This window comes from Dipodomys merriami, unplaced genomic scaffold, assembly GCF_024711535.1.
Source record: "Dipodomys merriami isolate MVZ:Mamm:240054 unplaced genomic scaffold, mDipMer1.0.p SCAF_7, whole genome shotgun sequence".
NCBI classification, from domain to species: Eukaryota; Metazoa; Chordata; class Mammalia; order Rodentia; family Heteromyidae; genus Dipodomys; species Dipodomys merriami.
Genome location: NW_027206290.1, coordinates 71,032,330 through 71,176,508, shown reverse-complemented (window position 1 = coordinate 71,176,508; position 144,179 = coordinate 71,032,330). Strand labels below are relative to the sequence as shown.

General features: G+C 42.5%; 3 protein-coding genes across 9 annotated transcripts in view; 1 reads left to right on the top strand and 2 right to left on the bottom strand.

The window, feature by feature from the left end:
• The window catches only part of Asip (agouti signaling protein), a 189,288-nt gene extending 165,290 nt beyond the window's left edge, over positions 1-23,998 (bottom strand). For 2 of the 4 annotated variants that reach the window (XM_070007089.1, XM_070007092.1), the window contains exons 1-2: positions 4,251-4,363; positions 1,581-1,691 (exon numbers count right to left, since the gene is read on the bottom strand). In XM_070007089.1, the coding sequence (XP_069863190.1) occupies positions 1,581-1,587 (7 nt within the window). In that variant the 5' untranslated portion in view covers positions 1,588-1,691; positions 4,251-4,363. Of the gene's footprint in view, positions 1-1,580; positions 1,692-4,210; positions 4,364-23,097 lie in introns of those variants that run through there. The other 2 variants (XM_070007091.1, XM_070007090.1) reach the window with 2 other exon arrangements.
• Eif2s2 (eukaryotic translation initiation factor 2 subunit beta) lies at positions 4,540-27,630 on the top strand. Its single transcript, XM_070007088.1, has 9 exons — positions 4,540-4,701; positions 10,057-10,234; positions 11,721-11,824; positions 16,323-16,458; positions 17,533-17,633; positions 18,138-18,286; positions 22,572-22,628; positions 24,932-25,017; positions 26,150-27,630. The coding sequence occupies exons 1-9, from the start codon at positions 4,687-4,689 to the stop codon at positions 26,323-26,325; spliced, it is 1,002 nt and encodes a 333-aa protein (XP_069863189.1). The 5' UTR covers positions 4,540-4,686; the 3' UTR covers positions 26,326-27,630.
• Positions 27,631-35,154: 7,524 nt separating this feature from the next.
• On the bottom strand, positions 35,155-101,203 carry Raly (RALY heterogeneous nuclear ribonucleoprotein). 4 transcript variants are annotated; one of them, XM_070007085.1, is made up of 9 exons: positions 101,081-101,202; positions 71,237-71,319; positions 42,736-43,000; positions 41,446-41,518; positions 39,353-39,519; positions 38,422-38,535; positions 38,012-38,229; positions 36,767-36,815; positions 35,155-35,505 (listed from the first exon to the last, which is right to left on the bottom strand). In XM_070007085.1, exons 3-8 carry the CDS (start codon positions 42,989-42,991, stop codon positions 36,771-36,773), a joined length of 873 nt encoding a protein of 290 aa, XP_069863186.1. In that variant the 5' UTR covers positions 42,992-43,000; positions 71,237-71,319; positions 101,081-101,202; the 3' UTR covers positions 35,155-35,505; positions 36,767-36,770. The 4 variants fall into 4 exon arrangements, with proteins under 4 accessions (XP_069863186.1, XP_069863185.1, XP_069863188.1 ...); XM_070007084.1 differs by lacking the exon at positions 101,081-101,202 and adding an exon at positions 100,761-100,954; XM_070007087.1 differs by lacking the exon at positions 71,237-71,319 and having other exon boundaries at positions 101,081-101,203.
• Positions 101,204-144,179: the final 42,976 nt, after the last annotated feature.

The window sequence follows — 144,179 nt, the reverse complement described above, 5'->3', positions numbered from 1 at the left end:
TAATCTCAAGCACTATATCTGGTGTTTTTTTTTTTTTTGTTTTTTTTGTTTTTTGGGTCCAGTAGTGGGGCCTGAACTCTGGGCCTGGGCGCTGTCCCTCAGCTCTTGGCTAGCACTCTACCACTTGAGCCACAGCACCACTTCCGGCTTTTTTCTTTTTGCTTATGTGGTGCTGAGGAATCGAACCCAGGGCCTCATGCGTGCAAGGCAAGCGCTCTACCACTGAGCCACCTTCCCAGCCCGATATATCTGGTGTTTTTTACTCCAGGCTAGCACTCTATCCTTGAGCCACAGCTCCATTTCTGACTTTTAGGTAGTTAATTGGAGATGAATCTTCTGGACTTTCCTGCTGCAGCTGGCTTCAAACCACAATCCTCACATCTCAGTTTCTTGAGTAGCTAGGCTTGTGGGCTTGAACCACAAGCTCCCAGATTTCTCATTTTTTATGGAGCCTACTGTTAGCCTACTGTTCAGAAATCACAATTGTTACCCTCACAAGTATGATAAAAAATTAATAAATATCTTATATGCTTTTTAGAGACTGCTAGATTATGCTATAAATGTTATCCAAGAACCACTAGAGTCCCAATGGTAAACATGAAAATAAGGAATTGTCTCAAGCCCATTGCCCGTGGTTCATGCCTATAATACTAACTACTCAGGAGGCTGCGGTTCAAAGCCAGCCAGTGTAGAAAAGTCTGTGAGAGTCTTATCGCCAATAAACTACTCAGAAAAAGCCAGAAGTGGTGTTGTGGCTCAAGTGGTAGAGAGCTAGCCTTGAGCACAAAGAAGCTTAGGGACATAGCCTAGGTCTTGAGTTTTGCCCCAGGACTGGTAAAAAAAAAAAAAAAGAAAAAAAGAAAGAAAGAAAGAAAAGAAAAAGAATTGTCTCAGCAAGGCAAATTTTACTTCTGTACAGAAGAGTACACCATAAGCCAAAAACTCGTAAGCAAGCACACAGAGCAGGCAACCTGATCAGGTACGCATTCCTAACACAGCATGCCCTGCCCCTCTGCTCAGATTGGTCAACCTCAGGATTGGCTAGTTTGAATAGGGTAAAATGTAGTTACATAAAGTGACTTTGAAATAAGATTAACAGTTCACAAGTAATTCCAAAATATAGCCACACCCTCTTCTATTTCTTGAACAATCTGGGGTATGTCTTAATTCCATCTGGTAAAGAAAACTCTTTAATGGGGCTGGGAAGTAGCTTAGCGGTAGAGTGCTTTCCTTGCATGCATGAGGTCCTGGGTTCAATTCCTCAGCACCACATAGACAAGTGAGCTGAAGAGCTGAGGGACAGCGCCCAGGTCTAGAGTTCAAGCCCCATGACTGATGGAAAAAAAATTAAAACAGTTTAAAACAAAACTTTACATTTTACAAATCCTTTTTTATCCCAAAGTGATTCCTCTTTTCTTTAACAAGAGCCAATCCACCAGGCCAAAGCAGGAACTTTTAAGCAATATTCCCTGATAGAAAAGACATTTTTTCTCACAATTATAAGAACTTATGAAAATACAAGTGATTATTTGTGATGATGCAAAGTGGACCTTTCTCTTGGAAAATCTGTAAAAGCTTACCTAACATTGCTTTATGATTCTGGCCAGCTCATCAAGGAATCTTGGAAACATGAACTTTCTGAAGGAAGATTTCTTTAGTCAGTTCAGGAGGTTATTATACTTGGTACCATCCTGGAAAAAAAAAAAAAAAGGTGGTTTCTTTAAAAAGTGATAAAGAGGGGCTGGGAAGGTGGCTCAGTGGTATAGTGCTTGCCTTGCATGCCTGAGGCCCTGGGTCCAATTCCTCAGCACCATATAAGCAAAAAGGAAAAGGCCGGAAGTGGCGCTATGGCTCAAGTGGTAGAGCGCTAGCCTTGAGCTGAAGAGCTGAGGGACAGCGCCCAGGCCCAGAGTTCAAGCCCCATGACTGACAAAAAAAAAAAAAAAAGGGATAAAGACTATTTGCTAAGCAAATTTTAAACCAAGAATGGAGACACCATAACATCTTATAACACATTATTTATTTTGGTGCCAGCTTTAACACATGGCTTTTCTGCCCCTCAGGGCTTGGTGCTCTATCATTTGAGCCACACCTCTACTTCTAAAACTTGCTGTGTGTTTTTACTAGTGGAAATTAAGTGACTTTTCTAATGTGAACTAAGTAATATAAAGTTAATTTTCTATGAGCTCCTTTTTTCTAATACCTCTCTTATCCCTTTGCTTATTTTCAATTTTCTTTATTCCCAGTCTTCTTAGCTCAATAGGCTTTTCAAACACTTAGTCTATACTGTTTCCTTTTCTCTTCACATTCTTCCCCATTCAAAGTGATTTGTGGAATTTTAGGTGGCAAATGTTTGTTATGTCTCAAAGACTAAATGGTGTATACCAGTGTTTTTCAATCATGGTAATTTATGCCGCCCAGGGACGTCTGGCAATGAACCTGACAGGGTGTAGGTGCTTACTGTCATTTATGGTTGAAGTTCAGGGATGCTGCTAAGTATCCTAAAATGCACAGAATACTATTCAACAGCAGAATTATCTTGTCCAAAATGTTAATAATACTGCTATTGAAAACCCCACTATGCACTGTGGTTTGGTATGGCAGCAACTCAGATTTCTTAGTAATTCTGAGTCTCCAGGTGGTAAAGAAGCAGCCAGTGACTGGCTCTTTAGATTCCCAGGTTCCCTCTTTTATTGGCTGCATCTGACTTTGGACTAATTATTCAATGCGATACAAGCAATTTCCTCATCTGAAAAAAGGGGCTTCTAAAGTATACATCTAATTAAATTGTAAACTCCTCTGGAGTCAAGGACCTCATAGAAAAGGAGTCCATAAGGATACCATAAGATACCCAAGAATACTCTACAAAATACCCTAAGAATGGATATCTAAGTTGGAGCACGAAATATTTGTGGGTTATTTCACATAGTTGTTTTGAGGCCTAAAACAGAAAAATACATTAATATACAGTATAATGAAAAGTGGACTCTGTTAGGGAGCTGTTTACTGAACACTAGATTGGACAAGACCACTCTGTGACCACAATGGACCAAACAATACTTTTTTTTTTTGTCAGTCATGGGGCTTGAACTCTGGGCCTGAACAAACACTGTCCCTCACCTATTCATCTCAAGGCTAGCACTCTACCACTTGAGCCACAGCACCACTTTTGGTTTTCTGGTGGTTTATTGGAGATGAGTTTCACAGCTTTTCCTGCTAGGGCTGGCTTTGAACCCCGATCTTCAGATCTCAGCCTCCTGAGTAGCTAGGATTACAGGCGTGAGCTACCGGCACCCAACATCAAAACCATTCTTGAATCATGTATAAATACAAACAAAATTATTGCCTCAATCACCAAAACTGGATTAATATTCCCCTATCTTGTCTGATATAAGGGATTACTTGCTGTTTCATCAATCATGGCTTTAGTTTCACTTGGTTCCTCTCCTTTTTTACGTAAGAAATTATTCAAATGCCCAATTTATAAAATTACTCTCACCTCCTGGTAGCGTCTAATCCAGAGACACCCTGCTTCTTTGAACCCTCCCTGCAAATTACCTAAGAAGCCTAAACTATAAATTCTATCCTGAACCTGCTTTACTTGAGATGTCCGACTGACCCCGCTTTGGCCTATCTCCCTCCTTGCAAGGAGACAATAAACCCAATCCATCCAACAACAGGGGTAGTTGCAGAGATCTCTGACTTGAGGGCACGGACAATAGTGAAATGTCTGTAAATGGTAGTTGTTTGCCCCAAAGGGACTTGCATGAGACATCAGACCAGTCAAGAAAAGGCTCTGGACACAAGTACAATCAAATTTTTGTCAACCACAGACTGACCATATAGTGGTCCCCTAAGGTTATATCGCCCAAGGACACGCCAGCCGTCTAAGGCTTATGGACGAGATTCAACAACGAGGAAATTAGACACACATGTCTAAACATATCCTCAGTATGAAGCAAGGATGACTGTATTTTGAGACTTCCTGACAGATTCATGACATGAAGATTCAGAGGACGCCTTTCCTTAATCTACCCCGGGGACGAATTCTGATTTTCGAGTGACCGAGTAGAAAGCCAGCACGCGCACGTCTCACTAAGTAACAATCTCCTCAGGGCGCTGCGTTCCTTCAGTCCCAGCTTTGGATTCCCCCCAAACTGTAACACGTCCACAGACGTGTGAGAAACCAGCCCCACATGTTCATATTTACTGTCTTATTGGCCGAACCCAGGAGTTGCCCCAAAATTTACTCTTCAAGAGGCCCGGAACAGCGCTCTACAAGCAATTCCAATCTCTCGGAGACGCTGAAGTAACTGCCAGCGAAAAGAACCGAGCTGGGGCTTCGCCTGGTCGTCGTTCACAACCTTCGGACATCTGCTGCGCAAGCGCCCGTCTTCCGCGGGGAAACTACAGGTCCCAGCATGCACAGCGCCGTACCGTCTCCTGGTAACTCGCGCCACACGAAGCGCGCAAGGTTGGCTCTTTCGCGCGCCTGCGCCCCAGCCAGCACCGCGCAGGCGCACTTCCAACGGGAGGGAGGAGGGCGGGGTGTCGTTTCCTTTCGCTGATGCAAGAGCCTAGTGCGGTGCTGAGTGAGGTATCGGTTGGAGTCGCGCTGCCACCGCCGGAGCCTAAAGCTGATCTGTCTGACTTCCCGTCCGTGCCGAACCCTCTCAAACCACAACCATGTCCGGGGACGAGGTGAGAGTCTGAGCCCAAAGCTAGGGTTAAGGACTGAGGGAAGGAAGCCTAACCCACCCCAGTGTGGGAAACCGGGCCTGCGGCCTAGCGGTCGGCGGCCGCCATGTGGGGCAGCCGGGCCTAAACGGCCGGCAGCGGCGGAGCCGGCGAGGGCTCCGAATGGGCAGGCCCGGACGTACCACGCTCTCCTGTGGGCGACAGCGCTGAGGCCAGCCTCCTCCTGGGGTGGCCTTTCGGGAGTGGAGGGCCCACTTGAGTCTCCCTCCCTGTTGGGGTCGAGTCTTTAGTTAATCCCCTGACTGAACGAGTTTGGGATGGGCGACGCCTGAGTTCTTGTATCCGCCGGAGCCCTGTCGCCGCAACTCGCGTCGCTGGAGGCCCAGGCTCCCTCGACTGCGCCTCCCCCTCGGGCCCCTGGCGCGCCCGGGCTAAGAGAACTTTGTAGGCTGGCTTTTCTGGGCAGGTATCCGGCCCTTGTTCTCCTCTCGAGAGTTAGCTGCCTTTTGAGGGGTGAAGGAGGTGGGAACAGAGGAAAAGATCCTTCAGCTTGAAAAAGTGACCTCTTCCCGGAAAGCGTCCAGAGGGGAGTCCTCGGCTTCTAGCGACGCGTTAGCGGGAAGTGTGGATGCGAGGCTAGCTAGCTTCTCCACCCGCTCAGCAAATTTATGATTTGGCCGGGTTAAAATGAAATTGCTTAACGGTGGGGGGTCAGAGCCTCCCCCCCCCTCAAAAAATCGCAGGAAGAATTTATAATTAATTTGGCCTGTAAGGGCCTTGGATAGGGATGAAGAGGAAAAATTCGAAGCTCTCTACAGAGCCTTTAGGAAGATCCTGAATGATGCTTAGAATTCCCAGCCACTGAGATGATCACAGGGAATGATCGAGAGAGGCAGATGTGTTCACAGAAAATGGAGTATTCTCCAGATTGGTTAGTTAGATATTGAATAGTTCATGGAGAACTTTGAAAAGCAAATTAAGGAACTTGCTTCTTAGCTTTTTTTCCTGGAGGGTACTCCAAGCTCTCATTTGATTCTCACAACAATACTTTGAAGTAGTTCCTGTTGTCCCCATTTCAGAGGTAGGAAAACTGAGGCTCACAGAGTTGTATATTTGCCTACAACCAAATTCTAGGTGGCTGAGCAAGTAGAATTTCAGACTTATGTTATATTGCCCCCATTTGGTGACTAGGAAGCTTTGGCTAGAGAAGTCAAGACTGAGGGAGGCAGATGGTTCTTGTAGGAGGTTCATGGTAGACATTGCTCTATGCTACTGTATTAGAAAATTCAGTGAGGTAGTATTTCATCTTATTTCTGCTCGTGCTCCAAACTTTTCATAACTTTTTGTAGGTAGCTACTTAAATGTAATACAAGTAAAAGTAGTATTCCCTATATTAATTTCTATGGTAAAATGTTCATAACGTTATAAAATGTAGGGAATACAACTCTCATGAGAAGAAGCAGCTACTGGTCCACAGGAAGTAGAAATAAGGCCATAGTGATTTGGGGGACTGAAGGAATCATTTTTGGTAATTGGGATTTTAAAGACATGCAATGAATGAATACACTACCAAAGGATGAAAAGGATTTTTTTTTGCTAAGCAGAAAGGCAGCACCAGCATTCCATCAGTAGACTTTGGAAGCCAACAAAGTATTGTGCAGCTTAGCACTTCTGAGAGGATCCACCAGTACGTCATTTTGTAGAGAGAAAAGTGGGGTCTGGGGAAGCTAACTTGTAGGTCACACAGCAAGGGACTAGAACTCTGGGCTTTGGCTTTTCCGTTCCGGTGGAATGTAGTTACATGTAGAGGAATGTAAGAATAGGATGTGGTTTTTGGTTTCATGTAGTGCGGTTAACTTAAGCATTTTAAGGAAAATTCCCTAACTTCAAACTAGATTCGTGAAGACCAAATGAAAATGTGGAGTTGAAATGATTTATAAACTGTCAAGATCTTTGCAGAGTGGAAGTTATTCTGTCTGGCACCCACGTTAGAATATGAAAGAGGCCAGTATTAAAACATAGTTGTGGGTTGCTGTGTTTTGTTTTGGTTTTTTTAGTTGGTCATGGGGCTTGAACTCTGGGCCTGGGCTCTGTCCCTGAGCTCTTCATCTCAAGGCTAGTTAGTGCTCTACCACTTGAGCCACTGTACCATTTCTGGTTTTCTGAGTGGTTTATTGGAGGTAAGAGTCTCACAGATTTTCGTGCCTGGGCTGGCCTTGAATTATGACCCTCAGATCTCAGCCTCCAGAGTAGCTAGGATTACAGGTGTGAGCCAAAGGCCCCTGGAGCTTTTTTTTTTTTTTAAGATGATGTATTGACATAACTGCTTATCTTTTTAAGCCAAATATCTTAGGCAATTTTATATTAACACTATAATAACATTATATTATAATAACATTATAATAACATTATTTGATAGAGGGTCTCCATGTGGCCCAGGTTGGCCTCAAACCTTCCTTGTCTCAGCAAGCCTTCAACTTCCAACAGTCCTGCCTCAGCCTCCTCACCAATGTTGGGATTGCATACATCCACCTTCATGCCCATCATGAAAGTCATAAAAAGCCATGGTTTTAGTCAAGACTGATAGGAACTTGTGTTTTGGGAGTTCTGCTTGAAATCCCTGGTATACTTACAACTTTTTCTTTAATGCCAGTTATGGGGCTGTCCCTTTGCTTTTTCACTCAAAGTTAGTTCTTTTATCACTTAAGCCACAGCTCTACTTCTAGCATTTTGCTGTCCAGGGTGGCTTTGAACCTTGATTCTCATATCTCAGCTTCCTGAGTAGAATTACAGGCATGAGCCTCCTTGAAACAACTTTACATAAATAAAATGAGATAAGGAGTATATTATGTACACAAATAAGTATCCAGAGATAGTTTTTGGAAGGGATGTCAACTATTTTAGCATAAGATTCCTTCATTAGTAACCTTTAAAAGGTTATATAAGTATCCAGAGATAGTTTTTGGAAGGGATGTCAACTATTTTAGCATAAGATTCCTTCATTCGGGGCTGGGAAGGTGGCTCAGTGGTAGAGCACTTGCCTTGCATGCTCGAGGCCCTGGGTTCGATTCCTCAGCACCACATAAGAAAAAAGCCGGAAGTGGCGCTGTGGCTCAAGTGGTAGAGTGCTAGCCTTGAGCTGAAGAGCTGAGGGACAGCACCCAGGCCCAGAGTTCAGGCCCCACGACTGGACCAAAAAAAAAAAAAAAGATTCCTTCATTAGTAACCTTTAAAAGGTTATAATTTGTATACCTATACATCTAAAATAAGAATGTTTTTCATAGCCGGACCCTGGTGGCTCACGCCTGTAATCCTAGCTACTCAGGAGGCTGAGATCTGAGGATCGCAGTTCAAAGCCAGCCCGGGCAGGAAAGACCGTGAGACTCCTATCTCCAATAAACCACCAGAAAACCGGAAGTGGCGCTGTAGCTCAAGTGGTAGAGTGCTTGCCTTGAGCTGAAGAGCTAAGGGACAGCACTCAGGCCCAGAGTTCAAGCCCCACGACCGACAAAAAAAAAAGTTTTTCATGGCTCAGAAAGCACTTGTGCTTTCTATCATCTGATGATTTTAGGATTCCTTCTTTTTTGCTGAATGGTAATAGTGAAAAGGCAGTTAATATTCCAGGGAGTCAGATACTTGAAAAAAATGTAATAAATGGATTGTATGCCTTGCCAGAACCAAATTTATAACGCCTTGAGTGCAGTTTGTTGTTCTGCCAAAGTCTCCCTATTTCAAGAATGAACTGTAGTTAACTTCCCTGAAAGACTGCAGACCTGAGTGAACTAAGGCTGAGTAGTAGGGCAGCTGTGGAGACAGACTTCTTCCTGCCTCTTCTATCTTAGAAGATTCAGGTAATGTTCTTCAGATGGACTCATTTAAAATTGCCCATTTACACAACTGGATTCTGGTAGGAGAGAATAATTGAAATGAGGTTGTATAAAAATTCCTGAATGCCTTGTAGATATTTCTCTACTGGGTAAGACCAGTACTACCCTATCTTATTACAGACAATAGTTTGGTCTCAGTCAATAGTTTCCTTAATATATTTGAGACAAAAAGGAACTTAAATAAATTATTAGAATCTTGAGTATTTTTTGAGAATTTCATGATATGCTGGGGAACTGAAATTACTTTGGTTAAAGGAGTTTTCAGTAATAGGAATCAGACATAAATAATTGCAGAGATAATTGAAAAAGTATTACATTCATTGGATTCAATAATTTGGTTTGTTTTGGCAGTATTGGAACGTGAACTTAGGGTCTTCTACTTTTTTGGGGGGCAGGGTGGGGGAGGTCCGGTTGTGAGGCCTAAACTCTGGGCCTGGGCGCTGTCCCTCAGCTCTTCAGCTCAAGACTAGCACTCTACCATTTGAGCGACAGCGCCACTTCTGGCTTTTTCTTTTTGCTTATGTGGTGCTGAGAAATCAAACCCAGGGCCTCAGGCATGCAAGGCAAGAGCTCTACCACTTAGCCACCTTCCAGCTCGGGTCTTCTACTTTCTAAGCAATATTCTATCACTTGAGCTTAGTCCTCCAACCTTTCTTATTTCTACTTATTTTTTGGGAGGGTCTCAAGTTTTTGCTCAGGACCGGACCCCATAAAAAAAAAAAAAGAGTCTCACAGACTTCCCTGCCTGGCCTGGCTTTAAACTGTGATTTCAGATCTCAGCCTCCTTCTGAATAGCTAGGATTACTTTTTTTGACATTTACTATACCAAATACTTATTACTTTTATTTACTTATTTTTGTTTTTTTGGTCAGTCGTGGGGCCTGAACTCTGGGCCTGGGTGATGTCCCTCAGCTCTTCAGCTTAAGGCTAGCGCTTTACCACTTGAGCCTCAGCCCCACTTCCAGCTTTTTCTGCATAATGTGGTGCCGAGGAATCGAACCCAGGGCCTCATGCATGCAAGGCAAACACTCTACCACTGAGCCACCTTCCCAGCCCCACTATTACTTTTAAAGTATGCTTTTTTCTTTTTTTTAATTTATTTTTTATTTTTATTTTGTTTTTTCATTTTTTAAGTATGCTTTTTGTTTTTGGGTGGTGGTGGGGCTTGAACTCTGTGCCTGGGCATGTCCTTGTGGTCTTCATTTCCAGGCTAGTGCTCTACCACTTAAGCCTTAGGGACACTTTGGTTTTCTGAGTGGTTTATTGGAGATAAGAGTCTCAAGGAGTTTCCTGCCTGGACTAGCTTTGAACCATGATCCTCAGATCTCAGCCTCCTGAGTAGCTAGGATTACAGGCGTGAGCCACCAGCTCTCAGCTTTAAGAGTATGCTTTTTGAGGATAAAGCATATTTGGAATGTGAACATTGCTAAAAATAATCACTTGGTTCTTTTTTACAATATCTTTTAAACAGATGATTTTTGATCCTACTATGAGCAAGAAGAAAAAGAAGAAGAAGAAGCCTTTTATGTTAGATGAGGAAGGGGATGCCCAGACAGAAGAAACACAGCTCTCCGAAACAAAAGAAGTGGAACCAGAACCAACTGAGGACAAAGATGTGGAGGCAGATGAAGAAGATAGTAGGAAAAAAGGCAAGTGGACAATGGCAGGTTGAATGGTGTACTGGAACCCTTGGATTCCCTTAGTGATAGAGACTTTGTGTACTCAGTGACTTCTTAGCCTTATAAGGTCACTTGATTGAACCCAAGGCCATCAGCAGCCTATGTGCACTGAATTTTGCCAAATTTCTGATAGATTTGTTGTAGGGAAATTCCTACTGAATTTATAAGTTGCAAAGATGACCTCATCATTCCAGGGCTGATTTTCTAGTCTGACCTGTCAGGTCTCCTCCAGTTTTAATGATACTGTACATAGAAAGAAATAGGACCAAGTTTTTTGTTTTAGCCAGTCTGAAAATAAGTGTAAAAAAATCATTATTATAGTCCCTAATCTGGCTTTGGTACTAGTGTGGATTTTTCACCCAACATATGCTCTTAACAAAATTTAACTATTCAAGCAAAATAAATGATTCAGAAAACTCAAGTTGGTGGGGGGAGGTGGGGACGCGGGAGAGATGGGAAGGGATGGTAAGGGGAAACAGAGGAGGAGGCAACAATGCTTGATAAGAAATGCACCCATTACCTTGCCCATGTAATTGTAACACCTCTGTATGGTATTTTCACAAAAAAACAAAAAACAACTCAAGTTGCATTGAATATAATACTGCTGGAATAGAGAAAACTGACATTCCTTGAGTAAATGCCATGTGCTAGTAAGTGTCCTGCACATGTTTGTAATTAATTTCTGTTGCAATAAGATAAAATGAATTCATAAATCTTTGAAAAAACTAGCTACGGATTCTAAAATATTTTTAGAAAATAGTAGGGCAGAGCAAAAAGTTATTGAACGGAATCTTAATAGTAGGAACAATTACATCAGTATTCAAAGTTAAAGGTGTAGTCGTTATTTTAATTAGCATAAGATAATTTATATAAGGACTTTGGGTGATTGATTCAGTAAAATGTTGAACCTGGGCACTAAGATTCAGTTGAACATGGCTCATCCTCTTAGTAAGGGATCATAGCTAGACAAGTTAAGTGATAGTGGTTACCTCAGTTGGAGTGAACAAAATGTATTGGCACCCAAAGGACAGCTAACCCCACTTAACAGGATTAGTGACCAAGATCTGTGAGATAGAGACCTAGCTGCTTGGACTCATGGGGAGACTTAGTAGTACGAGACTACACATATACTACATTAGGAACTAGAAGAAGTTCAATAGGGCTGGAGCAGGGGATTGTAGTATTGGAGGCAGGTGGGGGCATTAGGGATAGGCAAAAGTGAAGAGATAAATCTGAAGTCTTAGAAATTGTGTTTAGTGCTCTCACCTTTTCTTAAAAGCAGTAAGGAATGGTATAGTTACTTTACTAAACCAATGTTCTCACCATGGACTCCTAGTGATAGGGTGTTTTTCAGAACCATGACCTCTGGTTGGGAACTGCTAGAGTTGGCCTAACAAAACAATTTGATGCATTGCCTCTTGCAAGTTAATAATCGATGATCCCAATCAATTTTTAGATGCTTCTGATGATCTTGATGATTTAAACTTCTTTAATCAAAAGAAAAAGAAGAAAAAAACAAAAAAGATATTTGATATTGATGAAGCAGAAGAAGGTGTAAAGGTAGTATTGCTTTCTTGTTGAAGGTAAAACTTGACCTCTTAAAAGGTTTCTCCCACTTTTATCTCCTAAATAACTTTTCTTACATTGTTATCACTGTTAAAGTAATTTCTTAATGAATGTATCTGACAAAGTATCTTTTTTTTCCCTCAGTACTGGGTTTGAACTCAGTGTCTCTTGCTTGCTAGACAGGTACTGTACAAGTTAAGCCCTGCCCCTAGTTCCTGACAAGGTATCCTTTTTTTTTTTCTTTTTCTTTGTTTTTGCTGGTCCTAGGGCTTGAACTCAGGGCCTGGGCACTGTCTCTGAGCTTGTTTTGTTTAAGGCTAGCACTCTATCACTCGAGCCACAGAGTCACTTCTGCTTTTTCTGTGTATGTGGTACTAAGGAATTGAACCCAGGGCTTCATACATGATAGGCAAGTACTCTACCACTAAGCCACATTCCTAGCTCCTAATAAGGTATGTCTTACATATTTCACTTCATGCCACTGAGTTAATCATAAATTTCTCGTGACTTTACTGAGGTTTTTGCTGTGAGAAATCTTGTGGAACAGATATTTCTAATTTTGTTTGCATTGTTTTGGTTAAGTAAGCTTCTGCTAGCAGCAGAGAATGAGCCTCCAGACTGTGGTGGTTGACACGGCAGCCCATAGGCAAACTAGACCACCCAGGTTACTCTCTGGGGTTGTCTGATCTTATATAATGACTTCAGACCGTGTACTTGTCTATTAGTCATTTCAGTACAAATGATCTCAAAATTTTTTTTGAATAGGAAGTATTTAGCTGGGTAGATAGGTGAAATGGAGGGTAGATAGAAGCAGGAGCTGAAGTCTGTTCTCCCCTCCCATCCCAAAGCTACTATTTTTTTCATTTCATTTATTTGGCAATACTAGGTATTAAACTCAGCTTTATACATGTTAGGCAAAAACTTCGCCACTTAAGTAAAGCCCCATCCTTTTGTTCTTGTTTGTCTCACTAACTACCCAAGTTGGCTTTGAATTTTTCCTGCTTCTGCCTCCTTAGTAGCTGTGATTATAGTTAAGCACTAATTTGAATTACCATTTAAATAAACAAAAACCTGTGCAAGAATCACTTTAGCAAAGCACATATGCCATTAAAAAGAAAGATCATAGAGCAAGTTTTATCAGATTTATGCATTCACAGAGAAGAGCAGGAACATACATACACATGCATCTCATTTTGTATCCTCTTCAAAAATGTTTTCTTTTTTTTCTTCCCCCCTCCCCATTCCCCTAGTCCTGAGGCTTGAACTCAGGGCCTGGGCACTGTCCCTGAGCTGCTTTTGCTCAAGGCCAGCACTCTACCACTTGAGCTACAGCATTACTTCCTGCTTTTTCTGTGTATGTGGTACTAAGGGATTGAATCCAGGGCTTCATGTATGCTGGGTAATAACTCTACCACTAAGCCACATTCCCAGCCCAGAAATTCTTTGGTGAAGAAAAACTCAAGGTATATCCACATACAACAGGACATTTATGCAGCAGTCTATTGACTTTTGGGAATAGTGCTATAGTTTTTTTTTATGCAAATGTGTATTAGTGATTATAATGAGTCAGGCATTGGTTTGCTAATTGCTTGGATAATAAAGTGAATGTTTCCTGTTTCCAAAGAAACTTTAAGCCCGGTGCCAGTGGCTCATGTCTGTAATTCTAGCTACTCAGGAGGCTGAGATCTGAGGATCGTGGTTCAAAGCCAGCCCATGAAGGAAAGTCCGTGATACTCTTAACCACCAGAAAGGAAATGGCACTGTGGCTCAAGTGGTAGAGTGCTTGCCTTGAGCTGAAGAGCTGAGGGACAGGCACCCAGGCCCAGAGTTGAAGCCCCACGACTGACAAAAACAAAGAAACTAGTACAGGGATAATGTAGAATACCTTAGAAGATGGTAATTTTACCTGGTTGTATCTAATTTCCCCTGGTTTGGGAATTACCTTGTTATTACTGTAGGGAAATGGAGAGAGAGAAATGCTCAGATTTTACTGAATAAATGAGGTTTAAATACATATACTAGAGTAACAGATGTGTTACAGAAGGTTAATAAGGTTATGTCAGATAATTTTCTCCAGTAGCTTTTATCCTGAAATGTTGCTGGTCAGTTCTTCTTTTATTGTTTGGAATACTTTTTTTCTGTGATTGAAACCATAATATTAAGAGGCTGTTGCAGGGATCTCGGTCATCTAGCAAGGCATGGATAACAAATTGTTTGTGTAAATTTTGTGACAATTGTTTTTTTTAACAATTTTGAAAAACTTTTTTTTCTTTTTCTTTTTTTTTTTTTGCTACTCTCTACCTTTTGCTGTATCTTGGCCTCAGCTTGGCTATAGACCTTGAGTTAGTAAATATAGGACTGGAGGCTGGATGGTATGAACTGATTTATAGTCTTTTTTTTAAGTTTTAACAAGGGTTTATTTTAGCATATTAGGATAAAGTGAAATGGTGAGGAACCATTTTCCCCACTCCCAAAATGGAGTATAAGACTCCTATATTTATCATTTCTAAGTTTCTTATTCACTCTTATCTCACGTACTTCATCAATAGCCAGTTTCATGTTTGTGTGGAATCTAGCTAATACAGTGGGCTGATTGATGTGGCATCAAGACTGTACAATTGGATTTGAAGTTACAAATTTTATTTACTCCCACTAATTCCAGCTTTTCTGTTGATAAGATTTCTGAAGTTACTGTAGTCATTGTCACAATAACAGTTCAAGATACAGGCACGCCAAATTTGTAATTTTTTGGGGGGGGGGTCTGGTCATGGGGCCTGAACTCTGGGCCTGGGCGCTGTCCCTCAGCTCTTCAGCTCAAGGCTAGCGCTCTACCACTTGAGCCACAGTGCCACTTCCGGCTTTTTTCTTTTTGCTTATGTGGTGCTGAGGAATCGAACCCAGGGCCTCACACATGCAAGGCAAGCACTCTACCACTGAGCTACCTTCCCAGCCCCCAAATTTGTAATGTTGACAGTATTCTTGGGATAGGAGTTGGATGAACTGGTCAAAAACAGTATTTTGAATCATCTCTAAACTGTATTGTGCCCCTTTATCCATGACTTCAGCAATTACTCTTAGGGTCAAGCTGTACCTTGTCTGTACATATTCATCATATGACTTTCAATTCCTCATGAGTTTTATGCCTCTTGTGATGTATTGAAATGATGTTTAAAGTAAAGGTATCCTAGTGTGGTGCCATGCCAATGTGGGATAACAAAAGATAAATATTTAGTTTCTGTGATTCCTGACACTAACAAGAAGACTGGTGTCTGGGTTGCCTCTGGCTAGCTTCAGAGTGAAGGCTAATCACTAGAAAGATTGATCAGGTCATGATGAGATGGTTAGAATGAAAGGTCTAGAGAGTGAGATCTGTCACACGTAGCCAGTAGTTTAATTGGTTATGCTTTCTTAAGTGAAATCCCTAAATGATTGCTTGCAGAGAGCTTTTAGCTTGGTGACTTTACTGAGGTGCTAGGAACGTGGTCTACCTAGAGATCCTTGCTTACTTGGAACGGTCACCACCTAGTTACCATACACCTTGTCTTACTGCATTACTTCCACTTGGCTATTACTGAGTTGTATCTTTTATGATTAAATAATAAATAATACAATTAACCACCAAAAAGCCAGACGTAGAGCCTGTGTCTCAAGTGGTAGAGCCTCAGCCTTGAGTGAGAAGGCTAATAAGCAGAAGCAGAAGGCCCTGAGTTAAACCCTGAGTACTAATCCATCCTCTCCTCCCCTCGCCCCCAATAGTTTAGAACCTTTGAAAAATCATTTTAAAAAAATGATTATGACTGGGTGCTAGTGGCTCACGCCTGTAATCCTAGCTACTGAGGAGGCTGAGATCTGAGGATCACGGTTCAAAGCCAGCCCAGGCAGGAAAGTCTGTGAGACTTTTATTTCCAATAAACTACTTGGAAAAACTGAAAGGGGCGTGGTGGCTTAGGTGGTTAAGAGTGCTAGCCTTGAGCTGAAGAGCTGAGGGACAACGTCTAGACTGAGTTCAAAACCCACGACCCACTAGAAAAAGAAAAAGTCTGATAAGCCCTATTTGGAAACATGGGTAAAGATATATGAGACTGAATAAAAGGGAAGGATAAAACATAGGAACAATTCACAACAGTATCTTGAGCCAGTGACACTGGTAGCTTATGCTTATTGTAATCCTAACAAATAAGGAGGCTAAGATCTGAAGATTGTGGTTAGAAGCCACCAAAATCCTAAGATTGTTCAGTTAACCACCAAAAAGCTGGAAGTGGAGCTATGGCTCAAGTGGTATAATTCTAGCCTTGAATACAAAAGTTTTAATTTATAATTTAAATGACAGAATTTCTGGGCCACTTTGGCCTTTCTATAAGAGACATGTATCATTTGTAACTTTAGCATTGAATATTATTCGCCACCCCCAAAAAATGGTTCTTGCCCCAGTAATTTTTTTTTAAAGAATGGTTCGAGGGTAGAAATTTTGACACTTATCTCAATTTCTTAGGATCTTAAGATTGAAGGTGATGCTCAAGAGCCAGCTGAGCCAGAAGATGACCTTGATATCATGCTTGGCAATAAAAAGAAGAAAAAGAAGAATGTCAAATTCCCAGATGAAGATGAAATACTAGAAAAAGATGAAGGTAATATTGGGAATTAATAGCTTCTTGATCACTTAGTAAGCTATAGTGTCCTTGCTTGGGGTTGGGGAGCTTTACTTTTTTTAAACTTTTCCTGCTCCTTATTTTCATTGCATAATAATGAGGGCTGAAAGGAATCTTAGCTTGACAATGATGGTCAAAGATTTCATGGCAGAATTTGATAATTAGATTACAAATTCTAATTCAGACTTAGAAAAATTACTGTAACTGAAAATTAAAGTAGTTGGGTAGTGATGGCTCATTCCTGTAATCTTAGCTCGGAGGCTGGGAAAGTCCATGAGACTCTCTTCTCCTCTCTTCTCCAATTAACTGCCAAACCTGAAAGTGGAGCTGTAGCTCAAATGATAGAGCACTATGCTTGAGTACAAAAGTTCAAGGACAGTACCTACACCCTTGAGTTCAAGCCTCAAAACGGCTACCAAAAAAGAAAAAAAAAGTTTAAAATTAAAATTTTTCCTGACCTTCAAAAGTATTGTACAAGAAAGTTAAAGATTTCATTCTTCCTTTGTGTGTGTGTGTGTATATGTGTGTTTTTATGGATGTTGAAATTTATGTGCTTCAGAACAGTTGGACTTTTTATTCTAATGTACTTCAGAACAGTTGGACTTTTTATTCTAATGTGTAATATTTTATCTTACATTTGTTAAGTTACATTTGTATTATCATAAATGTCTCAGAGATCTTTTGTGTGTGTGCTGGCCCTGGGGCTTGAACTCAAGGCCTGGGCCCTAGCCTTGAGCTTTTTTTGCTCAAAGCTAGCACTACCTCCACAGCTCATGTTTTCAAGATTAATTGGAGATGGGTCTCATGGGCTTTCCTGTCCAGGTTGGCCTTAAACTGTGATCCTTAGTTCTCAGCCTGCTGGAATTACAGGCATGAGCCCCTAGCACCTGGCCTATAAGATTTTTTTTTTAAGTAATTATATCCCCATCTATAAAGAAAAGGAATTGTAATGAGCCATGCTTTGAAGATATTGTGAAAGGGGATTTCTGTAGATCTTCCCTCCCCCCTTGGTTATTGTAGCATGGTCCATCCTTCATTCTTTGTTATCTGCAGCTCTAGAAGATGAAGACAGCAAAAAAGATGATGGTATCTCATTCAGTAACCAGACAGGGCCTGCTTGGGCAGGCTCAGAAAGAGACTACACATATGAGGAGGTAAGTAAGTTCTGTTGAGAAGGGCTAAACTGGTCACTAAAGCAGCTGAATTGAAGAGACCATTAAAATACAGATAGATGGGGAAAAAGATGTGGAGAGGTCTTGGTGCCAATGCATAGTATTTCCTGATGCCACTCATGGAGTAGCCTTGCACAGAATGTGACAGTCTTTTGTAAACTCACTGCTCCTATCTGAGTTTACAAAATGTGGAGCTCTCTGGGAATCAGATGGGCCTTGGTGACAAAGTTGCTAATTTATGTCTGGCTTAGGTTTGCTTATTTAGGGATAACTGAATCTTTTCCATGTATCAAGTATTTTGCTGTAAAAACACAATCAATGGGAGCTCATTTGTTCATTTAACTTTTAGCAAAGAAAAACTGAGCATCCATAAAGGGTAAGATCCTAGTTGGTAATGAGTTACTGCCCTCAGAAGAGCTTGCAGAATATGCAGCAGTATGTGTATATTTAGTAAGAGTGTATTTGAATACCACTTTATCTTTTCAGCTACTGAATCGAGTATTCAACATCATGAGGGAAAAGAATCCAGATATGGTTGCTGGCGAGAAAAGGAAATTTGTTATGAAACCACCACAGGTTGTCCGAGTAGGAACCAAGAAAACTTCATTTGTCAACTTTACAGATATCTGTAAATTGTAAGTGGGTTAAGGAGAGCTTTCATTCCAAATCCAGATTCTTAGTGTTGTTTTAAGGATAATGAATGTCCTTACTGTGGATTCGTGCAGGTTCAAAAAGGTGTTACACAGTGTAGGGGGTAGGTTGAGGGAGGCCACAGTTCATATGTCTTAGGGCTCATTTCATGGCATCCAGAGATGATAGAGTGACTGACAGGAGTGAATGCTGACTAGATGGAGAAAGAATAAGAAGGGGGAAGAGTTCCGCCTGTCAGGCCTGCCAAGCTAGCAGTGCACTCTAGGAAAGTGGCTCATTTTTGGATTGACTCCTCCTTGCATAGTTGTTGTCAGGACTTCTGCTCTCCTTCTTAGCATTATATTCTGTGCCAGCATCAGCTCCAAGTCACTGCCTGGGCCTGGAGTTCTTCAGAATACTCACACCTTTTTTGGCAAGTCCATTCTGTTCACTTATCTATGTTATTACTTGTTCTTCAGTTTCAAAAGTGATAAGTACTGGGCTGGGAAGGTGGCTCAGTGGTAGAGTGCTTGCCTTGTGTGCTTGAGGCCCTGTGTTCAATTCCTCAGCACCAGATAAGCAGAAAAAGCCACAAGTGTGCTGTGGTTCAAGTGGTGGAGCTCTAGCCTTGAGCTGAAGAGCTGAGGGACAGCACCCAGCCCCCAAGTTCAGGCCCAACTGACAAAGAAAAAAAGTGATAAGTATATATATAAGTGAGGTGACCCCCTTATTTTCATTACTTTTAAGTGTTTTAGACTTTTTTGCTGATAAGAACAGTAGTATATATGCTCACTTGGAAAACTATTAGAAGAAAATGAAAAAGCACTGGGAAACCACCATAAAGAGGTAGATAACTAGCCAGATTCTGGTAGCTCATGCCTGTACTCAGGTGGGAAGCAGGAGGATCACACTTGGAAATCACCCAAGGCCAAAAAGTTCCCAAGATCCCATCTCAACAGAAAGTGCTGAATCGTGGTATGCACTTACCGTAGCTGTGGTGGAAAGTGTAAAATAGGATTGTAATCTACAGCAAAAAGCGAAACTTATATTTCAAAAATAAGCAGAGATAAAGGGGCTGGAGGTGTGGCTCAAGCAGTAGAACATTTGCCTAACAAATATGAAGCCCTGAGTAACACACACACACACACACACACACACACACACACACACACACACACACACACACACACACACACACACACACACACACACACACACACACACACACACACACACACACACACACACACACACACTGATTACCTTACTTAAATATTTGTCAACGTGATGCACATATTAGATAAATTGTTACCATACTTATTTTAATGTAATTTCTTAATATGTCATAAAGCTTGTCATCAAATAATGTTCATGAGTTTTGAAATAGTTCCTTAGTTGTACATATTGCTACCAGGTTTTATTGGAAGTAAAACTTCTAAAGATGTCTAAAAATACGTCTTTAGACTTAATGGGAACTCAGAAAGCTGGGTGTGGTGAAGCATGCCTATAAATCCCAGTTCCTAGGCCTGGGGGGCAGACAAAGGATCAGAAATTCTAGGCCACCCTGGGCTACATAGTCAGACCCTATCTTTTTTGGGGGGAAGCTCAAAATAGAGCCTTGTGTCAGAATGGAATTGCTGAATTAAAGGAAAGTGTGTGTGTGTGTGTGTGTGTGTGTGTGTGTGTGTGTGTGTCTGTGTGTGTGTGTGTGTCTGTGTGTGTGTGTGTCTGTGTGTGTGTGTGTCTGTGTGTGTGTGTGTCTGTGTGTGTGTGTGTCTGTGTGTGTGTGTGTCTGTGTGTGTGTGTCTGTGTGTGTGTGTGTCTGTCTGTCTGTGTGTGTGTGTCTGTCTGTGTGTGTCGTGGGTTTTGGGTTTGGGCACTGTCCCTGCACTCTTCAGCTCTACCACCTGAGCCATAGAACCACGTCCGGTTTTCTAGTGGTTTATTAGAGATGAGTCTTACAGACTTTCCTGCCTGGGTTGGCTTTGAACAGCAATCCTCCCATCTCAGCCTCCTGAGTAGCTAAGATTACAGGCGTGAGCCATTGTTGCCCAGCAGGAAAGGGTATTTTCATAGCAAACATTGGCAAACTGCTGCTTGCTTCAATTTACACTTCTACCAGCAATAAAGAAGCATTCTTGTTTGATTATATACTTATTAGTAGAACTAAGGTTAAGCTTTGGGCCTTGCATTTGATAGGCAAATGCTGCATTACTTGAGCCACACCTCCACCCCTTTTGCTTTTTAGGTTACTTTTCAGATAGTCCCACTTTTTTTCCAGGATTAGCTTCTGACTACAATCCTACTTTCAGCCTTCCACATGGCTGAGAGGAAAGGACAACACACTATGCTCAGCTTGTGTCCAAGACAGGGTCTATTTGCCCAGGCTACCCTTGAACTGTGATCCTCTCAATTTCCACCTCTCTAGTAGCTGGAATTATAAGCATGAGTAACCATCATGCAGCTTGATTTTGTTGTTTTTAATACTTTTTTTTTTTTGGCTGGTCCTTGTGCTTGAACTCTAGGCCTGGGCATTGTCTCTGAGCTTCTTTTGCTCAAGTTAAGTACTCTACCACTTGTGCCTCAGTGCCGCTTATACCTTTTATGAATAGTTTATTTGAGATGTGTCTCAAGACAGAGTTTATTGCCTAGACTGGTTTGGAACCATGATCCTCTTATTTCAGCCTCCTGAGTAGCTAAGATTATAGGTGTGAGCCATCAGCACCTGGCTTATAATAGATTTTAGAAGTAAAAATAATATATTGAATGGCATTAATATTTGCTTTTTTAATTATATTTTTTTGTGTGTGTGCCAGTACTAGTTCCAGGTACCTTTCCTCAGTTGGCTTTTTATGTGTGTGTGTGTGGGCTAGTCCTGGGGCTTCAACTCAGCCTAGGTGCTGTGCCTGAACTGTTGTGATCAAGGCTTGTGCTCTATTACTTGAGCCATGGACTTTACTGTCTAGGCTGGTTTCAAACTGTGATCCTCAGATCTCAGCCTCTTGAGTGGTTAGGATTACGGGTGTGAACCACCTTGCCTTGCTCCTCACTTGGCTTCCCTCCCCTTCCCCCAGTCATGGCTGGTACCATGATCCACCTTGTTCCTTCTACCTCTACCTCCCGAGTACTTGGATTTTAGGTGTATGCCACCATGCCCATCCCTCTCTTTGAATATGTGTGTACATGGTGGTGCTGGGGCTAGAACTCAGGGCCTGGGCACTTTTCTTGGCTTTATCACTCAAGACTGGCATTCTGCCACTTGAACCACTGCTCTCCTTTGGCTTTTTGCTGGCTAATTTGAGATGTGAGTCTTCATGGGCTTTTTCTTGCCTGGGCTGGTATCATTCTGTAGCCCTTAGATCTTTGCTTCCTCAGTAGCTAGGATTATAGTAGCATTGAGCCACCAGCACCTGCTATTTTATTTATTTTTAGTAGACCTATCTTGTTCTAAAAGGAAAATGGTAACTCCATTGAATTGAATGTATTTAATGTCGTCATGTTATGAATTGGTTATTAATTTGATGGAACTGGGGTTTGTACTTAGGATCTCATGCTCGCTAAGACATTATCCTACTACTTGAGCCACAACTTGCTCTTTTTTTGCTTTAGTTATTTTTCCAGATAGTATCTTGCTTTTTTTTTTGCCAAATTAGCAGTCTTGAATGTCAGTCTTCATGTCTGTACTTCTTGTGTAGTGGGATTGTAAGTGTGCATCACAGTGCCCAGCTTGGTTTTTGAGATGAGATCTTCCTAATTTCACCTTAAACCAGCCTTGAAAGAGTTCTACAGTGAAGACCACCTGTGTCTCTTCTGATCCTTCCTTCCTTCACAAAGATACTATCGTATAAAGTGTCTATCTAACCCATCAATGTTCTTTTTTTTTTTTTTTTTTTAGCCAGTCATGTGGCTTGAACTCAGGGCCTGGGGTACTGTTCCTGAGCTTCTTTTGCTCAAGGCTAGTGTTCCACTACTTCAGCCACCGTGTACCATTCCAGCCTTTTCTGTTTAAGTGGTACTGAGGAATCCCCCAGGGCTTCATGCATGCTAGGCAAGCATTCTACCACTGAGTCACAGTCCCAGCTCCCATCCATGTTTTTAGATATGTACATCTATGTGATTCTGCTTTTTAAGCATTGAAACATAAATAAGTGGAATTATATAGTACTTTATTTCAAAGTTCAAGTGACCGTGCAATGGAAATCACTGGATAGCTAATTGATAAAGTGAACTGGATGGATTTTCAGAAGTTCGGTCAGATGTACATGAAAGATGTATTTGATTTTTTTCTAGATTACATCGTCAGCCCAAACATCTCCTTGCGTTTTTATTGGCAGAATTGGGTACAAGGTAAGAAACTATCAATAGTTATGTACAGAGAGTACCAATAGACATTTAAGAAGAACCACCCTTAATCTGAAAAGATTACTAAACATGCTCAAGACAGTCACCTGATAATCCAGGGAATTTTCAGGTCAGTAGGGTGTGGTGTGAGATGGCTTAATTTCTATAGGAAAGCTTGGTGCTAAGGTGTAGGCAGTGGCTATCATGGGTACCACCATTTTTAACTTTCTTGTCACTCTTGGAACACTTTTTATTTGGAGCAAATAATAGATTTCAAGAGAATCCCATTATCTCAGAATTTTCTGTTTTAGATCTGTGAGGTTTGAATTGCTCTTGGTTGGCAAGTGTTCTCTCTTGAGCTACATCTCCAGCCCAAGAGCCTGTTTTCTTTAACTGGTATAAGGCTAGTAAAGAAGTAGAGCTTCTAAGTTACTGACTGTCACAAGAGAAAACATTGAAACAACTGGCTACTTGCCTGTCTGCAGGGCTCACTTATGAAGTCATTGAGCCAGTCCATGCCCATTCAGGGAAGCCAGGATCTCATGGAGCCTTGGCAGATGCCTTTGCCTACTGGAGGGAATTATATTCCTCTAGAAATAAACAATTGTAGATTAGGTCATTATGCTGACAACACATATTGAATACATATTATGTGCTGGGTACTATACCAAGTGCCATTTTGTGTACCAACTCACTTAAACTTTATAACAGTTCTAGATATAACAGTTCTAGAAATAGAAAATAACTATTCTCAGATTTGGAAATAAAGTTCAGTGAATTCTAGGTCACATTGCTAAGTCCAAATACAAGCTCAGTGTGCTTGCATCTGGAGCTTGAGCTCTTAAAAGCATTTTTATCACTGGGCAATAAAAAGATAATTCAGTGTTTTGGGCTTTTTATGCTTTTGTTAAAACACAGTTGGACTTTGTTAAACTTGCTGTGATGTTTGTTAAAGAATAGTGGTCAGTGGTATACATGTGAGCTTTGTTGTAGAACTGTAGGTTTTTTTTGTTTTGTTTTTGTTTTTTTTGCCGGTCATGGGGCCTGAACTCTGGGTCTGGGCGCTGTCCCTCAGCTCTTCAGCTCAAGGCTAGTGCTCTACCACTGGAGCCACAGTGCCACTTCCGGCTTTTTCTGTTTATGTGGTGCTGAGGAATTGAACCCAGGGCCTCATGCTTGCAAGGCATGCACTCTACCGCTGAGCTACCTTCCCAGCCTCAGAACTGTAGGTTTTAAATACATATTTACTACAGTTTAAATAAAGGAACAAAAGCTAACAATGTACCCGTGTTTTGAAAAATTTTAGTTTGTAGTCATGTGATATAAATGACAAGTGGTAATTAGCTTATGGTAATATATTTTAGAGCTAAGATTTTTTTTTTTAATGACTGAATAAAAAAAATTTCTTACATTTGAATCACCATAGCCTTTGGATCCTTACCATTAAAAGAATCATGGGATAGGTTCTAGCAATGTACTCACATATTAAAAATTTACATAAACAGCCAATTTGCAACTGTATTTTTTTTTAGATTTTTTTTTTTTTTTTTTTTTTGTCGGTCGTGGGCTTGAACTCTGGGCCTGGGCGCTGTCCCTCAGCTCTTCAGCTCAAAGCGAGCGCTCTACCACTTGAGCTACAGCGCCACTTCCAGTTTTCTGGTGGTTTTATTGGAGATAGGAGTCTCACGGTCTCTCCTGCCCGGGCTGGCTTTGAACCGCGATCCTCAGATCTCAGCCTCCTGAGTAGCTAGGATTACAGGCGTGAGCCACCAGCGCCCGGCTTTTTTTTAGATTTTTAACTATCACTGGGTCAAAGTGTTTGGTGCTTGGAATTTTTATTTGTGATAGGTCTTGCTATGTTGTCTGAACTAACTACTGGGCTTAAGTCACCTACTGTGATTATAGATGCATACCACTATACCTGGCTTATAAGTTTTAAATAAAATACATACAGCCTTTTCATGTATTTTTATAGCTTGTTACTTGCATTACACATGCTAATGCAATTCAGTAAGAGTTTTTCTTTTTGGGATGAATAGGGTGAAACACAAAGAATCAGTTCGTTTTAGATTAAAAATCCATTATAAATCTGAAATAGAGTTGCTTGAAATTGGATTTAAAGTTAAGAAATATGAGTAGGTGAGCAGGCATTAAGCTAACTTGATTAAATATAAATAAGTGTAGTCTGCTGATCCTAGAACTTATCTTACACCACTGGGTATATTTAAATCCACCAAAGATGCTAGAATTTGGTTCCTTCAGGGGAAAAAAAGCAAAAAATAATGGGTATTTTTCCCCCCCCTTCATAGCGGCTCTATAGATGGTAATAACCAACTTGTAATCAAAGGAAGATTCCAACAGAAACAGATAGAAAATGTTTTGAGAAGATATATCAGTAAGTGTACAGTTTGATTATTATTATGTCACTATGGAATGTTATAGCATGCAATGTTTTGAGGATTTTTTTTTTTTTCCTATCATGGGTTTTGAACTCATCTGGATGCTGCCCCTCAGCTCTTCAGCTCAAGGCTAACACTCTACACCTGAGTCACCACACCCCTTCCAGTTTTTCTGAGTAGGTTACTGGAGATAAAAGTCTCACAGACTTTCCTGCCTGGGCTGGCTTTGAACCGTGATCCTCAGATCTCAGTCTCCTAAGTAGCTAGGATTACAGGCATGAGCCACAGCCTGACCAAGAGTTGTTTTTAATAAGCTTGGAAAAACAGGTCTGATCTGGGGGAAATTGATAATGAAAGTGAGGTAAAAAAAATCCGGCCAAGTGGGCTGGGAAGGTGGCTCAGTGGTATAGTGCTTGCCTTGCATGCATGAGACCCTGGGTTTGATTCCTCAACACCACTAAACAGAAAAAGCTGGAAGTGGTGCTGTGGCTTTAAGTGGTGGAGCACTAACCTTGAGCTGAGGGACAGCGCCCAGGCCCAGAGTGCAGGCCCCATGACCAGCAAAAAAAAAAAAAAAAAAATCTGGTTAAGTAAGCCTGCTGGTTAATTCTGGAGCTAAAGGACAAACAAGGGAAACCAGCCTGTGGTTTTGGCCTGGTCCCCCTTTTGTTTCTAAACTACCTACCCTTCCTACTTAGGAAGGCTCAACGGTTTGCCTATAGACAACTAGATTAAAATGAAGTTTCTTTTTATCCTGGAGCATTTGGAGTCAGGCGTGTGTGCATGTATAGTCATGGGGCTTGAACTCTGGGCCTGGGCACTGTCCTCAGCTCTTCAGCTCAAGGCTAGCACTCTACCACTTGAGCCACAGTGCCACTTGAGTTTTCTGGTTGTTTATTGGAGATAAGAGTCTCACAGACTTTCCTGCCTGGGTGGGTGGACGGTGATCCTCAGATCTCAGCCTCCTGATTAGCTAGGATTATAGGTGTGACCCACTGGTTTGTTTTAATAACAGCTTAGTGATTCCCTGGTCTAAGTAGATAAACTGTCCTGGGCCAGTGCTTACTGTGTAGATGTATTTCTGTGCCTATCTGAGGCTACTTAAAATGCTGTGTGTTTTTTCTGCAGAGGAATATGTTACTTGTCATACATGCCGGTCACCGGACACAATCCTGCAGAAGGACACCCGACTCTATTTCTTACAGTGTGAAACTTGTCATTCTCGATGCTCTGTTGCCAGTATCAAAACCGGCTTCCAGGCTGTCACAGGCAAGCGAGCACAGCTCCGTGCCAAAGCTAACTAATTTGCTAATCACCACTGATTTTGCAAAGTGTTTTGTGGAGATTTGGCTGGACAGGTTTATCATCAGAGTGGATATACCATTATATTAAAAACAAGATAGAAAAGCTGCCAAGTTCTTTGGCAGGTGATTGATCTGAAATCCTTGCAAGATGCCGATGCTCAAGCTGTTGACATACTCATTACCTACTTAACAACTGTCAGAGAAACATGATGGGGTAAGGAGGTGCTTTTTTAAAATCGTTCATAGACTTCTGTAAAATGCAAGATAAATTAAAGTTATTATAACAGTGATTCTTTCAATATGGTTTGTCTTTCAGTTTTTTGGTTTTTTTTTTTTTTCTTAAAAAATGTGCTCAGTGAATTGAGAAACAAAAGGACAAGTATATGTCTGGGCTTTGTTGAGGTCTGTGTCTTTGTCCTGAGAAACATCTGCAAGCACTTCAGTGGGCAGCTATTACTATCCTCAACTTTTTGAGATTTGTGGCTATAGTAGCCATGACTTCCCACAAGAAAGGGTGGTTGGAGCATGAGACTGGGATAACTGCATGTTTGCATTCATTGTCCAGGGAATACCTCAGTTTGAATTCCTATGTGAGGATTGCTGGTCCTACCTCACTGCCAAGTCATTTCTCTCATGTGGTAGGTAACAGCTCTGCAGAGGGAAATAAAGGTGCTAGGGATACTCTCCCCTCAGAATTCTCTTCCTTATTTGCCCTAACAGGCACACTAATGCAAATTGGGCATCTGTGTTGGCAAGGAAGCATTGATATGTGCTCTATAGGGAACTCTTGAGCCAAATGATGCTAGAGAGAAACCAAGAGTTGCTGCTGCCTGTGTGGTGGTGCCTCCAGTTGTCTCCTGAGGACTTGACTGGAAGGTATTCTCCGTTGGCACACAAGGGAGACCTCCTTGTGTCTGTGCTATGATCTGCCTTGCTCATATATGCTGAGGATAAGGGAACTTTTCCTGTTACCATATTGTCCATACCAAGTGACCTAGGAGCACTCACTTAGTTCTAAATGTCTTAACCACGTTCTTTTTGATCACTGTGACCCTTAAAGTATAAGCCAAGTGATGTTGAGTATCTTGGCTGTGAATGGGTGGAACTTCCTTCAACCCTGTAGTTCCTCCTGAAGGGACCATAAAATGGCTGAGTTGTCACCGTTGCTGTGATCGATCCCAACTGCTTGTTTATGACCCCCACTTTCCTTTTTTTTGTACCTGCCCACACAATTCCCAATGTTGAATATTACTGCGTGAATAAAGCAAGGATCAGTGCCTCTTGTGTACTTAGCTTTCCACTGTTTTTGTGTATCTGTGTGTTTTGTACATAGCTTTACTTAGAGGGACCTCTCGGAGCAAGGCATATTGACAAGTTGGCAAACAGAATGGTGACTCAATAGTTTGAAACTGCATTTTCAAAGCCAATTCTCAGCTGAAATAGTAAAGTGGTATTGACTGTCTACTGAAAATGGTTCACTGTGGATCATCTGAACTCAACACAGTCACATCAGCCTGTAATATGCCAACTACCTCTTGCCAATTCTGTGTCAGTTGGAAGGAATCTTGCTTTGGAGTGACAGAACAAAGGCAATCAAGATTTTTTTTTTTTTCCTTTGAGATGGATATAGCCCAAGCTGACCTCAAACTCAAGATCTTCCTGTTTTAGCTGGTAGCTGGCCAAGGGCTGGGATTACAGGTGGCACTACCATGCACAGCTAATAGAGGGTTTCTAATGAAGGTCCATGTTCTACTTTAAAAAGAAACCAGACCAACATTTTCAAAGTGTCTCAGGAAAGTGTTAGTGTTACTATGCAATTAAGATGGCTCATGCTAAACAAAAAATTGAGAATAGGTTACAGTTGTAGTCTAGGAAATCCTTTTACTTCCATACTCCTCACTCCTGCCTATAGAAAAGCTAAAAGCTTTTTTCTAGGGTATTCCCAACTCCTAAATATCTTTAGACCCCTACCCCACTATATGTAAAATACTCTTTCCCTAGGGGCCACAATAAAATGTTGAGAACAGAGATGTTATTTGTGCAGTACCAGTGCCTAGAAGGTTGCAGGTAGTACATAATATACAGACAGCCACTCTTCTCTGCCAAACATTTCAGAGGGTTAAATGTTGGCAGAGAAAAGGCTGGGCTAGACAGCGCAGAAGTGCTTTTGTTGAGCACAAGGAGCCTACTATAATGGCTCCAACTATCTAGTTCCTGACTGCTAAAATTTCACATTTGAACAGAGCTTTAGATTTTGACCAGTTTTTCAAAGCTAAGCTTTGTGATGTTTTTTTAGTTGAGATGAAATTATAATTGAAAACACTTGTGACTCACAATCTTACTAGTCAAGACCCCTTTTCCTGTTGAAACGGTACAATAGCCAGGTACCAATTAATGGCTCACAACAATAATCCTATCACAAGGCTGAGTTCTGAGGTTTCATGTTCAAAGCCAGCCCAGGTAGAAAAGTCTGAGACTCTTACTCCAGTAAACTAGCAAAAAGCTGTAAGTAGAACTGCGGCCCAAGTGGTAGAGCACTAGCCTTAAGCACAAAAGCTCAGGGACAGGGTCCAGGCCCTGAATTCAAGCCTCAGGACTGGTACACATACAAAGTGCACAAAAGTATCAGGTCTTGGTGAGACAGCATATAAAGTGCTTAGTTAACCCAGTGCTGCCTGGGTTGCTATACTAGGCTGGATTGCCACAGTACATTTTTAGGATTAGAGAGCAAGATTTGTGGCTGGTAGTACGTGAATCATCCCTTTGCCCAGCCCCTGCCAAATGTGTGCTTTTCACACTGACTTGGACCTGAAGATAACGCTTTTGTTTATGCCTGTTGAAAACTGCTCTTGGGATGGTTGTCTTGGGGCTTTTGGATCTGGTGGTACAGGGTACTGACCCTGGGTCTTGAACATACTTAGTATGAGTTATGTACATGAATCTTAGCATGTAACTCAAACAGCCCTCAAACTTAGAATCTTCTTGACTCAGTCTCTAGTGTTAGATTTATAGGCAATGTGCTACTGTGTCCAGTCTCTAATTCTAAAGCCTGCCACCATGGGCCGTGGGGACACCAAACTTAAAAGGATTTACAACAAACATAGGAGTCTAGTTGCATTAATGGTAATAGACATTTGTGTAATAAGAAAAGACTGGCTCATGTCTAGAACCTCAGCTCCCCTGAGCAGAAACTGCCTGAGCAGAGTTTGTGATAGTGCCCCATCTCAACCAATAAAGCCATGGATATGTTAATTTGTGCCTGTCATCACAGCTACATGGCCAAGGCTAGCTGCGGTCACAACTTGTAGTTTGTCTAGCAAGAACAAGGCCATGAGTTCAAATCCCTGTGCCACACACAGACACACCCCATTTGGGCCACAGTAGTTACCATGACGCTAGCCTTTGCAATTCTCCCTTAGATAACAGGAAAGTTGGCTTCTATTATGAGTATGTTTGAAGCCATTTGGAGGGCCAGCTGTCCTAAAGAATAATCAATATTAATGGACACTATTCATGTTAAATGAAAAAAGTTGATGAAACATATCAAGCAGTAATTTAGTTATGACAGAAGTAGGAGTTTACATCATCCTCCCACCTCCAGTAAGGAGCTTGAGCAAATTCAATCCTAAATTTCACTTTCTCAATTTGTTTTTTGGTTTTTTTTTTGGTCCGGTCGTGGGGCCTGAACTCTGGGCCTGGATGCTGTCCCTCAGCTCTTCAGCTCAAGGCTAGCGCTCTACCACTTGAGCCACAGCGCCACTTCTGGCTTTTTTCTTTTTGCTTATGTGGTGCTGAGGAATCGAACCCAGGGCCTCAGGCATGCAAGACAAGCGCTCTACCACTGAGCCACCTTCCCAGCTCTCACTTTCTCAACTTGTAACACGAATCTTTCCGCCCCACCTTAGAGGACTGTTATGAGGGGGAAATAAAATACAATCTATGTAAAGAATTCGCAGCACTCAGGAAATGCTTTTGTACAATTAACGTGTGGTGACATACGTGTAATAACAGCACTTGGAGGCTGAGGCTTTAGGATGGTAAATTTGAGAACAGCCTGGACTACAGAGTTAAGACCATCTCAAACAAATTGCTAGACACCAGACCAACAGATTTTCCTCAGGTTTCCACTGTCCCATGCTCAGCCTATCCTCTGCTAAAACCTAGAGTCAGAGGAACATTCGTGAAATATGCTATTGAACAAGTGGCTGGAAACTGGAAATGTCCAGTAAGGGTTCCAACAGGCTTATAAACTTTGCGGAATGTGTAAAGACAGAAGAATCTAGAATCAAACTCCTGATGGTAAGCTTACATGTCCAGAGTTGGGAAAGGCCTCAGAGAATATGCAGTTCTTGAAGATAGCTAATGTGGAGACTTCTCAGAAGTGATGACTATACAGCAGCAGCTTAAAGGTGGTGGCCACTTCTCAAAAGAACAAGAGGAACGTATGCCAAACTTGTGACAAAATATGTGGGTGCTACCCTAATGCAGCTAATGTAACAGTGAAAACAGCCAAAGGGGTCACATTTGTATCACCCACTTCAGTGGACTGACAGGTAAACTTCAGTTGCCTGAAGTGTAAGAATTGACTGATTCACCTGAGAAATAGGTGAAGTTAAGACAAACACATGTAAACTATGAATATGCAGAAATTTGAAGGAATTTGGCAAGCTGTTAAGAGAACAGAGCAAATGTCAATAGGAAACAGACCATATGTCTCCTGGATACCTCTAACCCTCAAATCTTTCACTGTCTTCTCTTAATACCTTTCTACAAAAGACAGTATGTTTGAAAAGCTTAAGCAACTAAAAATCAACCATTTCATTTCTTTACCCAAAACAGACAAAAAGAAAAGCCAGGTCAAGTAAGGCCAAGCAAGCAAAATGTTTCATCTATCTGCTTAAGGGCTGCTCTGACAGTAATTCAATTTTTTTTTGGGGGGGGGGTCTGGTCGTGGGGCCTGAACTCTGGGCCTGGGCGCTGTCCTTCAGCTCAAGGCTAGCGCTCTACCGCTTGAGCCACAGTGCCACTTCCGGCTTTTTTCTTTTTGCTTATATGGTGTTGAGGAATCGAACCCAGGGCCTCATGCATGCAAGGCTAGCACTCTACCACTGAGCCACCTTCCCAGCCCCAGTAATTCAATAAACAAAATTATTTTGAAACTTCCAAGTGTATGATTGGTTGCCTAGTTAACAATTTTTTAGGGTAAGAAATGAGTGGAGAACTGGTAGTTTGGATGTGAAGAGCTATAGGGGTATAGACCAGAGTAGGAGGCAATCCCCAGCACCTCCCAAAACAAAAGTTGTATGTTTGGATGTCTGTGCTTCTATGTGTGCATGTTATAAGTGTATACAGTACATTTTTCCTAAATATATGAAGGAACTCTTTAACTGACAAGGGAAACTAATAAACATGCACTTAAGTCATCAATCCTAATACATTTTTTCTTTCCCTAGGCTTACTAGCCATCCAATACTGTTAAAGCTAAAAGCAGAAATGCACAATGAAAATCAGTTGCTTGCCAGGTGCCAGTGGCTCACACCTGTAATCCTAGCTGCTCAGGAAGTTGAGCTCTAGGGATTGCAGTTTGAAGCCAGCTTTGGCAGGAAAAGTCCATCAGACTCCAATTTACCACCAGAAAACCAAAAGTGGAGCTGTAGTTCAAAGTGGTGAAGCACTGACCTTGAGCAGAAAAGCTCAGGGACAGTGGCCAGGCTCTGACTTGAAGCCTCCAAGGGACCAAAAAAAAAAAAAAAAAAAAAAGATTTGCTTAATGTGCAGCATCCATGACAGTAAAAAGAGGAAAAAGACTTAACTTTCAACTGTTTTGCTTTTTTAAACCTTTTTTTTTTTTTTTTTAAAAAAAACTTGGTACCTGATGTTTTTGCTTATTGGCTAGTGCTGTACCAACTAAGCCATGCTTCCAAGCCCTTTTTCCTGATATTTTTAATACCTGATTTGTTGATGAGCTGAATTTTGAGGGCCAGATGCTGGGCTGCCATGGCCTTGGTTCATGTCTTGCACTGAGCTGGTCTTTGGTGTTGAACCTCTGGGCATGACCATGAGACATGGAGATATGTCAATTTCTGTTGCCTGCCAGCCTCTATCCTGGGCTTTGCCCAGAGCATTAGTCACAGAATCAAGGGATGATAGGCTGCTGTTCCTAGCTAGAGTACTCAGGAACTCAGAATGAATATGGGGTGGGAGGAAGACATTGAGGAAGGCACCTATAATTAGTTTCTGGAAAGATTTGGTTAGAAAAAAGTGACTAGTTTTGCTTTCCATAAGCAATTCAAATATAATTATTGAGTAAATTAGGTAGATGTAAACAGCATAAGCATTTATTAACTCTAAATGTTAGATTCGGTAACTTTAAACTGAAATTGATTAATTTCTCAATAAATTAAAATTCAAGCCATTGTTTATAAATGAAATTTCAAAGCTTATGCACTTTAGCTTTTTTTTTTTTTTTTGGTCAGTCATGGGGCTTGAACTCTGGGCCTAGGTGCTGTCCCTCAGCTCTTCAGCTGAAGGTGAGCACTCTACCACTTGCCATTTCTGGTTTTCTGAGTGGTTTGTTGGAGATAAAGTCTCACGGAATTTCCTGCCCAAGCTGGCTTTGAAACATGATCCTCAGATCTCAGACTCCTGAGTAGCTAGGAAGGTGTGTGTGTGTGTGTGTGTGTGTGTGTGTGTGTGTGTGTGTGTGTGTGTGTGTGTGTGTGTGTGTGTGTGTGTGTGTGTGTGTGTGTGTGTGTGTGTGTGTGTGTGTGTGTGTGTGTGTGTGTGTGTGTGTGTGTGTGTGTGTGTGTGTGTGTAACATGATCCTCAGATCTCAGACTCCTGAGTAGCTAGGAAGGGGTGTGTGTGCGTGCGTGCGTGTGTGTGTGTGTGTGTGTGTGTGTAAACTCTGGGCCTCGCTGTCCCTTAGCTCTTCAGCTCAAGTGTGTGTGTGTGTGTGTGTGTGTGTGTGTGTGTGTGTGTGTAAACTCTGGGCCTCGCTGTCCCTTAGCTCTTCAGCTCAAGACTAGCGCTCTACCACTTGAGCCACAGTGCCACTTCTGGTTTTCTGGAGTCTCATGGACCTTCCTGTCCAGGCTGGCTTTTAACTGAGATCTAGGATTATAGGCTCACGCCTATAATCCTGGTAATGGGCTTGGGAAAATCTTAGTTCTGGGCCAGCCCAAGCAGAATGCTAGAGACCCCATAACTGATGAAAAGCTGGCCTTTTTGGCATGCCTCTGTCATCTCAGGAAAGCATACAGGGGAAGATTGTGGGGAAGGTTGATTGAGGCATAATATAGGTAAGACCAAAATAATCAAAGTAGGGCTAAAGATACAAGCTTAAGTGACAGTGTCTGCCTAGCAAGTGTAAGGCCCTTTGTGTATACCCCAGTACCCATGCCCTCAAAATCAGACTAGACCTAGATTGTAAACAAATTAGTCTTGATGTGATTACCTTTGGTAGAAAAAAAAAAGGGTAAATTGAAGAGAGAAAATAAAACATTTTTGCTCCATTCAAAATTTAGTTTTAAGATTTACCTGTATCCTGGACAGTATGGTATATTCTAGTTTTTTCTAACATTGTACTACAAATCAGGACAATGGTAATTTCACATGGGAGGGGGAGGGTAACTTACCCCAAAACAGAAACAAAACACGGTTATCATAAAATTCTTATTCTTAATTTTTTTCTTACTTGTGCTTACCTGTCTCATCACGATGGAATGATGGCTCTGTCATGTCAAAACCCAGATCTTTGCAGGTTCTAAGATTCTATGGCCTAGATAAGTTTATCAACATCCCTAATGCAATCATTTGTTCAAAGCTATATTACAGATCTCTTTTATAGAGCTCATATACTTTGCTTTAATTTACTCTTGCCTTTGGTGCTAAGAATCAAACCCAGGGTCTTTGACCTGCCAGGCAGGATTGTGCCACTAAGCTACACTTAGCCTTAATTCATTCCTGCAATGCTAGATGACAAATTACTATCACTGAACAGAAACAAATATTTCAAGTACCATAAAATTCAAGTTACAAAAATTAGTGAACAGGGGCTGGGAAGGTGGCTTAGTGGTAGAGCACTTGCCTTGCATGCCTGAGGCCCTGGATTCGATTCCTCATCACCACATAAGCAAAAAGAAAAAAAGCCGGAAGTGGCGCTGTGGCTCAAGTGGTAGAGCGAGCCTTGAGCTGAAGAGCTGAGGGACAGCGCCCAGGCCCAGAGTTCAGGCCCCACGACCGGACCCCCCCCCCCCAAAAAAAAAAAAACCCACAAAAATTAGTGAACAGACTATTTGGTTAAAGAGGCAGATTTAGCATCTGGCTCTTCAATTATTCAATTTTAGTTGGATTGGTTCATGACCCTGGCTAAAGAGCATATTCTAAACTCTTGGTACTATCCTCCCTATAGTCATCCTGTTGTAGTGTATACTCTCTCAGTTTTAAATATACCTACCATTATGTACCACTTGAGGCATACCTTGATTTGTCCAGCATCTTGGTGGTTAATTGGAGGTAAGAGTCTCAGACTTTTTCTGCCTAGACTGACTTCAAACCCGAGTCCTTAAATCTTAGCCTCTTGAGTAGCTACCATTATAGGCTTGAGCCACCAATGCCCAGAAACCATTTTTATTAATCACTTGAATAAAATCACACAAGGAAACTAAGGCCTAGATGGATCAGTATTAGACTAGCTACACAATGATCCCTGGGAGGGAGAAGGGAATAAACTAAGATGAGAAGGAATTCAGCACACTAACTTCCTGGTGGGGAGCAGGGCCAGGATGCCATCATAAGAAAACACAAACCATTTCATCTCAGAGCAGGTTTGGATCCAATCTCTTTATTGTTAAGGTCCCCTCCCTGTACCACCCGCCCTCCAAACCTATAGAAAAAAACCAAGCCTGGGAGTGTCCTGGGGAGAGAAAACAGTGTGGGGAAGTCCTGTGCTCTGCCCTCTGGCCCGGACAGTGCAGACAGGGAGGGCGCACAGGGATAGGGTAGGCCGGTAACTCCATCTGCAGAGAATGTGGCACTGGCTGGGATGCATGGGGGAGGAGTGCCTGCTGCCAGTTTTCCTGTAGTACCCACTATGGGTCCAGCACCCAGGGTGGGTGCCTGGCTGAGGCCTGAGACAGTGAAGCCTTTCTCCTGCTGGTGGCCATTGCTCCTGTCAGACTGAGAAAAGAGATTAAAAAAAAAAAAAAAGACAAAGAGACTAAAACTGAGTAAAAGGAACTCTGATAAATTTGTCATCATGGGAGTAGGGAAGAAAAGATGAAGGAATGATGTTTTAAACAAGGTAACACCTGCATTCTGGATCTGGCCTCTTTAATATTCTGGCTATGTAACTGTGGGAAAACCTCATCTTTACCCTAAACTTCCATTTCTTCACCTGAACCACTATGCCTACTTCTTTAAACTAGCTTCACAAAGTAAAACAAGTTTAAAATTCCAAACAGAAAACCTATACATGAGGAATTTTTATACTTAACTGTTTGTGGAATTTTTTATGCTCAACTGTCCTATATTCAACTGGTGGAGCATCTTCATAAACTTATCATTAATCTAAACAGCTCCCTGGGATTATTGGTGTTTGAGATCATCATCCAAGCCTACCTTACTCTGAAGGAATGGGTCAGACAGCAGGCAGAACAAAATATGGCCTGGCTTTCCTCTAAGGCAGAGGAGAGCAGAGTGGTGGCCAATAGCCAGAAAGTGGACTATGAAATTACACATAGATGGGTTCAAGTGTTGGCTCCCCCAACTAGTACCTTGGGATCTTGTTAGATATGTGCCATCTCCTGGCACTTTCAGTACCTACATTTACATCCAACATAACTCCCACCTTGCTGTGTTAAAGATGAAATCAGATAAAGCAGGGGAAGTTCCTATCCCCAGAGTATTTCCTCCTTGTATCAGGATCAAGTCCAAGCCCCTATGCCCAGTACATAACTCTAGCCTCTGATGACAGTAGTGTGCTCTCCTTACACTGCAGCGTTGGACCACAGCACAGAGCTGGCCTCACTACACTATAAGGATTGTCACAGAGCTATGCCTTGGCTAAGACAGTTTCCTTGGTAGGAATACTTCTCTCTCAACCATAAGCAGGATCAGCTTATGTATCATTTCTTCCTCCTTCTGAGTTTCCTTCTGTTGTCATCCTGCTCACACTGGGTAACAATAGTTTGTGTCCTACCAATGGACTAGGAACTCAAAGGTAAAGATAGTTAACATTGCTCACAACCCTTTCTGGGTTGTCCTGGATAAGAATGGCATCTGCTGCTTCCAGCTGCCAAGCCTCCACCACAGAGGCATCACAAGGTAGGTAGATATATAGGGGCCCTCATTCTTGGACACAACACTACCCTATGTCTGCTTCAGGAAAAAGGAACACCGTCCACTATGTTCCTCCCTGTACCTCCCAGAGCCCCCATACCTTCTTACTGCAAGGCCCCATCCTCTGCATCTGTGTCCTGGCTGTGCTCCTGAGAGGGAAAAGGCAAGCAGAAACCATACATCACTTACTGCAAACTCTGAGTTCTGCGTTCACAAAGGTCCTGGGGCTCAGGGCCCATCTGAGGGTACAGCACAGAGAAGGAGGGAAATGACTATGGAACCAGTCAGTAAGGCTGACCTAAGATTCCAAGAGGGTAGTTTGAGGGCTCCACAGGAAAGAGAAGGGCCCAGAGAAGATACATGTATGTAAGAGTAGCAGGAGGGTTACTTCTGCACATGGAACAGACCTTGGACTGGAGTAGGCTAAAAACCTTGTAGACTGGTCGACTCCCCATCTTTGGGGTGTTTAAGAGAATAAGATGAAATATCAGGTTAGAGTCAAAGAAAGAAAGAGCAGTTGGTCATGAGGAAGACCTTCTATCAAAAGACCTAGTCCATTTGTCCTCAAGCTGGAACCTAGTAGTGACTAGAAGGAGAAGCTCTAGACTTGATGACTTTCGGGCTTCAAGCCAGGTTTGGCCTTTATAAGCTATAAGGGCCTAAACAAGCCACTTGACCCCATCATCTCCCAGCCCCAGTCTTGGTTTCCCCAGAGTAAAATGTTGCCATTTTACTGAATCATGCAGGACTGCTCTTAAGTTAGAAAGTATGGACAACAAGTGTGGGAACTTAAGGAGTGTTCAGTAAACTACTATATAAAAGGTTCATACAGACCCAGTCTGGTTGACCTTCCCACTCGATGTTAAATGGTTCCTCTACCTCAGCTTGGATACTTCCAAAATAGACAGGGGAGGGGGTTCATCCTCTTACTAAACAGCCCACTTCAAGCTTGAGCAGCAACAGCTTCTAGAAAATCCTCATGTGGAATAGAAATCCACCCCTGTATTGGTTCCCAGGCAACCCTCTGGAACTCCGCAGTCTATGGGCCATCCCCACCCCAAACCCAGTTCTCTTCTTCTCCAATCCACATGGAAAATGGAGGCCAAAATGGGTTCCACCAAGGTCTGTCTCAGTCCCCAGTGAAATTTCTGACTGGCAGCTGAAATAGGCAACTACTTGCTCCTTATACTTCCCTCTCTTCACAGGACTAGAACCTCTAAGAAGGAGGAAAGAACTAAAGAGGAGCAAACCAGCTCAGAGGCTCCTTCCATCTGTGACCCTCCTGATACTAAGAATACAAAGTAAATCCTGGTCCTTCCCAGCAATGCCCTGCCCAGTCCCTCACCTGTTCTTCCTCGCTGTGCGTCAGCAGCCCTTCCTCATCGCCATCATCCCGAGTCTGGGCTTCTCCCTGAGGCATGTCCACCTCAGAAACTGCATCCTCTTGTGGGGCTGGTGGTCGGGTGCTACTGCCACTATTACCAGTGCTGCCACCAGCACCAGTACCACCAGCACCAGCACCACCACTGCTGCTGCTGCTGCTGTCAACCTTCTTCTTGCCATCTTGAAGGGTGGGGGTAGAAGAACAACAACTAAAATTCAACCGAGCAGCTGTAAATTAGTACTTTAACAGAAGCTGACCTCAGCACAGTGGGTACAGATGGACTGGGATTTGCAGAACTCTGGGATTGAGATCATCTCCCCCGCTCTCCCCCAATGCACTATCCTCCCCATCCTTGGTCCTCAAAGGCTGACCTGGGTTGGCCCTTTGCTCCTCAGCAATCTGCTCCAAGCGACCCAACAAGGCGTCAATGTTGGACTTGATCTGTGTCAGCTCTGTCTTGATTGTCTGCAGTTCACTGCTCTTTACTGAAAGTGGAGAGGGAACAGGGCTGTTACCTTGAGGTATAACCCTAACAAAACCCCAACTCCATTCTGCAAACTACAACAGTTCCTTTTTGGCTCTTTTCCTGACTAGGGAAAAGATGTCTTCTTGCAACTACCTGGAGACCAGCCCATTTCTCGGAACCTGGCTCTTTCTACTAGACATCTCAATACAAAAGGGACTGGGGGTACAGGAATACACACCTGTGGTAGGATCATGTGTGCCTGGTTGTATTCAGGGTGGAATCTGTTTTTAAAGGTATGAAAGGAGGGTCTTTTACAATCATTTCTACTATCTGACTGCAGTATATGAACATTACAATGTTTGTGGAACAATGGGCCTGTGTAGACTTGTCTTTATCCTTACCTGAGGAAAAAAGATGCTATTCTCTTTACCATGTAACAGCATTAGAATCTGTGTCCAAATAAAGCCCCTTTTCAAATGGGAGACTTTTCTTCTTGAAAATTTATGGAACTACTCATTTGGTTGTATTAAGAGAAGAATTGTGAGAAATTTGTTTCTTTTTTTTCCAATGTAAAAAAAAAAAGTGATTTTTTTTTTCCAGTCCTGGGGCTTGAACTAAGGGCCTGAGCACTGTACCTGAGCATCTTTTTGCTCAAGACTAACACTCTACAACTTGAGCCACAGTACCACTTCTGGCTGTGTATGTGGTACTAAGGAATCAAACCCAGGGCGTCATGCATGCTAGGCAAGCACCATTAGGCCATATTCCCAGCCCTGATTCTCTTTATTTTGCTGATGATAAAAACACATATCATCTAGGAAGATGTTGTTACTCACACTTGATCTTCACTGAGCCAGTATTAATGGCTGTGGAGCGGCCAAAGAGCTTGACAGGTATGGTAGTTTTGACACGACGTACCAAAGGGACTGTGACCCGGGGTCGCTTCACAGGGACTGCCCTGGGCACTGGCACGGGTGATAGGCGACCACGGTAGTCAAAGAGCCTGTGGGGACAAAAAGGCCAGAGGCTGCAGCATGGTCTGTTGCCACCAGAGGTCACTGCAGCTCTAGCCGTACATATGAGGGTATGAGTTGTATGACAATACTTTATCAGTCTGCTCCCAATAAGCCCTGGAGTAAAGAGGAAAGGCACAAACCCCAGTTAGGAACAATCTCTGAGCTTGTCTGAGACTCAGTTTTTCTCATCTATTTAATGAGGAATCGCTATTCAATTCAGTGTCTTCCCAAGTCTGCTATGAGAGAATCTATTTAAAAACAAACTTTAGAAGGTGTGACCAGTGAAAAAAACCAGGATACCAAGATCCTCAACTCAGGAACTCATGGCTTCAGAGACATGCAGAGATAGACTGTAAGCTTATTCCTTTTGGACCTCCTTTCATTTCTTGTTCCATTTCAGAGATGGAGGCCAGGGATTTAGCAGCACATCAAGATCAGGGTCCCCAGATTGTGTGCTATCCCAACACTATCATCTGGTCCTCTTCAGAAGGCCTTTTCCCAATGATAGCAGCAACTCAACAGAGGTCTTTCCACTGCTACCATCTTTTTCTTTTAAAAAAAAAAAATTATTGTCAAGATGAGGTACAGAGGGATTATAGTTACACAAGGCAGTAATTACATTTCTTGTCTAACTTGTTATCTCTTCCCTCATTTTTCTCCCTTCACTGCTACCATCTTTGTGCAGAGAACTGTGGCATTGGTCTGGGAAACATTTTGTACTATATTTGTGATGACAGTCATCACTAGGCAATTCAATGTTCACTGCTTAGCACTCTTGTTTAGGGAATTCTTGTCCTAGGGATGGTGATGGCTGAGGTTGGGAGTCTCTAGGAATGGGTACAATCCTGGACCCTTTATTTCTACCCAAAAGGGGCAGTTCTGGCTTTAGTCAGAAATCACTCAACCAATCACTCACTCTCTAAATGAGACCTGAAAGATCAGTTGGAAGGGACTTGCCTAAAGTCACAATGAATTCAGTGGTAGATTTGGAATTAGCACTAAGTCTTCCAACTCCCAGACTAAGACACTTCCCACCACATTAAAATATTTCCTAATACCCTGCCCCTAGAGAGAAAAACTGAGACTCAAGAGATCCTGTTCTTCTTGTGCTACCTGGAGTGGGCAAGCTGGAGTGAGAGAAGCAGGGAAGAGTCTGGGCCAGTCTTCACCATGACTTCTAGTCAACAATATGGCTAGTGGGAACCTACAGCAAGCCTCATTCAGACTTTCAATGGCTGCTGGCCTCTTAACTATAAATATAAGCCTAAGCAGCTCAGAATGAGCTCTGGCTTTTTTCTGGCTAACTAGGGACACCTCATGGAAGCAAGGAGAATGAAAAGTACAAGAATGAAAAACAGGAGTCTGAGGGCTCAAACTCTGCAGTTAGTTTTTTGCTGTTGTATATTCCAACTGGCTATGTTTCTGTAAAGTCCACTGGCTGTACAGTCCCTCAAGTCTCACTATAGGACTAGAAGGAGGAAGGACAGTCAGTGTGAGACAGTGTGGTATGATGGTGGTCTCTCTGGCCTGGGCATCTCAGAATGAGACCCTTGTCCCAGGTCTGCCACTGACTTGTAGAGCAACCTTGAACAGATGTTTATTCATGTTTGTGGGTTCCCTTTCCCAACTAAAAGACTGAATAGGCTTCACCAGTAATCCGTTATAATCTTTCCAGCTTGGCTGTTCATGCCTGGGCACAACCCTCTTCTGCTCACCTACTGTAGAAGCTGTCTTACTCGTAACCACAGTCAAAGCTGTAACCACTGGGGAAACAAAGGGGAGAAGGCCAGAGCTTAGCCCACTCTCTACAGATTACCAAGTTCTAGGTTCAGCACACCGTCACTACCAGCGTTTATTCTCTCTATGGAAAGAAGGGCTGCACCCACACACCTAAGACAAAATGAGTGCCCCACCTGTAAATAGCAGATGCCGCTCTCTTTAGCCCCTTAGGTCTGTTAGGCTTGGGCTCTCCAGCCATGTTGATATCTGTGTGGAGGGAGAAGGCAAAGTTGGAATTCTGACGTGACAGCATTATGCCCAAACATATTATTGTCATTCATGTACCCACATAGTAATTTATGTACTTATGTTAATTACATGTACTGAGGCAGCCAATAAAACAATGTCTTCAAACATCAGATACATACCCAGACATCCCACATTGATATGGTATTTACGTATTCATATACATGGAATCACATATATGCACATCTACTAAGGAACTACTCACACATACATGCATATACCATGTACGTCATATGCATATACACAAGTATAGAGAAATATATACTTACCTCACATATCCAAGCAAGAAAGTTATACACACATAACATTTACGCTCAAGTATACTCAGACTTGGATAGGTATACATAATGTACATAGTTATACATAGCTGAGTATACATACATATATATATATATATATATATATATATATATATAAAATATATAATTGTCCACAGGTAAAGAAGTCTACACACAATCTTACAGATATTCTACCAAATGTATGCTTGGAACAATGTTTAATACATAGGACCTCAATAAATATTTGATAAATATATGCACACCTGCATACACATTCAAGTATATTCAAACACACACACTTACACACACCTATCCACACAAAGGTGTAAGTCCACATATTCAATCACATCTATATACTTTGTATCAAATACATATATTGCCCTTCTCAAACATAAATATACACAAATTTGAATGTGTATAAACAAATTTTACACACATTACACTGTGGATGTATGTACTAACAAAGGCAAAGGGACCTGTCCTGCTTTGTCCTTGTATTCCCAACTCCTTCCTCCTGGTGGTCAGAAAAGACTCTAACTTGAACCGTTTGCAGACCAAAATAACAGACTATAACAGGGTCCACTGTTACCTTTCTACCTAGGGAATTTAAATTTTAACCAAACCTTAAAGCTTGCTATTAAGAAGCACCGAGAAAGCAGAGACAGGACAAAATAATTTTCAGAGGCTTCTGTTAACTCTCTTCTATAGGCATTATCATAACTACATAGTTTGTAACATAACAAAATCTGTTCAAGTTATAAAATCTCTGAGCAGTAGAAGTGGTTGGGAGGAGTAGAGAAGGGGTCTAAAAGGAGAACTGGATTGTGAGGAACTAGGGAATTGACAGCAAACTACTCTATAGGATATTCAGATATTCCTGTGGAGAGAGGCTTATCTTACCAAGCGTCTGCCCAGCCAGCACTCGTCCATTCTCTCCTAGCACAGCTGCCCGGGCATGGCGCTCATTGGCATACTGGACAAAGGCATATCCCTTGTGTACAGAACAGCCAGCCACACGGCCATACTTGGAGAAGATAGTCTCCACATCTGACTTCTTCACCACAGCTGTGTTGAGGTTTCCAATGAAAACTCGGGAGTTGATGGACTTGGGGTCATTCTTATTGGTTACATTACTTGTCTGGATCTTCAAAGACATGGTGCCCACCTGAAAAGAAAGTCACAGTGAGTTTGGGTCCCAAGCTGGAATCAAGGGCTGCTCACAACGTGTATCCTGATTTAACTGATTATTGCTCCTTGCCTTTTTAAATACTCCCAGCCCTGCAACATCCAACCTCCTTGTTTCTGCATGTGTTTTCCTGCATCTCAGAAAGTTACCACTTATTTCATGCAGGGTGCTTTACATTGTTTCCTCATTTGGTACTCATGTAGGTACACAAGGATACACATAACAATATATTGCAGATGGGAAGAACCTGACAGAGTCAGAGAAGTCACAATGCTGAATGGTAAGGCTGGGATTAACTAGTCTGCTTGATTGAATCCAATTCTTTTAAACCCACACATTAATACCCATCTCAAATGTCACATCATTTACTATCTAAATTTAAAGACAATCCTCAGCTCTTCTTTCTGTTCCCTCAATGTAGGACAACAGGCTACTCTAGAAGAGTAGCAAAGATCCCTCCCCCACGGTATAACCCCTGCTTTCACTGTATTTGATGTTGGTATAATTTGTGGAGGGGAAGGGAAAAAGCAAATCGTTTAAATAGGGATACAGGTGGACCCATTACAACAAAAATGTACTCATTATCTTGCCCATGTAATTGTAACCCCTTTGTACAGTATTTTCACACAAAAAAAGAGTAGCAAAGAGGCTCTATGGTAATTACAAATAAATACATATTATAGAAAATGTTTAGTTTGATCTAGACATGGACCTACTTAGCCCACTACTATCAACTTCATCACTCTGCTTCCCAAAATTAAAGCCAATTTAAATATCATAGTAAGACGACATATTTATCTGAAAAGTACCTTTAATAATCTCTTATTATTTCCTATGTTTGTGCTTATTTTCATTCAAACATTGTTTTGTTTTGCTTAAGAACAAATTTGCAAATACTTTGTTTTCTGTTCTCTGGGTATGTCTCTTTTTTTCTTTTTTTGGGGTCGGTCATGGGGCTTGAACTCTGGGTCTGGGCACTGTCCCTCAGGCTCTTCAGTTCAAGGTTAGCATTCTACCACTTGAGCCACAGCGCCACTTCCGGTTTTTAGGTGGTTAATTGGAGATAAGAGTCTCATAGACTTTCCTGGCCGGGCTGGCTTTTAACGAGATCCTCAGATCTCAGCCTCCTGAGTAGCTAGGATTACAGGTGTGACCCACCAGTACCCAGCTAGGTATGTCTTTTATCCCTTTGCTGACTTCTTTTTCTAAAGAAGGTATACTTAGGTATAGGTTCCAGGGAGAAGCAGCTCAATGTCAAAAGAAAAGGCCTTGGCATGTGTATGTCCTGTAGATATCTTCTGCTCATTGGTATAGGCTGGTACAACTACAATCTCAACCTCCTCAGGCCATTTCAGAAGATGCCACATGTATAAAAACTTTCACCAGGGGCTGGGAAAGTGGCTAGGTGGTAGAGTGCTTGCCTTGCATGCATGAGGCCCTGGGTTCGATTCCTTAGCATCACATAAGCAGAAAAAGCCAGAAGTGGCGCTGTGGCTCAAGTGGTGGAGCGCTAGCCTAGAGTTGAAGAGCTGAGGGACATTTCCCAGGCCCAGAGTTCAGTCCCCACAACCAGAAAAAACAAAAAAACAAAAAAAAACTTTCACCAGCAGGCCAGACCTATTTACCTAATTATTTGAGGGCAAAGAGGACTTATTTCCAGAGAATTAGATAAGAAAGCTAAGAAAACAAGTAAAAGAAATCTTTTTGCCATACTAAGGTGAAAGACTTCACATGTCTTTTAAATATTTCTTGTTTTAGAAGCTGGCATGCTCTGGCCAGCTGGTGGCACTCTTTACAAGAAAAATCATAGGGCGGACCAGGAGACATGAGGGATAGGCATGCACCAACTGAAGCCAAAGACTGAGGGAATGTCATCACTGCTACTGAAGGCTGGTACCAGCTTAGGAATCAACTTGGAAGGGATGAACTCTTATTACTTAGTTTACCTTTACAGCCAATCATCACTACGTACAAAGCAGTGAAGGACACCAATTACCCATTTCACATAACACTTGTCCATATGATTCCTTTGAGTGGCTCACTTCTCACAGTTCTGATAATCCCTCTCTTACTTGGATCATGCCATTCAAAGGGCTAATTCCTTGTCATCATGAGTATACAAGAAGGCAATGGGGCTCCTATGTGATATCAAAATGACTAAGGAAATAGTTTTGATTTGACTGGAGGAAGCCAACCAGGACTTCAGTGCAACTGAGATAAAGGAGAGAAGGGATGATTTCGACAGACCTATTGATGACTGTTGGCTCTGTCACTGACCTGGCAGGGGTAGGATAGTTGTGGATCCCTCAGACCTCTGCCAGAAGCCTCTAACATCACTGAGCAGGAAGTATTTGCAAAGCACCTGTGCTTGGCACTATGGAGGCATCAGTAGGCACTCCCTTTAGTAGTATATTCAATCTCTCAGGTTTGGCACTACCCAATCTTCTCTCTAATCACCTGAGGTATGAGATACTGTACATTAAAAAACTTCTTAAGCCCTTTTCTATTCTAGTAATACTGACATTTGTGGACCATTCTAGATTAGGGCCAAGTTCAGGTGAGAGTATGTTCTGTATGATAGCAAAAGGAGCCATGTCACATGTAAGTCTATTTCCTGCATCTGGTCAAGGAAAGCTGAACACTGATTAATCTAATTGTTTGGCTTTCTGCAGAAAGGGTCCCCAGGGTAATCTAAGAACAAGACAGTTGGGCATGGGTAGCTCATGCCTATAATCCTAGCTACTGTGATCTGAGGATCATAGTTCAAAGCCAGTCTGGGTAGGAAAGTCCATGAGACTCTGATTAATCACCAGAAAACCAGAAGTGGAGCTGTGGCTCAAAGTGGTAGAATTCTAGCCTTGAGTGAAAAGAGCTCAGGGACAATGCCCAAGCCCTGGGATAAAGCCCCATGACTGACCACCCCCCCCCCCAAAAAAAAGAACATGACAGTGGGGCCTTTTAAGGTGATTAGGTAATGAAGACAAAATCCTCACAAACAGGTTTATATAAAAAAGACTCTAGAGAGCTAATGTGTACTTTTTACCACATGAGAATGGGGCAAAAGGACAGCTGTCCCCTAAGTCAGCAGCCACTAGGCCCTCATCAGACACTGAATTTGCTGGTGCCTTGATTTTGAACTTCTCAGCCTCCAGAACTTTGAAAAATAAATTTCTGCTTATCAATCACCTTTTCATTTTCTTTCTTTCTTTCTTTTTTTTTTTTTTTGTCAGTCGTGGGGCCTGAACTCTGGGCCTGGGCCGCTGTCCCTCAGCTCTTCAGCTGTAGACTAGCGCTCTACCACTTGAGCCTCAGCCCCACTTCCGGCTTTCTCTGCTTATGTGGTGCTGAGTAATCGAACCCAGGGCCTCATGCATGCAAGGCAAGCACTCTACCACTGAGCCACCTTCCCAGCCCCCACCTTTTTGTTTTCTAAGAGCAGAATGAAAGTGAGGCCAGATAGGTAAGGAGAAGGAAAATGAAAAAAATAGTAAGTATTAAAAAGGCTAGATTCAGAAGTTGGAAGAGGAAGTAAACTGAAAAACCAGAACTTGAGCAAGCTATCTTCCATCAACCACTACTACCCTTTTAGATATTAAGCCACAAGAATAGAGAATATAAAGAACCTATCAGAACCTGCCTTCTCCTTGAAATGTAAAGCTACAACTCGGCTTTAACTACTTCAGAGGCTAAGATGGACAGTCTACCTCAGAGAAAAATCTTGCAAGATCCCATCTCAACTAGCAAAACACTGGACATGGTGGTACATTCCTGTCAAACCAGCCACATGGAAAGCTGAAAACAAAGTCCCCATCAGTCTGGCTAAAAAGCAAGATCCTATTTATAAAAATGACAAAAGCAAAAGAATGTGGCTCAAGTGGTAGAGTACTTGCCAGGCAAGGTTAAGTCCCTGAAAGTTTAAATTTCAAATGGATAGAGAGAAAATTAGAAATTACATCTGGCAAAGAGAAGTCCTGAAGGTACCTCTTGTTCTTGTAACCTGGGTAGGCCTTGATAACAACTTGATTTTTTTTTTTTTTTGCGGTTATGGGGCTTGAACTCTAGGCCTGGGCACTGTTCCTCAGCTCTTCAGCTCAAGGCAAGCACTCTACCACTTGACCCACAGTGCCACTTCCAGTTTTCCGGTGGTTAATTGGAGATAAGAGTCTCACAGACTTTTCTTGTGCGGGCTGGCTTTGAACCATGATCCTCAGATCTCAGCCTCCTGAGTAGCTAGGATTATAGTTGTGAGCCATGGGTGCCTGACTAAGAACTTGATATTTTAGAATAAATACCATCCATCTTGGCCACTCAGAAGCATTGTTTAATCACTAGGAGATGCCAGATAATATGACCACATGTATAGCACCAACCAGTATAAAGACCGAAGATAAAAACCACTATTTTATGACTTTTATTCCTATTTCCTGCATAAGAAGCAGGAAACATCCTCCCCTCACCCCCTCTCAACTTTATCCTGTTACTCTAAAATAAATCCCTACTAAAACTTCCACCTAATGAGTTTGTATAAGCCTCCCTGAAATTCTTCCCATATTGTATCTCAACTTCCTGTGACTGAGTAGAAACTCAGCCCTTATCTGGTGACTAAAGGACTGTGACATCTTCATATTGCTAGTCTCATTTGCTGTGGATCAGCATAGGTGACTCATTTAAGGGGAAGTAGTTAGGGGGTTTCATATTCTACATACTACTATCTCAACAGTTATCCTAAAGCTTCTGAGTCTGCCATGTCACCCCTCTGGGCTTCTAATCCTCCCTTAGATTAAATCCAGCCTTACCCATCTCTGACCCACTTCTGATGAAAGATGATCTCAAAGGTGGCTCCAGCTGGTGTCTTAGTGCTGTTTAGAATGTTCAAGCCAGTCCTGATGAACTCTACTGGTTTTATTCTCCTCACGGAGATGAACACAACAGCGAGTGAAAGCCCACTAACCTTAAGTAACTCTGAGGATGTCTGAATGGTTTAGGAGAAAAAGCTGTCAGTGATAGGGAGATGGATTCTGTAGAATCCAAACAATTATTTACAGATCATATCCAGGCCCTCTCCTTGGTTCAAAAAATCTTGGTTACCAGACAGCCAGGGATGACAGAACAGATCTATTAATCTCATTAAACTCACCAGGCCCCTTCTCATCAGCATCGCCCAAATGATCATTATTGGCCAGACAGAACTAATTTCCCAAAAAGTGCTCCTTTAGTTCCTTAGCATTTCTACTCCCATGAGCAACTTCAGATTTTTTTTTTTTTTTTACTATTTCCTAATAACAAAGGCAAAATGTACACAAAATAATAAAAAGAGCACAGGCTCTGGATCCTGTACTCACTGATGAGTTCTTAGCTGAATGGACAGTACCTGGCCAGAGGAAACAGGTCACTTGGGGCATGTGTATGAAGGTCACAGTATATCTTGTGACTGGTCCCTTCCTGAGTCCTTTGTTTCTAGCCACCATATGAGCAGTTTTGGTCCACCAACTCTCCATCATGATATTCTTTTTTACCAATAGACCCAGAAATAATGAAGCCAGATGACCATATGTTGAAACCATAAACCAGAATAATCCTTTTTCTCTTAAATTGACTTACTCAGGTATTGTATCATAATGACAAAAAACACACCAGACAACCCAACTGCCTTATAAGAGCAGATGAATCCAACCTGGCACTTAGGTCACCCACACTCCAGCCCTAAGTGCACCATTTCACCTGAGATCAGGAAAGTTAGGGTAGGGAGGCTATGCATACTCACTCTTATTCTAGTACTAAGTACCTAGGAACTTCAAAATGGTGCATCTTCCCCATGCCTGTCAAACTACTACTGTATAGGTCTGGTAAAGATGTTCCAGGCTTTGCTCAATCACTCTCACTCCTCAATTGTACCATGAGGCTCTAGTTTCATAGTAAAACATTGTTATCAGTATATGGTAAGCCCTGGAAGGTCAAAGCACAAACAGAAGTCAAGATGGGCCTCAGTGTGGTGAGTATATTATCTTGATAGCCTGCCTTTCCTGCACCTTACACACTAACTCTATCCTTGACTAGCTTTAGGCTGAGGCTTAGCACACGATAGAAGTGCCCCTTCACAGATGTGGAGAAAAGTAACAAAAGAGTGGGAGAGTAATTATCTTAGACTTGTAGTCCCCAAAACTGATTATTGCTAATCGAACTGGGCGCCAGTGGCTCATGCCTGTAATTCTTGCTACTCAGAAGACTGAGATCTGAGGATTGCAGTTTGAAGTCAGCCAGGGTAAGAAATCCATGAGACTCTACTCTCCTATTAACCACCAAAAAGCTGCAAGTGGAACTGTGGCTCAATTGTTAGAGTGCTAGTCCTGAGCAGAAAAGTTCAAGGACAGTGCCCAGGCCTTAAGTCCAAGCACATGCACACATGCACGCAAGCACACACACGCACATATACACAGATATTGCTAATCTCCTTATTTGCCAAAGCAACCCCACCTATCTAATCATAACTACAAAAATTCAAATTCTAAGCTAACTATGGATCAAGAATTAATGAACAAATTAACCATTTAATCATCCAGCAATTGGTCTAGTACTTTACTTCCAGCAGGGACACCTATAATGTCCACGAAACACCAGGAAGGAACCTAAGCAAAGCAATATGGGAGATCAGAGAAGGAGTAAGAAAACAATAGAAAGTTCTATGAAAAAGAAAACTGTTGCCAGGCGCTGGTGGCTCACACCTATAAACCTAGCTACTAAGGAGGTTGAGATCTGAGGATCACCAGTCAAAGCCAGCCCTGGCAGGAAGGTCCATGAGACTCTTACCTCCAACGAACCACCAGAAAACTAGAAGTGATACTGTGGCTCAAGTGGTAGAGCAGTAAGTAGTCTTGAGCTGAAGAGCTGAGGGACAGTGCCCAGGCCCAGAGTTCAAGCCTTACAAATGACAAAAAAAGAAAAAGAAAAAGAAAAGAGGAAAGTGTTTAAGATGAATTACCACTGAAAAAGGAAGAGGCTACACTAGCAGGATGAACGGTAGGGACAATGTACAAAATGTGCCCTCCCCCTTTCTTTCACCCCTATCTTCCCAAGTGTATATGGGCCTAGGAAATAAATGTTTAAGTAGAATATCAACTATTCCTAGATAGATACAAATTTGGTCTTAAAGGAGTACACAGTTTAATATGAGCAACTTTAACAGGTACTTGTTGGAAACTTTACAGGCATAATCTCTCATAATTCTGATCATAAACTAATGAGATAAGTAATATCACCTTCATTCTACAGGTGAAAAAACTTGCTCAGAAAGCTTAATGTTTTATCCTCAGTTACATTAACTGACATGAATGAAAGATCCTGTTTGTCTTGATTTTAAAAACTTATACTCTTCCTACTCCTGAGATTGTTCCCATTAAGCCTTCATTCACAAGAAAAATGCTATTGGTTTTTGCTGCTTATGTGCCAACAGACCTATATGACTACAAAAGGCCCTTCCAGGATTAAATAGGTGCTTACTGTGTGCCGGGAACCATCCTAAACCTCTTGCATATATGTTGTAACCATTTCACAGATGAAGAATTTAAGCCTTAGTACTTAGTTCTACTCTACCCAGGCAATGGCAGAACTGGGACAAATCTGTATGAGACAACAGTTGGTCCTTTTAATCTCGGCACAATATTGGCTTCAATGAAGAACAAGCCTTGAACCTGCTTGTAGTTGGTCAGCTTCTTCCTCTATCTCTTAACATTTTCTGATTTTTGCTGAGGGTACCCACTCAAGTCGAAGAGCCATTCAGCACTTGTTGTGAGCCTGGGGTATGGTCCCCTCCCCCTTCCCATGCCTTAAGGGGCTGGCTCCTCACAGTGATAATGTGGCAAGATTAGTCACTGCTTGCTGTTGGTTGATTATAGCTATTCTTTTCTGTAAATGAAGTTTAAAAGTCATCAAAGGGTTTGTCAGCTGTGACTTATGAGCCTCTCTCCTGCAGGGAAGTCAGGCAGTGACAAATGCCCTTCTCTTTCTGCTATCCATTATAAGTCGGAAGGTGCCATGTTCCAATTACTAGAGACCCTGATGCAGCTCATAGAAAACCCTGCTCCAAGCTGTAGCCATTACTCAGGCCTGGCAGTGCTGCCAGCAGGGCTGCTCTAGGCCTTAGGCCTCAACCCCACTGAGTAGAAATGGAGTGTTTTCCTGACTTTGTGAGCTGGCTCTTTACACTCCTTAACTTGTATTAGCCCCTAATGGTTTACCCTAAGCACATCTTACAGTGTACTTTTGCCATGTGGCTGTTGTGAAGCCCAGACTGAAGACTGCCTAACTGTCACGAGGAAATAAGATTGTGCTACCAGGTAGACTATGTGGGAAATATATGCTCCAGGTAGGTCAGAGGGTAAAATGTCTAAGATATTTAGAGAAAGAGTCTGAAAGGAACCTAGTACAACTAACAGCCTCAGCATTCAGTATCATATGAGAGACTGTCAAGCTTGATACTATGGAAATGAAGATTAAAGAAATACAGTCCCTAACATGGAAGGTAAACAGAAAATTTAAAAGTCCAGAAAAGTTGTATACTCAAAGTTACAAAATGAGTTAAGTCATAGATAGAATTAGTGATATCTCTAGTGATATAGAAAAAAATAGAGTGACAAAGAAAACCTTTTCATGTTTTAGGCTAAGAACACGCTTAGACTCCCATGCAAATCCCACTTAGTCACTTACTACATGTTTGAATCTGGCCAGTCCCATAAATACTCTCCAAAGTCTCTGAAAAATGGAGATGATTAATGACTTGCTTTGGGGCTGTGGTAAGGATTAAATAATATACATATGGTACTGAGTGGTAAGCATATATTAAGTACCCTAAAATATTACTTACCATCAAATAATCTCTAAAATAACTGAGTCTATTTTTAGAGACAAGGCAAGGTCATTTCTACTTTATCATACATATTAAATAAGCCAAAGCATTTCAAAACTATTCAGAGTGAAGGACTAGTTTGTTTTGTAAAACTCCAACCCATTATAAACAAGCATTTATATATAACAAAATGTGAAATTGTTACAAAAGTTTCTAGGCTGAGCACTGGTAGCTCACGCCTGTAATCCTATCTACTCAGGAAGCTGAGATCCCAAGCTTGGGTTCAAAGTTAACCCAGGCAGAACACTCTTATCAACAATTAACCACAAAAAGCTGGAAGTGGAGCTGTGGCTCAACTAGTAAATAGCTAGCGCTGAGCATAAAAGCTCAGGGACAGAGCCCAGGCCCAGAGATCAAGCCAGAACCAGCACCAAAAAAAGTTCTCTAAGTATTTCCTCTCAATTTCCATGCTGATAGTGAATCAGTAATAATTTAGACTAGCTATACTTTAGTAGCAAGCTCCCATCCTCTCCCCCCATCACTCTTCCAACAGCCTTTATGACACCAAAGCAAAGAAAGAATGTTATTTAATAATTTCACTGCTTTCAAATTCTTTAGCTTGATTTCTTTCAGACTTTGGTATGTTAATTCATAAAAATTGCCATACACGCCCCTTTAAAGGGAGAAGGTAGGAAGGCCAAATGAGTTCTTCTAGAGGTGACTTATCTTAGTCATTTACTCTAGGTAATGCTGTATCCTAAAAGGGAAGAGAATGTAGGCTTAACTTAACTAGAACAGCCAGGCACTGATGGCTCACATCTGTAATCCCAGTGACACAGGAGGCTGAGATCTGATGATTATGGTTCAAAGCCAGTCTAGGCAGAAAGTACATGAGACTCTTACCTCCAATTAACTTCCAAAAACATGGAGCTGTGGCTCAAGTGATGACAGAGCATTAGTCTTGAGCAAAATAGCACAAGCCAGCACCCACACATTGAGTTCAAGCCCTAGAACCAGTAAAAAACAAAGACTGTAACAACCTTCCTGCAGCCTGGAGGCCTGAGAAGAGGGCAAATTCCATTCCTAAAGAGGCTGGTACTCCTGAGCCATCTCCTGCTACACTAGAAGCTATAAAGTCAGCCAAGAAGAGAAAGGGCATGCCTTAAATAGTCTATTATTTCTAATTTCTAGTGTTACTATCACAAATGTCTACATACCAGCCTTTCCATTCAGGAAGCTGAGAGTTAAGATGGACACCAGACTCATTCCTGAGTGGTACACTATACATAAGAGTTTGGCTGACCAGTTAAGTCAGCACCCAGAGGCAAAATAGTACTCATTACTGTTGGTGGGTTTTTAAAATGTTTTTTGTTTGTTTGTTTGTTTTGCTGCTGGTCCTGAAGCTTGAACTCTGGCCCTGAGCTTCTTTCACTCAACCCCGGGTAGTTTATTACAGATAAGAGTGTCATGGACTTCCCTGCCCAGGCTGACAGATCTCAGCCACCTGAGTAGCCAGGATGATCTGTGTGAGCCACCAGTGCCCAGCATATTCATTACTTTGAATCTTCCCAGATGTATGTCCAAATTTTCATCACTGTGCAAAACTTCTTATTGCTCTAATTGAGCTTACACAACTATAGCTAAGTGGTCATGTGATGCAGTGGAGAAAAGGGCATAGCTTGCTGTGTGTATTGGAATTAAACGCCTGACCCATCAAGGAACCAAAGTCTGAATCCTTATTACCATGTGAAAGACCATGGAATGTGGTTTGGAGTAATCTGTAAAACCAAAATGTGAGCCAGGGGCTGGTGGCTCACGCTTGTAATCCTAGCTACTCAGGAGGCTGAGATCTGAGGATCGCGGTTCAAAGCCAACCAGTGAAGGAAAGTCCGTCAGCCTCTCATCTCCAAAAAACCACTCAAAAGCCAGAAGTGGCTCAAGTGGTAGAGCGCTCGCCTTGAGCTGAAGAGCGCAGGGACAGTGCCCAAGCCCCGAGTTCAAGCCTCACAACCGACCAAAAACAACAACAACAACAAAACCCCCCACAAAAATGTCTTCATTCTGCTATTGAGTTAGTTCTTTGACATGAAGTAAGTTCTTTGTGCTTCAGGTATTCCCCCTGTAAAATGAGGATAGCAATACATATCACTAGTGTTACCAGAGGATAAAATAATTTGTGTAAGAATTCACAACAGTATCTGTAAGTAGATAAGGGCAGATGATCAGTTTTACTGTAACATAAACCTACCGGTAAATGATCAAGGAAAAAGTACTATCACTGTAGGTAAGATGAGTTAGCTTCAAAATTCGAGCCCTTGGAAACATGCTTTGAACACAACAGAGACCACAGGAGTGGGCACTCATTAAGTATTTAATGAATAACTATGTGGAGGAAAGGAGACTACAGGACCTACAAAAAATTTTTAAAAAAATAAAGAGATGAAAATCAGGACAGACAGAGGCTCCCTGCAAGCCAAGGTTCTTAGAAGGGCCTCATTGTACACTGAAGACCACAAAAGGAGACACAGCTCTCTTCTGGACAACAGGACCTAGGGGCTCATAGTACAGGACATCCCTGCTTGCTCACTATTTAGTCTCTGTTGAAATTCTTACATTCTGTGACTACTCTATTTTGAGTAAGGTTACAGAAAACTATCTGCATCTTCCAGTCTATAGTAGCATAAGTAAAGAAGAGAGAGAGGGAGACCTAACAATCTTCCACATGACAGACTTTACCCTAAGGGAAGGTGGCTCAGTGGTAGAGTGTTTGCCTTGCATGTATGAGGCCCTGGGTTTGATTCCTCAGCACCACATGAGCAGAAAAGGCCAGAAGTGGTGCTGTGGATCAAGTGGTAGAGTGCTATCGTTGAGCTAAAAAGCTGAGGGACAATGCCCAGACTCAAAGTTCAGGCCACAAAACCAACCAAAAAACAAACCAGTAAGAGGGGCTTCCTAGCCTTAGATTTTCCCTTGCTTGTGGAGCCTTGGGACCTCTACTAACTATGTGACTTTTGGAAGGTATTTCACTTCTCTCAAGTTCAAAGTTCCCTATCTAACAGGGACAAAAATTCCTACCCCTGCCCACTTGTAGCATGCTTGCTGTGAAGGTCAAAGGAGATACCATATTGTTTTCTTGTATGTGCTATACCGATATAGATGAAAAGCTGCTGCAGGTTTTCCTAGCCAGAGGTACCAAGCAGGCAGCCAACTGGATGAAATCAGGGACTAGATGGTGCATAAGTTGGCAATGCAGTTAAATGTAGTACCCCTCAGGTATAAGGCTAGTTAATTAAATTTTTTTCATTCAAAATCATCCCTCACAGCCTCACAAAGAATTGATCCTAAAGATAAATGTGTCTCAGCATATGTTTTCTTTTTTATTTCTCATATTCAAATAGGAGTAGGGAGGAAAGTTGACTTCTCTCCAGAATGTTGATATTATTATCACTTAGGACTCTGGTGGTGTTATTACAAGTTGGTGGAAACCTTGAAAGGAAGGACCTAGCTGGAGGTCTGTAGATCATTGGAGGCATGTCCTTAAAGAAAGCATGTACTTCTTCCTTTTTCTCTACTCCCTAGCTTGTGATGTAAGCAGTTTCAGTCCACCATACACTCTTGTCACAGGCCCAAAATGTCAGGCCAACTACAGAATATAGAGCTTCTAAAACTGAGCTAAAACCTTTGCTTTTTATAAATATTTCAGGTATTTCGTTATTGTGCTGGAACAAGCTCTAAACATCATCCCACAGTGCCACATATTTGGCACAAAGGTAACAACTAAGAATGATTTGCATCACAGCTACTTTGCATTTATCACTCTTGTAAAAACACTAACTCCACATGCCAGGCACTGATGGCTCAGCTCGAATCTGTAATTCTAGCTACTCAGGAGGTTGAGATCTGAGGATTGCAGTTCAAGGAAGTCAGGAAAGTCCATGAGACTTTTATCTCCAAACAACTAGCAAAAGGGTAGAAATGGAGCTGTGCCTAGCCCTGAGTTAAAAGAAAAAAGAAAAGAAAAGGTACCTCCACAACTATTATATATCTGCCTCATATATGGCCCTACTACCTTCTACTTAAGACCCATTAGGGAATCAAATCCAAACCCTTTTACAAAGCTTACAAGGTCCTTCACAAATTAAGGCAACCAAATCCATACCCAACGATCCTCTAAATGGGTTAAGCCACGCTTACTTTATAAGTGAGTAAACCCTAGTGCACATGCAGTCAGTTTAACAGAACATGTCAGTATGAACTGGGTCCCTTTCTAAGGGGATAGGCATCATATTCCAAAATATAGACTAAAGACTAAATGAATACCTTTTCTTGGGTTTAGTTTGTGGGAGGTAGGCATGAGAATGGGGTATTGTATGGCTCAGGCAAACCTTTCCTTCAGGAATACCTTAGATACTCCCTTTGAAGTTGACAACCTGACTCTTCCTGCGTCCCACAGATGTAACATCATTAATAAACGTGGCTTAATCACCAAATGCTCCTCTGCAAATAATAGGATATACATTAACCTACCTAAGTTCAAGAACCCCTGCTACCATTAATGTCAAATAAATAACCAATGAACAGCTTAGCTAAAATACAGTGAGCCATCCAAAATTATACAGACTTCTAAACTAATCAATTTAACCGATTAACCCAAATACCACAGCTGCTGGGGTACACATAGTCTTTTTTTTTTTAAATCTGTTTTAGAACTCTTTTGAGCCTCCTTTCCCCTCAAAAAGGAGATACCACACTAAACAGGCAGTGCTGCAACAACTGATTAAGGAAAAATATTCCCCCAAACTGAAAAAGGAGTCTCAATCATAAGGGGAAAGTCTTAAGTTTTAGACAGACCAGAATTTATATCTATAAACGAGCACTAATTAATTATGTGACCTTGGCTATGTTATTCAACAACTGGAATCCATGTTCTCTATTAGGTATATACAGTAGCTTCATGCGTGTACACACATGCATAAATATGCACACAACCAGGATTTAAATCCACAAACATGTACTTACTAGTCATGTGACCTTGGCTATGTCAACAACCCAAGTCAATATTTTCTATTAAGTATATATAGAGCATGTTTGCATGCACATGCACATACACACGCACCAGGTCATTCATCAACCCCTATTTATTTGGCCTCTTAAATACTTTTTAGAATGTAGCCTCTACCTATCCATTTTTTCCCACCAGTCTTACTCTTCTATTATTAAAGCAATATCCTATATAATACCCTATATAACTATATATATAAAGCAATATCCTATATAACTATTGTTTTACTAGCTAATAATTTTTCCTAGGTGAAGTTATCATAGACTGGTGGTAATTTCAGCTTGTTCCAATTTCTCACTATTATAAATAATAGCATCTGAGGGGAACCTTATTTTATACATTGGATTACTTCCTAAGGACAGAAGTAAAATTGCTGGTCAAAATGTATGAACACTTTTATGAGCCTTAAGATATACTGCCTAATTACTTTCCAAAGAAGCTATAATACATTTACCCTGCTATCTCCAAGAAATGCTACTTTCATGGCAACCTAACCAGTCATGTGAGGGATGAAGGAGGATCACTCAATGTTGCTCTTTTGTTACATGTGAAGATGAACAGTCTCCAGCATTTTTTAGTTTTGGCTGTACAGAGTTTTGAATACCAAAAAGTTAACGTAGGTTCCTTGGCAGAGGAATAACATACTGAAAAGGTTTATATACTCATTTATCAAGAAATCATTTATTGAGTACCTACTGTTGTCAGAAGGGCAGGAAATACAAGGGTGAAAAAAAGAACAACCTCTGCCCTGGAAGAACTCACAGACCATAGATATGTCTGGATAAGACACATCATAAGAGAGCTTGTGTTTCATCTTGATTAAAAACAAAACAACAGCAACAAAAACCTATGACAAGCTGGGTGCCAGTAGCTCAAGCCTGTAATTCTAGCTACTCAGGAGGATGAGATTTGAGGATCACAGTTCAAAGCCGTCTTGAGCAGAAAGTCAGTGAGACTCTTATCTCCAATAAATCATCAGAAAACCGGAAGTGGTGTTGTGGCTCAAGGGGTAGAGCTCTTACCTTGAGCTGAAGAGCACAGGGACAGTGCCCAAGCCCAGAGTTAAAGCCCCATAACAAACCAAAAAAAACCCAAAAAAACAAAAAACAAAAAACAAAAAAAAAAACAACAAACTATAATTCAGCGGTGTGTCACTTAGTGACAGAGAGAAATAAGAGAAGAATATGAGAGGAGTCATCAAGAAGTTCTTATTTTGGGAAGGTGGCTCAGTGGTAGAGCACTTGCCTTGCATGCCTGAGGCCCTGGGTTCTATTCCTCAGCACCACATAAGCAAAAAGAAAAAAGCCGGAAATGGTGCTGTGGCTCAAGTGGTAGAGTGCTAGTCTTGAGCTGAAGAGCTGAGGGACAGTGTCCAGGCCCAGAGTTCAGGCCCCATGACCGGACCAAAAAAAGAGAAGTTCTTATTTTGAGCTGGGGCATGGCTTACATGGTAGATCACCTGCAGGTATGAGGCCTTGAATTCAAACCCATACCAGAGAGGGAAGGATATATGGAGGGAGGTTGGTTCTCATCTTATTCAGAGGGACAGTTAAGAAATAGAATGTTTAAAAGGAAACAGTATAAGCAAAAGTATGGAACAAAGCTTCCTATATACTGTTGTCAGTCTAGGATGTAAGAATGCATGCTACAAGAAATGACATAGAGCCTAGGAGATGGGGAAGTAACACTGTGATACAGCACTTATCTAGCATGCATAAGACCCTGAGTTTGATCCACAGCACCAATGAGCAAATACACAAAGAACCTAAATGATAGCAGATCAGGAGTATCTTGTAGCCACTGAAGTATCTTGTAGTCATTCTAGATCTCATGAGAGTCAATATCCATTCCTATGTCATATGATATTTGGTATCAGCAAGGTATCATACATATAAGTCCCTACAGGTCTTCAAAGTTAACCAACCAATTCATCCCCTGCATAGAATATCCCTGTCTTACACTGAATTATCTTTGTTTCATGTGTTAATCTCTTGTCAAGCAGTAAAGAACTTTTAGGGTACTGCTCATACCACCTAGCACATTGTAGGTACATGGCAAGAGCTCCAATAAAGTTCATGAACCAATTAAATAGAGATACTTCATGCAATAATACATACTACTATACTCACTAAGCCCTAGAATAGCTCTGCCAATCTCAGCAGGCATGTAATCACTGCTTCTCTTGGAAGATGCCTTTTGTCCAAAAGCTACCTCTCCTTCCTTGTTCATTCGTGTGTGTGTGTGTGTGTGTGTGTGTGTGTGTGTGTGCATGTGTGTGTGTGCGTGTGTGTGTGTGTCCCGTCCGTCCTGGGGCCTGAACTCTGAGCCTGGGTGCTGTCCCTGAGCTCTTCAGCTCAAGGCCAGTGCCCTACCACTTTAGCCACAGAGCCACTTCCGGCTTTTTCTGCTTCCGTGGTGCAGGTGAATCAAACCCAGGGCCTCATGCATGCAAAGCAAGCACTCTACCACTGAGCTACCTTCCCAGCCCCTTGTTCATTCTTTCAAAAAAAAAAAATGTGCAAATGTACAAAAAGTTATAAAGTATGTGATAACCTAAGAACTATCAGATGGCCAGGAAGGAGAAATGAGGTATCTTGATCAACAGACAATCAACAGACAAACAGGGAAACACACACACACACACACACACACACACACACACACACACACACACACACACACACACACACACACACACACACACACACACACACACACACACACACACACACACACACACACACACACACACACACACACACACACACACACACGAAAGACTGTGAGACTTCTATCTCCAATAAACCACTAGAAAACCAGAAGTGGTGCTGTAGCTCAAGTGGTAGAACGCTCACCTTGAGCTGAAGAGCTGAGGGACAGCGCCCAGGCCCAGAGTTCAAGCCCCATGACCAACAACAACAACAACAAAAGAAAAACAAGTTTTTTCCACTGGGTGGCAATGGCTTAGGCCTGCAATCATAGCTATTCAGAAGGCTAAGATCGGAAGATCAAGGTTCAATGCCAGCCCAGGCAGGAAAGTCTCTCCAATTAACTCATAGAACTAGATTCTGACCTCTCTGAAGGCAAGCCTGCAATCTCAGACTCTAATCCTGCCCTTAGTGATACGCTTTGAAGAATCTACTCTATGCCGGGCGCTGGTGGCTCATGCCTGTAATCCTAGCTACTCAGGAGGCTGAGATCTGAGGATCGCGGTTCAAAGCCAGCCCGGGCAGGAAAGACCGCAAGACTCCTATCTCCAATAAACCACCAGAAAACCGGAAGTGGCGCTGTAGCTCAAGTGGTAGAGCGCTAGCCTTGAGCTGAAGAGCTGAGGGACAGCGCCCAGGCCCAGAGTTCAAGTCCCACGACCGACCAAAAAAAAAAAAAAAAAAAAAGAATCTACTCTATAACCTTGCAATTATAAAAAGAGGCACTTTTTTTTTTTTACAAGATCTAGTAAATATTTCGGTATTTAGATATCTAGAAAGTTTAGTAAAACCCAATAGTCTCCACAAAATGCCAGGGACAATGCCTGCTAAGGACTGGAGAAAAATCTCATGGCACATTTCTACTCACTGAAATTCATGATGGTGACAGAATAGTAGAAACTTGGTATATTTGCTTCAAATGCCTCTCAGGATCTTTCCCTTAAGTACTAGTGTCAGAATGGTCCTCACTGAGAGCTATACTACGGACCTTCTACATGTAAAGTCCTCCAAAATGCAATAATAAAAAATATTTTTTTTTGGTCGGTTTTGTGGGGCTTGAACTCTGGATTTGGGCACTGTCTCTTAGCTTTTCAGCTCAAGGAAAAAACACTTGAGCCACAGCACCACTTCCAGTTTTCTGGTGGCTTTTTGGAGATAAGAGTCTCATGGACTTTCCTGCCCGGGCTGGCTTTGAACCACAATCCTCAGATCTCAGCCTCCTGAGTAGCGAGAATTAGAGGCGTGAGCACCAGTACCTGGCCAATGCAAACTTCTTAACAGTTCAGCTTTACAGGTTAGAGGCTCCTTTCTCAGAAACTCAGCTAATAACATAACTTCTGGCCTCTATACTATTTGGAAACATGTAGAGGCCAAAAAGTCTCATTTTCCTGCTTTCTGAACAAACCCAGCAAAACAGAAAAGCATGATATTCAAAAATGTTCTCTGATTATAGTTTGCAGAATTGTCTGTAATTTTAAAATTTGCTAGTTAGAAAAGGAAGAATGAAGCCAGGTATTGATGGCTCACACCTGTAATCCTAGTTACTCAGAAGGCTAAGATCTGACTATCACGGTTCAAATCCAGCCCAGGCAGGAAAGTCCATGATATTCTTTTTTTTTTTTTTAATTGTGAAAATACTGTAAAGAGGGATTACAATTACATGGGCAAGATAATGAGTACATTTCTTATCAAGCATTGTAGCCTCCTCCTTTGTTTACCCTTCCCATCCCACCCCAGCCCATTGCCTCCCCCCCCCCCCCCATGATACTCTTTATCTCCAATTACCCACCAGAAAACCAGAAGTGGTGCTGTGGCTCAAGTGGTAGAGTGCTTGCCTTGAGCTGAAGAGCCAAGGGACAGCACCCAGGACAAATTCGGGCCCCACCACTGACAAAAAGAAAGAAAGAAAAGAAAAGAAAAGGAAGAATGATGCAATGAAAATAGTGGTGTGGTTCAATAGGAAGTCAGGCACCCTGAGCTTTATACTTGGAGTTTTGTAAGTTCAGTTACTTGTTTCATCTAGAAAATTAAAGAATAATACTCAGATCAGTACTGTATGAATTCTTCCATGGAAGATGAGTTTTCTTCAAAATATTAATGGCAATTCTTTAGAAAAGGGCTCCAGGTCAACTAACAAGAGACTTGTATCCTTCCTCTCTCTCCTGTCAGTTCTTTCAAACCACTTCCAAGAGACACATGCTCACTCAGATCTGAGACATCAGCAGCAGAGAAGTAGAGAAATGTACTGACTTTAATTATGACTTTTCTCAAATTACTAACATCTTTTCTGAGAAACACACAATTTGAGAAAAATATATTGGCACAAATTTATAGGGCTACTATCATCTCTGACCTATTGTGATTGTATCTCAAGTACCTACTTAGTGCCTGGAGCACCCATGCTTTCTTCTAATTCTAATCTAGTTTTCTTAATTTTGTAAAGCACTTAAACCATAATCCAATTAAGAGGAATTTACCAAGTTTAGGGCACTTTACTGACTCAAAGAACCAATTTGCAAAGACTCACAATATAATAACACTCTGAGATGGGAAACCTGTAGTTACTGAACTCCTAATACTGTAATCCCAGCCAGTAAAAAAGCAATCAAGAGGGTCAAGAGTTCAAGGCCAGTCTCATCAATATACTGAGACTCTGTCTCAAAGCCCTTTCCCCCCCAAAAAATAATTCAATGAATATGTTTTATAATTCACAAAATGCCACACAAATACCAGTCGTTACAAAGTAGTTTTCCTACCAGCTTATAAACTACACAAGACAGTGTATCATTTGACAGAGAAAGTAAAGCAACAACACACTGCTCAACCTGACTTCCTCCTGCAGAAGTGACTGTTCCTTTATTATGAGGGTTGTTTGCTACATCAAACTGAGATTACATCTTAAACATGTTTGTATCCCAGTGTTTAACCCAGCAACCTTTTTTGGGGTGCTGGGGGAAATACTGAGGTTTGAACTCGGAGCCTTGCCCAATTGCTTTGTAAGCACTCTACCACTTGACAGTGCTCCCAGACCTTTTACTTTTGTTATTGTGAGAATAGGGTTTTGACTTTTGCCCAAAGCTAGCCCATAATCCTATTTATGCTTCCCACATAGCTGTGACACCAGGCACACATCAGCACCTCCCCTCCAAGCTGGGCTCCAAAACCTTAATTCATGAACCTCTCATTTCCTGCCACCAGTGTAGCTAGCATAACAAGTATAAGCTACCGCACCAGGCTTATTATGACACTCTTAAAATTATGCTGGTTACTAACAATGATAGCAGACACAAGTTTTTCGTTGGTCGTAGGTCTTGAACTCTGGGTCTGGACCCTGTCCCTCAGCCCTTCAGCTCAAGGCGAGTGCTCTGCCACTTGAGCCACAACGCCACTTCCGGTTTTCGTGGCTTATTGGAGATAAGAGTCTCATGAACTTTCCTGCCCGGGCTGACTTTGAACCATGCTCCTCAGATCTCAGCCAAGGTGACCTGAATTTAACCACCACTATAATGTGCTTAATGATCTTAAGCAAGCCTCAGTCCTTTGGGATATCCAAAAATGAGTTGTCCCTTATGAATGATCTCAGATCTTTACAGTGGTACGAATATGAGACTTTGATTCATTTTAAGTCCTAGGAGAGGTACTTCTCAAAGCAGTTATATATTTCAAATTAGGCATCAAATACGGGGACATTATTGTCAACAGCCTCCCACCCCATAGTTTACTTAATTCTTCCTGATGAAGTGCCAATATTAAACTGTAGGTGAGCAGCAGAGAATTTTAATGAGTCCAGAGACTAATGAATCTTTTCCTTCCTCTGTCAATTAGAATTTCAAAGCTAGGATTCTCACGGACTAGTTTATTGGGAACGACTAGTTTATTGGGAACGTAGAGAATCCTTTTGTTCATCAGATGCTTTCTGAGTCACCTGCCCTATCAAGAATATCAGCTTACTCAGGTATCATGACTGATGGGATAGAGCCTGACCTACAAGGCTTCTTTTTACCCAACATTTCTTGAGCCTGAAATTGAGGATAGAGGAGTCCAGAGTGACAGGTGGGATTTACTTCCATCTTCTAGAGATATTGGTGTGTGAGCTAACAGCAATTTATCAACCTGTCATTCACCTAAGGGAAGTTTCAGGTATTGTGTGGCATTTTTTTACCTAAAGTATTTTGAATTCTTTATTCTGTGTCAATCACTTATCTGTCCCTATGACAAAATATCTAAGCCAACTATGAATGGAGAGATTTATCTGAGGTCATGAGTTCAGGTTTCATTCCATGATGAACTGTCTCCATTTCTATAGGCCTCTGATGAGGAGAACATCATAGCAGAAGAAGCATATACAGATGCTGCTGTTCACCTCATGGCAGCCAGGAAGCAGAAATTAACAGGAAGGGGCCAAAGAATAAATCTTTCACTATCTGACCCCCAGCAACCCCTTCTTCCAAGAGGAGGAAGTTTTTGCCACAGGACTAAGATCTTCCTATTGATATGCCTCCTACTAGCTGAGATTACAGGTATGAACCACCATACCAGGTTCACAAAATTGATGGCAATCTGGCTAATTTTTACCTGGTTGGCCTCAAACCACAAACCTCAAGTCTACCTCTTGAAGAGCTAGGATTATTGAATTGCACCATTAGCCCAGCCCTTATATTCAGCCTTTTCCCCCCCCATTAACAACTAAAATCCAGTGTTGACTGTTGTCTTCCTGCTAATTTTCACATTAATGAGTTAAACAAAACCTGACACATGTCCACAACAAAACACTTCATTAAGTTGGTTGTTTTAGAGTTAGTTTTGGGTCTGGTGATAAACTGGGAATTTTAGTTTCACCTGCCTTTCCAGTCTTTCCCTGAATATTTTAATTTTTACTTCCCTCCTAATCATTTATACTATCTTTAATCTTTTTCACATGGTATCCTTGGTAAAGGGTCCTCCTCTTCTCAGTTCATATGAATTGACTTATAGAAAATACACTTCTATGGGGAAAAAATGCAGACAACTGATCCCTAGAGTCAAGAAAAGAAAGAGATAATTCTGGAGATATGTACCTGCACAGTGCAGGGATTCCTGGCTCTTCCTTTGTCTCACTGTAGCAGCTTTGTTTCCTATAAAAGTCCTGTGCACCTCCTGATCCCTGAGATAATGAGATTTGAGACAAAAGCCTCCTATTTCCTTCAGGGAAGGTCATGGGAAAAAATAAACAACAATATATGTTCATTGTACAAATTAGAATTATGTGGCCACACACATCCATAGGCCTGCCTACCACATAGGAACCAGATACTGGGAGACAAAAGAAGCTCAACATTCAGGCACAGGATATAAGTGCCACAATAGTCACTTTAAAAAATGACTTTGTGATATAAAAGCCAAGTTGTAATAGGAAGGGCCCTAGGCTGAGAGGTAAGGTACCTGTCACTTAATTCACATTGTACCCTGGACACATTACTACTCTTTGCTGGGCCTCAATTTCACAATTATAAAATGGGAAGGTTGGACCAGGGTCAGTGTTGCTTTCACACCTTGTCCCCAGTAACTATGCAGGCAACTGTCTCAGGGGCTTCTTTTTTTTTTTTTTGTCGGTCGTGGGGCTTGAACTCTGGGCCTGGGCGCTGTCCCTCAGCTCTTCAGCTCAAGGCGAGTGCTCTACCATTTGAGCTACAGCGCCACTTCCAGTTTTCTGGTGGTTTATTAGAGATAGGAGTCTCACAGTCTCTTCTGCCCGGGCTGGCTTTGAACCGCGATCCTCAGATCTCAGCCTCCTGAATAGCTAGGATTACAGGCATGAGCCACCAGCGCCTGGCTTCTCAGGGGCTTCTTTGGCAAAGGTAGTAGGAAGACTGATTACTGGCTGCTCCTATAAAAGCAGTTCTGTTGGGTGTTACATGTTTAAATAAAGGATTTCTCTGTAAACGTCGTAAGTGCCCGTTAGTGGTCCTTAATTCTGATATAATGAAATTTCATTATTGTATGACAAATGATGCTGGGGAAAATGTAAAGAAAAAGATCTCTTACTCTATGACTAAGTGTGTTATCAGAAAGTCTTATTAAGAAATCTCTAGTAATTGAATATGAATGAGAAGGGGCACAAGAGAACAGAGGGCTCAGAAAGAGGCAAAAAAGAGCCTTTCCCCTTTGATAACTGAAAGTTGAATAGACCCAAGAAAAAGGGACAGAATCTTCTCAGTGAGGACTTAAACTCATTGCTATTATACAGACTAACGATTTAGACTGCAGTCCATTTCTGCCATATAAAGGTAGGTTCCTTCCATTGCCTCACAGGATGATCTCTAAAGATGAAACTAAAAACTGAGTACAAATTTGAATTAGTATCTTAACAGTCTCTTATTCTTAAATCTTTTTTTTTTTTGGGGGGGGGGTCAGTTGTAGGGCTTGAACTCTGAGCCTGAGGACTGTCCCTCAGCCCTTCAGCTCAAGGCTAGTATTCTACCACTTGAGCCACATCACCACTTCTGGTTTTCTGAGTGGCTTATTGGAGATAAGAGTCTCATGGACTTTCCTGCCCAGACTGGCTTTGAACGGCGATCCTTAGATCTTAGCCTCCTGAGTAGCTAGGATTACAGGCATGAGCCACCAGTGCCCAGCTGAATCTTTTTTATGTGTAAGTCTCTTCTCTCACTTGGTCCCTAGAAGAGCTTCATCAAGTTTGAGATATACAGATCCTTTTTTTTTTTTTCCCCTTTCCAGCACTCAAAGGTAGTAACACAAATAGGGACATGTTGCTTGACATATTATCATCATCCAACTTTGAAAATAAAGAAGTACACCTTTTACCAGCAACTAATTCTTCTTTGTCAAAAATAAATTCTGGGTGTTTAATCCCACTAAGTTCTGGAGCAAGTCTGAGGAAGAGTGGAGCAGAAATTTGGGAAAATATACTGAAGCCATGGAAAGTACTCCCATTATACTCAAACCACCAAAGGTCCCTTCTTAGGGACTTCTGAACACTCTAACTTCCTAAAAGGGAAGAGGCCAGAGAAACAGTACAGTAGTCAGGAAAGAGCTCAGTCTATGTGGTCAGCAAGACCTGAGGTTAAGCCCTAAGACTAGATATCTGACCTCTGAATTAATTTACTTCACTTAAGCTTTATCTTCAGGAAATACTAGCTTAATGAGCTAGAAAAATTAGGATAATCTATTTAAGGTACCCACAACACATAGTAAGAATACACTGTTACTCAAAAGAAAATGGGTAAATTAGCAAGAAAAAAGAGTGCGATTCATATGACAAGTAAACCCCAGCCAGCAGATCAGAGCTGAGTGGATCAGAATGGAAAAAGGCTGATTTAGAGAATCCATTGTGTTCACTGAAGAGCATCTGGATCTTGTACCGAACTAAAGAAAACAGGCGTATTTATGGAGCACTTGTTTCTAAAACAAGTATAGGCTATGTTACTGACATATACCACAGGGGATTTGAGAAGGCTCTTGTGGAGACTTTAAAGCTGACATGCTTTCAGTTCCAATCTCTACTATTATATAAATACCTGTTCAATCAACCTTGAATCTAGAGGGAAAAACCCGTGGAATGAGACACAAGAGCAGGGTTCTAGTCAAGCTCAATCTGAGTAGATGATTTCATTTCTCAATCTTCAATTTTTTTATTTCCTGTTCAAAATAAGGCACAGAAGTACAAGGGATAGAAATCAGCAATTACAAATTAACTTTCTATCTTGCTTTCTCATCTCAGAGCTGAGTAAACTAAGATACAAGAACAAACTCCTTTCCCAAGGCTGAGTTAATAGAGTAAGTTTCAGAGTCTGATACCAAGCTTTCCTTGGTAACTAAAGACAAGGTTTCAGAATTTATTCCAATCACTGATAATTGAATACAATGTAAGCCAGGTATTTTTTCAAAACCTATTAGCATTTTAACATCATAAAGGAGGATTACACTAATTTTACAAATAAGGAAACTACAGCTCAGAGATTACATAATAAATGCCAAAGCAAAGGCTAGATCTTGATCATCTACTTCCTTTATCCAACATATGGTGGGGTATTTTGGGGGTATTTTTTGTTTGTTTGTTTTTTTTGTCGGTCGTGGGGCCTGAACTCTGGGCCTGGGTGCTGTCCCTCCATTCTTCAGCTCAAGGCTAGCAGTCTACCACTTGAGCCCCATCGACATTTCTGGCTTTTTCTACTTATGTGGTGCTAAGGAATCAAACCCAGGGCCTCATGCATGCAAGGCAAGCACCACTGAGCCACCTTCCCAGCCCGATATGGTGGTGTTTTTTTAAAATCTCTAATTAACAAAAAAAAAACCTGGAATGAATATGTGGTTCAAGTAGTAGAGCACCAGCCTTGAGCAAAAAAGCTGAGCAAGCTTAAATGAGAGGGAGATTGCAACTAATTAATATTCCAAAATACCAGTGATACCTTCAAGTGTCTTTTGTCTCATGTCCTATGCAGTTAATAAGGTACTCTTAACAGATTATGCTAACTGAATTTATGACAGGGGATGGTGGTGAAGGTAATACAAGATGCATAATCTCAAAAGGAGCCATTTTTGCTTTGAGCTGAGATCTTTATTAGGATAGGTTTTCCCACCTTCTGCATCTTTCCCATCATTCCTTTCATTCACCTCTTACTCACTTTAGAATTTTAGCAGTTGCTAATGGATCTTGTTTTTCTAAACTGTTTCTGATATCCCAATTTGGATTCTGACTGATCCCTCTTCCTCACTCCTTCCCTCCTCTTCTCTCTCTCTACCACAGTCAATATCCCTAGGACTACCCACCAATTAATCTCTAGTTATCTGACCTAACCTGCTGGACCTTTCAAATAACTAAATCCCTAAAAGGTCAGTAATCTTGATTTTCTAAGAAAAACTGTGACTCCAACCAAAGGAAAGCCCACAAAGTCAGGAAGAACAATGCCATTTAGACTGACCTGGGTTCTAACATCAGCTTTTCAGATTCCTAGGCATGAAACTTTTACAAATTATCTCACTTTATTTTCTTTTTTGGCCATACTGGAATTTGAACTTAGAGCCTCAAACTCATTCAACTTGAGTATCATTCATAAAATGTAGTTTTGTCCAGCATGGTATGGGCACAAAAAGAGACATGTAGATCAATGAAAAAGAAAAACCCACACAGCTACAATCATCTGTTTTTCAACAATGGTGTCAAATCACACTGGAAAAGCCAGGCACTAGTGGCTGATACCTGTAATTCTAGTTATTCAGGAGGCTAAAACTGAGGATCATGGTTCAAAGCCAGCCTGGGCAGTAAAGTCTATGACTCTTATCTCCAACTTACCACAGAAAGCTAGAAGTGGAGCTATAGCTAAAGTGGTAGAATGCTAGCCTTGAACACAAAAGCTCAGGGATAGGACCCAGACCTTGAGTTCAAGCCCCAGGACCAGCACAAACAAAACAAACAAAAAATCAAAATAGAACCCACATGAACCAACTATACAATTCCTGGCATATCTAAAGGGATGTAAGTGACCACCATATAATAGCTATACTTATCCATCCATGTTAGAAGCACCATTCATAATAGCCAAGCTATGTATGGAATCAGCCTAAAAATCTATCAACTGATGAACAGATAAAGAAAATGTGGAATATATACACAATGGAGTATTATTCATCCATAAAAAATGAAATGTCAGGGGCTGGGAAGGTGGCTCAGTGGTAGAGTGCTTGCCTTGCATGCCTAAGGCCCTGGGTTCGATTCCTCAGCACCACATAAGCAAAAAGAAAAAAGCCGGAAGTGGCGCTGTGGCTCAAGTGGTAGAGTGCTAACCTTGAGCTGAAGAGCTGAGGGATAGCACCCAGGCCCAGAGTACAGGCCCCACGACCGGAACTAAAAAAAAAAAAAAAAAAAAAAGAAATGTCAATCTGAATTCAAGTCCCAGGACTGATACCAAAAAAAAAAAAAAAAAAAAAAAAAAAAGGAATTGCTTGCTGATCAGACTCAGACAGACAAAATTGTTTCCTCTCATATGCAGAATCTTGACCTTAAAAAAAGAATCAAGCCAGGCACTGGTGGCTCACCCCTATTGTGAGCTACTGAGGATTATGATCTGAGGATTATGGTTCCAGGCCAGCCCAGGCAGGTAGTCTGCAAGACTCCAATTAATCACAGGAAAAGCCAGAGGTGGTGCTGTGGCTCAGGTGGTAGAGCACTAGCCTTGGGCAAAAGAAGCCTAGGGACCATGTCCAAGCCCAGAGTCTGAGCCCCAGGACCAGCCAAAAAAAAAAAAAAGGCTGAATCTAGACTTTAAAAAGACATGAATGTAATTGAGGGAGCATTTTTGGAGAGAGGGGAAGGAAGAAGGGAAAGGGAAAAAGGAGAGGGTAATGGGGAATGAACATGATCAAAGTATTTTATATACATCTATGAAAATGGAATAAAACTGATTAAAATTTGTTAAGAAGGGGTGAATAATTTTGATCAACGAATAATGTATGTATGGAAAGCACAATGAAATTATGATATAATTTGCTAATTTAAAAGTAGTTTTTGCCTAGTTTTAATAAATCTAACCATGAACTTTTTGTTGTTTTTTTGGAAGTACTGGGCTTTTGAAGCCAGGGCCTAGAACTTGCTGGGCAGGAACTCTACTAAGTCACCCTTCAGCCCATTTATATGCTGATTATTTTGAGATAGGGCCTCTCTCCTTGCTAGGTGAGCATCTGGAACATTTCACTTCCCACTACAGCTGAATGAGAAGAGCTCATCTACTTTCATTTTCTTTCAGATTTTCTATCTGGATGGCTTGAAATCATAATTTTCCCATTCTTAGCTCACTACTATAATCAACTGTTGGTTGAGAAGAAAGTCTGGTGAACTTGATTGTTCAGGCTGACCTCAAACAGAAATCTTCCTGACCTTAGCCTTCCAAGTAGCTAAGATTATAGGCATGAGCCTTCAACACCCAGTGGCAGAACTGGGGTTTCAACTCAGGGTCTCACACTTGCTTAGCTTGCATTCTACTACTTGCGCAATGCCTCTAGCCCTGTTTTTTGCTGATTATTTTGAAGAGAGAATCTAGCAGACTTTTCTGCTTGGGCTGGACTCGTTCTCCAAATCTGAATCTCCTAAAGTAGCTAGGGTTATTGGAGTGAGTCATGAGGCTGGCTCACGTGTTTATTCAATCCTCCCCATCGTTAGTGATCAAACTCTGTTGTACTGAGAAAACAATAGGAGTTTCTGAAGCTGATGTAGGAGATTTGGTGGGTCATTGGTAGAGACTAAAAACAGGAAAGTGTCTGAGGGCTGTGAGGTCATATTAAAGGAGCTTATAGGATGTATGTAAGTATAGGTGCCAGGACTCAAGACACCTCCCAGGAAAAAGCAACTCACTGGCAGAAGCAAGGAAGTAAGCCGGCTTTGCATTACTTATGGTATATGATTACAAACATCCTCATGGCAATTTCAAGAAAGTAATCTGAACCCTCCTCCAAGATGAGAAAGTATCTACATCAAAATCTCATCTCTTAGACCCAGAATAAGACAGTAATCACCACTAAGCAGTACTAAGGACAAAATAAGATCTCATACCAGTGACTTTGTATCTTAAACCAAGTTCGCCTAGAATCTGCCAGGTATGATCACTCACCAGTACCAAGGCTGAGCTTTGCCGGTTATTTCCTCCTATGGGCTACAGGGTTAGCAGCAGCTGCCTCTGGGAACAGAGCTTACCTATAACAGAGAGAGCGGTCCATTAGGGGCCCTACTCAGAACAGATACAAATTTGGGACAGCAAGGGCATATTTTATTGTTGTTTTGTCAGGCATGGGGCTTGAACAAAGGGCAGGGACTAGGTACTGTCCCTGAGCTCTCTTACTCAAGGCTAGCGCTCTACCACTTTGAGCCACAACACCACTTCTGGTTTTCTGGTAGTTAACTAGAGATACAAAGTCTCACAACAGACTTTCCTAACCTGGCTGGCTTTGAACCTAGATCTTCAGATCTCAGCCTCCTGAGTATGGGCACACATTTTGGTTCCTAGTGAAAGACAAGTCCACTTTTAAATGTATCATTTCAGATTGTGCTAAGTGCTATGAAGAAAAATTAAAGCAAAGTAACAGAAAAAATGACAAAAGAGTGAATCTATTTCAGGTAAAATGATCAGGGAAAGCCTTTCCAAGGGATGACATCAGACAGAAACCAAGACATGCAAACCAAGACACACTTTTTTCACATTGACAAAAAAAAAAAACTGTACTGACTACAACAAATAAAGTGTTTTTCTTTCTGCTGAAGTCTCCAGATAAATGCAAATTGAAGTCAGGTAAAAAGGTGGAGACAGAAGCAAGGTTCCTTTACAACTGTCTAGATGCTAGGTTTCTAAGATTTACAGTTTAACTATATTTAGCTCTGATCTATCCATAATATACACATATAATATTCAATTATGGAGAGCACTGGCCTGAGTTAAAAAACCTAAAGCTCTAATTCATTGTATGATTCTGAATAAATTATTTTACCTTCCTGTTCCTTAATTTTATGTAAAGCAAGGATGATCATAACCTGCTCTCCTGACAGATCAAAAAACAACAACAAATACCGAATGAGTTAACTACTTAAATCTTTGATTTTGACATGAAGCAGTGAAGAAATAAAAAGATGGTCTAGGTAGGCTATTCCACTTTTTCAGTTAGGGATCTGCTGTGAGTGAAAGAACTGGGATGTTTGATGGCCGAGATTATCACTATACCTCCATCAAGATAGGCATAGGGCTATGTAGCATCTTGCCTGTAATTCCAATAGAATGATCAAGAGTTTGAGACTAGCCTGGAAAACACAATAGGCCCAGCCCAGGAATATATGTCTGTTATCCCTAGTGATGCCTGTCATCCCCAGCAACACAAAGTATAAGAGGATCATATGCCAGGTTGCCCCAAGCACAAAGCTATCTCGTATTTTCAGAAAACAAGGCTACTTTTCATTAAGAATATGTACATCATGGGCTGGGAAGGTGGCTCAGTGGTAGAGCGCTTGCCTTGCATGCTCGAGGCCCTGGGTTCGATTCCTCAGCACCACATAAGCAAAAAGAAAAAAGCCGGAAGTGGCACTGTGGCTCAAGTGGTAGAGCGCTAGCCTTGAGCTGAAGAGCTGAGGGACAGCGCCCAGGCCCAGAGTTCAGGCCCCACGACCGGACCAAAAAAAAAAAAAAAAAAAGAATATGTACATCAGATATGCTGAATGGTTTGTAATACCCACGGTTCACATCTATAATGTGGGCTGTGTGTGTGTGGGGGGGGGGGGGAACCTTACTTCAAAAATAAAAAAGACATAAAAGAGGAGAGAGTTCTCAGTTAGAAAACATCTCAGGCAGGAAAGTCTGAGATTCTTTTTTTTTTTTTTTTGGGGGGGGGGTCCGGTCATGGGGCCTGAACTCTGGGCCTGGGTGCTGTCCCTCAGCTCTAGAGCTCAAGACTAGCACTCTACCACTTGAGCCACAGAGCCACTTCCGGCTTTTTTCTTTTTTGCTTTATGTAGTGCTGAGGAATCGAACCCAGGGCCTCATGCATGCAAGGCAAACGCTCTACCACTGAGCCACCTTCCCAGCCCTCTGAGATTCTTATCTCCAATTAACCACTGAAAAGCCAGAAATAGAGTTGTGGCTCAATTGGTTGAGCTCCAGCCTTAAAAGAAAAAGCTAATGTCCAGGTCCTAAATTCAAGCTGAGTGCGAATAGCTCACACCTGTAATCCTAGCTAGTCAGGAGGCTGAGATCTGAGAATCATGGTTCAAAGCCAGCCCAGGCAGGAAAGTCTATGAGACTCTTATCTCCCATTAACCACCAGAAAACCTGGAAGTGGCACTGTGGCTCAAGTTGTAGAGTGCCAAAGAGCTGAGAGACAGCACCCAGGCCGAGTTCAAGCCCCACAACTGACCAAAAAAAAGGTTCCTACTGGCAAAAACAAATCAGACAGCATGAAAGTCCAGGATAAATGTTCAATGATAGGAATTTTTATTACACCCATATTCCACAAAAAAAGAAACAACAATCAGAAACAACAAAAAATTCCAAGAGAAAGAAATATAATTTACTATCACGTATTATACATGATTCCCTGCATACAAAGCCTTATTCTTGTAAAGAAATTGAAGAAAGGACAGGCTGGACTCAATCTCAACAGGCAAGGACTGTTTACTGAGACACAGTGAGGGGCAGCAACCTTCCCATGGGAATGGAGATTGTGCAAAGGGAAAGGCAAGGTTTGGCTTATATTAGGCCAAACAAGGAAGCAGGTGCCTTATTGGGAACAGGATACAGTTTTTCTTGTAACAGGGTAGCAGAGACTTTTGATTCTGCCTGGAACTGAACATTTCACCCAGGGGCAGATACATTGGGTATACTTGGGGTTATAAGGTGAGGGTGAGTCCTTCACACTGTCTTTGAATAGGTCATAAAAAAAAAAATGTTTCGGAGAGAGTGGTTGGAAATGGGGTCAGTAGGTTCTCTCTTAAACTGCTTCCTGCGGATGAGGGACAGCGTTTAGATGTTGGTCTCAGTAACAGTTTATATTGGCCAGGTCTCCTTTTTCGAGGGGTTGATACCCTGTGGACATGAGGAATGTGGTCACTTGTTGGGAGGTCAATGTTCAAATGCATTCCTAGATGAATTCAGAAAGATTTTTTTTTTTTTGGTCAGTTGTGGGGCTTGAACTCTGGGCCTGGGCGCTGTTCCTGAGCTCTTCAGCTCAAGGCAAGTGCTCTACCACTTGAGCCACAGTGCCACTTCTCGTTTTCTGATGGTTAATTAGAAATAAGAGTCTCACGGACTTTCTTGCCTGGGCTGGCTTTGAACCATGATCCTTAGATCTCAGCCTCCAGAGTAGCTAGGGTTATAGGCACGAGTCACCAGCACCCCTTGGTAAGGCCACCAAATGTGATAGGCCAAGGCATCAGCCAGATGTTGTCCAGAAGACCAATGAGGAATGTTCTTCAAGTTAAGAGTTTCAGAGTCATCTGCAGGACCTGAAAAGGTAATGTGGGGTTGGTTGGGTACTGTTTCATCTTCTGGAATTAGAGGGAGTTTAATAACTTGGAGTTGTGTGGGTCCCAGAAGTACGGAAGTGTAATGAGGGATGGCCTTTTTGAGGCAGGAAAGGTGGATTCATGGTATAATGTCGTACAGTTTGGCAGCAGAGGGAGTAAGAATAACTTTATGAGGGCCCCTCTATTTGGGACTTAAAGGGCAAGAAGGGATGTTAGAAATAGTGGACTGGCAACAACAAATCTTCAAAGAAACAACTGCCCAATAAGTAAATGGGCTAAAGACTTAAAAAGAAACTTCTCTGAAGAGGAAAGAAGGATGGCCAATAGACACATGAAAAAATGCTCAACCTCTTTAGCCATAAAAGAAATGCAAATCAAAACAACATTGAGATACCACCTCACCCCAGTTAGAATGGCTATAATCAAGAATTCCAATAACAACAGATGCTGGAGGGGATGTGGACAGAAGGGAACCTTACTGCATTGTTGGTGGGAGTGTAAACTTGTTCAACCACTTTGGAAAGGAGTATGGAGGTTCCTCAAAAGACTCCACACAGAGCTCCCCTATGACCCAGCAATCCCACTTTTGGGCATTTACCCAAATGATCACAAACAAGACTACACTAAAGCTACCAGCACAACTATATTTACTGCAGCATTATTTACCATAGCTAAGATATGGAAGCAACCCAGATGCCCCTCAGTAGATGAATGGATCAAGAAAATGTGGTATATGTACACAATGGAATTCTATGCCTCCATCAGAAAGAATGACATTGCCCCATTTGTTAGGAAATGGAAAGACTTGGAAAAATTATATTAAGTGAAGTAAGCCAGGCCCAAAGAAACATAGGTCCCATGGTTTCCCTTATTTCCAATAACTATATGTCTGAGTCAAGCAAAAAAGGTCAGATAAGTTGTTAGGGAAATGAACCCCAAGATAAGTATTCAAATGTTTTTTTTCTTTCATGCGATGGTTTCTAACATATTTATAAGATGATTTCTTTGTTGCTTTGTATGTCCCTCCCCCGCGGTATAATCCCTGCTTTCACTGTATTTGATGTTGGTATAATTTGTGGAGGGGAAGGGAAAAAACAAATTGCTTAAATAGGGATACAGGTGGACCCATTGCAACAATGAGTTGTACAAGTCGTTATGTCGAAAAACGAACTTTACAACTTTGGTGGCGGGGCGGGGGGGTGGGGGGGGAGAACCAAGTGGGAGGGCGAGGGGGATGGGAAGGGGAAACAAAGGAGGAGGCAACAATGCTTGATAAGAAATGTACTCATTATCTTGCCCATGTAATTGTAACCCCTCTGATGGTATTTTCACAATAAAAGAAAGAAAGAAAGAAATAGTGGGGTGGGAGACATACACAAGATCCCCTATTTGAGGGGAGCATTTGGGAAAGGTAGAGAGTTTGGAGTCGAAAGAAGAAGAGATTATTGGACAGGGAAAGGGGGAGTGTTGAAAGATTGGAGGAGAAAATGGGGAGGGGAGGGTCAAAAGTGGCCTGCCATACATAAGGCTCAAAGGGGCTTATTTGAGAGGATTTATGGGGAAGGGCACAAGTCCAGAGGAATGCTAGGGGTAGGAGCTTAAACCAGTCTTGCTTGAGTTCCAGGGTTAATTTGATTAGGATTTTCTTAAGAGTTCTGTTAGGAGCCAGGCGCAGGTGGATCAGGCCTATAATCCTAGCTACTAAGGAGGATCATGGTTCCAAGCCAGCACGGGCAGGAAAAGTCCATGAGACTCATCTCCAATAAACCCCTCAGAAAACTGGAAGTGGCACTGTGGCTCAAGTAGTAGAGTGCTAGCCTTGAGTTTAAGAGCTGAGGGACAGTGCCCAGGCCTGAGTTCAAGCCCCACGACTGACAAAACAAAGCAAAACAAAAACCCTAAACCAAAAACCAAAAAACCCCAGCCAGGGCAGTCAAATGGGAGAGATTCTTATCTCCAATTAACCAGCAGAAAGCTGGAACTGGAGGCAGGGCCCAGAGTTCAAGCCCCCACCACTAACCAAAAAAAAAAAAAAAAAGGAGTTCTGTTAGCCCTTTACACCTTTCCTGAGGTCTAAGGATGGTAGGAAATATGAAACTTCCAAGGGATTTGTAGAGACTATTTGTTGGTTGATAGCAGAGACTTCAGGTCCATTATCAGACTGTGAAGAAGAGGGTAGGCCAAAGTGGGGAGGCAGCAGTTCAAGTAAGGATTAGTCAAGCTATGGTGAAAGCCCTTTTGTTGGTAGTAGAAAATGCCACAACCTACCTTGAGAAAATGTATAAATACAAGGAGTCATTTGTGTCGCCTGAGGGGGTTAAGTGGGTAAAGTCAAGCTGCCAGTCCATGGCAGTGAGGAACCTCTCATCTGGTGTGTGGGAACTAGGGTGGATGGAGGTTTGGATTAGGATTTGGTTTTTGGCATACGTCACAAGAAGCAGTTCGTTGTTTTTTTTTTAAGGTATTGTCTGTTATGTGGAGTCAGAGAGTGAGTGGTTTGTAGGACGGAGAGGGCTTTCTCAGAGAAGTGGGAAAGATAGTGCAAATAATGTAAGGCTTCATCTGTCGGGACGGGGTGGGAGGGGTGGCAAGGGGGGGGATGTTTTGTGAGATGTTGAGTTTTTTGAAGTAGTTCAGTTGAAGCTTCTGTTTGTTGAGGATCTGTTGCAACCGTTCGGGCTAGGGAGTCCCCATAATTATTGAAAAGGGAGATATAATCCTTTCCTTTTTTCCTCTATGGCAGTGGATAGATAATGGCTGCTTGTTCTTAGAGCAGTGCTGAATCCAAGAGATCTTAAAGGTGACATTAATTGTGGCAGACCCTTTTGGGTTAGGAATCCTCTCTCTCTCCAGATTAGGATGTTAGAGTTAATGATTGTTGTATGCATTCTTTGAGTTGGTATAAATATCGACCTGTTGGTTGGTGGCGTGGTGGAAGGTGCACATTAGGAAACCAACTCCACCTGTTGTGAGGTGGTATGTGGATTTTATTTCTATATAAGTTGGTTTAATCTTTCTGTGTTACCCTGAATGATAGCATATCCTACCATATAAGGAATGTTTTTAAGAGAACTACCATCAATGAACCAATCAGGGGCCCCAGGAATGGGTTGGTCCAAGGTAAGGGAAAAGGGATTTAGGGAGAGGTCTAAGGTATCAGACTCCTGGGTTGAGTTAGGTAAGCGGATGGCAGAGTTTGGGGGACTAAGGGGAACTGTTCAAAGGATAGGGCAGGATCAAAGAGTTTTGCATGGAAAGTTTGGACTCAGGAGGGAGGCAGGGAAAGGAAGGTCGTCCTATGGCTTATGAGATCCTTGAGGGAGTGGGAAGTGAAGATGCGGAAAGGGCTGTGAAGGGAGATTTTGTGGGCTTCTAGGTCCCTAAGTGCCATTTGCCACCAGGATCTGGAGATGGGGTCATCCCCATTCTATCATATCTAGTTGTTTTGATAGGTAAACTAGAGAGTGAAAGGTGTCTACTCCTTTTTGGCAGAGAATTGTCAGGGGCTGTCCCTTGTTTATATGTAGAAAAAGGAAGAAGGGTTTGATGTCAGGAAGTGATAGACTGGAAACCTTGGATAGGGAGCACCTGAGTTGATGTATAGGGGTGGAGAGAGATTGGGGGGAACAGTAGGAAGTTTGTTGAGGGACCCCTTGGTGGTCTTGTATAGAGGGTGTGCTGTAAGAGAGAAATTGGGGCCCCAGATGCAGAAAAAGTTAAAGAGTACTAGAAGGACTAAGAGGTCTTGCTTGGATTTGGGGAGAGGAGAGTTCTTAAACTATATGTGAAGGTATGGGTCATTCCTGTGTGGGATGGTCAGTCTCACATATTTGGGCATATTTGGGCTTTGTCTTTGGAGGCTCTATACTTGCAGGCAACGAGAAAGCTGAGGAAAGTGGAATGTTTATGGTTTGGATCAGCTGAGGGACACATCTACTCTTTAGTTTGTAGGGGTCTTAGGTGTTTTGGCAGTTGAAGGATAGAAACAAGTTTAATCTGATCACAACAAATGTTATTAGCTATAATAGGGAAGAGTTATAAGGTGTTTTCAAATGATCATGAGCCTGTCCCCAATAGCTCAAACCTTTTTGGGTCCCTTAAGCCCCCTGCTTACCTATCCCCAACTTCTCAAACTATGTTCTAGATTTTCTAAAACATCCATCTTTTCCACTAAGAAAGCCATAGACTTACAAACTGGACAGGGAAAGAGGAGAAGTTAAGAAAACAGGCAGAATAATGCTTGGCCTGGTGGCTCACACCTGTAATCCTAGCTACTCAGGAGGATGCTATCTGAAGGATCACAGTTACAGATCAACTCAGGCAGAAAGTTCACAAGACCCCATCTCAACCAATTAAAAAAAAGATGGGCACAGTAGTTCACACTTGTAATTCCAGTAGAAAATATACAGAGGTGTGTCAGTCCAGGCCACCCAAGCAAATTTTAAAATACTTAAGAAATTAAGAAAGCAAAAGGGGCTGGAGCCATGGCTCAAATGATATAACACCTACTTAGGAAGTACGAGGCCCTGACCACCAAAAAGGAAGAAAGGAAGGTGGGAGGGAGGGAAGGGAGGGGAGGACGAGAGGGAAAAAAGGGGGATTGATTCTGTTCCACAAACTCAGCTCTCATCAGACTTATGAGGTGCTTCTTTTATTATACTCACTATATTCACCTGAATTTCTAGGCAATTAAATAATATGGCTTAAGGTGATACAGCTAATACAAGTAAGTCTTGTTTTTCTATCAAGTATCCTTTTCTGACCACAGGGACTTTCAACAAATTTGACTTTTAGAAAGTTCTGAGGCAAATAGGACAGATGTTTCCTACTAAATCATGTTGTCCCTTCTTCTGAAAAAGTCTTAACACTTCCAATTCATTTCAGACCTAATCCTAACATGTATCTTCACTTAAAAGTCATATATAACTACTTCTAACTCAGAGCTCAGCAAAAGCTCTATATACAGAGCTTTATTATAAGTACTGTAAGCTTTGTTGGTTATAGTAATCTCTCTACTACACAACTCTGCCACTGTACTGTAAAAGTAATCATAGATGAACAAATTCCTTGGCTTATGGCTGCCTGCCAGTAAAACTACAAAAAGATAGTGGGCTATAGGCAGCTCCTGGCCATGGTTTGCTGACACCTGTTCAAATACATCTACTGTCTCGTAACTACTTCTGTCTGATACCTCATCATATACACTTGCTATCACAATCCAGTACCTTCTCAATGGATCTCCCTTGCCTACAGAATAGTTTAACTCTACACATCCCCTACCATATCCTTTTGGAACACTGTAATCCAATCACAACAGATGGCACCTGGAAACTTTGGCCAAGCTGTTTCCTAACCTCTACAATGCCCTTTTTCCATTCTTCTGCAATACTCCCTGTGCCAAATGCCCAATGCCAAAACCTGTAACAAGTCTCCTGCAGAAGTTAATCAAAAGATTAACTTAGTTTTCCTGACCAGCCTTCTTCCAGAGTAAAACTGCCAAGCACATTCACCACATGTTCATGTTATAGTAAACTGCCACATGTCAACCTATACCAATTTACTAGAAACTCTTGAAATATGGAACCTTAACTGATACATCTATATATTATTTTCAGTACTTAGTACAAAATAAGCACTCAAGTTTTCTATCTATTGAATAGTTTCTTCTGCCGTATATAATTTAATGTATACATATAAGTATTCTTTATCTACAAACACCTACTACATGTGTTAAGCTTCAACTGTATCCCTTTGCAGTACTTCAAGTCTGCTGACTTAACAGACTTCTTTGGTCCTAACAGAATCATAAGATGATTGACAGATAACATCAATGGATCCTTCAGTTGGCTCCAGTAGTACGCACCACCCCTATCCTCGCATTTACCTTGAGTCTAGTCAGGTAATTAGTTAAATAAGAGCCAAGACATCTCTCAAGGCAGTCCTAGGCTGTGTTGAGTTAAAAGAACTGAATATATGAGAAGGAAAGAGAATTTTTACTTTTACATCTTTTTTTTTTAATAACTGACCTTAAACTGCATTTTAATACTAACCATAAACTAATCCTAGATCCCAAGGTAGCCCTAGACCAACAGTCTTCTAATTTCCTTGGTTCTCCAAGGCAGGAATTTTACTAAAGGAAAGACTGCAGTATTATTTCATCAGAAGAGAAACTCCAGAGATGTGGTAAGAATCATAAGGCTCATCACTTATGAGTAACAAGGGGATCTCTACAGAGATTTAAGTAACTGAGCAAGCCAACAGCATACATATATATTTATCCTGTTTTGGTGAGTCTATGGGACCAAAGACTAAACTAATGCAGCAAACAAGACAAACACACAAAAAATTTTTTTTCATAAGCCCAGAACAGAACATTTCATCTGGATTAAGTAAGCTTTTGTCACTGGCATCAGGTACTTAGCATATCTGCCATTCCAGGATTATGGCTGTCAAGCTTTAATTGGGGTAATTAGAGTTAAAAATGTAATTTCATTTCAGGAGTATTTTGAACAGATTTCCATTAATTTCTTTTTTTAAAAGAACACAGAGAGGAGGGACAGATATGGAGCAAACAAGATTTTGCCATCAGAGAAGCCAACCCATTTTGCTCAGGCCAGAACTTTCAAACCATTGCCAACAACTCACAGCACCTCTGCAGGCTTGGCCAAGGGAACAGCTGCTCTTCAGCTTTCCTCCCTTCTTCCCCACAGAATTCGAGAATTCTAGAAATAAGTCTCAGCTGGCATCTGCTAATAAATCCACCTCCTCCTTCCCATCTGCTGCTCCCATATGGCTGCCATCCGATGGCTATTACTATAGTCCAAACTCTGGCAAAGGGCAAGGGCTTCACCTGATTTGCTAAACGTTAGGAACTGCTCTAATGCCCCATTTCTTACCCTAAGTTCCTGGACATATATTGTGTTTGTGCTAGTTCTCAGGATCTGAGGTATCCTTCACTGCCTTAATTGTTCCTTTAATCACAAATCAGAGTCCCTTGTACATTCTTTGATTAAGATGCACACAGAATATACTGTATTTGTATCCTTGACTGTTAGAGTGTGATGTAATTTTAGAATCCTTAGCAGGGGCTGGGAAGGTGGCTCAGTGGTAGAGTGCTTGCCCTGCATACATGAGGTCCTGGGTTTGATTCCTCAACACCACATAAGCAGAAAAAAGCCAGAAGTGGCACCGTGGCTCAAGTGGTAGAGCGCCCAAGGCCCAGAGTTCAGGCCCATGACCAAAAAAAAAAAAAAAAAAAAAAAAAAGAATCCTTAGCAATAGCACAAGTCCTGACAAATAGGAGACACTCATCAAATATTAGGCAAATTACCAACTTTGGGGAAACTAGGTCCAACCATGCCAGTTGCTGAATGTGTTAAACCTTCAAGTTCTCCAACACCTAGAAATATCCAGTCTCTTCCCCCTTCTTGTGCAGGGCCAATTCAGTAGCCTGATTCTGCACTCCATACAAAAGAAATCCTTTCCACTGATTCCAAATGATGATTGATATCTCCTATTAGAGGCTGCTTATTCCTTAGGGTGTTTTGAACGGAGATAAGCAAAAGCAAGTAGAACATCTACCTCTCCCTCACCTCACCACTAGTTTTAAAGAATTTCCTCCAGTCTTTGAAGGGTAGGGGCCTGACCCCAATTTAGTCTGTAGGAGGGGAAGAGAGACCTCTGGTACAAAATGCACAAGCTGGAATTAGTGCTGCAAATGTGGTCTATTACCATAAAGAATATGTTACCTGACTTCCGTGTAGCCACAGCACTTCACTCTGATTTCTCTCAGCTTTGGATTCCTTTTCCTACCAACCAGTAGGTTAGGAGAAATAAACATATAAAGGGGCTTAACCTGCTATTTAACACTTACTAGCTATTAAATAAGTGACTTTTCCATCTGAAGAGGGGGCCTATACTATGTACTAGTATTGTGTATGAGTTTATAAATAAGGAAAACTTATCAAAAGGGGTAACATGTTAAATCATTTCCTCATTTGTGGGATCCCCAACTGTTGCTGGTCCCAGAAAAGGTATATCAAAAAAAATTGTGGGGGCTGGGAAGGTAGCTCAGTGGTAGAGCGCACTCACCTTGCATGCCTGAAGCCCTGGGTTCGATTCCTCAGCACCACATAAGCAAAAGAAAAAAAAAGCCAGAAGTGGCGCTGTGGCTCAAGTGGTAGAGCGCTAGCCTTGAGCTGAAGAGCTGAGGGACAGCGCCCAGGCCCAGAGTTCAGGCCCCATGATCGGACCCAAAAAAAAAAAATTGTGTTGATAAATATAACCAGATTCATTTCATGGTAATTAGGCTCTTTCCAGCAAAGAGCACTATTCCTGCCTTCCTCCCATGTTCCACAACACTGGCTCTAGGCCCATATTGATCCATTTCTAATTAGGAGCCCTATCAGTACTACTGACAGAAGATCAGAGTCTAGGTTGTCTCTGCTGGTGTCTAGCCAAATACTCTGAAATGCCCAGCTCAAGGTAAAATTTTGTGAGGTTAAGAGATCCCAGATTATCCTAGTGAGATAGAAAAGAACCCAACCCAAACTCCTCATAAAACAGCCTGCAATTTTTTAAATGAAAAGTCTTTTATAAGCATAGACTTTGTAAATACTAGTTTTAAAAAAAAGTCCAGAAAAGGTAACTGTCCAAAGAAGTACCAGGAGATAATGTAGTTCTGGTTTGTTTCTCAAGATGTTTCCCAACCTAGACACACTGCATGAGGGCTCAGGGAACTTGTTAAAAATACCAGTTTCTAGCTACATCCCCAGGATTTTAATGCAGTAGCCAGTGGCACTAGATCTTTTGCTAACTATATGATTATCTTCCGATAGAACTGAACTCTAAAGCCGAGCACTGGTGGCTTACACCTGGTAAGCCCTACTACTCAGGAGGCTGAATTCTGAGGATTGTGGTTCAAAAAGCCAGTCCAGGCAGCAAAGTCTGTGAGATTCTTTTTTTTTTTTTTTTTTTGGGGGGGGGGTCCGGTCGTGGAGCCTGAACTCTGGGCCTGGACGCTGTCCCTCAGCTCTTCAGCTCAAGGCTAGTGATCTACCACTTGAGCCACAGTGCCACTTCCGGCTTTTTTTTCTTTTTGCTTATGTGGTGCTGAGGAATCGAACCCAAGGCCTCAGGCATGCAAGGCAAGCGCTCTACCACTGAGCCACCCTCCCAGCCCCAAGTCTGTGAGATTCTTATCTCCATCAGACTACCAAAAAAGTCAGAGTGGAGCTGTGGCTCAAGTGGTAGCCCCAGGACCAACATGAAAAAAAAAAGAAAAAAGAAAGGAACTCCTAACTCACTAGGTCTAGTTTGGACCTAAGTTCAAATTTACCTTAGATTATAACACCATTGCAAAGCAACCCACTGTTGTCCAATCTAGCCCTCCCCCACCTCACTATTTTCTAGTGGCTCAGTGTCAAAGATCTGTCATAAATGGTCTAGATTTCCCAACAGTTAGCTAATTTTGCTGCCAGCAGACACTTCAAAACTAGTACGAACCTAAGATGTCAATTATAAAGAAAGACAAACTTAAGGAGGGTAGTAGTAGCACCTGGTCACAAGTAGGAAGTAGGAAATGATGTTGCATTGAGTATATGGATCTGCAGCATGAGTAGAAATGTCAGTGCATATGTAGGCATGTGCAGAGGGGAAGACTTATCTGGATATGTGATACAGACTTGTCACAGTGTGATAAGAAAGGCTTGCAGATACCTTCATGGCACATACAATTATCAAGCTAAAAGAGAGTAGGACATGAGTTTAAGAAGGTAAATATGTACATATACGAGAGGGGGAAATGGGTGACTTGAAAGCAGAAGGAAAACTGGGTGGCAGGAAGAAACATGCATCAAAGTGCCTCAAAGTGAACACAAACCTATATACAAATGAGTAGGTGTAGGAATGTGTGTGTATCTCCTACGTACCTGTACATATGAAAAAGATCCATGAGCATTTCTGTTTCATTCAACCTTGACTTCACCTGAAAGACTGTAATACTCCAGGGCAGCCTATCTCTAGAAAATTTCTCATTAAAAGTGACATTCTGACAACACCCCCAGCATTGTGGGAGGTTTAAAATGTCAATGCCAATAAAACACAAGGGGGCTGGGAAGGTGGCTCAGTGGTAGAGCGCTTGTCTTGCATGCCTGAGGCCCTGGGTTCAATTCCTCATCACCACATAAGCAAAAAGAAAAAAGCCGGAAGTGGCGCTGTGGCTCAAGTGGTAGAGCGCTAGCCTTGAGCTGAATTGCTGAGGGACAGCACCCAGGCCCAGAGTTTAGGACCCACGACAGACAAAAACAACAACAAACAAACAACAACAAAAAAAAACAACCCACAAGGGAAGCTGGGCATAGGTGGCTCAGGCCTATAATCCTAGGCTGAGATCTTAGGATCATGGTTCAAAGATAACCCAGGGAAGGAAAGTCTGTGAGTTTCTTATCTCCAATAAACCACCAAAAAACCAGAAGTGGCACTGTGGCTCAAGTAATAGAGCACTCACCTTGAGCTAAAGAGCTCCAGGACAGTGCCAGGCCTGGAGTTCAAGCCCTACAACAAAAAACAAACAAACAAAAAAAAAACAACAGTGCTGGGAAGGTGGCTCAGTGGTAGAGTGCTTGCCTTGCATGCATAAGGCCCTGTGTTCGATTCCTTAGCACCACATAAACAAAAAAGGCCAGAAGTGGCACTGTGGCTCAAGTGGTAGAGCGCCAGCCTTTAGCTGAAGAACTCTGCGCAGGCCCAGAGTTCAAGCCCCACGACAGACAGACAGACAGACAGACAGACAGACAGACAGACAGACAGACAGACAGACAGACAGACAGACAGACACACACACACACACACACACACACACACACACACACACACACACACACACACACACACACACACACACACACAAAGGGAAAGATGAAAAGTAATTAGGCCATAATTATGTCTCAGCTTCACAAGGGGGTGTTAATTTGGAGTCAAATATTGTATGGTTGATTCACATCTCCACCCAGAGGTCTGGATTTCCAGGGATTCTGGGAAGAAAAAGTAGGTCAAGCAGGTAGAGAAAGGTAAATAATGGTTTTAAAACAAAAAAAGAGCTGGAGAACCAGGCATAATCCTAGCTATTTAGGAAACAAATAACAGGAGAACTGTGGTTTGAGGCTAGTCAAGGCAAAAGTTCACAAGACCCATCTCATCCAATAGCTGGGCACAGTTTCATGCAACTATAATTCCAGCTACTCCAAAAGCTGAAAACAAGAGGTATCCAGTCTGGTTTAAAAAGTTCACAAAATCTTAACCAGTCATCAAGGAAAACTATTGTATGTCTGTAATCCTAGCTACTCAGCAAGCTAAGATCTGAGAACTCTGGTTTGAAGGCAGTCTGATTTAAAAAAAAAAAAAAAAGCGCTAAAATGAAAGTAGAGCACTGTTTAGTGGAAAAGACCAAGTGAGAGACTATAAGGCCCTGAATTTAAAGCCAGTTATCAGAATTAAAAAAAAAAAGTTTCGGGCTGGGATGTAGCTCAGTGGCAAAGCGCTTGCCTAGCAAGTGCAATGTCCTGGGTTAGATCCCCAGTACCAAAAAAGAAAAGACAAAAAAAAAAATACAGTTAAAAAAAAAACACAAACTAACAAACAAAAAAAAAAGTTTCATGACTATTTAGTTGTACTTTACACAAGTCCTGTTCTAAAACAGGAAACAGATTCACTATCAGGTTCTGCTATAGCAGTGGCATTGCAAGAATTTCCCAGGGTGGAAAAGGAAACAAACAAAGAAGAAAACAAAGGATGAGGTGGAAAGATACAGAAGGGGCAAAAGGAACAAAAGCAAGGAGGTAAAAGGAAACTGAAGAAACAAGGAAGACACAGGAGAAGGGGGGGGGGAGAGAAAGAAGAGAGAGAGAGTTCTATTTTGGCATTGAGACGTTTCTAAACTGTCCTCTACATCTTTCTAGGTTAAAAAAAAAAGTCAATCAAATGCTAGTGACAAAAATAGCCTTACACAAAGAAGAGGCTGAACACATTACCCACCACCAACAAAACCCTTCTCCAAAATACACTAGAAATGGAGTCAGCCTATCTCTACCAAGCCCTTTGCCTCATACCTTAAGAGTGTAAGACTGGAACACCAAAGGTATGGTTTTGAAGTGGGAGGTCCTCAGGAACCATGGCTGCTGCTTAAAGCTGTGGTACTTTCCTTGGACCTCTTCATGTGTAAAATGAGAAGAATAAACAAGAAAGGCTGAAATTATTGTGAAAAGAAAGTACTAGATTTTTTTTTTTGTTTTTATTGCTAATGGGGCTTGAACCTAAGCACTGTCCCTGAGCTCTTTTGCTCAAGGCTAGAGCTCTATCACTTTGAGCCACAGTGCCACTTCTGGTTTTCTGTTGATTAACTGGAGCTAAGAGTCCGAGAACTTTCCTGCCCAGGCTGGCTTCGAACCATGATCCTCAGCTCTCAGCCTCCTGAATAGCTAGGAGGATTACAGGCATGAACTACTGGTGCCCAGCAAGAGTAAAGTTTAATATTGAAATTTTTCCTAACCTAGTAAGTCTCTTAGCTTCTTTAATAGAGCACTCTCAAAATTGGAATTTTTTTTTTTTTTTTTTTTTGGTCCGGTTGTGGGGCCTGAACTCTGGGCCTGAGCACTGTCCCTCAGCTCTTCAGCTCAAGGCCAGTGCTCTACCACTTGAGCCACAGCACCACTTCCGGCTTTTTTCTTTTTGCTTATGTGGTGCTGAGGAATCGAACCCAGGGCCTCAGGCATGCAAGGCAAGCGCTCTACCACTGAGCCAACTTCCCAGCCCCAAAATTGGAAATTTTTAAATTGTGTTTTCTTTTGCCCCCACCACACTGATTGTATAATAGGCAGCCTGCTCAGAAACTCTAGCTCCTAGGGCCAAGAGGATGCAACAAGAGCCCAAAAGGCCAAAATTGGAACTTTTGTATCTTATTCCCAGCTCAACTCACTGAGGCACCCAGTTAGCTCTACATATACATATTTCCTAGCTTTTGTTCTAATCTTTCCATAAATTGTAATACTGCTATGATAAAGGCCGAGGCAGAATTAAGAATGATTCTTTCAGTTGGGCTCCAGTGGCTTACACCTGTAATCCTAGTTACTGAGGAGGCTGAGATCTGAGGACTATGGTTCAAAGCCAGCCCAGGCAGTAAAGTCCATGAGACTCTTACGTCCAATTAACCACAAAAAGCCAGAAGTGGAGCTGTAGCTCAAGCGATAGAATGCTAGCCTGGAGAACAAAAGCTCAGGGAATGTCTAGGCCCAGAGTTCAAGGCCCAACTAGCAAAAAAGATTCTTTCCCCAATTCTAACCAAAACTGTAAATAAATCTACCTTTCCATTATATATATATAATTATATATAGTGAAGCAAATAATATGTAATATATACACATATGTATATAGATAGATAGGTAATTTCTCTCTATCTGAAGAAGTGAACAGATCCAGAGCCAGACCTTTTTAGCTAATAGGGTAACTCAGGCACTCCTGACACCATCACCTACTTAGCCCTGTGCAAAGTCCAGTTCCTGCCCAGAATAGTATTTTATATCACAGGCTACAAATATATATACTCAGGCCCAAGACTGTGTCTATCTAATTCATAAAATTTGTTTAAAGAAACTGATTTAACTGCCAACATTCAAAGTACAATCTTGCTTTTAAAAAAAAAATCAGACTTCTAGGCACTCTTAAAAATGTAGAGATCTGGGACAAGTGGAGTCGTGTCTCAAGTGGTAAAGTGCAAGCCTTGAGCAAGCAAGAGACAGCACCCAAGCTTTGAGTTCAAACCCCATGACCAATCAAAAAAAAAAGTAAAAATCTGGCACCACTTGACCCTCTGAGGTATAAGCCAAAAGGCCAACTATTATCCTATAATTTGATACTTTCTCATTTAATTTCAAGGATTCATACTAATTTATCGCTTGTTCCATAAAATGATTTAGGGGTGAAGTGTGGCTAAATGGAAGAACACTTGTCTACCATTCACTAGGCCCTGGGTTGTAAGCTTTACCATGCAATTTCATGTATAGCCCAATATGCAACCATATTTCGTAACTTGAGAAATTCCAACACAGTTCATTCATTCATCCAAAAATTACTTGTAGCTAGGTGCCAGTGGCTCACACGTGTAATCCTAGCTACTCAGGAGGGTGAGATTTGAGGATCATGGTTCAAAACCAGCCCAGGCAGGGGGCTGGGAAGTTGGCTCAGTGGTAGAGCGCTTGCCTTGCATGCCAGAGGCCCTGGGTTCGATTCCTCAGCACCACATAAGCGAAAAGAAAAAAGCCGGAAGTGGCGCTGTGGCTCAAGTGGTAGAGCGCTAGCCTTGAGCTGAAGAACTGAGGGACAGCGCCCAGGCCCAGAGTTCAGGACCCATGACCGGACCCAAAAAAAAAAAACAAAAAAAAAAACCAGCCCAGGCAGGAAAGTCTGCGATTTTTTTTTTTGGGGGGGGGGGGCAGTTGTGGGGCCTGAAATCTGGGCCTGGGTGCTGTCCCTCAGCTCTTCAGCTCAAGGCTAGTGCTCTACTTACCACTTGAGCCACAGCACCACTTCCAGCTTTTTCTGCTTATGTGGTGCTGAGGAATCGAACCCAAGGCCTCATGCATGCAAGGCAAGCACTCTACCACTGAGCCACCTTCCCAGCTCCTCTTTTTTTTTTTTTTTTTTTTGGGGGGGGGTCCGGTCGTGGGGCCTGAACTCTGGGCCTGGGCACTGTCCCTCAGCTCTTCAGCTCAAGGTCAGCGCTCTACCACTTGAGCCACAGAACTACTTATGGCTTTTTCTTTTTGTTTATGTAGTGCTGAGGAATCGAACCCAGGGCCTCATGTAGGCAAGACAAGTGCTCTACCACTGAGCCACCTTCCCAGCCCTCTTTTTTTTTTTTAATTGAGATTAGGTGGTTACATAAAATTCCACATATTTCACAGTTTTGTGAAATAGTGATACTTAATTAAAGTCCCAAACATATTTTAACCTTCACAAGATCATTACCACAGTCTATAAAGTTTCTGAATTCTATGAACTTTGACAATACAATTATTTCTTCCACATCAGGTGATATTTACATTTCTTTCCTTTTGTTTAGTATAAGCTGTTTCTTCTTTTCCTCTCATAAGTCTGTGACTCTTATCTCCAATTAGCCACCAGAAAACCAGAAGTGGGGCTGTGGCTCAAGTGGTAGAGTGCTCGCTTTGTGCTGAAGAGCTCAGGAACAGTGCCCAGGCCCTCGCAACCAACAAAAAAACAAAAACAAAAACAAAAAAAATTACTTGTATCCTGAGACAAGCAGAAAAAAACAAGTATTAAGAAAACAGTCCAGGGGAAGTGGCGCTGTGGCTCAAGTGGTAGAGTGCTTGCCTTGAGCTAAAGAGCCCTGAGTACAGCGCCCAAGCCCAGAGTTCAAGCCCCACGACCGACAAAACAAACAAACAAAATATATATATATTTAAAAAAAAAAAAAAAAAAAAGAAAACAGTCAAGGCCAGGCACCCATGGCTCATGCCTTTAATACTAGCTACTGGAGAGGCTGAGATCTGAGGATCGCAGTTCAAAGCCAGCTTGAGCAGGAAAGTCCATGAGACTCTTTTGGTTTTATTTTTGTTGTTTTTGTTTTGTTTTGCTTTGTTTTTGGTCAATCATGGGGCTTGAACTCTGGGCCTGGGCACTGTCCCTGCGCTATTCAGCTCAAGGTGAGCGCTCTACCACTTGAGCCACAGTGGCACTTCCAGTTTTCTGGTCGTTTATTGGAGGTAAGAGTCTCACAGACTTCCTGTCTGGGCTGGCTTTGAGCCATGATCCTCAGATCTCAGCCTCCTGAGTAGTTAAGATTACATGTGTGAGCTACCAGCGCCCAGCCTGTGAGATTCTTATCTCCAATTAACCACTAGAAAACTGGAAGTGGCACTGTGGGTCAAGTGGTAGAGCCCTGGCCTTGAGCTGAAGAGCTCAGGGACAGCACCCAAGCCCAGAGTTCAAGACCCACGACCGACTGACCAAAACAAAACAAAACAAAACAGTCTAAGTCTCTGCCTTCATGGAGCTCACAGTCCAGTAATTGATAATGAGGGTGGAAGGTCCTATAGAATAGGAAGCACAAAGACATAATATTTCACAAACAGTGTAGGCCAGTTGCTAAACCTCTTTGAAATAGTTTCCTCCTCTGTAAAAAGGGATGTTTAGTTAAGTGGTTGCTGCTGGGAAAAAAAATGGGTGAGGAGGGAGGACAATCCTGGGGCTATAACTCTAGACCTGGGTGCTGTCCCTGAGCTTCTGTCTCACAGATAGCACACAGATTGGTAAGTCATCTTTGGAGCCAAAATGAGGATAATTCAGTTCATCCTTTAAGTGTTTTCAAATATTAGAGGACTCCATTCAGAGCTGATCTGGCTGTTGGGGGCTAAGCAGATAGCAAAAATTAGTTGACTAAGTATTCCAAAGAAGAAAATGGTATCCAGTTTAAGTACCAACAAGTACCTGGCTTTGGGTAGCAGAGAAACAGTAGGAAATGATAGAACTCTGACAAAGTTGAGAACAAATATGTTCCTGTCTAAAAGAGCCTGTAAATAAGGTGGTAAATGGGTGACGGGAGAGAAAAACTGAAGAACGTCAGGTTTCAAACTCAAGGCTTCTTACAAGTTGATCTGATACTCCAAATTCTTGTTCTGTGCAAAGATAACTATTTCTGTCTGCTTCAGGGCCCCCCAAAAAGCAAAGCATGTTGAATAAAACATTGATGTCAGTATATAAAGGGATGTCATATAGGGAGCCCTGGTAGAGAACTGAAGAAGTGAAGCCTTCTATAGAATAACAAGAGCCTACTCCTACTCCTATAAAGAGGAAAATTGTTCATGATCCACAGCAACTGCTATTCCCTTAAAAATCATCCTACCTCTTCACATGGTATGTCACCCTCATATACACATACCAGAGCTATTTCCACTGAAAGACAATCACAATCTCTCCAGGCTAGGGTCCAATTCAAAATGAAAATATTACAGACCAAAGAGAATAAATACCCTGAAACTAAAACAATCCATGAACATATCTGGATTAGAAAGCATTTGGGAGTTCCTAATGAGATGGAAGTTCAACAGCTTGGTTTTCCCAAAGGCTTATCTTTAACTCTTTTCCTGAACTTCACAACTAAATTTGTTTTCTTTGCAAGAGTAAAAAATTGCACCCATTACACTCAGATCCTCTTGAAAGTGAATAGCACCAGTGCTAAATGTTAGTTCTCCTTGGAAGGAGGATGGCATTCCATGCTTTACTCAATCAGTATTCTACCATCGCTAGATTCCTTCAGCCATTTCCATGAAAGCAATAACAGCTTTGCTAAACAGAAGAGACAAAAAAGACTAGCTGCCTTTCAAACAGCAAATCCAAGGAAGCACACATGCATGTGCCCACATGCACAAAATGATTTATAGGAAAAGATAGATTTAAAAAAAAAAAATCAAGCTGGGTGCCAGCGGCTCATGCCTGTAATCCTAGCTACTCAGGAGACATGGTTCAAAGCCAGCCTGGGCAGGAAAGTCTGTGAGACTCTTATCTCCAATAAACCACCAGAAAACTAGAAGTGGCACTGTGGCTCAAGTGGTAGAGCGCTAGCCTTGAGCTGAAGAGCAGAGGAATAATGCCCAGGCCCAGAGTTCAAGCCCCGTGACTGACAAAAAAAATAAATAAATAAAAATAAAACATAACCTACTTTTTAGGGTTGAGGTGAAAATAAAAAAGGTCTTACACGTATAAATGCTTAGCACATAACTTTCAGTAAATATCAGCAATATTACCATGAGCACAAGGTACAACGCATAATACCTTTATAAGGTGGGTTCAAAATACAGTGTAACTATTATTAATATGAAAGATCAAATACGATCTAATGAATGGCTCCAGTAGTAGATCCAGCACTTCTAGTTTCTTAACGACCACCTCAAGAATTGATGAATTGTTAACATAAAAGTGGTCCTCGCTGGGAGCATCCAGTGCCACCTTATTTTCCCTTAATTTTAATTTAAGGTATATTTTTAAATATGTGCTGACAGAACAAAGAGGAAAGTCTCTAAAACATGATCAATGTTTGTGCTAGCCTTCAAATTGATTTGGCAAAGCTATAGAAAACAAACATCCAGTCAGGTTTCACTGGTAGGATAAAAGCTGACAAAGAAATGGCAATTTTTCCCTTAGCAATATATACATAATAGAAAGCTCTACAAGACTGGGCTCTTTAGATTTTGGTATTTCTATTTCTTTTCCCTCATTTTAAGAGGAGACAAAAACAAAAACAAAACAAACAACAAAAAATCTCTCTTCCCATACACTTCATCAACTGTTGGGATTAATTCTTCCCTGAAATGAAGTAACTATGGGCAAAGAGGTTATTGTCGTCCATCTAGCATTTAAATACAACTTGGCTTCAGAAGACTACAATTGTTTTCTACTTGCTTTGGGAGCCTATATATAAGAAGTCATCATCTACTTGTAAAATATGGAACATCTATCTCCTTCCCCCCACTGCTTATTAGCAGGAATGTGAATGTTACTCTATCTGGTCACTCATCTGTGTCTTTGCTCAAGATGTTCCCATTACACAAAATCCCTTCAGTATAATGCAGTATAAATCTCCAATGACTTCCTAGGTGAAAGAAGCGCATCAACTGAGAAAAGATCTGAGTGTTGCTTCTGGCTAATCTGAGAGAAAACAAATATTGGCATTTATAAGCACAATCAGACAGAATATTAGAAATAAGGATTGTTTTAGACAGCGTATGATCACTATCCTTAAATGCTACTAGGCCCATCCAGCTCAAATATTTGCTTATGCTGAGTATACAAGGTGGTATATACCTGTAATTCCAGTAGTAGGGAAGCTGAAGTGTAAGGATCCAAGGTTCAAAGGCAAGGATCTTGAGTTCAAAGCCAGCTTAGATACCTAACAAGACCCTTCTTCAAAAAAAAAAAAAAAAAATGGGGGAATGAAGGGAAGGAAAGAGGTAGAAAAATGAGGGAGGGGCAACAAGTTCAACAAGAGATGTACTCACTACCTTACGTATGTAACTGTAACCCCTCTGTACTTCACCTTGACAAAATTAAAATAAAATAGTTTACACCATATCTCCTAGTACTAGAGTAGCTCAGTCCACTCTTTCTGACCAACAGAGCTCAAAGAGATCTCTCCTATGAAACGTCTGCCACTCACCATCTCTGACAAATGACTCATGAATTCTTCACATGTAAATTGCTTCATAGCAGGCTCTTTGATATATTTTATCTAATTTTCTCCTAACAACATTGTGAGAAAGTCAAGATACAGAGTATTAGCCCCATGCTATAGATGAAGTGAAGGTTTAGGAGAGAAAATGATTTCTCCAGTCTATCTGGCATTATTAGTGCTGGGAAACAAGAATAGACTTTAGTCACCTAAACCAAGCTATATATCAAACTGCCTTATTATCAGTAACATCTTCATGGTATTATCTTTGAGGGACATAACCTCAAAGTACAGACTACACATAACATATTTATATTCCTTCTCAGTAAAAGAGTAAGACACTCATCAATTATTCTATTTCTAGTCTGACTCCAGAACCCAAATATCTAAGCCAGGGCAACAAAGACAGAAAGGAAACAGGATTTGTCCTACTAAACAGGATTTGCCCCAAACTAAAAATAACTGAGGGCAAAATAAAGTTGTGCATGGTTTGTATGGTCTTCACAGGGAGAACACATAGTAGGCACTCTATAAATTCCTGGAATGAACTGAGCTTAGGGAAAGTTATTAGACTTCTATGCATAAATAATCATGTTACACCAGTGAACTAACCTACTCAACATAGTATCTAACTGTAGTATCCAACTCTATCCAACTGTAGTAAATGTTGACTTTAATAGGTGTGAAAATCAAATAAGGGTGAATTTTTAAAGTTTAAAGTTATTCTTGTGCTGATTCATGCAGAACCCTCATTACTATATTGATAGCAAAATTCCTCAGTGACAGCTTAAAGCCATATGCAAGAAAAAAGTCCGAAAGCCTTAAAATGGTCTGGGCAAGAAACATTCAACTTCCCAAAATAGCAGGACTACAACTTACACACAAAACTCAAACCTACAGAAATCAGTTCTTTAAAATCCACTGCTGGGCTTGCTTTCACTAGCACAAACTGCAAAGGGAACTAGGCAAACAGATCAAGAGAAACCATGCAAACAAAACCTTTAACTAAGCTTACTAAAATCCTTAACAAATAAACAAGAGACAGCTAAATATCAGATAAATGCCTCCAGAATGAAGAAAACCTGGTCAAAAACACTAAGCTTCTAAACTTGTTCTTCTAAAAGAGAATACATATTTGGAATAAAGCAATGATTCTTAGTTTGATAATAAGCAGAAATATTTAGTCCTAAAATGGTATTTCAAGGACCAGGTAACCTCAGGTAGGAATACCCACCTCATAAGGCTAAAGCTTTAAGAAAATGTGAATTTCTGATCCTATTTTTATCCAGCCCTATGAGAAACTTATATTTTTTTATTTTCCATTTATTATGTGCGTTTAAACAGTTTGGAACATATTTAAATATAATTTTTAATAGGCTTAGCCTCCCAAGTTTGCCCCCTGGAACTCTGGAGCCAAATTTATAATGGAACTCAACAGAATATTTGGTAAATTCATCTCAAAGTAAATTTTCACAATCAATCCACTCTAAAAAACAATATCCACCTGTATATATACCGAAAGGTATTTTCCACAAGCCTAGAATTTAACCCTGAGATACTCCCAATGCTTTAGTAAAGTCTTTTCTTCTTCCAGAAATAAATTTCTAAAGCCCCTTATATAAAACTAGAGATTCAAACTGCTAAGAGAAATTAATATCATTCAAGAAACCTATTCCAACCCCTATTTAAAAAAAAAAACAAAGATCCGCCGGGTGCCGGTGGTTCAAGCCTGTAATCCTAGCTACTCAGGTGGCTGAGATCTGAGGATCATGGTTCAAAGCCAGCCCGGGCAGGAAAGTCCGAGAGACTGTTATCTCCAATAAAACTCAGAAAACCGGAAGTGGTGCTGTGGCTCAAATAGTAGAGCGCTCGCCTTGAGCTGAAGAGCTGAGAGATAGCACCTAGGTCCAGCGTTTAAACCCCACGACCAACCAAAAACAAAAACAACAACAACAACAAAAAACAGAGATCCAGCAGGGCACCAGTTGCTCACTGTAATCCTAGCTACTTAGGAGGCTGAGACCTGAGGATCATGGTTTGAAGCCAGCCCCAGCAGGAAAGTCTCTGTGAGACACAGTGGTAGAGCTCTAGCCTTTAGCAAAAGAGCTCAGAGACAGCATCCGGCCCCATACCTCCACCCAAAACAAAATACACTGAATTATTATTTCCCAATTTAATGAGTACATTAGGATGATGGCCAGATTTGCACTTTAATCAGCTGACTACTCCCAACACAAATGCCCTCTGGGAAACCTAAATATTCAACCACAGGCCCCTTTCCCTACCCCAGCTTGATGCTGGGGTATCTTTGATAGATAGTGAGTAGTGTGGTTCTTCTAGAGATGGCGACCCAAATTCCAGTATCAATTTCCCAACTTTCTCTTTTACTCCCAGAAGATTAAGACACACTAATTTATTACAGGAAGACATTATAAAATGGTAGGAAATTTAACACCAAATACTCAAAAAGGAAGAACTGTAGATCCTTATTTCTATATATTCATTTAAGGAGAGGTGAACAAAGAAGTTCTTCCAATTTTGTCTCCACTTCCTACTCCCATTTTTTAGACATTTATAATTGAGGAAATGGCCAGAAAAGGGAAAAAAAAAAAAAAAAAACTTGTTCAAGCCCACACACTTAGTAGTAAAACCAGACAAAATGATCCTCAGGCTCCCACATTAAACTTCCATTTTACCTGACTGTCCCATCTTCTCAGGTCCTAAGGGTCTATGACCTGCATTCGGAGCACAGGTCTGAAACCTTTTAGCACCCAAGGGAAACAAGTGACATTCCTGTTGTTCTCTTTTCCCATCCAGTTTTATATTTAATACATACAGCTAAAATTGAATACAGATCTATCTATTCATGTGACGCTCCATCTCTACTCTCTACCACTGCCTAAGAAAGAGGAAAGAAAGGGAGAACTGCTCCTAGAAATATCTTCTAAATTATCTAGACTTATGTTATTTCTAAAAAGGACCTTGCAGGTCACCTAATCATTATTTCCCTTTGTTATTCAAATGAATAAACTGGGACATTTGCCCCTGGACAAAAACACTGAAATAAATAAAAATAACCAGCTGGGCACTGGTGGCTCACCAATGTAATCCTAGCTACTCAGGAGGCTGAGTCTTGGAGCACTAAAGTTCAAAGCCAGCCTAAACAAAAAAATGCCTATTGAAGATCTAGCTCCAATAACTAACAAAATACTAGACTGGAGGCAAAGCTCAGGTACAGCACCAGCCATGAGCAGAAAAGCCAAGCAAAAACACAAGGCTCTAAAAAGGCAATAGGGCCCATCAGGTTTTTAGGTAGAGCACATCATGATGAAACATGTTCTTAGCAGTTACCCTACTCCCCATCTCTGAAACTTTACCTATCCCCAACCTTTAATGGCATTAGGACAAAATTCCAATCAGCTTTCATAAACAGAAACACTTCACTCTAAAACACAGACACAACAACAGTCAAATCAAAGGGAATACTGAAAAACTAAAATACTACATCTAACTCCAGTCTAACCATGTGCAACAATAAGGGCCCATAAAAACCCTTTAAGAATCCAAATGTTAAGCCTTCCTGTGTGCTTTTTTAAAGGAGACACTGAAAGGGAGTTTGTCATAAAAGTAATCCACTTAATCAGCTTCTGAGACGTTTCAATCCAAACTGCTGCTGTCATAACATTGCATCTCCTCATATCCAAACCCTGCATGGCCAAAGCAGGGTCAAACGTATTTTTCTAAAAATACAGAAGGGGCTCTCATAGATCCAGGAAAGTCTCCAACAATAAGGGACTCCAATCCCCAGGAGAGAAGAAAAGCAGAGAAAACTTTACCAGAGACACAACAAAGCCTAGATTCCTACTCAGGGGCTTCATGTCACACCCTGTTGCATGAGGACTAGTAACAACTTTGCATTCACTAGCACTCTGCAAAGAAGAAAGACAAACATATGATTTCATTTATATGAGGTCCTACAGTGGTTAAATTCAGCACAGAAAATAGAATGGCAGTTGTGAGAGACTAAGCTGCAGGAAATAAGAAACCTTTTTCTGTGAACAGCCATTTAGGCATTTGTATCATTACAGATCATTCAAAATTATCACTACAGGCAGATGAACCATCAGCATTCCTCGCCTGGCATGGCATGTAACAAATGATTTTGCAGGCCAGCCCAGACTTTCCTCACCCCCAGCAGAGTTATGAGGGAACAAGGAGTTAAGTCTTCTTGGGTAGTTCAGTTGGAAAATGAAAGAAGTTTGGGAGATGGATAGTAGTGATGGCTGCACAGTATAAAATATACTTAATGTCACAGAATTAAGCATTTTTTAATGTTTAAAGTTATAAATTAAAAAAATATACTGCTACATCCAGGGCGTGGGCTCACACCTGTAATCCTAGCTACTCAAGAAGATGAGATCTGAGGATAGAGGTTCAAAGCCAGCCCAGGCAGCAAAGTCCATAATTCTTATTGCCAATTAACCAGAAAAAAGCAGGAAGTGATGGTGTAGCTCAAGTAGTAAGTAGATTACTAACCTTGAGCAGAAAAGCCAAGTTCAAGCCCCAGTATATACACATATATGTAATTTTTTAAAAGCCTGTCAGTTTAAAATTTTGCAGTTTGAATCCTGGCTTCACCATTTATCCATTACATATAATTGAGAAAGTCATGAAACTTCTCTAAACTCTTAGTACCTGGTTTACAAATTCTCAGTCCAGTGACTGGTGGTACATGTAAAGTACTTATTGTCAACTATTACTATTACAACAAAGCACTTTCATAGTCATTTTCTTTCCATAGTCCCCACAGCTCGAATTTACACATAAAGAAATTGGTTCAGTGTGCCCAATAGCTCAAAAGGCTCAGTCCATGCCATAACAAATTCTCTACTCATGAGACATTCTGTCTACTATACATACTCTGTTATCTAAGGCAAGTGCCCTAACTCTGTCTCCATTGCCTTACAGTAAAAAGGAGACATATAAAAAGGACATCCCCTTCCACTAAATAACAAACCAGATAACAATTATAGGAGAGTACTATAATCATAAATAATATAAAACAGAAGTGACCAACAAAGATATTTGGCAATTCTGACTTACAAAATCTGGCCTCCTTTAATCATTAAACACAAGGTACAGAAAATGGCTGGGACTACAGAAATGCCTTGAAGTTTTATTATACAGGACTCCTGATCTTCAGGTCTGAATAAGATTAGTGCCCTTTCAAGAGATGGTATGGTATAGAAAAAAAAAGATTGAAAGGCTGAGAATTCTAGTTCTGTTATTAAGGAAGTTTGTGAATTTAGACAACTTACCTTCCCTTTCCAGAGTTCACTAATAGGAAAGAGGGAACAGTCAGATATGAAAGTTGGATCTTATGTAAGGCTTTAACCTCATGTACACCACCACTCCTAAATCTACAATCTTGCAGGTGAAGAAAACCAAAACAGACCTTCTAATACAAACATCAGGAGAATTGTCAAGACCTGGCAAAAGAACTCCTCAATGTGATTTTTAGACTCGCTCCACTATTAGAATCGAATATATCAGAAAACTAGAACACTTACCTAAATTAATTTTAGTTCACGTCAACTCCCTTGGGCCTTTATCTGAAAACAGGAAAACTAGAACTACTGAGAACATACAAGGTATACAGGGAAGAACATGACATCAACAAAAGACAGACCTCACTATTTATAAAAGACTTCAGGGTTCCTTAAGCCAAACACCACAGATCTGCAGTTGCAATCTTATAACAGCAAGAACATTCACCCTAACTTACTTTCCCTTGGAGCTCTTGTAGAGCAGGATTTCATCTGTACTTCACTGGATATTCTCCCAGAGTGAAAGAGAAACCAGAGTTATGTCTTTTTATTATAAATGGTGTGATCTAAGGGTATAAACCAAAACACCCTTTGCACTAAGAGAGGATATGTGCTTTTATCAAGAAAAAAGTGACAGGTACTAACATCACTGCTTTGCACTTATGTGGCTACAAGTGAGTGAGAGCACATTGTTTAATCTGTACCTTGATTCCTGCTTCTGTAAGTGGAAATAACTCTAGAGGGCCGTTGTGAGCATTAAATGATAGAGGCTTATGAAGTTCCTGACTCAGTCTCATTAAATGTTACCTGTTGGTGTACAACGCTTCTCTCACACGTCCCTTCCCTCATTCCTTAAATCCGTGAACATCCTGTGAGGCCAGTTTCCATCTTTACGCCATTTCACACAGAGGCAAACAAACTGGGGCTCGGCCCCCAAAGGAGCTGGGACAAAGTGCGGGATCTGGCCCCAGCTCGATGGCCTGTCGCTTGTTCCTACGTATACCCAAGACGTGAGAAGATCCCTGGACCCGCAGAGATGGGGTCCGAAGTGGACACACCCGTAGGGAGCCCGGCAGAGGTAGTTTTGCGCGCTTAAAGGAGCCTGAAGTCGCAGCTCCGGCCTGAGAGCCAGGGACAGGCCCGCCCGAGGCCTCCCCAGCGCGGCCTCCGCTCCTCTCCTTCCTCCCTCCTCCCCTCGCCGGGCGGGGCGGGGCGCAAGCACAAAAGACTCCAACTTCCAGGCGGCGCCGGCGCCGGCCCACCCCAACTCCAAGCCCCGGCCCGGCCCGCGACTAGAGCGGGCAGAGAATGCCAGACGGCCCAGAAACAGCGCGAGTGGGCTGGGGCCGGCGACCCCGGGCGGCCGACCCGAGGCGGGGGGGAGGAAGGGGGGAGGGGGAAGGAGGGAGGGGGCCTGGAGTTAGACGGGCTCCCAGGACTCCCCGAAAGGCCGAAGAAAAGAGTTTCTAAAAATAGGCAGCGGCCCTCCTGCAAGCGTGGGAGACGAAAAGGCGCCGGGAACACCCCACACGCACCCCTGGGAGACGCCCGCAGCCTCCACTCACCCGCGCCGAGAGGTCCAGAGGAAGCCGCACGGCACAGGAGACGGTGCCGCCGCGCTCGGAGGCGGAAGGGAAGGAAAGCGGGAGGCAGGGGGCGGCCCCGGCCGCGGCGGGAGGAAGCGGAGCACACGCGCGTGAGTCCTCACCGCCACCACCCCCTCAGCTCCTCCGGCTCTGCCCGCAGCTCCCGCGCCGCTCGCGCTGCACTGACGGAGCGCGAGCCCCTCCGCCGCGAGTCCTACCCTCGGGCCGCACCACTCGGGCGTGCGGCGGGGGGACGGGGCTTGAGCTCCCGGAGCGGCTCCCCAACGCTCGGCCCTCACCTCCGCTCTGGCCTCAGGCTAATCTTCCTTCTCACTCGCTTCCCCAGGAAGGACTCGGTGACCCCGGCACTGGGACACCGCAGCCACGGCCGCACACCGCCAAACTACCCCCCACCCTCTGAACCTAGCTTTGGAAAGGTCCAGAGATTCGGCGGGGAGAGGAGAGGGGCGGGGCCTGGCAGCGGGGCGGGGTCAGGGGCGGGGCTAAAGTCGCTGACACCAGCCTAGAGCTCTGAAAGCGGGGCGGGAGAGAAGATGGTGATCCCTGGGAACTGCAGAACGAGACTGGTACAGAAGACATTGGAGGCCTCGGAGGACCCGGAGCCGGGGCCAAGCTTGCTAGAGGAGGGGTGGGCGGAGCTAAGGGAGAGCGTTCCGGGAGGTGGACTCGAGGGGGAGGCGATTTCAGAAGCAGACTGGGTTGAGGCCAGACTCAGGGGAAGCCCTGGAGCCGAGCGATTCTAGCTTGAAGAAAGCGGGCCCGGAAGCAAAGCTGGCAGGAGGGGGAGTGGGGGCGATCCTAGTAGCCACTCTGGGGAGGAGCCGGAAGGAGGCGGGTCCTAAAGGAGGACCAAGTGGGTGGTACTTGAGATGGGCGAGGCCTGAAGAATAGGCCCAAAGCTGTAGCTTGGTCTGTGCAGGAAGGAACCTCGAGAGACAAGGTCTTTTTTCCTTCCAAGGAACCTGGATCCCCGGCAGAGCGAGAATTTTTGCTGCCTGTCGAGGCTAGGACTGGACCGAGAGGCTGCTATGAAGGGGGGGGGGGGGCGGGGAAGGGGGAAAAGTGCCACTTTATTCACAAAAACAAATAGTTTATACAGTCAAGTAGCTTTGCTTTTTAGAGGTGCAGGAGGTGTTTTAAGACTTAATCTGGGTAGAAGTTTTCCTCTGTTGGGATCTCACTTGAATCAGTGTTGCAGGCTCCAGGGTCCTTTTTGACTTCTCTGAGACAGCAGAGGGGTCTTCTGAGAGTACAAGAGGACCATTGTCAGCTATAGACCTCCCTGAAGACTACGAACTGCCTTGATTCCCCATCCCTCTTCTGACCTGTGTTTTCATGATTGTATTTTTCACACTGATTTGCCGAGAACTTGCCTAAGAAATGGAATTCCTGAGAACCGAGCAGTTTGAAATGAGTGCCCTGATTCTGCCAGACCAGCAGTAATAACGGCCCCTCTGTCGTTTGATGACGTCCATGACCTGCTTTGAAAGAAAAAGAAAACAAATGGAAGAGATGATGACACTAGAGAGCAAGGCCTGGAATATCCTCCCCTCCCTCCCCCCAGGTCTCTGCCTAAAATATATCATTTGGCCTCTTGTTCTATCATGTCACCCTCCCTTACTAGAATGTAAGTTACTGGAGACCAAGAATTATGTACTGCTGTGTATATTACTGTGTTCCCAGACCAGGCAAGACGTCTAGCACACACCAAGTGTTCAATAAACACTTGAATAAATCAAGAGTAAAGCAATTAATCCAGGCTCTACAGACCTCTCCTCTTTCTGGCCACTCCCTGGCTCCTTGTTTCCTTCTCCATATTTGTTTGAATACACCACAATCTCTCCATACTCTGTTGTAGCAGTTTCACTACTTGGATTGCTACTCCCCCTCTGCCCCAATATTTTCGATTGATCCTTCAATAGCTCAGGAACCACTTCCTCAGAGAAGGCTTCTCTGACCTTCTTTCAACCCATCATCAGACAAGTTGAGGCCATACCCTGCTCTGATCATTGCCTTTGTTATAAAACTTGCTTGTGCCAGTAATACCCTGTTCCTCTCTGGCATTTAGGATTATGTTGATATTCTACCATGTGACCTGCAACCCGCTACATCTGAGCTCATCAGCTATTACTCTCCTATTCTTTTCCAGGCACACGTTGGCCTCTTTCTTGTTCTGACATGCCAAGCATACTGCTGCTAGAAGAGCTCTGCACTTGCTGTTGTGTCCGCCTCAAATGTTCTTGCATATATTGGTATATTCTCCTCATCTTCAAGTGTCAGCTTGTACTTCCTCATACCTTGTCCTGATGGATTTTTCTCCCTAGCACAGTTTCACCTGTGTATTTGTTTATTGTGCCTATGTATATTTGCTTATCATCTCCTATTCTCATCTTCCACTTCAGTGCAATCTCCACAAGGACATGATATTGTGTGTTTTGCTATTCCTTCATGCCTAAAATAGTAGACCCTCATTCAGTGTTTGTTAAGTGACTACAACTTCAACAGAAAAATTCCAGGAAGACTCTCAGCATTGTTCAGATGAATCTCTGAAGCTTACAGAATGCAGGGAAATGTTTCCAAGGTATATTTATGGAGCATTTGCTATTTGCTGTAGTTGCTAGGCAGTCTATGAACTGCTTTTTAAGCTTATTTAACTCCCACAACAGCTTTATGAAGTAGATACTATTATAATCCCTACTGAACAGACAACAAACTATGTCACAAATAGGTCAACTTTCCAAAAGTCATACTACTAGGCAATGATACAGTCCACCTTAGAGTCTGATTATTAAGGACTCAGTTATAGGTTACAATAAAAGTGAAGAATGAGGAATAGATGCTCCTTTGTTTTCTGGATGGTATGATACATAATGTAATGCTGACATTTGCGGCAGAGTATTTTTTCAGCTGCTATGCCAGAAGAACTGATAAAGGAAGACAAGTCCTAGAAAATGTTAGAGAAAAATTGAGTCACTTGGCCCACCTCTGGACCAATACATCTTTGAACAAATACATATTTATAGTTTGAGTAGTTTCTGATGGGGTTCTATAACTAAAAACTTCAGTTTTCTCAATGTTCAAGAGGAAGTGGAAGTGTACTCATTACCTCTAAGAACAGAAGAATAATAAAAAAATAAAAAAAAAAAAAAAAAAAAAAAAAAAAAAAAAAACTTCAGTTTTCTAATAAAAACATTAGTAGGGTTCAGCAGACAGATACTAGTATCTCTCATCTCTATATTGGGGGGTTGTTTATAGAAGGTTGTAGCATATTCCAGATCCAGGAAGCATCAGATATGAAAATATAAGAGGAATATAAGAGCTAAGGGTTTCTGGAGAATAAGGTATGAGTTGAGTAAAAAAGTACAAAAAGTAGCCTAGAGCCTGGTGCTGGTGGTTCACACCTGTATCCTAGCTACTCGGGAAGCTGAGGTCTGAGGATTGCAGTTCAAAGCCAGTCTGGGCAGGAAAGTCTGTAAGACTCTTATCTCCAGTTAATCATCAGAAATCTGGAAGTGGTGCTGTGGCTCAAAATGGTAGCCTGTTAGCCTTGAGCAAAAGAGCTCAGGGACAGAGCTCAGGCCCTGAGTTCAAGCCCTATGACCAATAAAAAAAGTAGACTAGAACTAGGAACGGGTTTCTACACTCAACTTGATAAATGATAAGAATCACCAAAAGTTTTTAATAGAGGATACTTTAAAATGATGTTTTATCCAAAAATAATAATAAAATGATAAAATGGCAAAGTTGAAAGAACATTTAAAAGTAATCTGGTTCGGGCTGGGAAGTTGGCTCAGTGGTAGAGTGAATGCCTTGCATGCCTGAGGCCCTGGGTTCGATTCCTCAGCACCACATAAGCAAAAAGAAAAAAGCCGGAAGTGGCCCTGTGGCTCAAGTGGTAGAGTGTTAGCCTTGAGCTGAAGAGCTGAGGGACAGCACTCAGGCCCAGAGTTCAGGCCCCACGACCGGACAAAAAATAATTAAAAAAAAAAAAAAAAGTAATCTGGTTCAAGGAATAATGTGGCTTAGTAGTAGAACACTTGCCTAGCATACATGAAGCCCTGGATTCAAAACCTAGCATCAGAAAAAAGAAAAATCTTTAAAAATAATAAAAGCCATGCACTAATGGCTCACACCTATAATCCTAGCTACTTAGGAGGCTGAGATTTGAGAACTGCAGTTTGACATCAGCTTAGGCGAGAAAGTCCATGAGACATCTCCAAGTAACCAGAAAAAAAGCCAGAAGTGGAACTGTGGTTCAAATGGTAGAACACTAGCCTTGAACAAAAAAGCTTAAGAACAGTGCCCAGGCCTGGAGTTCAAGCCCCAGGACTGCTCCCCACCCCCTAAAAAAATCCAGCTCAACTGAATTTTTTTTCCATCTCTTAACAATACTAGAAGTTCATTTCTGATTTTGTCCTGCTGTCAAGGATAAAAGCCCTACATGGGTTCCCCAATCCTGCCATAAGCCATAATACTTAAGTTGTGGCTCTGACACAAAATCTCAGGATGTTATAGAGCACAGCCTGAGAATCGTCATTCTTTTCCACATGTATTTTATAAAAAGGGGAAATGAGGCTCAGAAAGGTACAGAGGTGGCCAGGTGCCGGTGGCTCACACCTGTAATCCTAGCTATTCAGGAGACTGAGATCTGACAATCACAGTTCTAAGCTAGCCTCTGCAGGAAAATTTGTGAGACTCTTTTTTTTTTTTTTGGGGGGGGGGGTCCTGTCGTGTGGCCTGAACTCTGGGCCTGGGTGCTGTCCCTCAGCTCTTCAGCTCAAGGCTAGCGCTCTACCACTTGAGCCACAGCGCCACTTCCGGCTTTTTTCTTTTTGCTTATGTGGTGCTGAGGAATCAAACCCAGGGCCTCAGGCATGCAAGGCAAGTGCTCTACCACTGAGCCACCTTCCCAGCCCAAGTCTGTGAGACTCTTATCTCCAATAAACCACCAGAAAACTGGAAGTGGCACTGTGGCTCAAGTGGTAGAGCGCTAGCCTTGAGCTGAAGGGCTGAGGGACAGTGCCCAGGCCCAGAGTTCAAGCCCCACGACGGACAAAAAAAAAAAAAAAAGATAGGTACAGAGGTTTATCTAAGTTTCCACAGGAAGTAAGTGGCAGGCAGGGATAGCTGCTTTCAAGGCTAATAATGCACTTTCCAGTGGGGATGGCATTACTTCATAACTACTTTGTAGTTGGGAATAAAAGTAGCCCTCTTAACTGCACTTCCAAGTTCCAGAACTCTCCACTGCAAATTCCAAAAAGAAATTCTCAGCTGCTCTACTAGAAAGAGATTAAGACTTTCTGTTTCTAGTTCCAAGGACAAAATTCTAGGGAAGGGCTTTGAATGAGCCAACATGAACAGGTACCCATCCCTAGACCAGTCATCTGGCTGGAGGTATTGTGAGTGATCCAGTTTAAGCTAAGTACCATTCTTCAGCCTGACATTGTGAATGAGAAGGGGGCTTATATAAGGAGTTATTGGGGACCTAGTTGCAGCTATACAACCAGAAGAAGGTATACAACCAGCAAAATGGAGCTCATTGTTCTGGGCAGATGAAATAACGGCCATCTACTCCTAACACATAGTCACTCCCACCAATATGTTATTCACTGCTCAACTCATCATTTCTCCTACTGAAAAGCCTCCAGTGGCCTCCCATTGCCATGCCAACAACATAGATCAAAAATTCAAATGCCTACAGAGGCCAGAATGCAGGTTAGAAGGAAGGCAGTAAGGAGGGAACAGTACTGTAGTGAATAGTTGCTAAGATTCAGGTGTGAGAAGCTAGATTTTTCAAGAGAAACCCCTAAATCTCAAGTTTCATGTGAAACTGCTCAACTTGGGTTTTTTTGTTTGTTTGGTTTTTTGCCAGTCCTGGGGCTTGAACTCAGAGCCTGGGCACTGTTTCTGGGCTTCTTTTGCTCAAGGCTAGTGCTCTACCACTTGAACCACAGTGCCACTTCTTTTCTGCTTATGTGGTATTGAGGAATAGAACCCAGGGCTTTATGCATGCTAGGCAAGCACTCTACCACTAAACCACATTTCCAGACCCTGCTCAAATTTTTTTTTTTTTGGTCGGTCGTGGGGCTTGAACTCTGGGCCTGGGCACTGTCCCTCAGCTCTTCAGCTCAAGGCATGCGCTCTACCACTTGAGCTACAGCGCCACTTCCGGTTTTCTGGTGGTTTATTGGAGATAGGAGTCTCATGGTCTCTCCTGCCCGGGCTGGCTTTGAACCGCGATCCTCAGATCTCAGCCTCCTGAGTAGCTAGGATTACAGGCGTGAGCCACCAGCGCCCAGCTCCTGCTCAAATTTTTTTTTTTTTTTTTTTTTTGTCGGTCGTGGGGCTTGAACTCTGGGCCTGGGCGTTGTCCCTCAGCTCTTCAGCTCAAGGCGAGTGCTCTACCACTTGAGCTACAACGCCACTTCCGGTTTTCTGGTGGTTTATTGGAGATAGGAGTCTCATGGTCTCTCCTGCCCGGGCTGGCTTTGAACCGCGATCCTCAGATCTCAGCCTCCTGAGTAGCTAGGATTACAGGCGTGGCTCAAATATTTTTAAATAAACCTGTGCAAATAACTTGTGCCAAAGAAAGTATATCTGCAGGCCAATTATTGTAGGCTATGGTCTGAAAATTGGCTTATGGGTCAAGTCTATAATTAGACAACTTTGGAGTATGTGCTACTTAACTATTTCTGCATGACAAACCATCTCAAGAGTTAAATGGTTCTTCTTCCCCAAGTAGTTATTGCTTAGAGAAACTTTTCTCCCATTACCACCTTTACATGTTCTAGTATTTGCGTATCAAAACCAGGCACCAATTTTGTCTCCACCACGAAGCCCTCCTCATCTCCCCTGTAACACACATTGCCACTGATGAGGTCTAAATGAGATGCTCTGCCCTGCAATGATTAGAGCACATATCTAGGTCATTTAAAACCCAAAGTCTGTCTAGTTCATCTTGTACCTTTTCAGCACAGTCACACAGAAAGTCCCCATGAGTGCTATCAGACTTGATTGAAGTGAACTTGACCTCCAAATATCCTTGGAGATATTTTGGCTCATCTTTTCCATTTCATAGAGATGTGAACTTACAGAGGGAATTCAGATATCACCTACAATGAAAGCTTCCCATCAAGAGAGTTGCTGAACAGGGTAAGAACCATCAAATCTTGACTCCTTGTACAGTGCAGACGAAACTCCATGTTTAATCCTTGTCAATGTGATATCTGCCACTTGAATAGAAGACATTTCTCATTTCAGATGCCTCTATTAGCAAGTCTCAGCCAGGAGCTGGCCCTCCCCAGTGTTCAATAATTGATAACATTATAGCTAGAAATCGAATGAGCAAGCCTCAGTTCCAACCCTAATCCTGCCACTTTGTCTGACAAACTTCTCAAGTTCTGTACACACCAATTTCTTCCTGGGTAAAGTGGACATAAATTACATTTTCCTTAAAAGTATTGTGAAGCTAGAAATTATGTGTATAGTGTCCCCTGACATACAGAAGGTGCTGAGGAAATACTGAGCTTTTTATAATGATTGTTACAGATGATGAAGAACATGAAAATCCAAAAGCTCTGACTTCTCAAAGGGGAGAGAATCGTTCTGGAGGCTCGTCTCTTAGTGAGTATAAATCCATATTCTTTTCCTAAACTGATAACTGTTTAGAAAGGAAAGGAAAGAGGAAACAGAAGGATAGTAGTAAGGAGAGGGGAAATGTTGGCAGGTCATGGCTGTCTGGCTTTCCCTGACCCACGTTTTGCTACCCTATCCCAAACTCATCTATCGCATCATCATACTGGCCTCAGGCATTAAACATGTGTTGGGATGAGACCACCAGCTTTGAGCCACCTTAGCTGCGACAGAAGAAAGTGAAAAAGTTGCAGAATCAGGGCATCCCCTAGGAAAATAGGGAGCAAACTTGCAGTCTACAATCTCTACTCCTCTGACTAGTAACTGGGAGCTCAAAGATATGAGGGAAGCCCTTTTAGCTCAAGCAAGGTATGTGTCAATCATTGCTCACTGGCTCAGAACTCAGGGCCCTTGCTCTATCCTCTGCCTTGCCCCAAGTGTAGTTTCCACATTCATGACAAATAGAAGATAGCCTGGTACCTTTAAAATGGTCTTCAGTGGCTGGGAATGTGGCTTAGTGGTAGAGTGCTTGCCTAGCACGCATGAAGCTCTGAGTTCGATTCCCCAGTACCACATAAACAGAAAAAGCCGGAAGTGGCACTGTGACTCACATGGCAGAGCTCTAGTCTTGAGCATAGAGAGGCTCAGGGACAGTACCCAGGCCCTGAGTTCAAGGCCCGTGACCAGCAAAAAATAAATAAGTAAAATAAAATAAAATGGTCTTTATTAAGTAGGGAGCAAATCCTTCTATATCTTCCCCCTCTCCCCAGTGCCTTCAAGCCTCCTAACAAGAGAGGGCACTGCTTCCTACTTCCGAGTGACCTTATTCACCCCCTATTGCATCCATGAGCAGCAGCACTGAGATCAGAGGCCTCAGCGCTAATTGAAATTGACATTAAGGACTCACTTGCTCAAGCAGAAGCATATTAGAAGAAACATCAACAAGGAAGTCAGCGTCTGTGGCATTTGTTTTCATGAGAAACCCCATTTCTGAAGAATCTTCTTGGAAAAAAGATTGAGTGCCCAAGAAATATCAGCTACATGCATATACACTGTTCTTCCAATGCTCAGAAGAGGCACACAGACTTTGCAGTCAGCTACATACATATACACTGTTTTTCAAGTGCTCAGAAGAGGTACACAGACTTTGCAGTCAGCCTGCTACAATCCTGGTCTCTCAGGTGCCAGATCTTACCCTGCAGCCCTTACCCTGCACATTCCCCTTCCTATTCTCCATATGCTTCTCTAAATCTATTTGGCTACATTAAGAGTCCATGGCCAGGCATTGGTCCCAGGCCTTCTTAATTGCTGAACCACATGTATTCTCAATAAGATGGCCTGAGAATTTGTCAGTTTTAAATCCAATCAGAGGACTTAGATGGCACTTGACCGAGGCCTAGACAATCAGGACCATCCATTCTCCTACCCACCCAAGAGCCCTTCTCCACACACAGTCAGGCCAGTCACTTGGGTTGGCACTATGGACTGAAACCTAGTATGGCTTCTGAACTCCTGCTCTTGCTAGGAAAAGCAAGGCAAAAGCAAACCTCAGATCTGGGAGCTGAAAGGAGGAGGGACATTCAGGGGCTATCAAATTTTATCCTGCCAGTGAAGACCTACACTCTCCACCCTCACTCTCAATTAGACACTCTGAGACTAATTGTGGTAGATGGCTAAATTTGGTGGCCAATGAACTATGGCCCTGAACATTCATACCTAGTCTCCTCCCACTTGGGCGTGGCACTTGGCCACTTATGACTATGGTCTGTAAGAACATCAGCGAGGACAATGCAGGCAGAAGTTGGGGCCTGGGCTTTTAGAGTGTTCACTTTTGGGAACCTTAAAGAACTGGACAAGAAGTCTAACTACCTTACTGTGAGACCATGTGGAGAAAACTGAGAGCAGGAAGATCAGACCAGCTTGCCTGCTGAGCCCAGCCCTCAGCCCACCTGCCAGCTGAATGAAACCATAGAGTGGTTACCAGCAAGGTCACTTGAGTCCAGCCCAGATTGAACAGTCATAAGAAAATCAAATGGTGCCGGGTGGCTAAAACCTGTAATCCTAGCCACTCAAGAGGCTGAGATCTACAGAATGCAGTTTGAAACTAGCTCAGGCAGGAAAGTCTGTGAGACTCATATCACCAATTAACCACAAAAAGCTCTAAGTGGAGCCGTGGCTCAAGTGGTAGAACACTAGCCTTGAATACCAAAGTTCAGATACAATACCTAGACCCAGAGTTGAAGCCCTAGCATTAGGGGAGAAATTATGAGCAAATCAAATGGCTATTGCTTTCATCATTAAGCTTTGGGATTTGTTGTTGTTGGTGGTGGTGGTTTTGGGGCCTGAACTCTGGCCTGGGTACTATTCCTGAGCTCTTCAGCTCAAGGCTAGCGCTCTACCACTTGAACCACAGAGCCATTTCTGGTTTTCTGGTAATTAATTGGAGATAAGAATCTCAAGACTTTCCTACCTGGGCTGGCTTCAAACCATAATCCTCAGATCTCAGCCTCCTGAGTAGCTAGGATTACAGGTGAGAGCCATCAGCACTTGGCTAAGAAGGCTATTTTGTTAGAACTCTCATATTACATGTAGAGAAGTTGAAATTTAAAGAAGGGAAGCAACAGACCTAACCAAGCAGAGGCACACACACGCTTCTGAATCAGCTCCTTCCACTGAGTTTAGACAACACAAAGCAGCTCTTTCTTGGAGCCCCAGTCTTTCAAATGTTTGCTCATAGGAATCAAGCTGATAGACAGACGAGGACAAGTGGCGGGTGAGGATGGGGTGGTAAGCACAAGCTAGCTTCAGCCAAAGGTCACTATGTGAGAAACAGTCCCTAGTTAATCCATGTGATAGGAAAGGACACCAGGTTCCTATCAACTCCCCACCTGTCAAAGAGGCAGGAGATTTCTGTGAGTATTTCATCTCTAGTGCTGTCTTGTCCTGATCAGTGAGCCAAGTTTTGGTATTCAGGAACAGCCCACAGCAGGATCCTGGCTGCAGTAAACATCTCTGGAGGGCTGAGAGGATACAGACAGGGGCTGGCAGCCCATGACAGATGGGTTCTCATTCCCTTAAACCCTGTGCCCTGGAGCCTCTCCAACCCCCTACTGACTCAGCAGAGAGGAGAGAGAGAATAGTCCACATGTAGGTCCATGTACTATCCCTAATCTCTCAAGTAACATTACCAGAAGGTGCCAGAAGGATCCACACAGGGACCACTTAGCACCAACTCAAGTAGAGGAAGAGGCAGGGATACAAAAGGATGAATCTTTGACTCAAAAGGGATTCAGGGTGTAGCTCAATGACGGAGTACATGATTAGTAAACACAAGGCCCTGGGTTCAATCCCTAGAACCACAAGTAAATAACTAAAGTAGTAATTTACCTACCTGACACTGAATTAAATGGAAACTAGTTAAGTTTATGTTTTTTTTCTTTTGGTAGAGAAAAATGGGGGCTGGAGGGGCTGGGAATGTGGCTTAGTAGTAGAGTGCTTGCCTAGCATGCATGAAGCCCTGGGTTTGATTCCTCAGTATCACATACACAGAAAAAGCCAGAAGTGGTGCTGTAGCTCAAATGGTAGAGTGCTAGCCTTGAGCAAAAGAAGCTCAGGGACAGTGTCTAGGCCCTGAGTTTAAGCCCCAGGAGTGGCAAAAAAAAAAAAAAATTAATGGGGGCTGGAGGTAGAGCTCAAGAGTAGAACATTTGCTAGCATGTGCAAGAACCTACGTTCCATCCCCGGCAACTCCCTACCCCCGCCCAAAAAAAAAGTGTGGGGAAGATAGAGGCACTTATAGAAAGTAAATAGCCTATAAATCTGCTTTCCTTATAAGTTATACATCCCTATACATTATAAAGGGTCACATTCAATCCCCTAATTAATATAATTTCTGTGAGGACAGGAGCCTGACTTGCCTTGATCAATAGCACACTTTGTAGCATACAACATGGTGCCAGGCACACAAAAGATATGGAATAAATATTTGTCGAATGAATACATGCTTTATTTTTTTCCCACCAGTGGCTTATTCCCTCTCAAGATCCAAGCTATTTGGATTTAATTAGTTTATTGCAGCTTGTCCAGAGCTGGGCAGGAATGCTGGTATTTTCTCTCAGACAATTAAGTACTTTAGGAGAGAGCCAGAGACAAGTGGCTGCTCTCTATGCTCCATACAAGCCCCGCTGGCCTTGCAGAAAATGCTGAGGCTGTCAGAGCACCAGCTGGTGACCAAAGCGCTGTGTGCATCCCTTCCATTGAATGCCCTCTTAATTAGTATAAATAATAGCTGGGCCGTCCCTTTCTACTGCTGCATGTTTGTCTCCACGGCTCATTATGTCAGGGATGAGCAGTCGGCCTGGATTTTTTATGTAGATCTCCATAGCACAGAGCTGGATCCCAGGACCAGCAGTGTCCCTTTCTACTTAGGTGATGCTGAGCTGCTCATTTTCCCTCTCCAAACCTTGCATTCTTCATCTGGATGAAGCACCACCAAGTATGGCACTTGATTTCTTCTCTACATTGCCTCTTCTCATAATATACAAACACAACAGGTTTCTTCGACATTACAGGCCTACGTAACTCTTCTCCTCCTTGTCATGATGTTAGTCAGTAAATCCTGGGTTCAAATCCTGACACTGCTTCTTCCCAAAAAAAAGTCACATCTCTGAACTGTAGTCTTTCCTTTTTCCTGAGACATAGTCTTACTATAATTAATACACACATAACTACTTCACGCTATCCTCAGCTGCTGAGTTTGAATCCTAGATTTGCTGTTTGCTAATTGTATGATCTTAGGCAACTTAACATTTTCAGTTCTCAGTTTCTTCATCTAAGTAGAAATAATAACACATTTTCCTCATGGGTTGCTGTGAGGATTCAGTAAGTTAATAATGGGAAGCATTTAGAACCAGCCCTGAAAAAAATAAAGATTTGCTGTTATACTTTTGCTGTTATGTCACTCATCTCATCCAAACTTTACAGCCCACCCCAACAAGAAGTCTGGGGTAGGCTGTAAAGTACAGAATATATATAGCATATGTGGTTGTGATTAGGAAAGGTAGCCTAGGCAAAGTAACAACTGCTAATAGTTATTGATTATTGATTTGCTGATATAATGGACCAGATATTACAATGTGTGCAACAATTATGTGATTGGCCATAAGAAGCAAAAATGAAGAGGAATAACCGCATAAAGTTATGTAACAAGAAGTCTGGAGAAATCTTAGGCACTCGATTTTTGCTTTGCCATGACCATTCAGTCAAGGTTTGTTCTCAAGCTTTCAATATGACTGCTGGGCTTCTGTAGAGAACATGAAGGATGGAGAAGGAGGAGAGTGAGTACAAGAATGGCTCAATTGAAAAAAGAGAGAGCGAGACCGAATAGCCTGGAGGGAATTTAGATAACCTGGATCTAGGCATCCCTGGGATACTGTCCATAGTTTGGTTATTAAAAAAAACAACAAATACTCTTTTCTTGCTCAAACTAGTTGCAATTGGGTATTTATTATTTCTAACAAAGAACCCTTGACCAATAGTAATCTGCCCAGGAATAGAAGAGGAAGAGCCTCCAGATGGCCTCCCAAACAACAGATGTTTAGAGGCAGAGGCTGAGACAAGAGAAAAGGCAGCCACATAGTAATGGCTGCCAATAGCTGGTCTTTGAAACTATAAGAAATGCCTTCCAGGAACTTCTAGAAACACACATACTCCCTGCTTAATTATTCTACACACACACACACACACACATACACACACACACACACACACACACACGCACACGCACACGCACACGCACACACATCACATCAAAGAAAAGGCATTACCATAACACAACATTCTAGCCAGGTGTTAGTTTGTATAGCCAGGTGGTGTTTTGTATAGAAGTTTCTCATTCCCTATGTTTGTTCTCTTTAACTCTAGGAGGCAGCCAAGAAAATAGATGTTTTAGCTCTTACTCTGACTCCATTCTGTCTCTCCTTTCTGAATCATTTCTAAATTAATTTATTACCTTTTAGAACCTTATATAACCATAAAAACTAGAACAAAGCCGTTCTTTCTGAGAAATTGCACAATACACGTCTTCTCTCCAACAGAAGGTCTCATGTGCATGTAAATGCTGGAACATAAAGCAATAGGATTATGAAGAAGTCCTCCAGGATCAGAACTCAGTCTGATGATCAGAGGATGGCACATATGGGCATAAACTCCATGGCAATATTTGTAGAATATTTATAGAGAGAAATATAGGTTAATTAGAAAAATTACTGTACATTTTTTTCTGAAGCCATATTCTGGAAGAAAGGAGGAAACTGGCATATTAATAGTCATTATTTAAGGGTTAATTCTTGGAAAGAAAGGAGAATATAGAAAAGATTTACAATGAGGGCTTGAGGTCCTGTGTGAAAAAAAATTGATAAGAGAAATCATGGATTTATGATTGATCATAGATTGGACTGATGTCTGATATTTCTTCCCTTCTCTTCTACCTCCAGAAACAGAGCATTCTTCTTTACTCCTTGCCACTAGACTTGGCCAGGAGAATTGCTTTGGCCAATAGAATATCACCAGACACAAAGCAAATGGGCCTTAAATCTACGTGCACCATTGGGCATGCTCTCTTGCAATTCCATCATCTCCAAGAACTAAGTTTGCAATGGTGAACCCACTGGTTCCAGAAGGAAGATGGGAAATTGGATGGGAGATACTGGAGCAGAGGCACCCCAGTCATCTTGTCAAGTGAGGCTGAGCTGCCTGCCCAGCTGACCAGGATACTCATAACCCCAAACTAATACTTAGTGTCATATCCCACTGAGAGTTTGAGTTTGACTGTTACGTGGCCTTTTTACAGCAACAGATCATTGACACCAGCTATCCTTGTGATTTACCTCAACTATGCAAATTAGAGAAGCTCAACCACATTTTGTTTTTTTTTCCATAAAAGGTTAAGTGCACATAATAGCACATTGCTGTTAATTATTACTAATTAAAATAGAATCAAGATGAACCCAATAATACTCAACCCTGACACTTGACTGACCTGCAGTGACACTTTCAGGAATAGAGGAATGATGGAGTTTCAGTTCTGAGACCTCACAGTACCCCCTTGCCCATGGAACTCTGGTAGAAACATGCATGACCCCTGAGCATCCCTGTATGTTCAATGCTGGGACTAAGGGTATGGCTCAAGTGGTAGAGTGTGCCTGTCTAGTAAGCTCAAGACCCTGAGTTCAAACCTCAGTCCTACCCCGTCCCCAACTCCCCCAAAGATACATAGCTCTAAAGACTGGGTGTAGTAGCTCACATGTATAATGCTAGCTATTCAAGAGGTAGCGATTGGGAGGCTGACAGTTGAAGGCCAGCCTGGGAAAAAGTTTGAGACCTTATTTCAATAAATTTCTGGATGTGGGGGTACACTCCTGTCATTCCAGCTATATCGAAAGCATAAACAGGAGGATTTTGGGTTCAAACTGGCCAGAGCAAAAACATTATCCTTGAAAAGACCAAAACAAGGGTCTTAGGAGCATGGGTCGAGTAGTAAACTACCTGCCTAGGAAGTGCAAAGCCCTGCGTTCAACCCCCAGTAGAATAAAAACAAAGCAAACAAGGATACAAGGCCTGACTACTCTTTACTGAGGTTGTGTTTGCAGCAATCAACCTTGAGGGATGAAGTCATGTCTGCTGCTTTCTGATAAAGCAGTGGTTTCACCACACAGAGTTCTCCTGCCCTATGACACAGCTCAATGTGTTGCAGGCCTGCCTGCACCCCTTCTGGAAACTTGGACAGCATGGAGAATCAGCATGAACCCAACACTCTGCTATACTCTGTCTGTGAGAAACAGTCCTTGTCTCTTCCTTGGGGTCTTTTGCCAACATCATTGAACAGTCTAGCTGATGAATTAAGTACAACAAAATCTCAGACCCTTCACAGGTCCTGATATGGGTCATTCCCCATGACCGTTAGCTGCCCTATGCATCCTACATGAATGAAGTTTGTGAACTGCAGAGAAGAGAAGATTCTGCAGCAAAGTACAGAGACAACCTGGGAAAGGGACCTCACAAATGTATCTATCAGAAGAGACCTCACTAGGAGCCCCAGGCTTCTATTCAAATGCTTCTTCTTCCCATAATGCTGTAATTTCATCCCTGTCCAAATGTTTTTTCCCATAATGCCCTGGGTACATGCTAAACCACTGAAAAGAGGCAGGGCAGGGCAGAGCATGCACAAGCCATTAAGCAGTTAGCCAAAAAGCCCAGAGGAGGAGATATGGAAGAAGTCCCACACTATAACAATGGCCCCTCAAGAGAACTCCATAGGATTCCTCTGTAAGGCTCCTCTCCAGATGGAGAATCTCATTTCTTTCAGCTTTCTTTCTTTCTTTCTTTCTTTCTTTCTTTCTTTCTTTCTTTCTTTCCTTTTTTTTTCTTTCTTTCTTTTTTTTTGCGTGGTTCGGGGACTTGAACTCTGGGCCTGGGTACTGTCCCTCAGCTCTTCAGCTCAAGGCTAGCACTCTACCACTTGAGCCACAGCACCACTTCTGGTTTCTGTGGGTTTATTGGAGACAAGAGTCTCATGGACTTTTCTGCCCAGGCTGGCTTTGAACCATTATCCTCAGATCTCAGCCTCCTGAGTGGCTAGGATTACAGGTGTGAGCCACCAACTCCCAGCTATCATGGTTTTTCTTTCACTTCCAAATATACTTACTCTGTTCACCAAATGAAGAAGAGGAGGAAGAAAGAAGGAAGGAGGAGAAGGATAAGGAAAAGAGGAAAAAGGGGGAGGAGGAATAAGAGGAGGAGGAGGAGGAGAAGAAAGAGGAGCAACAGCAGCTGCTATAACTCCTAGAAAGTGGGATTCATCCCTTACCCATTGACAAGATGATTTTAGATAGCATGTGGGAAAGCATGATTTAAATTGTTTGGGTTTTTTTGTTGTTTTTTTTTGGGGGTCCAGTAGTGGGCCTGAACTCTGGGCCTGGGCGCTGTCCCTCTGCTCTTCAGCTCAAGGCTAGCGCTCTACCACCTGAGCCACAGCGCGACTTCCGGCTTTTTTTTTTTTTTTTTTTGCTTATTTGGTGCTGAGGAAATGAACCCAGGGCCTCAAGCATACAAGGCAAGCGCTCTACCACTGAGCCACCTTCCCAGCCCTTAAATTGTTTTTTTTATGAATTAGAAAAATAAGGATCATCCTCTTTGCAAGAATATTTGAACAAAAAAGACTAGGTTAACTCAAACAGTTTCAACTTAAACACACAGTGAACAAGTATGTCTAAGTTAGGCTCTGATTAACAGCAAGAAGGAAAACAAAGTGCTCTTTGCAATGACTTAAACCATAAAAACCAAATGTAATTGTCTCACATAGCTGAAAGTCTGGGTGTTCCAGTTGTCTATTGCTGCATAACAAATCATCCCACTTAGACATAAAATGAAATCATTTTATTCTGCTCATTGGTTTTGAGGATCAGGAATTCAGACAGAGTACAATGGGGAAGACTTCTTTTTGTTCCATTAGGGCCTTATCAAGGGAGACTTGAGGGCTAGAATTATCTGAAGATGTTTTTCTTCACATTAGTCTAGTGCCTGGGCTACCATGACTCGCTGCCTTGTATTGTGATGTTTCTAGCACCCTGCCATTCAGATCATCAGACTGAATTTGGGGTCAGGAAAGGTTAAATGTCAGTTTGTAAATCTGTTTTTTTTTTTTTTTTTGGTCGGTCTTGGGGCTTGAACTCTGGGCTTGGGCGCTGTCCCTGTGCTCTTCAGCTCATGGCGAGCACTCTATGGCTTGAGCCACAGCGCCACTTCTGGTTTTCTAGTGGTTTTATTGGAGATAAGAGCCTCATGGACTTTCCTGCCTGGGCTGGCTTTGAACCGTGATCCTCAGATCTCAGCCTCCTGAGTACTAGGATTATAGGCATGAGCCACCGGCACCCGGCTTTTGTTTTGTTGTTGTTGTTGTTGTTGTTTTTGGTCAATCGTGGGGCCTGAACTCTGGGCCTGGGCACTGTCCTTCAGCTCTTCAGCTCAAGGCTAATGCTCTACCACTTGAGCCACAGCTCCACTTCCTGCCTTTTCTATTTATGTGGTGCAGAGGAATCGAACCCAGGGCCTCATGCATGCAAAGCAAGCACTCTACCACTGAGCCACCTTCCCAGCCCAGATGTGAGACTCTTATCTCCAATAAACCACTCAGAAAACCAGAAGTGGTGCTGTGGCTCAAGTGGTAGAGCACTTACCTTGAGCTCTAAGAGCTGAGGGATAGCACCCAGGCCCAGAGTTCAAGCCCCATGACTGACAAAAAAAGAAAGAAAGAAAGAGAAGAAAGGAAGGAAGGAAGAAAGGAAGAAAGAACATTTTACTTAGTATATTAATACATTTTACTTAGTATACTTAAATATATTTTGGACATATCCATTGCAGCAAAAATTCTGGTCTGTCTGTAGCTTCTCCCAGCCTCTGGTATAACATAGGAACATGTAGCAGATTCTGATGGGAGGGCTTTAGCCAGAAGCTAGCATGCAAACCCAGATAAGTCAACATTTCCACCCTCCCTCTCTTCCCCTTCTCTGCCAGTTAGCTTTTTAGTTACATTGGTTCAGCTCAGTCTGCACACACTACAGCTGGGCTTGGAAAGTCAGATCTGAGCTGGTGATGTGAGGAGGCAGAGGCCGGTAAGCTCCTCAGAAGCTGCAAATAAAATAAACTTGGATTGGAGCTTCTTAGAAGCTTACCTCTTAGAAGTAAGCTTCTTACTTTGACTCTATTGTACCTTTTATTATGGAAAATTCGTTGAGATATTTCTTTTACAAGGGTAGGAAATTGAGCTCTTTTTCACCCTCTCTCTCTCTCTACCTGCAATGCTGGGAATAAAACCCAGGACTTCACCTATGCCAGGCAATTTCTTTCTTTCTTTCTTTCTTTCTTTCTTTCTTTCTTTCTTTCTTTCTTCCTTCCTTCCTTCCTTCCTTCCTTCCTTCTTTCCTTCCTTCCCTTCTTTCTTTTTTTTTTGGTTGTGGGGCTTGAACTCTGGGCCTGAGCGCTGTCCCTCAGCTCTTCAGCTCTAGGCTACTGCTCTACCACTTGAGCCTCAGCACCACTTCTGCTTTTCTGAGTGGCTTATTGGAGATAGTATCATGGCCTTTCCTGATCAGGCTGGCTTTGAACTGTGATCTTCAGATCTCAGCCTCCCAAGTAACTAGGATTACAGGCGTGAGCCACTGGCGCCCAGTGCAATTTCTTATTTTATTAATTTTTATTTTTGGTAGTACTGAACTCCTGGCTTCATATTTATAAGGTGCTCTATCTATTGCATTGTAACTCTAGTACTGCCAGGAAACTTAATAAATCATCTTATTAGGCATCAATGGCTAATAAAATTGGAAAAAAAAATATTTTCTTGCCAGGCACCAGTGGCTCACGCCTGTAATTCTAGCTACTTGGGAGGCTGAGATCTGAGGATCACAGTTCAAAGACAGCCCAGGCAAGAAAGTCCCAGAGATTCTTTAGCTCCAAAAAAACACCAGAAAACTGGAAGTGGTGCTGTGGCTCAAGTGGTACAGTTCTAGCCTTGAACTGAAGAGCTGAGAGACAGCACCCAGGTCCAAAGTTCAAACCCCATGACCAGCAAAAAAAATTTTTTTTCTTCAAAGCAGTATTTGAAGAAAATGATTTGGTAATTGGAGACACTAAGATAAATCAATTGAGAAACTACTGGAAATAATAATAAGGGTTTCATAGAGTAACAGGGTTAATAAAGCAGACACTGTTTTCAAATATGCAAGTAACAGCAGCTAATAGAAGAAAATATTCTACCTGCAGAAAATATAAAAAGATTCAAGTTATGAGAAAATTTAAACAGTACTTTCTTGTGTTTTGGGATTTTTTTTTTGTTTGCTTGTTTGTTCTTGTAGTCCAGCCCAGCCTTGAATTGATAGACCATGTGGGCCTCAAACTCACAAAGTGCTGGGATTATAGGTGTGTATTGCTATGCCTGGAACTGCACATTTCTTTATAAAATATATTTTATATATTACATATTATTTATATACATATGCCTTGATGTTCATAAAATGCCAATGTTTTTAATTCAATAATTGCATAAGAAAAGTAAATGAAAAAGAGTAACAGGGAGGGCTGAGGATTTAGCTCAGAGGTAGGATTTAGCTCTATGTGTAGCATTCATGAGGGCTTGGGTTTAACCAACCAGCACCACAAAGAGAGAGAATGAAAGAGGGAACTCATCAAAGAAAATTAGCCGTTTCAAACAGTCTACCATTCTATGACAATTAAAACAATGTTGGCTTTTTGGCTAAGAGCATGTGGTATAAAACAATGCTATGAAAGGGGGTGGGGGAAGGAAGAAAAGAAATAACCAACTCTTGAAAATGTGGCTCAGTTTGTAGAGCACTAGTCAATGAGTGAAGGCATCAGGTACCAAGTTCGAGTTCTGGTCTGGGACCTAGAAAAAAAAAAGCAAAAAGGAAAACAGTGTTATGGTGTGTGAATAGATAGATTACTAACAGAACAGATCCAAGTACACACAGGATAAAAATTATATGATTCTAGTAGTATCTCATGCAAAAGATCAGATGGGCTATTCAAAGAAAGTTGATGGGGCAATTAGATAGATATACAGAGATAATACTCATCCCTCATTCTCTTCACCAGGATAATTTCCACATGGATCAAAGTTTATCTTTAAAAAATAAAGACATTAGGAAAAAAACATGGAAAAAAACCTTTTTTTTTTTTTGTCAGTAGTAGGACTTGAACTCTGGGCCTGGGCACTGTCCCTGTGCTCTTCAGCTCAAGGTGAGCTTTCTACCACCTGAGCCACAGCACCACTTCTGGTTTTTTGGTGGTTAATTGGAGATAAGAGTCTCATGGACTTCCCTGCCCAGGCTGACTTTGAACCACAATCCTCAGATATCAGCCTCTTGAGTAGCTAGGATTACAAGTGTGAGCCACCAGCTTATGGATATTTTTGTTTTTGCAATTAACATCAAAGGGCTAATCCCTTCATGTGTAGAGCTCCAGGAATTCAAAAAAGCATACCCTAATAGTAAATGGACAAGGGGTAAGAATGTAAATGTACTACATGCCACTCAACTCTACACTTAAAAATGGTGAAGCTAGTGGCTAGGAATGTGGCTTAGTGGCAGAATGCTTGTCCAGTGTGCATGAGACCCTGGTTTTGATTCTTTTGTACCACATAAACAAAAAATAAATAAAAAAATTTTAAATAGTGAAGCTAGCCAGGCACTGGTGGCTCACACCTATAATCCTAGCTACTCAGGAGGCTGAGATCTGAGGACTGTGGTTCAAACCTAGCCAGAAGAGGGAAAGCCCATGAGACTCTTATCTCTAATTAACCACCAAAATAGCTGAAGCAGAATTGTGGCTCAAGTAGTAGACTACTAATATTTAGCATCAAAGCACAGAGACAGTGCCCAATTCCTGAGTTCAAGCCACCAGGACTTGTACTACCCTCCCCACAAACACTCCACAACCTCCCCCAAAATGAAGCTGTGTGTCAGTGTACATACCGTAATCCCAGCTCCTCAAGAGGCCGAGATCTAGGAATCAAAGTTCAAAGGCAACCTAGTCATATTAATCTTGTAGACTCCATCTCCAATTAACCAACACAAAGCTGGGTTGTAGATGTGGCTCAAGTGGTAGAGCTCTAGCTGTGAGCAAGAAAGCTGAGCAAGAGCTAGAGGCACTGAATTCATTTCCCAGTACATACAAAAGCAAGGGAAGAAAGGATGGAAAGAAAAGAAAAGATTTCAAGAGCGTGGATATTTGCATACATGAAACTATGGAAGTAACCAGGTGGCTCAAGCCTATAATCCTAGCTACCCAGGAGGCTAAGATCTGAGCATTGTGGTTCAAAACCAGACTAGGCAGAAAAGTCTATGAGACTCTTATCTCCAATTAACCACCAGAAAATGGCAAGTTGCACTGTGGCTCAAAGTGATAGAGTGCTAGCTTTGAGCAAAAGAGCTCAGGGACAGTTCCTGGGACCTTTGTTCAAGCCCAACAATTGACCAAAACAAAAAAATAAAAATAAAAATAAATAGAAGTATATACAAAAAAGCAATTGAAGCGGTTCCTTGAGGAGGGGAATGGAGTTTCTAATGTTTGCTTATAACATTTGTAAGACATCATATTTGACTTCATAACTACATGAAAATTTCAAAACAACTAAAAGATCTCTGCAGTTGCTGTGTGGAAAAGAGATTAGAGCAGCCAAAGTCAAACTGGAGACACCAAAACAGGAACATAACAGACACACAGCTAGAGAACACTACAGAGCCTAGAGCTCTTTAGTGCAGCCTAACTTTCCTTTGAAGACAAATCTCAGCCCTCCCTGCTTAGAAACCTTTATTGCTCTAGAATGAAGGCCAGCAGGCTCAGCGTGGCATTGGAAGCATTTTCCAATCTTCCCCATAGCTGATATTTGCAGGCTACATTCCTCACTGCCCCCATCAAACACAAGGGCTGTCATACCTCTGGGCCTTTACATGTGCCATTCCTACTACCAGAATACTTTTCCTGTGCCCTTTGCCCTACAGTTCCTTCCCCACTCCCCTCTGTTGTCGGTTGTAAGGCTTGAACTCAGCCTGGGCACTGTCCCTCAGCTCTTTAGCCCAAGGCTACCACTTTGCCACTTGAGCCACAGTGCCACTTCCAGTTTTCTGGTAGTTAATTGGAGATAAGAGTCTCCTGGACTTTCCTGCCTGGGCTGCCTTTGAACCATGATCCTCAGATCTCAGACTCAGTAGCTAGGATTACAGGCCACCAGCACCTAGCCAGTCTAACTCTTTAAGGCCAAATTCTTTTCTGGATGCTTTCCTGACCAACTCAATCTCCTGAATCCCAATACAATTAATTGTTCCTCATCAGGTTTCTCTGAGTGCCATTTGATCACTGGCAGCATTGGCATATACTCAGCTGTCTCTTAATTAACTGCATTAAATACAGATGTTCCTCAGTTTATGATGCAATAAACTCATAACAAAGTAAACAGTCTTGGGGCACCGGTGGCTCACGCCTGTAATCCTAGCTACTCAGGCGGCTAAGATCTGAGGATAGCGGTTCATAGCCAGCGCAGGCAGGGAAGTCTGTAAGACTCTTAGAAAACTGGAAGTGGCGCTGTAGCTCAAGTGGTAGAGCTCTAGCCTTGAGCTGAAGAGCTGAGGGACAGCGCTCAGGCCCAGAGTTCAAGCCCCATGACCAACAACAACAACAAAAAAGTAAACAGTCGTAATCATCTATAGTGAGTGGAGTAGTCATTTGTTTAACTAGGTTGCTAGGCCAGGGCCAGGAAGCTTAGGGTCAATGTCTGTCACATCACCTCATTGACAGTGGCGGTGTCCAGGATCCTGGAGCTCAGAGACCCTTTGAAAGACCTAGGATCATGAGTGTTCACAATACTGTTTGTCAGAGTTCAAGCCCCAAGACTGACAAAAAAAAAAATATACTGTTTGTACTATTATAATAAAATACCCAAGACTGGGAAGTTTATAAAGAACCCAATCAACTTTCTTACAGTTCTTCTGGCTGGGAAGTCCAAGATCAAGGTGCTGATGGATTTGGTGAGGGCCACTCTCAGCTTCTAATAGGGCACCTGTGGCTTCCTCCTTGGAAGGGGACAAAGATTGTTCTCACTAAGCAGAAGTGGCAGGAGTTAGTGTGCCCCTTCAAACTCTTCTATAATGCACTAGCCACCTCTCAACAGTTTTCCTCTTTTTTTCTTTTTTTTTGTTGGTCGTGGGGCCTGAACTCTGGGCCTGGGCACTGTCCCTCAGCTCTTCAGCTCAAGGCTAGCACTCTATCACTTGAACCACAGCGCCACTTCCAGCTTTTTCTGCTTATGTGGTACTGAGGAATTGAACCCAGGGCCTCATACATGCAAGGCAAGAACTCTACCACTGAGCCACCTTCCCAGCCCTCTGGTTCCTCCTTTTAGTAGGTACACTTGCAGCACTGGGCATGAAGGTTCAACCTGAATTTTGAAGGGAAGCAAACATTCAAATCATAGCATACACTCTTCCTTTTATATTTTACTTTATAGTTTATATTTTATTTTATTTGGTGCCAATCCTGGGGCTTGAACTCAGGGCCTTAAGCGTTTGTACTCAAGGATAGTGCCTTACCATATGATCCACAGATCCAGCTTTTTTTTTTTTTTTTTTTTTTTTGTAGTATATTGGAGATAAGAGTCTCATGGCTTGTCTGTCCAGGCTGGCTTTTTTTTTTTTTTTTTGCCTAATGGGGCTTGAATTCTGGGTGTAGGTGCTGTCCCTGAGCTCTTTTTGCTCAAGGCTAGTTCTCTACCTCTTGAGCAACAGCTCTACTTCTGTTTTTTTGTTTTTGTGGAAGGTTAGTCTCACAGACATTCTTGTCCAGATGGGCTTCGAACCAAGATCCTCAAATCTCATCCTCCTGAGTAGCTAGGATTACAGGTATGAGCCCAGCTCACCCACTCTTCTTAAAGGAACAGTATCCGCATGGTGATGTCCAGAGTATGTCCCAATCCGCACAAGGAAGGGCTGAACTGTCATCCTCCTATCTGGCTCCAGTTACCCCATTATTGGAGCCCTTGCCAAGTCAAAACACTGAGCTCCTTAAGGGTTCTAGCTCAATGGCTGTCAGGATTTAACCCCTTCAGCATAGATAAAAGTGCATGGAACTTGGTGTGGCGGTGCACATCTATAATCCCAGCAAGGCCAGCGTGGGCTGCATAGCCAGACCCTGTCTCAAAAGAAAAAAAAAAAAAGCTGCTTGTTTCATACAGAAGTCAGTAGCTCCCATGGGACATTTACATTTCAATTAATGTAGTTAAATTAAAGGTCCCTGACTCGGTGCCGGCCTGATCCCACCAGCCAGGGCTCCACTGGTGCCATCAGAGCTTCCTCTTTCCCTACACCCTGGATGAGGTAGATGCCAGCCTTGTGCAAACAAAACATGCATCCTGCTGACAGGGCAATAATAAGGCTCAGAAATCAGCGGCTAGACTTTCTGTATTACATCTATTATTCAAACTACATGTCAAGGATTAATATACATTATAAACCCGAGGTGCTGCTTTCCTATCTCTCTCTTTAACATCTCTTGGGCCTGGTTGAGGCCCCTTGGGCAGTGGGTGGCCCAGGGAGGAGTTGGGACAATGGATATGGCGAGGGGACCATGTCCTCACATCCTCATCTTGGATCCAGGATCTACACCTTTTTTTTTTTTTTTTATGTTGGTGCTGGGGTTTGAACTCAGTCCTAGGTACTGCCCCTGAGTGTCTTTGGCTCAAGACTAGTGCTCTACCACTTGGCCCACAGTTCTACTTATGGCTTTGTCTGAGTAGTTTATTGGAGATAAGAGTCTCATAGACTTTCCTGCCCAGGATGGCTCTGAACCATGATCCTCACATCACAGCCTCCTGAGTAGCTAGAATTACAGGCGTGGCCACCTGTGCCTGGAGGTTCTGCACCTTTCTGCTGCCCACATTGTGCATTTCAGCCTAGAGTCTGCAAATTGCCTGCTTGAAGTCTATTTTCTCCTTGTTTCCAATTAATAAAATCCTGATATTGGGGCTGGGAAGGTGGCTCAGTGGTAGAGCACTTGCCTTGCATGCTCGAGGCCCTGGGTTCGATCCCTCAGCACCACATAAGCAAAAAGAAAAACTGGAAGTGGCGCTGTGGCTCAAGTGGTAGAGCACTAGCCTTGAGCTGAAGAGCTGAGGGACAGCGCCCAGGCCCAGAGTTCAGGCCCCACGACCGGACCCAAAAAAATAAAAAATAAAAAATAAAAAAATAAAATAAAATCCTGATATTCTTTGGAACTGCAGTGTACTGGTCCTGGAACTAATAATGTTCATCCTGGCTGAGTTGCCAAAACCTGTTACCTGTTCAATAACCCCTGATGTTCCAGGGAAGAGGTCTCCAAAAGGGAGGGGGCCTCTGTCTGGTCCTTGGATACCAAGTTCTTGATGTTGTCAACAAAAAAGGATTTGAGGACACATTAAGGTAGCGACCAAGGAAGTTCATTAGCAAAGCAAAGATGTACAAAGAGAGATGTACACAGCCCAGACCTGGGAGCGGGCACGCATGATGACAGGTGACATCAGAGGGATTTATTGTGCAAACATGGGTTGGAGTTTGGCTCAAATTTGTCTCAGGAGAAGTGCTCCTCTTGGTTCTGATGCCTGCTACAGTCATTATTCTTGCTATGACACTGTTGTATTAACTTGGTCCTGGGACTTCAGGATTGGCCTACTCACTAACCCGGAGTCGCTGATGTCTGGGTATCCTTTCAAACAGAGAAGATGGATTCTACCTGAGACCAGCCTGAACAGTAGAGCGCTTGCTTGGCATGGATAAGGCTCTGGGTTCCACCCCCAGTAATGGAAATAAAGGAAGGGACCCAGGTTTGAGAAACAATCAATTGTGGAAGCAGAAGAACCAGAGTTCTAGCAACCAAAAAGATAATAAACAGCATTTTGTGAGAAAATGGAAGGAATTTCTTTTTTTCTTCTGTAAGGAGAGAAGAGACCTAGGATGTCAGCATAAAAATTGAGAAAGAAGCAGGTAACTTATGGCTCACACCTGTAATCCTAACTTCTCAGGAGGCTGAGATACGAGGATCATGGTTCAAAACCAGCCCAGACAGGAAAGTCCATGGAGCTCTTATCTCCAACTAACCACCAAAAAGATTGACATGATGCCATGATTTACGTGGTTGAATACTAGCCTTGGGTGAAAAAGTTAAGGGACAGCATCCTGACCCTAAGTTCAGTCCTAACACTAGCACAAAAAAAAAGGGTGGGGAGAAAGAAGAGAAAGTATAGTCAGTCACCAAGAGGATATGTAGCTGAGTTCTGTGGCTTGTGCTTGTAGTCCCAGGTGGAGATAGGAGGATCACACTAAGCCTGGAGGCCTGGCCCTTGAGACACAGGAGCTAGGAATTTCCAACAGATGGTGATGAGGCCAATGAGGTCCTAATTTTCACTCTGGGTTGTGTGACCCATCAGGCTACTCCCTCTCTCTGAGCCTCAGCTTTCCTCTTCAGCAATGTAGACATGTCCTCAATCATCTTCACCGAACCCTATGGATTCACTTGGGAGGAGGCTGTGGGTGGCAGTTGCCCTGAGCCAGACTCACTGAGCCTAGTTTGAGTTCTTGCTCTTCTGTCTGCTACTGTGGTGCCACCTTTAGTGCCAGGTTGTTGGGAAATGATGTTTGTACCTGAGTAAGAACACTTGTTACACAGTGGGCCACACAATAGGTGCTCAGTACGTAGTTGTTAGGTCCAGGTTGCTATAGTGTCATTCATTTGATCAGACTGGCCCAAGATAAAAGCATGAGACCCTATCTGAAAAACAATTAAAGCAAAAAGGATGTGGCTTAATTGATTGAAAACTTTCCCAACCAGAACAAAGCCCTGAGTGAGAAAGGGAGAGAGACAGAGGATGTGACTGAGCACATGGATGGCTTGGTATTCACGGAGGTTGAAGAAAAGATGGAAATACATGAGAAGACAAACGTGCCCAATAGTTCTTTTGAACTTGTTTTCAAAATTGTAGCCTCTTCTTTGTGCATTTGCATCCCTCCAATTTTATTTATTTTTTATTTTTTAGAAAATCTTAGAAGACAAGAACTCTAGACCTGCTGGATGCCAATGGCTCATGCCAGTAATCTTAGCTACACAGGAGGCTTGAGATCTGAGGACTGCGGTTCAAAGCTAGCCTGGGCAGGAAAGTCTGTGAGGCTGTGATCTCCAATTAACCACCGGAAAACCAAACTGTGGCTCAAAGTGGTAGAGTGCTAGCCTTGAGCAAAAAGAGCTCAGCAACAGTGCCCAGGCACCAAATTCAAGCCCCATAGCTGACAAAAAATAAAATAAAATAAAAAATAAAGAACCTTAGGCCTGAGAATATACAGCTCAACAGCAGAGTGCTTCCCTAGCATTTGTGAGGCCCAGGGTTGGATCCTCAACACCACCACCAAATAAATGAAGAACAAGACTGCTCTTATTCTGCTGATGGAAATAAAACCCTCACTTTGGAGGGAAATTTGGTAGCATTTATCTAGCAAAATATAAAATGCACCAGCCTTTTGATCCAGAAATCCACTTGGAAGAATTTATGGAGAGTTCTTATACATGTGCACCAGGAAATACCAAAATATTTCCCTTTTGCCACATTGTAGCAAGAAATTTTGGAAGAATCTTAATGGTCTATAGAACTTTAGATAAATGCATATATTCATTTGATGAAAAACTGTAGAACAATTAGAATGAATGAGAAATATATATTTTTATAGTCTCTATAGCATTAAAGACACTTGTTTGATGATGAAACCTATTGTGTCAAAACATTGTAGAAAATAAAATATGATGCCATTTGTGTATTTAATTTTTCTTTTTTTGGTTGGTTGTGGGGCTTGAACTCTGGGCCTGGGTGCTGTCCCTCAACTCCTCAGCTCAAGGCAAACACTCTACCACTGGAGCTACAGCGCCACTTCCAGTTTTCTGGTGGTTAACTGGAAAGTCTCTCGGACTTTCCTTGCCCGTGCAGGCTTTGAACTGTGATCCTCAGATCTCAACCTCCTGAGTAACTAGGATTACAGGTGTGACTCACTGGCACCCAGCTAAAAAAAATTTAAATTGTGATTACAAGGGTGGTGTAGAGAGGGTTTACAGTTACACAAGTCAGGTAAAAAGTACATTTCTTTTGGGACAATGTTACAGCTTCCCCCGCTCTATTTATGTGTATTTTTATGTATATTTTATTTTATTTTATTTTTTTTCCGGTCGTGGGGCCTGAACTCTGGGCCTGGTTGCTGTCCCTCAGCTCTTCAGCTCAAGGCTAGCGCTCTACCACTTGAGCCACAGCGCCACTTCCGGCTTTTTTAATGTATATTTTAAAACCATGTAAGACAAGTATTTATGCCTATATTATATTCAGTAAAAGTAAAAAAAAAAAAAAAAAAAAAAAAAAAAAAAAAAAAACAAAACAAAACAAGATTTGAAAAGACAGATACCAAATTCCTTTGGGTGGATTCCTCTAGGGAAGTAAGTGAACCCGGGAGATTTCACTTTTAATCCTATTAGACTTTTAAAAATCAGCAGTAAATGCAACAAATGATAATACTAAATTCTAGGAGTGGGAAACCATGGTTATTTATTAGATTACTCTGTTCTTTTCTGTATTTAAAGTTTTTTTAACTAAGAAAAAAATCTAATTATACTCATGAATGCTTTTTGTGATTTGAGTGGTTATTTGTCTGTGTATGGCTGAGTTTCACATCTGGGTCACAGAGATTCCTGCCAGAATCAGGACCCTGGGGGGCAGATGTTATTGAGCACGCAAGCCCTTGGGATCTCCAGGCATGTGAAGAGAGCCCTATCAACCTACGGGCCATGGCACTGCAATCTGAGTCCATTTTACCAAGATCACCCGCAGCAAGAGTACCTAGGGGACATCTGGGTTACATTTGTAATTGTTACGGCCAAATGACACCCGTGATAAGCAGGTCTCATAAATTAAATGAGTGGTGAAAAAAAATGCTTCCCCACTTGCTAGTTTCCCAGTGTCTCTATTCAGGCTTGGCACAGATGGTTTTTCTCTGATACTGAACAATCTTACACACATTTGAAGCTGGTGGTGTAGGCCTGTAACCCTACTTTAAGGCCAGACTGGGCAGAAAAGTTCATAAGCCCCCTCTCAAATGAGAGCCGGGCACACCTGTTATCCTAATCTATGCAACCTAAAATAAGATCAAGGCATGCAACTGAGCAGGAGCAAGACCTTAGTGTTAATTTTACAAATGACTATAAGAAAATACGCCAAGATCAAGCATATTGAAATATAGATTATGACTTTGCTCTTTAAGTTTTTCATTTCATTCATTTATCTATTTTTAAATAGCTGCCCCTATTCCTTCTAAAGGAAATTGACCCAACTTTTAGTCCAGGAAAGAAGGAAAAAGAACTATGGTTGCTAAAGAAAAAATTATCTTGAGTTAATTTTTATGATATAAAGTAGAGTCCATCTTCTTTCTTTTATCTATAGATATTCAGTTGCCCAAGTACCATTTGTTATTGAAAAACTATTATTTCCTCTTTGAATTGTATTGACATTTATATGGTAGGTTGAGAAACTTTTGAACTCAGAACCCTATATTTACTAAGTAGTCATTCTCCCACTGATCTGCTCCAGCCCCTCTCTTTTTTTTCCACATTAGTTATTTTTTGAATAGGTCTCACATTTTTACCCAGGCAGGCCTGGACCATGATTCACCTAGTTATGCTGCCTACAGTAGCTGGGATGTCAGGAACATGGCACCACACCCAGTTCTTGGTTGAAATGGGTCTTACACACTTTTTGCCCAATCTAGTCTGGAACCACATTGTATACTATATAGAAATGGAAGGTAGAGTGCAACCCTTCCTTGGGCAACTAATGTATGGATACTTAGAAGAACAGGAAGGAAGGAAGGAAAGAAGGAAGGAAGGAAGGAAGGAAGGAAGGAAGGAAGGAAGGAAGGAAGGAAGGAAGGAAGGAAGGAAGGAAAATAATGTGTGTGAGAGAGAGACTCATTCCTTGGTATCCATGGGGGTTTTGTTCCAGGACCTCACAGATACCGAAATGAGAAGATGTTCAAATTCCTTATGTGAAATGATCTAGGGCTGGGGTTATGGCTCCATGATAGTGTCAGCATAGCAATATAGATTAGATGAGAGGGGGGGGATAGTTTGCATATAAACTATGCAATTCTCTCATATACTTCAAATCATTTTCAGATGACTTATAATACCTAATACAATTGAAGTAGACAGGGACTCTCATAAGGACAAGAGACAGATAGTCTCATATTCTATAAAATGAGAGTGTCTCAACAATGAACTCATCTCTAATGCCCCTAATCTCCATCCCCTGATATAAGGCAACAGTATGGGATCCCCAAAGATGAACTGGTCCCAGAAGAAACTTTTTAAAAATGTCATCCTCATGACCAGTAGAAAATGACAGGACCCCGGACCACTGTAACAACAATCGAAGGGTCTATTCCTTCTTCTGATCTTTCTCACCAAGCTCTCTACACCCCTTCCCTCCCATTCTTGCTGCCTCTTTTCTTCTTGAGAAGAAAGCTCCACAAAAGTTTTTGCCTGAACATTCGTTCTTTCTGCATCACTTGTGAGTTCCCTCACAAGTGAGTCACAGTGTAGATGCTATGATAACAAAACACTTGGGTTGGGAAGGTGGCTTAGTGGTAGAGTGCTTGCCTTGCATGCATGAAACCCTGGGTTCAGTTCCTCAGTACCACATAAACAGAAAAAATCAGAAGTGGTGCTATGGCTCAGAGTGGTAGAGTGTTAGCCTTGAGCAAAAGAAGCTCAGGGACAGTGCCCAGGCCCTGAGTTCAAGCCCCAGGACTGGCAAAAAAAAAATCTGCCATGTGCCAGTAACTCACACCTATAATCCTAGTAACTCAGGAGGCTGAGCTCTAAGGATTATGGTTTGAAGCAAGCCTGGAAAGAAAAGTCCATGAAACTCTTATCTCCAATTAACTACCAAAAAGTTGGAAGTAGAGTTGTAGTTCAAATGATAGGGTGCTAGGCTGGAGCAAACAAGCTCAGGGATGGCACTCAGGTGCACACACACACACACACACACAATCACACAATCACACAATCACACTATATTATTGAAGGAATAGTGAACATTCTTAGGTATATGCCTAATTCACAAATGTTTTCTTCCAATCCTTTGTTTCACCAGTCAGTTCAATCCACAGATGCAGAGCCCATAGATACAGATGTATGCTTTATATTTCTAGTTCTGATCTCAGCAACCCAAATGGTCTGATCCCCACCCTGTTGCTGGTGGGTGGCTGACAGCTACCTTACCTATCCAGCCCAAGGACAAGGTGATTTACTAGTTAACTATCTTATTGAGAGACAGCACACAATGAAGTGATTGCTGGGTCACTGTGCTGTTAAATCTTCAGTGGGCATCTCTGTCCTGTCCAGTATTGATTACCATAGTGACCTCATACTCCTCACTTCTCCTGACTTGGCTTATCATAACTCACATTGGAGAAAAGCCTTGAAGAAAGAAGCTCCGGTATCTGCCAGCTGGGTCTGCAACTTCATCCCGTGCAGCCTACATTCCAGTGATAATTTATTCTCCAAATTGGCTCTCCCCCAATCAGTGCAAAGGATCTGCCAAATTGCATCTCCAGAGGAGGACATCCCCCTCCCCCTTTCTTCTCTTTGTGTCATCTTAGAGTTTATAAGATCATGTAAATTTCCCTTCATCTTGATAAAAGTGTGAATGAATAATACCCACCAAAAAAAAATGTAAACCTTGAGGAGCCCAAGCCATTTACACAAGGAAAACTTCCAATATCCATTCCAGATCACATGCAAGCCCACCCAAAGGGAGGTATTCATTGTGAAATTCAATTATCAGACTTCCTTCAGCTGCTCCCTGGAAGACCAATTAATTTTCCCCCTTTTCTGCCATGTGGAGCCTCTTTCTAAAGCTGCAATTAAGAAGCTCCCAAGCTGGGCGCTGGTGCTCATGCCTGTACTCCTAACTACTCAGAAGGCTGAGAGCTGAGGATTGTGGTTGGAAGCCAGCACAAGTAGGAAAGTCCCTGACACTCTTTTTTCCAATTAGCCAAAGAAGCCAGAAGTGGAGCTGTAGCTCAAGTGGTAGAACAATAGCCTTGAGTAAAAAAGCACCCACTCATGGAAAGCACCCAGGCCCTTAATTCAAGCCTTAATACCAGCGCGTGCTGGAATTAACAAACATTGAAGGGCAAGGTGGATATTTGAAGTCATCTCTGATGATCTCCAGGGGCTTGATGTAGTTTGTACCCCTCATCTCAAGAGTCTTGGGAGCAACTTTCTGAGTCTGTTCTTCACACTTTCCAGGTGTGGAACATCAGGGTCCAGGAGACAACATCGCTGCCTAAAACTCACAGGATGCGTGAAACTTGCATCATGAAGCTGCAAATTGAATTCACATCTGTCCACTTCCAAAGCTAGGCTCCCTCAGCCTCCTAAAATCCAAAGTGTCCTCCAGGTGAGAACCCAATAGGGTTGGTGCCTGATACCAGGAGGAGGAAAGTGGGCAAATTACTTCCAATCGTTTGTCAGATTGAGGCAGTCACCGGCTCATTGGAGTGGCTAAATGGCATCTACACGTACTTTAGAGCCCCTTAGCAGGAGGAGGTCTGGGAGATGACTTCCCAGAGTCCGGAAAGCCTCTCTGGGGAGACAATGAAGCAGTGAACTGGACAAGATCCATAGCTTCCTCAGTGCTTAAGAGGGAGTCCTTTGTTAAGAGTTGACAAGTACAGCTCTGGCAATGCAAGTGATGGGAACCACCAAGTATCACACATCTTATTCCCAGGTTCAAAAACTTTTGTCTAGCCGGGCGCTGGTGGCTCGCACCTGTAATCCTAGCTACTCAGGAGGCTGATATCTGAGAATCAGGGTTCAAAGCCAGCCCAGGCAGGAAAGTCCTTGAGACTCTTATCTCCAATAAAGCACTCACAAAACCAGAAAATGGCTCAAGTGGTTGAGCACTTGCCTTGAGCTGAAGAGCTCAAGGACAACACCCAGGCCCAAAGTTCAAGCCCCACAACCAACAAAAAAAAAAACAAAAAACCTTTGTCTGAACCAGGCTCCGGTGGATCATACCTGTCATCTTAGCTACTCCAATGGTTGAGATCTGAGCCTCACAGTTCAAAGCCAGCCCAAACAGAAAAGTCCCTAAGACTCTTATCTCCAACTAACCAGCAAAAAAAGGTCAGAAATGGAGGTGTGGCTCAAGTAAGAGAAGACCAGCCTTGAGCAAAATAATCTAAACAAGAGTAGAAGGCCTTGAGTTTAAGATCTAGTACCTAAGCTAGGCACTGGTGGCTGCAATCCTAGCTACTCAAGAGGCTGAGATCTGAGGATCAAATTTCAAAACCAGCTCAGACTGAAAAGTCCAGGAGACTCTTATCTCCAATTAACCACCAGAAAACCAGAAGTGGCACTGATCTCAAAATGATAAAGCGCTAGTCTTGTGTGAAAAAGCTCAGGGAGTTCAAGCCCCATGGGGAAAAAAAAAGAGCTAGTACCACAGACTTCTGTAGAACCTTCAAGATCTCTACATGGGCTGCTGGAGCAGTATGACTTTCTCAGGCTAAGCAGTCTTCCTCTTGTAGCCTTGAGGACAGTGGAACAGAATAAGCCTTCAGCCCATCCAACAGGACTGGCTAGGATGCAAGCTTCCTCTTAAGGCTGCAGGCCCAACAGGCACGTAGCACCCAGAGCAGAGAGACAAGACAGAACTTGACTGGGAGCTGAGAAGTGGTGGGAGATCTGAGAGTGAAGTTTAGTGAGTGTCCCACTTACTATTGCTGCAGAAGAAAACACTCCATACTAACGACATATGAAAAACCATGACAGCTCTTTTTTTTTTTCTGCCAATCCTGGGGCTTGAACTCAGGGCCTAAGCACTGTCCCTGAGCTGCTTTTGCTCAAGGCTAGATTCTACCACTTGAGCCATAGAGCCACTTCCAGCCTTTTCTGTGTTATGTGGAGATAGTCTCATGGACTTTCCTGACCAGGCTGGCTTTGAACCACGATCCTCAGATCTCAGCTTCCTGAGTAGCTAGAATTATAGTTGTGAGCCACCAGTGCCTGGCAAGGGTTGGTTATTTCTTTTTTCTTTTCTTAAGTCCAAAACAGACTCTAACATAATACCTGATGCTTTTGCTCATTGCTCTACAAACTAAGCCACACCTCCAGCCCCAGGACAGTTCATCTTTCTGCAATGTCAGTTACAGGCTGGACAACCCATCTCCAAGCTGGAATTCAATACTGGCTGCACTAAGAGCATTTGTCATTGGATTTTAGTGCTTGCCTGGATAATGCAGAATGATCTCAAGGCAAAATCCTGTACTTGGTGATATCTGCAAAAGCCTTTTTTTCCCCAAATAAAGCCCCACTCTGTGGATTAGGATGTGAACATCTCTTTTGTGAAGGGGTTAGGACAGTGCTGGGATTACAGTTGATACCTTGGGTCTAGGAACAGTGAAAAGGAGGTGCCATCATGGTGTGAATAATCCTTTCTACTGAGCAATGTTTTTCCTCCTCTCACTCTGTTCCTTTTTCCCCATCCTCCTTCCCAGTGCTATTTACAAGCATGGGATAAACAAAGTGCAAAATAAAGGCTGACAGCAAAGAGATGGGCAAAGATGCAGGAGGGAAAATGTCAACTCCTGGTACCTTAATTGTGCATAGCAATGCTAGCCCCCGGGCAGGTATCTCTTCCATTCCCCAGGCATTTCTTTGCATAACCAATAGGTCTCTTGAAATATTTTCCCAAACAAAAGAGCAGTTCTTGCTCAAGGAAAAATTCTAGCCTCTGCCTACAGGGAGCAATATGTACAAACTGACTATAAAATAACACGCTTTCTCCCAGCACCCATAAGCCACAAGGGTGAAGTCTCTGGTTTCTGATCAGGTAGGGGAGAAATCAGGCTTCCTTGGGTCCCTATTCTGGAAGGGATTTGCAGGGACTGCAGCCCAGAGACCATTGGTTAGGCTCTGCTCATTTGCATTTGATGTAATGGTTGCACACAGAGAAGCAGCTCTTGCTCATTTCCAATTGTGATTTCTGAGTGCAGGAGTATGTGCAGAGGGATGTCTTCTCTCTGGACTCAACACAGGAGGCAATATAGCTATGACACCTGTAGAGAGAGCTGAGAGCATGTTCCCTTTTGTTTATTTCAGTGTAGGATTCCATGTCAGATTTCATTTGAAGTAAGTTTGAAGACTGGTGAACTTCACTGCTGGTTATGGGATTTGAACTCGAGGCCTGGTGCTGGCCCTATAGCTTGTGTGTGTGTGTGTGTGTGTGTGTGTGTGTGTGTGTGTGTGTGTGTGAGAGAGAGAGAGAGAGAGAGAGAGAGAGAGAGAGAGAGAGAGAGAGAGAGAGAGAGAGAGAGAGAGAGAGAGAGAGAGAGAGAATCATGAGGCTTGAACTCAGGGCCTGGGCACCTAGCCCTGTAGCTTTTTTGTTTAAATCTAGTACTCTACCACTAGAGCCACTGCTCTACTTTCCAGCTTTTTGGTGGTCATTGGAGATAAGAGTCACATGGATTTTCCTGTCTAGGCTGGCTTCAAAGTAGAGTTCTCAGATCTCAGCTTCCTGAGTAGATAGGATTACAGATGTGAACTACCAGCTCCCAGCTCTTTGCTGGCTTTGAAGAGCTCCAGTCAGGGTTCGCTTTGTAAAACTTATTCAGCAACTACCTACTGACAACTCTAGGTACCACATAGTTGCCTGGGCACTGAGGACACAGTAGAAGAGGTCTCTGCCCTCAATGGAGAACATCCTGGAGTGGAAAGACATTGGACCTTTTCTTTTCTTTTCTTGTCTTGTCTTGTCTTGTCTTTTGTTGGTTGGAGGGCCTGAACTCTGGGCCTTGGCACTGTCCCTTAGCTCAAGGCTAGCTCTCCACCACCTGAGCCACAGCGCCACTTCTGGCTTTTTCTATTTATGTGGTGCTGAGGAATTGAACCCAGGGCCTCATGGATGCAAGGCAAGCACTCTTCGACTGAGCCACTTTCCTAGCCCTGGACCTTTTCTTTTTTCTTTGGTACTGTGTTTGAGCTCAGAACTTCACACTTTCTAAGCAGGTGTTCTACCACTTGAGTCACACCCCCCAGCCCTCTTTATTTTTCAGATAGGGTCTCTGGCTTTTGCCTAGGGGCAACCTCAGATTATCTTCACCATACAAGTAACTAGGACTAAGGCACCCACCACACTCAGCCTAACCCCTTCCTTCTTAAAAGAAAAGTGTACATTCTGTTGGGAAGTGATGGGAACTCTGGAGATCATGAAGGGAGGAAGTTGCAGTGTGAAAAAAGTGATCAGAGGAGGCTTTGCTAAAAGGTTGCATATGACCCCATGCCAGGGACATGAGCAGGGAGCCAGGCACAGCTCAGGAGGAGACAGGATTTAAGCACACTCCAGGTCCGCTGATCGCCCCTGGCTCCTCAGATTCAGCCACTGCTCTGAGTAGGTTTTGCATGGGCCACTGACCTTTTTCTTCCTGCTCCAGAGATTTTCTGGAAATGACATGGAACTGGCTGGGGGCCCATAAGGAGCTACCAGGAAGGGGAGAGGATGGTGCTAATGCTCCCAAGAGCCGCAGAAGCTGGTGGATAAATTCTTTCTCATTCTTTCCCTGGGGTTGAGGGGTGTGTGTGTTCTGAGTTGGCTTCATTTGTGTGGCCTCTTAGAAGACATTTCTGCAATAACTGTTAATCAGTCACCTGTGATCACAAGGGCTGACTTGCCTGGTAGTGCATCTTTGTCATGGCTTCTTCCTTGGGCTTGAAGGCTCTAGTGAACATGTGTGACACAGAGCTCTAAGAGCTGGGCAACTGGGCTCTCCCAAGTGTTCTGGGCAGAGGAAACAGGATGCACAGAGGCACAGAGGCAGGAGTCTGTTGTGGCTTTGAATCCACAGTGAGGAGAGGGAGAAGCTGGGGGATGGGAAGGGGAGGGTGGAGGAGGGGGTAAGGACAGGGGCTGAAGAGAGTAGTATGGCAAAGCCAGCTGTGCTTCGCAAATTGAATGTGCATGAAAATCACCTGGGGCTCTTATTAAACTTCAGAGTCAGATGTAGTGGCATTTGGTTGGTCTGAGTGTCTGAATTCCTATCAGCCCCTGTGAGGAATGAAAACTGCAGGTATATAATACATATTTGCAGCAGCAAAGGGATTGACCATAGCAAGTTCTAGGGCTTTACTCTGAAAGAGATGAGAGCCACTGGAGGGCTTTGAGCTGACATAATCTGAGAGTCCTGTTTAAAGGATCGCCTCGTGTGGTTAGGAAGGAAACGGGAGTGGTGAGAGTGTGGAGCTGCGCTGTAACGGTCCAGGCGAGAAAGGACCTAGGATAGTTTAATATCTCACCTAGAAGTTGTAGTCTTTTACATTTTGTAATCTGTAACTGTGGGAACCATCACAGTGATTGAATATGAGACTGTAGGTAAGACACAAGTAACCATGCTTGATTTTCATAGTTAGATATATTTATCACCAGTATATTTGGTCTTCACTTTTAGTGATAATAAACACCTCTCTTTTTTTTTCTTCAGTGCTGGGGATCAAATCCAGAGACTTTAGCAAGCACTCTAACACGAAGCTACATCCTTAGCCTCCAACAGGAGAAGAAGAAGAAAGGAAAAGAATAATTAAGGTGATTTTAACCTCAGAAACCATAGGTCTCACTCCCAAGGACAGGTCTGGGCCAACTACCCTCTGAAATCATCCTTGTCCCCTCCATCTCCACTTTAGGACAAGACAGCTGCTTTTTAACTCAATTCCCTCCAGCCAGAGAACACGAATATCTGTCCAGTCTTTTCTGCTCATAAATATTTGAACAGCCGTTTGTTAATTTTCTTTACTCTCTACCACGGAGATTAATTGCTATTTTACATTATACTCAACTTCTATTAGCTTAGGATTTACTCCCTCCGTGATACCACCAGCATTGGCCTTCAATAAAACATTTTAACCTAGACAAACTCATTAAATTCTTGAGAGTGTGTGGGCAGAAAGGAGGAAGAACCAGCCCTAGCTTTGCAATTTTGAGGCATCAATTTGAAATCCATCAGGTCATGTCAAGAGGTTTCGGCCCGGGACATGCTAGATGAGTAAGGATGAAAAGCAGCTGAGAGAAAGGTCCTGCTTAATCTCAGGCCACCAGAGCTAGCCCTTGCCTGGAGCCAGTTCTACTCCCAGGCTTCCCACAATCATTTAACTTCTTGGCCACTGAATCACAAATATATAAGGCCTGAACTCAGGGTCTTGTGCTGGCTAGGCTAGCACTTTACCACTTACCTACTCTCCCAGTTCTGCTTTTAGTCTGTCTTTTTCAAATAAGGTCTCATAGTTTTGCCCAGGCTGGTATCAAGCTGAGATCTTCCTACCTCTGCCTCCTGATCATTAGGGATTTCAGGCACATACCACCATGCCTGGCTTATTGAATCATATCTTGAGAATTTGATTTTACTTCTTGGATTGGATACTGTCATGCTGAGAGCAAAGAATTCTATAAACAGATGTTATCATCATAGAATCCAATTCAACATCATAAATATCACACGGTCTTGAACTCCATGGCTGGACCTTGCTTTTGAGCACATGGGGTGCTTTATATCACTGAGGACCTGTTACCCAAGTCAACTGCTACACCCACTCTCCTCTGACCCCCACACCTGGCTGGGCTCATTCCTTCATCACCTGGTCAAAAATTCTAAAAAGTGGGCTGGGAATGTGGCTTAATGGTAGAGTGCTTGCCTAGCATGCATGAAGCCCTAGGTTCGATTCCTCAGTACCACATACACAGAAAAAGCCAGTAGTAATGGTATGGCTCAAGTAGTAGAGTGCTAGCCTTGAGCAAAAAGAAGCTCAGGGACAGTGCCCAAGCCCTGAGGTCAAGCTCCAGGACTGGCAAAAAAAAAAATTCTAAAAAGTTCTACAGAAAGAAGTAGGTATTTAGATTTGAGAAATATAGTTTATGATCCTATTCTGTTTCCCCAAAGACTTACAAATTTTAGGACTGGTTTTTAAGGGTCCGACCTTAATCCTTAGACTTGACATTCAGCTCTATTGACAGCGGAAAAAAAACATGCCCAGGGTAACAACTCCAAGGAAGGAAATAAAAAATGCTGGTATTTGTCACTGGCCACTACTGTAGGCATACTCTGCATTTATAGCTGTTCTCCCTAGAGGCTTTATTTGTTTTTTTTCTTTAAGAGCCTCTGTTGAGTTTGTCCCAACTGGGAAGAAAGGTTGTGAAATTTTATCTCTAAAGAAAACGGCATGAGCCTGGCGCTGGTGGCTCGCCTGTAATCCTAGCTACTCAGGAGACTGAGATCTGAGGATCACTATTCAAAGCCAGCCTGGGCAGGAACGTTTATGAGACTTCTTATCTCCAATTAAACACCAGAAAATGAGAAGTAGTGATGTGGCTCAAGTGGTAGAGCAGGGGCTGGGAAGGTGGCTCAGTGGTAGAGTGCTTGCCTTGCATGCATGAGGCCCTGGGTTCGATTCCTCAGCACCACATAAGCAAAAAGAAAAAAAGCCGGAAGTGGTGCTGTGGCTCAAGTGGTAGAGCGCTAGCCTTGGGCTAAGGAGCTGAGGGACAGTGCCCAGCCCCAGAATTTAGGCCCCATGACCGGACCCCCCAAAAAAACAAAACAGGGGCTGGGAAGGTAGCTCAGTGGTAGAGTGCTTGACTTGCATGCATGAGGCCCTGGGTTCAATTCCTCAGCACCACATAAGCAGAAAAAGCCGGAAGTGGGGCTGACACTCAAGTGGTAGAGCATTAGCCTTGAGCTGAAGAGCTGAGGGACAGCACCCAGGCCCAGAGTTCAAGCCCCACGACCGACCAAAAAAAAAAAAAAAACAACAACAACAACAAAAAATCAAGTGGTAGAGCACTGGCCTTGAGCTGAAGAGCTGAGGGACAGTGTCCAATCCCTAAGTTCAAGTCCCACAACCAACCAAAAAAAAATAAACATAAAAATAAAGAAAGAAGTAAGGAAGGAAGGAAGGAAGGAAGGAAGAAAGAAAGAAAGAAAGAAAGAAAGAAAGAAAGAAAGAAAGAAAGAAAGAAAGAAAAGAAAAGAAAACAGCATGAGGCCTTAATTCCTGACTGTTCAGGTAACTCTTGACCTATACACAAATCATCAGCTCTACCCATCCTGGACTTGAGGTGTATATTTCTGATAACACAGAATGTCCTCGGTGGCACCTATTCCCCAAAGCAAAAAGTACCCAGTTACCTTATAATTGCATTTTTCTGAGGGAAGATTCTACAAGAGTCAAGGAGAAACCACTGCACATGACAAGGGAGTGGCTAAATGACTATATGCATAGATCCCTTCATTGCCCATCTCAAGAGACTACTTAGAGAGTAGAGGGTGGAGAAAGGTCACAGCTGGAAACTCTGGACCTTGAACTCTCTCCTCTTATTTTGTTGCTGCCAGTACTGGGTCTCGAACTAGAATCTGGATACTGCCTCTTAGCTTTTTTGCTTAAGGCTAGTACTCTACCATTTGAGTCACAGCGCTACTTCCAGCTTTTTCTGTTTATGTAGTACTGAGAAATGGAACCCAAGGCTTCATGTATGCAAGGCAAGTACTCTACGACTAAGCCACATTCCCAGTCATTGTTTTGGTTTTTGTTGTTGTTTGGCAGTCCTAATAAACAGACATACCCGTCCCTGATTTCATTTACCCATCCCCCAAGCACCTCTGGCTGAAACAAGCTTTTTCTTTGGTGCCAGTCCTGGGGCTTAAACTCAGGGCCTAAACACTATCCCTGAGTTTTTGTGTTTTTGTTTTTTTCTTTAATTCAAGGCTAGTGCTCTACCACTTGAACCACAGCTCCATTTCTGGCTTTTTGGTACTTAATTAGAGATAAGAGTCTCACAGAGTTTTTCCTGCCCAAGCTGGCTTCAAACCTCGAACTTCAATCCTTAGATCTCAGCCTCCTGAGTAGCTAGGATTACAAACATGAGCCACCAGTGCTCAGCTTGGCCCTTGACTCCTTTTGAGTCAGGCTACGGGTCAGATGGACCGAACCATGTTTGGGTCCACCTGAGTCTACCAGTGTTGAGGGTGCCACAGCCACATGGTCAGGGCTGTGAGCGAGAATAGAACAGATCACTGAGGAGACCCCCAGATGTCTATGCCATGGTGTGGTATAGTTCCAAGCTAAGCCGGTCATCTTTTACCTACTTGATTTCATCCGGGCTATCCCCAAACCATTGTTTGTGCCAATCTAGGTCATCTTGGGAAAAAGCAAGCATAAAACTTAGCTGAGCATCTGGACACTGATCCAGACAACCCATACATGGGGCCATATGTAGCCTGGTTTCCTGACTCAGAGGTTGTGACTGTGAAAGCCCAAGGCCTGTCCAATGGGACAGAGCCACAAGAGGAGAGGCATGGCTCCCCTGTCTGAAACCCAGCAGGGTGTGAGGCTGACAGTTAATTAGGTTAATTAGGAAACCATGCCTTAAAATGTAATGCCGCTTTCATGAGCTTTTAAAACCCATCAAAATGTTTGCTGAGCTTTATGGCTGGTAATTAACAGCCTTGTAAAAATACACAAGGAAACAAGTAGCTATGAAGAAGCCAATGACTCTGGCAGCTGTCGATTGGTCCACAGAACCTGGTTCTGGCCTTTATAACCCCTGGGTTCAAGTCCCAGGTTGGCTTCAACTGGCTGGGATCTCAGGTGTCACCTTTCTCTGGTCTCCATAGCCTCTGCACCCACCAGATTTCTTTTTTTTTTTTTTTTTTTGGGGGGGTCCAGTCATGGGGCCTGAACTCTGGGCCTGGGCGCTGTCCCTCAGCTCTTCAGCTCAAGGCTAGCACTCTACCACTTGAGCCACAGTGCCACTTCTGGCTTTTTTCTTTTTGCTTATGTGGTGCTGAGGAATCGAACCCAGGGCCTCAGGCATGCAAGGCAAGCGCTCTACCACTGAGCCAACTTCCCAGCCCACCCACCAGATTTCTAAGCCTCTCCTTTTCTGGGGCCTACGAGGTCAGTCTGCCTGTCAGTAGGCTCTGCTCTGAGGGCTCTTCAATCATCAAGGCTCCACTATTCCCAGCATCCCACTCTACGCAAGTGAACATGCAGAGCTTTTGTGGCCAAAGGTCCATCACCCTACTTCTGTAACTGATTTTTCTTTCTAGAGACCTCTGCCCAGCAGTTCTCAGCCCCTATGCTTTAGAAATTGTTCGGCTCCACCCCTGCCACTAAAGAAGTTTACACACATCTCAGCTATAGCCAATGAGAACAGCTCAAAGATTACCTGATCTAATCTGAGCCAATGAGACACAAAGGAGAGTTTATCCATCATTTCCATTGACATCATTTTAAGCTTGGGGATGTGGGCAGCCATCTTGGCACCAGGTAGAGAACTCAGCTATTGTGGAGCAAGGCTGAGCCAGATCATGGAGAAAAACCAGGGTAGGTCTCCTTGTTTGAGTTTAGCAATGTCTTAAATTTACCCTTGAACTTTTCAATGACACCAACTAACATATTCTTGTTGCTTAAGCCACTTTGAGGTGAACTTTCTTACAAACAAGAATTCTAACAGTTACATGATGTGTTTGTGAATGCAGGAGTGTGAGAAAGATAGCGCAAAACATAGATATAAAAACAGAGATTAAAAAAAGAAGTATAAGCTAGAATTCGCACCTGCCATTTCCTGTGTGTAAAATAGAACTTGCTCTCTTTTCCGGGGTGATAATTCCTACTCATCCTCTCAAAGCCGAAAGCAGTGTCACCTCCCCTTCTCAGCTCTCAAGGCAGGTGGTGCCTCTTCCCCAGCATCCACAGGATGCACTGGTATGTGTCCTTGACTGATGTCCTTTCCTCCTGTACCTTTAACACTGTGATCTTCCTTTTCTGGCCTGGGATGATTATATAGTCTGCCATTTGTACCTGTGTCAAATTGTCAAAAAAGAGGCCCACTGCAAAAGTTCAGTGTCTGGGGTGGAAAGGTGGCTCAGAGGTAGGGTGCTTGCCTTGCATGCATGAGGCCCTAGGTTCGATTCCTCAGCACCATATAAGCAGAAAAAGCTGGAAGTGGCGCTGTGGCTCTAGTGGTAGGGCACTAGCGTTGAGCTGAAAAGCTGAGAGACAATGCCC

Bases quoted from the DNA above. Each gene is read 5' to 3' on its own strand.
- Eif2s2 (XM_070007088.1), top strand. The intron at 17,634-18,137 runs GTAAGTAAGTTC...TTATCTTTTCAG, and splicing joins GAGACTACACATATGAGGAG to CTACTGAATCGAGTATTCAA. The intron at 22,629-24,931 runs GTAAGAAACTAT...CCCCCTTCATAG, and splicing joins TTGGCAGAATTGGGTACAAG to CGGCTCTATAGATGGTAATA.
- Raly (XM_070007087.1), bottom strand. From the start codon at position 42,991: ATGTCTTTGAAGATCCAGACAAGTAATGTAACCAATAAGAATGACCCC. The intron at 38,536-39,352 runs GTGAGTAACAAC...CTCCACTTTCAG, and splicing joins TGGCTCAGTGAAGATCAAGT to TAAAGAGCAGTGAACTGCAG. The intron at 38,230-38,421 runs GTCAGCCTTTGA...CCACCCTTCAAG, and splicing joins GGAGCAAAGGGCCAACCCAG to ATGGCAAGAAGAAGGTTGAC.